The following is a 122401-nucleotide window of genomic DNA, read 5'->3' as shown; positions in this document are numbered from 1 at the left end:
TGTTTGTCGCTGCAGCCCTCGTCCAGGGTGGGTCCCAGTACTCCAAGACTTGATGGAGCCTCTTTTGCCGCAGCAAGCCTCATTTTCATGCCCCCTTAGGTAAAGCTCCTCAGCTAGAGCAGGGCGGCCAATCATGACTAGAACATCTCGACTCGAGCCATCTGATTTGGATGTCGAGGCAAAGAATGCCCAAGAACTCTGACACAGCATTAGATCTTGAGATGGCCGATTCCTTGAACCACCGCCTTCAGCTTCCTTTTGCGGCCAATTCTGCCATCCAAACCAGAGTATCATATTAACATGCATCCTTCCATTCCATGAACCGGTATTTCAGGTGCCATGAAGCGTGGATGAAGCAGGCCAATTTTGCTGTCCAAGGGATAGAATGCTCGCCATAGTTGTAAAACACACGGAACAGTAGCGGCAGTAATCCGTCATCCTGTCAACTCAACTCATGGGCTCGACATTCAATTCTCCATGCCAGGAATACAACATTTTTGCTAACCATATGTGCTACCTATTCATGTTAGAAGATGGCGCAGTAGGTTCGTGTTATAACACGAGCGCCGTGGCACTCCTTTCTGTGTGGGCTTGTCCTGTGCGGGTGATTTTCGTCGGGTAGCCCTCTTCTCGGGTTTATGCAAACAGAAATCTACAAGGGGGGTTGTCCTTGGGTGATATTTCGGGGCCTCAAGGACAATCTAGCCACCAGGAGGACCCTTGCCCACGATAAACGATCACATTCAGGGCGGCCATCCCAGAAACGAGATTACGTGCCAAGCATGGGCGTGGTTTCCGGCTGTTCTCTTGATGCGTGTTTCCGTGGCCCGAAAACCACAGCAAGCAACCACGGTCGTGTGGCCCAATGGGTACGAAACCTCAAAAACAGTTCCTCCCTAACCCAATGGCACTAACAATTCCTCCAGCAAGGCGTCTGACTACGAATCAGAAGATTGTGGGTTCGATCCCCATCATGATCAGCTTCCTTTTTGCTTGTGGGCGTTGAGAGTTGTGCGGTTCCACTGTGGGCCTCTATGTTGTGCTGGTTGAGTCAGGGCATACCTAGGTTTCGCAAGTCTGCTAAGAGTCCCAGTTGGTTGAAATTAGAGAATTAGAGTTTGAGGTATCTACCAAGGGCAAACTCATCCTATGTTTGCGTTTGTGACTTGAGTCCTGTTCCCCTGCCTCGGTTCCCATGTGGTCACGCGACCCGCAATTCAGTACTCCCCAAACACAACGCCTGCTATTGCCAAAGACATTGCTGCCGAGCCTCCATCCAGTGATGCGCGGCATGGTGCCTATTCGCAACTTTGTCTTGGCCCTGAGAATCCACTGGAACCTAAGTCTTCTGCTTGCCTTTCGCTCGGGTTCTGGTTTCTTAGGCATGTGCTTTTAACAGAGTACCGGAAGTTAAGAAGACCATCGTATCCTAAGACACATATGAGTTGACCTTAATAGAAAACTGGGGTTGAGAAGGTCCTATGGCCCCCATTAGAGCAGCTGGAGCGGCATAAATCTCACCCATGTACGTAACCAATCCATCGTACGTGGCCAGTTACCGGCGTCTGAAGCCTCTGAGCGGAATCTGACATGCCTATCATGCTTACTGATCGACAATCTTGCGTCGGCTGTTTATAGAAACTGCAACTGTTGCAACCAGTCGAATGCTCGATAAAGACCAAGCCGAATTGCCTTGCTATTCTTACCGACCAGATACGGTACCTATCTCATGGTTACATGCCATCCATGTTTCACAAGATACTGCCCTCACGAGGCCCGATAAGAAATGCTGACGGTCCCCTTGCCTCCCTGTCCGACGCTAAGGATAACGCGCTTGATCGGCACTTTTGGCTGCCCAATCTGAGCAGTGATCCTTCGGCGTTTTTCTCACCCCGCACCGCTCTGCCCTATCAGCACGTTCCATGGAAGGCCAGCTGATATGTAACGTCGCATGAGGGAGCTCGTGTTTCTGGCAGCCTCGCGATGGTGTTGCGACGGGGTTTGAACCGCGATCCTTCAACACTGGGTATAAAGCTTCACGCAGCTCCACATTCAACGGTTCGGTCCGTCCAGAGACGATTTGTTCATCTCAATTCGAGGCATTGATAGTTTCTGCAACCATGTCGTCCAAGAGCCCAGCTGGTACCGACGCGTCTCCGACTGCCGACGTCGACGCCACGCCACACGTGCCGAACGACACGGTAGACACGGTCGACCTGCCTCGTGGATGGAAGTATCGACGAATTCACCTCTTTGGAAAGATTCTCCCCTGGTATGCGTCTCCTCGGATTCAGCTGGGCATGGTTGCCTTTGTGTGCTTCATGTGTCCTGGCATGTTCAATGCCTTGGGCGGCATGGGAGGAGGTGGAAAGACGGACGCGACACTGGCCGATAACATGGTTAGTAATTGAGATTGATGGTTCATTGGTAAATTCTCATGTTCGCGATAGAACACGGCCCTATACGCGACATTCGCCGTCTTTGGCTTCTTCGGAGGCACCTTTGTCAACAAGCTCGGAGTGAGGTGGACGCTGGCTTTTGGAGGTGTTGGCTATGGTCTCTACGCCATCAGTCTGCTTGTCTCGGAGCACAAGCATGTTCCGGGCTTCAACATCTTTGCTGGAGTCTGGCTGGGTATCTGTGCTGCCCTTCTGTGGACGGCGCAGGGCACCATCATGATCTCCTACCCGCACGAGAGCCAGAAGGGACAGTACTTTGCCTGGTTTCTGGGGAATCTTTAACATGGGCGCTGTCATTGGCAGCTTGGTAAGTCACTCCAACCTGGGATCTGGGCTGCATTGAATGCTGCAGCTCCATGTACCAGATCCAACTAACTCCCTCCTAGATCCCTCTGGGTGAGAACATCAACGTCAAGGTGAACAAGACAGTCAGCGACGGCACTTATATTGGCTTCATCGTTCTCATGTTCTTTGGCGCTTGCCTGGCCCTCACTCTTTGCAACGCCGGTGACATTGTCCGCAAGGATGGCTCCCGCGTCATCCTGATGAAGAATCCGACCTGGCAAAGTGAACTCATTGGTCTCTACGAGACACTCAAGTTCGAGCCTTTTGTCATTCTCCTCTTCCCCATGTTCTTCTCTTCCAACTGGTTCTACGTCTACCAGCAGAACGCGGTGAACGGTGCCTACTTCAACACCCGAACCAAGGCCCTCAACAGTCTGTTGTACTGGTTGTTCCAGATTATCGCCGCCGGTATCTGGGGCTATCTCCTCGATGTCGAGAGCGTCAGGCGTACTATTCGTGCAAAGGCTGCTCTTGTTGTCCTCTTTATTCTTACCTTTGCCATCTGGGGAGGCGGATATGCCTTTGAAAAGACATACACTCGTGCCAGCGTTGATCCAAAGGCGGGCTACACTGGTGCCGACTGGGAGGACTCGGGTTATGTTGGGCCCATGTTCTTGTACATGTTTTATGGCTTCTACGATGCTTGCTGGCAAGCCAGTGTTTATTGGTACGTTGGTCTTGTTGTGTTTCTTCTCATCTTGATACTAACAGGCAGTTCAGGTTCATCGGCGCCCTCTCCAACTCTGGTCGTCGATCTGCCAACTATGTTGGCTTCTACAAAGGCATCCAGTCTGCTGGCTCGGCAATCATGAACCACCTTGATGCACGCAAGACGCCCTTTAGGACAGAGTTCATCAGCAACTGGGTTCTGCTCTCGGTTTCTCTTGTGGTGGCTGCTCCTGTCATTCTGCTCAAGATCCGCGACCATGTTGACACGGAGGATGACCTGAAGGGAACAGACGAGACCCTTGCGGATGTTTTGCCTGCGGGCCACCCTGAGAAGAGAGTCGAGGCATGAGTTTGAGTGAGCGATTGTTAGTTCATGGCGAGGCGTCATGTGATGATGGGTTTGCTGTTATTGAGGGGAGAGATGGCAGGATAAGCATGTTTCGGTATAATAAATTGAGTTGATTGGATTGACTATGATAACTCGTTTCAGGTCTTGGGAGTTGAGCATTCTTCAGCGCTTCAAGTTGGTAGCCGAGCGAACAGTGAAAGTTACCACACATTCCTAACCATCCTACGCACACTACACTCTTGCTCCAACCTTGGCTCAGACAAACTTGACATTTCCAAAGTACTTGGTGATGTGGAAGCTGGCCTTGTTTGGCGAGCTCCAAGCACCAAGCTCCTGATCAGGGAATGTGGATGGACTGGTGACTGTGCGGAAAAAGTTCATCCTCCACCTGGTACCCTTGGCAGCACCATCGTCGACGTTGAAAAGACCCAAGGGGATCTTGACCTTGCTGACCCAGCACTCGGCAGCCTTGTCAAGCTTCGTCGTGGCAGAGAAGCCATCAGCTGCTGGGTTGGAGACGAAAAAGTGATCGAACGGCGCGCCCTCGGCCCTATCCTTGGACGGGTTGTAAACGAACGCTTGGTACGTCACATTGTTGGGGTTGACTTCGAACTCTAGGTAGGTCTTGGGATCATCGGTGCCCTTGTAGATGAAGGCTTCCATGACCTCGTACTCCCAGATGTCATCGTTGATGCCCTGCTTGGGATCGAAGTAGAAGTTGGTCTCGTTGTGGGCGGTAAAGGTCAACGAGAGCGAAGTTCGCGTGTAGCAGAGATCGACCTTGGTGAGGGGGAAGTCGGTCTGGTCAGGGACAGACTTGGAGTAGCTGATGGTGCCGACCCTGGGGCATGCTGGAACGTTGACAGAGGGCACCCTAACGGCGTTGGCCAGACTGGCGATGGTGGTAAGTGCAACAATAGCCAGAGAATGCATGATGATAGCTTTGACTTGACAGTCTGGGGAAACGTTTTGCTCGGCTCTGTACAGGTCTAATAAGTCAATCAGGAGTGGGTTAACGCAGCGCCGATCCCATTTAGTTGCCGTAGGGCACCCGACTTACTGTCAGACAGGATCAATTCCCCAGTCACCGTCAGCCCTGGGTGTAACCCTGCCATCTAAATGAAACAGAGACATTCAATTTGCAACGTAGCACTGCCTCGGCGGCCATTGGTCAATGTCGTTGCACCGCGACGAGGTTGGCCAGCTAAAAAGTAACACCACGTTCCCGAAGCTAATCCCAAAAGGCAGAGGAGAACGTGACCTCTGCTGCAAGGTGTTCACGCGTGAGATTACCGTGATAAGCTGTGAGTTGGGAAAACAAGTGCGGGGACGAGAGGATGAGCCCCGTAACATCTTCTGCAAGGGGTGCTCACCCTAACCCCACGACTCTAGATGAGAAAAGCGTTCACGTACGAGTCCCGCATGCCCGACTGCTTCCTTGCCAGCGTAGGTACATTATGAAATCATCAAGGTACGTACGGTAAATCGCCAAAATCGGACCCCAAGGCTTAGATGAAATAAGGCCCCGGCACAGGTCAAAGCTGGCACCAAGAGAAGCCGACCTACTGAGGAGACTCAGCGTACGAGCTCGCGCCCAAAGACTGTCTTCAAGAACAAGACTGATCAACCTTCTTCCATCTATCTACTGGCGGGAGGCAAAGGATTGCCAGTAAGGGTTCCAGATTGGACTGGAGAGAGCTGTGGCTCTTGTAGAGTCTGCAGCTTTGTAGGGTCCCTGAGAGTGGTGCAAACGAAACCTAATGAAATTAAAGTGATGACAGGCTTAGCTGAATATGCAAGGCCACTCGGATAATTTCTTAGGGTCTCTGTGCTGCCACTATGCTATGAGGAATACCCGACGATAATCGACCGAAAAGGACAGGCTCGTACAGGAAGCAGTGGCACCACCCTCGTTCTCTGACACGAACCCACCGCGCCATCCGCGATCTTGAAAAATAGAGATACCAAATAAACTCATGTACGGTGATACAACACGTTGTAATAATGTACACAGAGCGGATCTCTGGTCGGAGTGAGTGGTTAGGTACATGAGGTAGTCCCTCTTAGCGACGAAGCTACTCATCAAAATCATTCAGAAATGACATGCTAGGTAACCTTGCGCTAGGGTCGCTCGCCTGCCTATAGAATACACATTAGTAAATTAGTTGTGTTAATTGCATTAACATGTCTTTCGCAGAAGTATTGTGTTCTTTGTTATAGTTGAAGCTCGGCCGTTGATGGGATAACTGAGCCTGAAGATAGTGTTTGGCAGGAAGCAGCGTGGCAACTCAAGATTGTCATTCTGGCAACTAACCATGAATTCTTTACACACAATCCCTGGCCTTTCATACGTCAATTATCGCGTAGTAAGTTGTTTCACCAAGCCATAACTTGACAAACGTCTCCTGCCGGTGTCCCTGCCGAGCCATCTGTTGTATTTTGTGGGGAGCCTGAAGCAACATGGTAGCTGCGTACGCACGACTGATACTCTGCCATGGTATTGGCTATTTAACATTCAGAGTTGGCTAGTAAAACGGCGAAGAAAAAGAATCTTGAGACTACTAAGAGATTGCTCACTTAACCCGGGATCTCCCTACTGATTATTCAGTTTGAGTACAAGTCCTGCAACCACAGGCTTCTGTACCGTAGGATCTCATCTTCTTCGAAGGATAACAACATTCCAGCCCTTTCTGGACGGCCAATCGCAATTTAGCGAGGAAAAATGCAAGTTTTGGATGAACACCAGGGAGTCATCCTATCTCTACGAACTGCTGATTAGAAACTCGGGACCTATGGTGGGATCGAACATATGTTCCATACATACAATCTTTGCTCCGTTTATTTGAAAAATGATGTTAACACCATCCATTTTACTCAAAGCCTCCTTGGTTTGGATGAGTTGTGCGGCCACTCGACGCCCTAGTTGCTAGGTATCATCCACCTGTGACTGATGGGCTAGCCCATGGCTGGGAGCACGAAGAGCTATGATACGACAAGACATTGAAATCTTGCGAGTTGGACTAGGATTTGAAAGGGGCCTATCTGATAGAAAGAACAATCTACGGGCAAGAACTTGTAGCTTTGCAAGTCCCTGACTCTTTGACTGTTTCAGTTTCATCCAATCCTTGCCCAAACCCTAGCTTCACCTCGTATTTCTGAGCGATAACGGCCTGCTAGCAACTTCAGGCAAAGATCTTCTTCCAAACCCAAAGACTCCTGCTATTGGTATAATGCTTGAATCCCTCAATACCCCACTCCATACCGATGCCACTCTCCTTGTGTCCACCGAACGGCACGTTGGGCGCAACATCAAAGTGAGAGTTGATCCACACGCTTCCCGCGCTCAGCTGGCGACCCATTCTCTCGGCCCGGTCCAGATCCTTGCTCCAGACTGAGGCGCCGAGACCTGTCTCGAGGGCGTTGGCGCGGTCGATGACGTCTTGCTCGTCGGACCACTTGAGGAGCGGGACGATGGGGCCAAAGGGCTCTTCCACGACGATGCGGGAGTCTTCGGGAGGGTTGTCGATGATGGCGGGTTCGATGAGGTAACCCTTGGATGTCTCTCGGATCTTGCCTTCAAGAGCGACGTTCCATCCTTGTTTCTCAATCTCCGAGTACATGTTCTTGACAAGCTCATATCTAGTGTGTGTGTTAGCACATTTGGTCAAGAGCAATTGGAGACAACTTACTGCATGCTGTTCTGCACTGGCCCGACAACCACACCCTCCTCGAAGGCACCGCCGGTCTTGACGTGATTCTTTGTAAACTCAACCATGGCATCTCTGAACTGGTCATAAATCTTCTCGTGCACATAGACTCGCTTGGTCAACATGCAAATCTGGCCCGAGTTCAAGAATGACAGCATTGTAATCTTGGGAAGACACTTTTCGATATCAACGTCCTCGCAGACAATGGCGGCATCGTTTCCGCCCAACTCCAGAACCACTCGCTTCAAAGTCTTGGAGCAGCTGGCAGCAATCTTCTTGCCGGTGGCAATTGATCCTGTGAAACTGATCATGTCGATGCCAGGGTGGGCCGTCATCCAAGGACCCAGGTTGTCGTCGCCGCTGAGGACCTGGAACACGCCTGGAGGAAAGATTGACATTCCAATCTCACCGAACTTGAGATCGCAGTATGGAGTGAATGGAGAGGGCTTCATGATGACGGCATTGCCGGTCATGATCGCCGGGCCGACCTTGCCCAATCCCAGGAGCATAGGCCAGTTCCAAGGAACGATGGCGCCGCAAACGCCCAGTGGGGGAAAGGTCGAGGTAATTCTTCTCTCCTCTGTGTCTTCAATAATCTCATCCTTGACCTCCATGGTAGCAAAGGTCCGTAGCCAAGTCAAGGTCATGTCCATCTCCTGTCCGGCCAAGCCCAAAGGCTTGCCTTGCTCCATGGACTGCAGCTTCTCAAGCTCATGGCGGTTCGCCTCAATGGCGTCGGCGAAAGCAAGCATTAGCTTGCTTCGCTCCTCGTGCGTGGTCTTAGACCACTTATTAAATGCGGCACGGGCATGCTTGACTGCGAGATCTAGCTGCTCCTCGGTAGCGACAGGGACCTCGTACAGAGCCTGCTCCGTGGACGGATCGATCGAGTGCCGGGTCTCTGGGGTGGCGACGAACTCGCCATTGACGATGTTACCAGGGTAGGTCTAGAAAGACTTAGCAGGGTTCAGTACAACGGACAGGGGATTGACAGACGGAAATGTCGATTTTGACGGCCATGGTGTCTCTTTGCTTATTCTGCGCAAACTTTGTTGAGCAAACGGATCGTCGGGTGCACAAGCTACCAGGCACTTTATTTACGTCTCGGGAGCTCCGTCGAGGGGACCTCATGAGCTGATCTTATGGGCTATGCTCCTGCAGCTCGCTGACATGGGGTCAATTGGTCCTTGCATACTCCATACGTACGGCCCAATCGCATCCAGTTCAAAGAGTCCTGGACCTTGAAGACAGCCCCCGTGGAACCTGAATTGGGACAGCTTGGCGAGACGCGGAGCTCTGGAGCTGTTGGTGCTCAACTGCGGAGTAACACCCGCGTTGGAGCGAAGCCAGGGTGACGTCGCACCATCATCAACGATACGACCTAACAGATCCACAGATGGAGCATGGCTGAAGAGGGGAAATCTTCAAGCCTCGGTCGACATGACGACGTCACTTTTCCAATCTCTCCTGATTTTCTGGAGCGGGGAAAGACGAATACCACTTGCCCTTTGTAGGACGATTCAAAAGCCATTAGCATTTTCCCCTGGCCTTGCAAAAAAAAAAAAAAACACTTAAGACATGTGTTGGTTGTCGATCACCGCTGCAACCCTGTTCCCCGTTACCACCTAAACTCTAATCCCGCCGTAGACCTGCAGATGGAATCGATTGTCTTGATCTTCCTCTTCTGCTACTCTATTTGGATGCCGTTTTCCGCTTTCCTTCTCGAAACGGGTCTGGTGCGAGTCTTGAAGGATTAGGGGTACAGGAATAGCGCAGGCAGATGGCAGATAACGGCCACTTCGTTAGCTCGTATGTCAAACTGTTCTAGTCACCCACCCGGACGTGGATGCTCCCGCTCAGGTAACTTTGTCCTTAGTTTCATCTGTGACAGGTCATGGACCTTGAGTTACTTGGCGATGGCAGTTGGGGGGATATCAATGCGGTGCGGGTAGCGGCAGTGCAATCTCTCCACAGTCAATGGTAGGCGAGTTCATCTACCGGATTCAATCCTTGTCCCTGGAAATCTTGTCGTTGCTGCCCAGGCAACTTTAAAGAAGGATGCCATGTCCCACGCCCGGCCAGTCTCGTAGACAAAGTTTGTAATGACTGACAACGCCGTCATTTCCTGTCATTCTGTCCTTTCCTTTGTTTCGTAAAGTTCGGCCGCTCGACCGTCAGCATGGCCCTGGACCCTTTGACAGCCTTTACGGTCGAGGCTTGGACGTATTTGGGGCTTAGTCTCATTGTCGTGGCCATTCGCTTCGGTGCTCGATGGCGTTGGATGGGCCTTGGGGGCTTGGCTCCCGATGACTACCTTATGGTTCTTGCTGGTGTGAGTTGTTAACCTTCGACCACGTGGGTGACATTCTCAGCACTAACAACCTTGGCCAGCTTCTGTTTACGGCAGAAACTGCGACAGCACATTTTGTTGGAGCCTATTGGCAAGGACTAGCCAACAATGCGTAAGCCCTTGACCCAAAGCAGCATTCGATTCACGACACCCTCAGCGGAGGATATAAACGTATTAGGAGGCTGACTCATCTCGTTATCCAGCATGACGGACGAGCAACGTGCAGCCCTCGACCCCGACAGCGACGAATATTACCGACGAGTCCATGGATCGCAGACGCAGCTATTCGGTTGGCTGGTGTATACGGTGCTGCTCTGGTGCCTCAAGCTATGCTGGCTGTTCTTCTTCAAGCGCCTCGGAGATGGCGTCGACAATATGACGCTCAAGATTAACATTGGCTTTGCAATTGTCGGGGTGACCTTTTTTGGAACCTTTTTCACCATTCTGTGTTCATGCTGGCCCATTTACAAGAAGTGGCAGATCTACCCTGATCCTGGAAGTGCGTGCATTCAGAGTTGGGGCACTGATAAGACTTTTGCTAACATATGCATCATCTTAGATACTTGCTACCCTGCCGTCTCGCACGTCCAGGCTTGGACCTTGATCTGGACAAACTTGAGCACTGACCTGTACATTATGTCTATCCCTCTGCCGGTAAGAGAATTTGATCCGTCTCTCTTATCAACCATCGCGGGGCACTAACGAATCTGTTGCTTTAGATGGTCTGGAACGCCAACATTCCCAGAGCAAAGAAGATCGCTCTCATCGTCATCTTCTGTGGCGGTCTCATCACAGCAGTTTTTGGAGGTCTTCGATGCGGCTACGTTCTCCAGGGCGGTGTAGAAGGTCCTCAGCGAGCTGGAGAGTGGTCCTGCCGAGAGTCTTTCGTGGCTATGGTTGTGACTAACCTGCCTGTTCTCACACCTTTGATCCAGCGTGGTGTGAGACGTGCACGCATAGGATATTCGGGGTATAACGGATCTGGGTCTGCTGGGACTCCAGGCGTCAGTAAGGGCAGTAGTCGTTTCCAGCTCACGACTATAGGTGGCAAGGGAAGAAAGAAGGCCGCCTTTAAGCATCCTCTTTCGTTGCCCGGGGAAACTTTTTATGAACGATACGGCTCCGAGGAAGAGATTGTCGAAGGAGGTCAGAACCCGGCCAGCGCGACAAACACAGACTCGGAGTCATATCGAAAGAACGATGGCAAAAGTGGCGAGGAAATTGTTGTGACGACGCAGTGGAATGTCGAGCATCAGGAGTCGGAACGCCATGAAGTGGACAGGGAGAGTAAGAAGTTTGTTACAGCCGGCTACTGAGTCATCGAGGCATATTATAAAAAAAGAATAGAATAATAACGGTGGTAGACCGACCAATGGACAATATTAGGCCAGGCCAGGTCAGCTACAGTGTGACAAGAGGCAAGATAGGTTCCATGATTTGACTATTGTACATCTTGAGGGAGTGATAACTGGTAGTCAATTAATTTGCAAGAAAGTCCGGGAACATGTCATTCACGAGCCAAAGCATCAGATTGTGTCTAACGAGAGGAACCAATAAGCACAGAGATAATAGGATCCATGGGTAGATATAATTGAAATACATTCTTGTTGGGATATCATTATCTAAATGTTGACAAATTAAATGAATCGAAGTATCGATCAACCCTCACCACCTCTTGAAAACAGCACGACGCCCCGGCAGATGTGCCAGGGTCTCGTTGGCCTTCCATCCTCCCCCAGGAACGATCACGATTGGGATGGGCTCAGGTTCAGCCTTTTCGTGACTCTCCTCCTGCTGCATTTTATGCTCCGGCACAGGAGCGGGCTCATGCTCAGGCATAGCTTCAGGTTCAGGTTCATGCTCGGGCATGGGTTGGGGTTCATGCTCAGGCATGGGCTCAGGCTCGTGCTCAGGCATAGGTTCGGGCTCATGTTCGGGCATAGCCTCAGGGACATGTTCAGGAGCAGGTTCAGCCTGACCAGGGTGCTCGACCACCGGTTCATGGACCGGCGCCTCCTCAGCCGGCATTTCATGTTCAGCGGCCGGGACTGTCACTGTGTGAATAGCCGTGACGTGCACCGTCTCCGCGGCTCCGTGCTCCGTGACGGTGTGAACCACGGTAACATGAACGGGCTTTTCAATCTCGACAGTATGAACCACTTCGACTGGCTTCTCCACTTCGACGGTATGAACAACCTGCACAGGCTTCTCCACGACCGAGGTGTGGATAACTGTCACTGGCACCTCGACAGGTTTCTCAACCTCGACGGTGTGGACAACTTGGACAGGCTTCTCGACCTCGACCACAGACGTGTGGATGACGGTCACTGGCTTTTCCACTTCAACCGGCTTCTCGACTTCGACTGTATGAACAACCTGAACGGGCTTCTCCACAACAGAGGTATGAATCACCGTGACGGGCTTTTCAACTGGCTTTTCAACCTCGACTGTGTGCACAACCTGAACAGGCTTCTCGACTTCCACCACGGATGTGTGGATCACAGTAACTGGCTTCTCGACCTCTTTGTGGACAATCGACGTCTCGACCACAGTGACGGGTTTTTCGACTTCTTTGTGAACGATTGAAGTTTCCGTAACCTTGACCTCCTTCTCTTTCTCAACCACAGAAGTGTGAATGACCGTGACAAGCTTCTCGACTTCGTGGTTCACCACTGACGTGTGGATGACAGTGACAGGCTTTTCCACTTCATTGTTGACAACAGAAGTGTGGATGATGGTGACCAACTTCTCAATGGGCTTCTCGACGACGACTTCTTCCACCTTGGTCTCAATCTGATGCTTGACCTCGGTTTCTGTCACGTGGATGGTCTCTGGGTGTAATGTGACGTGGACCGTCTCTGTCACGTGCTGGATCTCAGGAGGGAGTGTGACGTGAACAGTCACGATCTCGTGAACAGTGACCTGTATTGGCTCACAGCCAGCAGCTGGTTCATGGGCCGATGGGGCTGGCTCATGCTCTGGTTGCACTGGCTCATGGACTGGTTGAGCGGGTTCATGAACTGGCTGTGCGGGTTCATGAGCAGGAGCTTCGTGGCCTTCTGTCGTATTTGGCGTGAAGAATGAAGGAGAGGCGGTGGCAAGGCCAGCAAAGAGCACCAGGCTGCCGACTTTCGAGAAGATCATGTCTAGCTAGCGACGAGGTCGTCAATGGGAAGGATCGTAAAGGGAATGCGGTTGGATCGCGATGGAGATTAGGAAATAATGGGCGATACCAGATCGCAAGAGAAAAGAACGAAGGATTAAGAAAAAAAGATTATTGCTTGAGAAAGGAATGAGACACACAACTTGTTGAGAGAGGGATGAAGATCAGACTTGGAACTGGCGGGAAGTGCCAGGTTTTACTCTCCAAGTGACATGTGCCAGACGACACGAGGAGCGGCTGTTCCTGATACTAGAACAATGATGAGACGCCTCTTAGCTCGGTAAAGGCGATCCGTGCCATGTTTTTTCTTCGTCCTGATCCATCGCAGTGACTCTTGGCTCGGAACTAGCTGTGCCGCAGCGCACTGAGACAATGGTAGTGTTTGGCAGATCTAATTCTCAACTCGGTTGTGCCTCTTGGCTCTCGTAACCTGGCAGCCCCATTGTCTGATCCCGTAAAATGTAACCCTTTCGTCCGGTAGGGCGTCGCTATTAAGCTTCAATCAAGCTTAAGTCAATATGGGGCTTGTGAGTGGAAACTTGATGGGTTGTTTCAAGTCGGCTTGGCAGGGGTCGGCAAAAGGGCGACCCGACCGTTCTCACGACCTCTTAAGGCGGGATGGTCGTGAACCGGCCTCGGTCATGTTTCAGCCTCACAGTTTCTACCTGTTTCAGGTATCAACTCCTTTGTAAGCGGCCTCGAGTTACCAAGATGAAGATGCAGCCAAGAAATCTGACTTGGCGTCGTCTACGTACAAGAAGATCTCACGTCGCCGGCTTATCGCGTCAGTTGAAGTCCCCGAGCCAGGGATTGCAGTTGTGTCAGAAGTGCCGAGCAAGCCGGGAGGCAATGCAAGGCGCTTTTTGAAGCGATGTGGTATTTACCAAGGCATTCACAGGTAAGTTACATTGCACTGCCTACTTGCGTTTCAGTCGCATCTTGCTGATTCTGACCATCATGCACTTTCACAATACGAGGAAGAATGCTCGCCATTGATCCGATTGAACTGCGAGTCAAAGCAGTACTTATTTCAAGGTAACGTGGCGCATCACAAAATATCCACAACAGTTTCTCACTCATCCACAGGCTTGATGTCCAAGAGAAGACGTCGCCCCTTGGGTTGAACCGCCCATAGATCCTTCATGTGCATGTCATCTGGCTTCATCTCCTTACTCAATCTGAAGTCAAGACGCCTCACCAAGCGGGGAACCGCGAGGTAAAGTTCCGTCTTTGCGAGTGTCTGTCCCATGCAGTTTCTTGACCCTACACTGTAGGGTGTCAAGGCGGCGTTAGCATCATCGAGATTGATGCCTCGGCTCATCTCATGGCCCTCAAGCCAGCGCTCTGGGATGAATTCATCTGGCCTAGGGAAGAGTACTGGATCTCGGTGATGCACATAGTTCTGCATGCCGACGATAGCTCCAGGAGGAAGAGTGAGGTCGGTATTGGCAACCTCAAGTGGCTCGCCCAGAATGCGTGGCAGAGTTGACATGATGGCTGGATACACCCGATACGTCTCCTTGATAACTGCCGAAAGGTAAGGTAAGCCCATGAGCTCTGACAGGGAGTCTCCCGCTCCCTTGAGCTCTGCCCGTAGTGTCTCTTGAACTCGTCTTCCTTGAGGAAGCGCCAGAGCGTAGGTCAAGTAGATAAAGGTGTGTCCACTGACCCCGCTGCCTGCCAGAACGATGCCCATCGCTTCTTCCAGCGCTTCGCGGAAGTGATAACTTCGCCCGAGGTGTTTATTGTTTGCTTCAAGAAGAGGAGCCACGCCGAACTGCCTTTTGTCGCTAGAGTCTCGTTCTTGGTTCTGGAAGCCCTTCAACATACCAATAGTGAGCCTCTCCCACTCATAAAATGCACGATATGCATGTCCGAGAATACCAGGTATCTTGGTCTTAAACCTGAATGTCGGAAGCCAAGGGAAGAGGATGTTGGCAAAGAACGTAGGAGGGCTTGACTCGAGCGCTTCAAGCATGTGGATCGTCTGGCTTGGATCATCGGGAATGTCGGCATCTACAAGAAGCTTGCATATAATTTCGAGGCCCCATGCTCCAAATAGGTCGTAGGCATTGGCGGTATTTGTTGGAGAGTCCGAGGCAGACTTGAGGAGCCGATCGATGAGAACATCCGTCCTCTGCAAAATGCTGGTAGCGTGCGAAGCAATTTCTTGCTGAGAATAGGACTTTGCTTGAAGTTTTCGGCGTGAGGAATGGTCTGCAGCGTTGCTTGAACTAGTTAGCAGAGGTGATGAACCAATGTGAACGGCGTACACACGTAACGGAAAAGACATTCCCGTGCCCAAGGAAAGAAAAGGGCGCGTAGAACTTGGGATCCTTCAGAGCTTGCTTGTTTGTGTATATTCGTCGATACATTCGCCAGTCGGATAGCGAGACCTCGTTGGGCCCAACACGCACGATAGGGCCATATCTCTCGTGCAGGCGTCGCAAGACCTGAAAGATATTGGCTGTTAGTATGTAAAGAGTACTTTGTACTGATAACTCACATAGACTCGGTCGCATTTAAAGGTGGATGGAACGAAATACAGGTTGGTTATTCTTGCTAGAAAGGGACCGGGGACGCGGCGAAGAGGATGGAGCAAGAGTCGGTAGGCGCACTTGAGAAATAGTTAGTCGAGCCTATGGCTTCAAAGCATCTAGGCGCAGAATTCTAATTGTATTTTACTTTAAGCGCCGTCATTAACAGTAAGACGAAGATGATCAGTGTAAAAACGGTGTATAGGGTTGCCTCCTGGCCGAGTTGGGTGACGATCTTGACGACGGACGGCATGGCGTCGGGACGAAGGGGCATTGAAGAGACGTTGCTTTCAGTATCAAATTGCTACTCAATCTCAAGAACGAGACTTTCTAGGGTCGTAGAGCAATAAATAGGATACCTGCCTCGTTCTTTTGTGGCAATCATCCTACTCGTTGTCTCAACGTTGCAGCCAATGCCACCACTTTCGGGTACCACACTGGTCACTCAGAATGAGATCGTCTATTTCAAACACGTCCTTTTCCTATCCAGAATATCAAAACTTAGCCAACTCTCTCTTGTGTTCCCTTGTGTTCAATTGCTGAATGATTTGGCGTACTAAATCCACTCTGGCTTAATAGTCGTCATTCATCGCCCACTCAACCTCCATAGCTTAGGAAACGGCCTGAAGGCTGGAAGAATCTAATATCCAGTGAGCAGGACCATCAAGATGACCCATCTTAAGAGCTGGACAGAATGCAAGGATGGCCACATTGAGTTAGTGCTCCAAGCTCCAACCCCGCGTTTCGGTTCATGGCCTCCGGTCGGTCGGGCCCAGATCCGGAGATTGTGGAGCCGGCCCTGCGTTGTTGCCCTTTGCTCTAACCGAGATGAGGTGATTTGAGCCATCTATATCTAAATCTTGGAGTCTGATGGATCTGGAGACGTCATTCTCATCGTCGCTACCTTGCTAAGTTGATGTGACCACCCTGCTGGACGAAGCAGGACCTGACCGGACTCTGTCTGTGGTGGAGGTGAAGTCTGACTGCAATCCTTCGAGCCTTGCATGACTTCGTGCCAAAAAAATAAAATAAAAAAAATAAAAGAAAAGAAAAGGAAAGAAAAGGAAAAACAGCTGGCTCCTGCAAAAGAGACCCGTGGAATTCGACACGTATTGACAAGATGCAGCTTGGCGAGAAGTCGATGTTGGTGCCAAGTATTACCAATGTGGTAATGTGGTCTCCGCAGCTCTAGGTTGGCTCAGCTCCCTCACTCAAGTTAGTGGAGGAGGGCCCCTAACAAGGATTCGGAGCCTAGCAAGCGAGCCAGTTCAGTTAGTTTGAGTAAAATTGGCAAAGACAAAGGCAGGTCTGGGGTTTTATCATGTCCTGACTGATCTGAGGAGGCTCTCGACTTCCCAATGTGAAGTGCATCAGCAGTCTCAGGCCTAGACCCAGCCACGATTAGCTAGTGGGAGTTTTGGTATTGCTCCTTTCTTGAATAAGAATAGCCAACTGTACTTTTTATGGGTAGTTCGTTGGCTAAAACGCGGGGCCAAGCTCCCTTTCAACTGTGGTCCCGAAAGGGCTGTAGCGACCAACGTCGAGAACAAATGAAGGGACTCGCCCACTCGGGTCAAAAACTGGCATTTTCACTTGGCTGTTGACTCTTCTGGGTCTTTCATGTCTGTTCAAATGCCGCTGTAGGACATGTCATCCGCCCCCATTCCATCTCATCTGATGACTGGACGGTTGGGATTTGACACTTTACAAGGGACCCTGTGATGGCTGGCTCGGCAGAGCTTGATAGAGCGAGCCAATTGTCTAATGGGAAGCCTTGTAAGGCATCCCCCGCGTTGGCTTATCTGATACCCCACCGGCAGTTCAGGCGAGGTTCCAAGCCCTCGGCTCCCTGGCTGTCTGGCTATATGAAGCCTTGCCAATCCCCATCCCTGAGATGAGATCTGCAAGCTTCTTTTCATCAACACGGCCAGCATCCAGCTATTAAGGAGGTGTCATCATTCCAAATTTTTCTTGTGCATCAGTAATAGTCCCTTGTTTACAACATGGCTCCTGACGGAATAAACCCCGAAAAGAGCCCTGTGACGAGCGAGAAGCCCGACAGCGAGGGACAGGCCATGCATCTCGACAACGCCCCATCAGAAGATGGAGACAACTATGAGGGACTCACAGCAACATGTGTCATCGTCTATCTTGTAAGTAAGCCCAATCACGGCAGCTTGTAGAGTACTGACACAACAGGCCATTCTCGCGGTTGGTTTTGCCGAGATGATGGTCATTGTTTCTTCAGGCAACGTGCGATACCCAGAACGAACACTTCTATAGATGTTTACTAAAATTCAGTGACATAGCTCGCACGAAGCATGGTTGCCGATATTGGCGGTAGCGACAAAACCCAGTGGATATCACAGTCTGTTCCTATTGTCAACCTTGCTCTGGGTGCTCCAGTTGCCCAGGCTGCTGATTATTGGTACGGTACTTCTTCTCTTGGCTCTTTACAACAAGCTGACTTTCTAAAAACAGGGGTCGGAAATGGTTTCTCGTCATCTCTTGCGCCTTTGCCGTCGTTGGCAGTATCATCGTCTCTCGAGCCACCAACATCGACATGGCATTGGCCGGCAACGCTCTCGCCAGCATCTCCACGTCCGCTCAGCCTCTTCTCTTCGCTGTCGCCTCCGAGATCCTGCCTCGACGATATCGTCCCGCTGCTCAAGGCGGTGTCACTGGCATCTTTGCCGTTGCTGCCATCGTCGCTCTCATGATGGGTAGCGCCGTGACAAAGGACAATCCCTCCGGGTGGCGTATCGTATGGTACTTCAATACTGGCCTGTTTCTCTTCACGGCCCTCGTCGTCATGTTTCTGTATAATCCGCCTCCACGACCAGAGCAGGTCAACTTTACACTGAGGGAGAAGCTCAGGAAACTCGATTGGGTCGGCATCATCCTGCTTCCTGTCGCCGTTACTGTCCTTTGCATTGGACTCACCTGGTCTGAGAATCCCTTCCCGTGGAGCAACGCTCACGTCGTCGCTCCTTTCGTCATTGGCATCGTTCTTGTCATTATTCTTGCTCTGTACGAAGCCTTTGTGAAGAAGGATGGTCTCTTCCACCATGAACTCTTCAACCACGACCGAAATGCTTCTATCGCATTGTTCTTGATTTTTGTTGAGGGGATGGCGTTTTTCGTGGCCAACTCATATGTGCCACTGGAGATGTCGGTTTTGTTCGAGACAAACCCGGTCTTAGTCTGCCTCAACTTCTCCATCGTCTTTATCGGAGCTGTTGTTGGTAGCGTCATTGCTTCTATCTATTGCTCATGGAGTAGGCAGCTGAGATGGCCCTTGGTTGTGTCCTACATTGGATTTGTCATCTTCTACGGTAAGAGATCTCTCTGGTACCAGATATCTACATACTAAGGGCATATAGCAACGATGATGTCTGTCGGATTTGGCGATGGAAAGAATATCTGGGGCTTCAACATCTTCCTCGGTCTCGGTTTCGGCGGCTGCTTGACATGCATCGTCGTCGCAGCGCAGTTCAGTGCTCCGCCTGAGCTCCTTTCCATCAGCAGCGGTGCCCTTATCACTGCCCGATCCGCTGGTGCATCAATCTGCTTTGCGATCTGCAACGCCATCTTCAACTCGCAGATCACAAAGAACCTTCCCAAGGATATTGCCAAAGCCGTCCTTCCTCTCGGCCTCCCCACCGAGTCTCTCGGGCCGTTCATTCAAGCCTTGAACGACCATAACGATAGCGCCTTTGCTAGGATCGAGGGCGTCACTCCGCAAATCATTCAAGCCGGTGCCCATGGCCTGCAACAGGCCTACCTCACGTCGCTCCGTCCTCTTCATGGCTTTGGCCTTGCACTGTCTGCAATTGCTGTCATCGGTAAGCACGAAACAATGCTATGTTCTTAGCACAACTTGACAAGACTAACACAATGAATAGCTTCTTTCTTCATCATTGATCCTAAGCGTGACTTTAATATGAATGTTGATGCACCACTCGATGCGCCCAAGGAGCTCCACAAGAAGCAAGTCAATGCTTGAGCACTGTTATGGATATGGGTCGCCTTGAAGATGGTATCTAGATAGCAGATACATCGCAACTGAACCATACTGCTTTTGCTAGACGTGAAAGACTATTTACAACTCTACTGCTCAGGCTTCCTGCCCCAAACAAAGTGCACCGGGAGGTAGAGGTGAGTAGATGGGTCTTGAAGCTCCTTCTTGACCTTGGCCATAAACACTCGAATCTCATCGATGTTCCAGCCGAGGACCTGGCTGAAGAGCTGGGGTGTGTATGAGTCGACAACTTGCAATTCTTGAATCGATTGATATCTTCCGATTTCCTTGAGCTTGGGGTCCTTGGGCCACGCGCCAATAGGCAGCTAGGTAGGTTAGCAAAGCAATTTGGGTCAATGCATTTCCTGGGGAGTTGATATGTACCTTGCGCACTTCGTGCTTGACGTCCACAAATCCAGCCTCAATCACCTTGTCCTTCCAGCTAGGCGCGCTGTTCAATGGCTTGCCAAACTTTACGCTGGCGTCCCTCAGGGTCTGCATCCACTGCTGTGCATTGGTGGCCTTCTCGAGGGTGCCGTCGTCAGAGACAAAGCGAGCCTCGACGCCCTGGAACTCGATGTATCCGTTGGGTACTAGAGACTTGAAGACCCTTTGGAAGAGGAGGAGGTCGTCAGATATGCATCCTTCCAGCTCTCGGCCGTGGATGAAGTCGAATTGCTTCTTGTAAACCCAGTCATCTTCAAAGTCGTCAACTTCGAAGACACAATTTGGGGGTGTCCTAGCCAAGGTGTTAGTAGGATATAGACCGGTAGGTATTTATGGGTACAGCACGTACCATTGGGGCTGGATGGGGCTGAGATCGGTTCCGATCACTTCTGCTGATTGGTGCTCACTGAGTTGCACCGGTTAGCTGGATGTCCCTTGACTAATCCAATATACAGAGCTTACTCTGCGGCGTCCATGGCCCAGATGCCTGTGCCGGTTCCCAAATCGAGAATGCGCTGAAGGCTCTTGCCAACGGGAGCAAGGTAGAGCTTCCCGTCAAGGAGGAGACTGTAAATGTGGTGAACCAGGTCCATTCGGTCCTGTTCCTCTTCGTCGTTTGGCTATCATGAAATGTCAGAATTGACTCTTTAGGCAATTATTCAAGCAATTACCAAGATATAAGTGCCTTCACGGAACGCATGATAGCGGCGTCCATTCTATGGCATAGTCAATATCCCGCAGACAGTTCTTGTCATTTACCATACCTCGTATCTAAGTAACACGATTCTAAGTCAGAAATCTGATTGTTCATGGGGGGATACTGATAGAATACTCACCTGTAGTTGTAAATGCTCGATTTCAGGGAGGAGAGATAGCTGGAGCTTCCCTCTCTATTGGGAGCGGTAAGTCAAAAAAAAAGTTGAGAAAAATGAAGCTCATGAAACTCACGAGCCATCAATAACAGAGTCGGCCTCTTCTAGAGTATCCTGATAGTGGGTTAGGGGCCTTCTCGAGGTGTCATCCATATCAACTCACATCTACTTCCAAATGGGCCTCGTGCTGCAGCTCCGCCGCGACGGCTGGAGCGACAGCCGGCTCTTCAGTTTGTTGACTAGCCATAATTCACGTAATTCGCGTCGTCTGAGGCGATTTCCAGGGTGCGGGAATAAGAACAGTATTTATCGTCCAGATGACCAGAATGTTTTTATACGTTGCATCTTTTTCCCCGCTCTACGCGTCACGCGTTTAATGGGCTCAACTCCCTGCACGTCTTTTACCAAGACCAGTTGGAATGCGAGCCGGTTGTCCGTGTGACCCAGTCCAAGCTCTGCAAGCCAACTGTTTTGGCAAAGGGTTCCACCGAAAGCTCCGCAAAGAATGGAACCTCTCCCTTGCTCTTTGCAAGCTGTCAACCTGACATTGCGAGCTCGGGTGTAACCATGTGTGTTACGCGGCATCTCACTTCCATGCCGCAACCGGGAATAATCTGACACATTCCGAGCCAATAGCTGAAAGAATGGCATGTTTTCCCCCTTGAACTGGTGTTCCGTTTGCGAGATAGACTACGAGTCAAGGTCTCACCGCTGTGGGGGTGAAGCGGGGGCCATGGAAATCCTTGACGTCGTCAGCTCCAGCGACCAACCACAAGGAATCTATGTCTTGGCTAGATATAAAAGACTGGTTTTAGACTTGGAAAATTTTTCAGACAAGGTTTCCAAATTCGGAGAAGGGATTATTGAGCTTGTTAGCCCTGGTGACGGCTCTTTGCCTAAGGGAAATGGGTCGTCAAGGTTTCTCGAGTCATGGTTCAAACGCGTCAAATCTAAGAGAGTTAATGCTGTATGAGCATAAGTATCCGAGACCAAAAGTGACCAGAACTGTGACTTGTGCTATAATAGTGGCCTGTAAAGCCAACTAGATATTCTCGTACAGGCTGTTTTGGAATGTGATGTATAGTTAGCCATTAGATGTTGACATGGCGACTTTTTACCTTCTATTGGCTACATGCGTTCACTCGTCGTCAAACCTGAGCCATCAGGATCGCCGCTCGTATTGGTCAGCTAATCAATAGAGTTTCCCGCAACTGGTATTGATTTGCCTCGAGACGTGTCTGAATCCAAGAGGCTATAGTGGAAAATCAAAGACGTATTGGGCAGTCTTCGAGTAGATCGTCACTTGTCATAACAGTTTTACAGTCCAGAGTGCTGGAGGTCCATCCTTATCTCAAACTCCACACTTTCTACCGCGATAAGCACATTCCCAGATGGAGGCGTCAGTCTTAGCAATTACGGCCCGCTCGGTGGCGTTGACTTAATCTCAGCCTCGTAACTGTCAACACAATACTCCACCTCGATCAAATTCCTCCTCCACGTAGTTTTATTCTACATAATAATAACCAGATTAACCAGGGGAGGTGTATCTCACTTGTATTGCAGAACGTGCTGTGAGCTGAACGGTTTCCTTCCCCAAGATATTGCATGCTCATTTCAACAATACCGCCAGTAAACCAGATTGGTCTACCAGCGACAATACTCATCGCGTAGCAGCGCTTGCAATATACGTAGTCATTAGTATAGAACCCTACTAATCCATTCAGTATCATACGATTATGCATATCCGTAAGAGATAATAACTATGTTCGGCAAAGCAGAAAAGAAGACGAATGTTGAGCGACAATGTTCGCCGAACTACCCTATGCACAGACGGAACCTTTGGAATGTGGGACATGGCTGGACATCCACCCAATAGGCGAATGAAGAAACGCCCGACTCATGATTCAGCCTCCAGCACGGCACGGCACATTCAACGGGTGTGGCGTATTTATCCGCCATGGAGAAAATAATTACCGTTATCACCCATGGAATACGCATATAACACTGGCCCATGATCTTAGAGTTCAATAGTCTCCTAACTCTTGTTTTCCCTCCCGAGTCTCTTAATCCAAGCTACGCATAGCTCCCGGTCAGCCACAACTGCAGAGACAGGGAGTTGAGACAATAGCCGAGGCCTCGACTCGCGGGAGTCGGGACCCTCTTGGTTCCGCCTTCGCGACGGTCTCTCGAAGCGGCAATTGTTCCATGGGTTCCCCACCTGACCACGGACACCTCCTACATGCGGCGTAGTACTGAAACCCACCATGTACGGACCGAGAGCTTGGACAACGGGACGCGGTGGAATCGATCGGTTCCTTCGGCAAAGCGGAACCAGCGGAGAAAGGAAAGGAAAAGGAGGAGAATTTTGATGCACAGACGAGATTGACAAAAGCAATGAAGAATAATTTGTGTGGCTACCGCATCATGTTGCGCTGTGAAGCGCTGAACACGGCATCAGCAGAATTCCCATCATCAGATGCCTCATGCTTGCTACTCGTGACGTGAATATCAGTTTTACGCATAATGCCCGGCACATCCTCTGCCGAGCCCAAAACACCATCAGAACTGTCTCCATCTCTCTGGTCGACACCACTCCCCAGGGCCTGGATACCACTTCGACGCGACAGATTCTTGCGCCAGTTCGATTGCAGAGCGTACCCCGAATCTCCTCCCTTGGACCTGCTCCGGCTTCGACTTCCCACTCTGGATTGCTCATTGAAGTACCTTACTAGCGGAGCGAGGGTGGGGACCGAGGCCACGATGATGCCGAGGTTGTTTTCCACCGTCGACCACATGATGAGGGGCCCCGAGTCGATGAGGTTTGACAGAGATTTGATGGTTTGTATACGGACGATCTGGATGACGGAAATGAATGTGCCCATGGCGAAAAGGCCGAGGAGGACCGTCTTCTTTCGATTCGGAATTTGTAGCTTCATGAGCGTCGGGAAGGGAACGAGCATGCTAAGATATTGTAAGCACGGGGCCTCAAGGCAGAGGTCGAGACATCTTACACTACCACGTCAAAGACCATGGTGATGGAGGCCATGGCGGTATACATGGGTACTCCGTCGATACAAGATCCTCCGGTGACGCTGGCATCCCACTGCTTGCGGACCTAAATGCGCATCGTCTTTAGCAAGGTGAACGGACTTGCCAGCAACGAAATGCACTCACGGGCGTGCACAGATTGACCTGGGCCATCAAGAAGGAAAAATGAAACAGGGTGCAGGCGACTGCGACAACCACAGTTGCCTTGTACCAAAAGCCTGCAGCCATGAAGCGCAGGTAGCTCAAGAGAAGACTGAGCTTGAATCCAAGAATACTCGAAATGTAGCTATCGCGGGATGAGCATTTCGATCGACGACGAGGTGTGGCATCTTACAAAGGTGCACCGATGAATTGTAACTGCGAGTGGTGAGTATCCGTTCCGTAACACCGTGATGGAGGCAAGCGACTTACCAAAAGGAAGTTGTAGTAGTTTTCTTGAGGCATGTCTTTAAGATTCTTGAGTCCGAGACCGTACTTCGTTTCTGTTCTCTTTAGCCATGCTGCTCTTGGCAAACCTTCAAAGGCTGGCATCTTACGGATGATCGTCACAACTGCGAACCCGCAGCTGGCAAACTGATCGACAAAGAGCCTCAGTCAGCAGGGATTCAAACGACCCAAGATCACGGTTCTTACCCATGTTGCAATAATGATCCAGTCATCTGGTTCCCCGAAGGATCAGCGTCAGCCCAGGGTTTCCCACGTGTAAGACGGGATATGCTGCATACCTGCTCCGAAAGCTTTTACCATGAAGCCTCTGACGTAAACGCGCATAATAACCACAAGAAGTGCAACGGCCGTAAACACGATGGCCAAGGATGAAATCTGGGGGCCAGAGGTGGGAGCATCCTCCGGTGCATTGTATGTCCACCCAGCCATGGCTGCCGTGTGAAAGAAAGAGGCACTCGACGAAAGGAATGAAGGAAATGAAAAAGTATGAAAAAAAAAAAGGGTTACGACGAGGGAAATAAACGAGCGCAGAAAGGCGTCGTCGTGTTGCTGTCACTCAACCAAAGGGGTGCATCAATGGTGCGGCTCTGGGCGAGAAGCCACAAAGTAACGCAATTCAGGGCAGCTGCCGCAAGAGTTCCATCCAGACTGCAGAGTGTGCTCGGTGAATGAAACCATTCTAGAACTGTTCGCCACTACTCGGCATTTGATAAGCCACGCGAGTCCATCACAAAGCAAACGTCATATGGTTCGAGGCATGGTCCCCTCCTCGTGGCCCCCAAGAAAGATCCAATCTCCGGTAGTTGCTGCATGCGAAAAGGGAGACCCGACAGACCGGGTAGGAATCCCTATTCCAGATGTCAAAAGAGGCCAATGACGATGGGTCCCAAGGTTCTTGGCCAGGGGTCTTTTCTAGTCTCGGGTCGGTGACAGGCCCGAATATCGTTAGCCAAGAAACTGGACCCCGTCGTGTTAGTGACATCTCTAACTTCCGCGTCAACACAATAGAGCGACGCTAACACATGGAATTTCCTAATGCGCTCTCTTGCAGACGGAGATACAGGTGAGCCTAGACTACGGCTCCCTGTTCGAACTGACGATAATACCCGTCAGTCAAGAATGACCCGGTCGACCCGTTCATGCAGATTGAAATTAATATCGCAGGAGGCATCACTTCAAAAAGGGCCTATTTCTTTTGGCCTTCCTCCTTTGCTTTCTGCCCACTCCCTAGTCTTGTCCCGTCCCTGCTCTTATCCCCCCTCCCTTGTTACAGCCTCTGCAAGGTCTTGAGACACTAAAGATGCGCGTCGAAACTCTCTTGATCGGGTCTCTCGCGGCCACGGCCCTCGGAGCAGCTGTGGGAAGCTCTAGCTGCAAGTGCTTCCCCGGCGACAAGTGCTGGCCCTCTGACAATGAGTGGAAGAGCCTCAACTCTTCTGTGAATGGCCGGCTCATCAAGACTGTGCCCCTGGGATCGCCCTGCCACGATCCCACTTACGATGGAGAGGAGTGTCAGTACCTGCAGAGCCAGTGGCAGTCACCTGGAATCCAGTAAGTGATATCTTGCATGTTCTGATGCACGCTACCTGCAGCACCTGCATGTGTGGGTGTGTAGCCACTTGTGGCACCACCATGCAAATCCCCTACCTGATCCGTCCTGATGGTGCATCGATCTAATACGGTTTCCAGCATGGACTCCTCCTCTTCCATCATGGCCCCATGGTTCGCCAACCAATCATGCGACCCTTTTCAGCCTCAGTCCCGTCCTTGCACTCTTGGCAACTACGTTCGTTACGCTGTCGATGTCCGAACCCCAAGTGACATCGTCAACACCATCAACTTTGCTCGTAACAACAACATCCGCCTCGTTATCCGCAACACTGGACATGACTACAATGGCCGCTCGACCGGTGCTGGTGCCCTTTCTATCTGGACTCACCATCTGAAGGACATCACGTTCAAGGATTACAATGCCAATGGCTACAAGGGCAAGGCTGTCACCATCGGTGCTGGCGTCCAGGGCTTTGACATCCTCTCTGCTGGCCACAAAGCCGGATACGTTGTCGTCGGAGGCGAGTGCCCTACAGTTGGCCTTGCTGGTGGATATACTCAGGGCGGTGGCCACTCTGCTCTCAGCTCGAGCTTCGGCCTCTCGGCCCAGAACACGCTTGAATACCAAGTCGTCACTGCTGACTCTGGACTTATCACCGCTTCACGAGAGAAGAACTCGGATCTCTTCTGGGCTCTGAACGGTGGCGGTGGTGGCAACTGGGGCGTCGTCGTCTCCATGACCGTCAAGGCCTTCCCCGATACCAAGATCGGTGGAGGAACCCTGGGCTTCTTCACCACCAACAACGATCAGGCGACCTTTTACGAGGGCATCGAGGCTTTCCACTCCAAGCTTCCAGCTATGGTCGATGCTGGCTCTATGGTTGTCTACTACTTCACCAACACCTTCTTCCAGATCGCCCCCTTGACAGCATACAACAAGACCAAGGAGGAGGTTCAGGCCATCATGCAGCCATTTGTGCTGGCACTGAACGATCTTGGAATCAACTACACCGTGGGTTACGACCAAGTCGACTCTTACTATGACCACTACGACAAGTACTTTGGCCCCCTGCCTGTCGGCAACATTCAAGTTGGTATTGCCCAGTACGGTGGCCGCCTCATTCCCCGCGACACCATTGTGAACAACAACACTGCCCTTATGGAGACTGCCAAGAGCATCGTTGAGCAGGGTGTCACTTGGATTGGCGTTGGTACCAACGTTGCCCCCTTCAGCAACCCCAACACTCAGGCCGTCCTCCCTGCTTGGAAGAACACTCTGGTGCATGCCACTCTGACCACCCCCTGGAGCTTTACTGCTCCTTGGTCTGACATGCTCAGCCTGCAGAACCTAATGACGGAGAAGATCATGCCCGAGATCGAAGCCGTGACACCAGGCAGTGGTGCTTACATGAACGAGGCCGACTTCCGTCAGCCCCGGTTCCAACAAGAGTTCTTTGGAAGCAACTATGCCAAGTTGCTCTCTATCAAGAAGAAGTGGGACAAGAACGGATTCTTCTACGCTTTGAATGCGGTTGGAAGTGAGCAGTGGTCTATTGCTTCTGATGGAAAGATGTGCAAGGCCAATTAAACTGGTCGTCAGATGCTCCTTGTACAAAGACTGCGGGGGATGTCGGCCGCAGCACTCTTAACGTTGGAATCCATAGATTATTAACTAATGTGTCTCTCGCAATCGAGCTCGATGTCGATTGACTTTAGAATAGCATGACTCATGTCTCGCCCAATCTGAGCTTTAATTCATTCAGCCAGTGTTCATGTGGTAGCAGGCCCTAAATGCGCCAAAGTGATGATGAGAGCCCCAATTCAGAAGATCCGCCACCTTTTCTTTGCTCTTATTTGAAACTGAACATGATCTTATCGTCGCGTTTTTCAGCCTTGTAAAATAACATGTTGTCTATCCGTTAGTATGGTTGTAGGTGTAACTATTGCCGTCAGCCAAGCATAGTACTGGCCGCAAGCAGTGAGAGGGCTGTGGAAGGAGAGTTAGTCGCACATTGAGGCCTCTATGTTATATTTTAGCTCAATAATCTAGAATTAGTAGTTTCCACTTCACAGGCTCTGTAACACATTGGGTCTTCACCCTCCCATGCGTTCTTATTATCGCTGTCAACTGAGGTTATCAAGAAAAGACCCTAAGACCTGGGTTATGGCTGTCAAGTCCTAATTCAACAAATAACCATGCATTGTTGTCACATTTGACGGAATAAGGGGCACCTTGCCCCGCTTGGTCAGCGGGTGAATGCAGCGGATATTTGTGACACGTCTTGGCTTCACGAGCCTCCTTACCATGTGGTTACCCTGCTGTTGTGCCGTCTAACCGGTTCCCCAGACTCTGAAACCAATAAAAGAGTTTGCTATAGATATACTAATAGCTTTCCGGTAAAGACGGGAACGGGCACGTAACCACTGCGTGTAGCCTGCAGCAGCGGCACGTTTCCGCCCACCAGGTTCCCGCTCCCTGAATCCCTCAATCCTACGCTGGCATGGTTGGTAAACTTCCTAGCTCCTCCGGGGAGTGACCAGTGGGGTCTTTGCGTGTTTGAATGCAGCCACGATGCAGACAGTAGGAACTAAAAATCCTTCTGAGGCTGTGACACCCTTCTCAGTGGATCTCGAGCCCTGGTCTCCATTCATGAAGGATGGTACAGCATTGCCGCTGTGCAGTGTAAATGATGGACGGGAGAGTTGACTTATTTGAAATTGCATTAATATCTTTGTTATGACCCTCGTATCCACGTCATGATTTGATTGCCGTAACATGCTTCACACATGCTTCGTTGACCATCGACTGTCCAATCTGCCTCTGTAACCATTTGGCAATCCACATGCAAGAAGGCAAAATCAACCGGTTGGCCTCGACTGTCACAATCCCTTGCAGTTCCCAGCCATCGTCCCCATCTTGGCTAGAGGGAGTTGCTGTGCTGGGAGTGCTTGGCGAGCCACTGGAGCTCTCCTCCCGTTGACGTGGTCGTACAGACCATTCAGTCCAGCTGACAACACCAACGCCCGCCTTGCAGCGGCACACAATGCCGTCGGGGACGCGCTGAAAAAGGATGAGCCAGCTCTGGTTCTTTTGAATGCCTGGGGCAAGCCAGACGACCTCGTGGGCTTGAAAGAGACGCAGGGATGGATCAAACTCGCAGAGATCCAACCAAGGATCGGTTGCAAACTGAGCAGGATCAATATCGACAGGGTCATATGAGACTACGCCTGGGTTATGCTGCAAGACAGGCTCATATGTCTGGATATAATCCAGCACAACATGAGGGGGTACATCGCTGGGAAAGGGTATAGTAACGAAAGTCTTGTCCTGCGAGCGCATTGCATTGCATTGCTCGCTTTGGGTACAGTAGGTCTACTCCCTCTTGTCAGTCAGCGTCCTGTCAGCCATTGGCCGGTAAGCATGACGTATGCCAACCAATCCGTTACTCACTGATCCTAGACGTGGCGCTTCTCCAAGGTGGTATCTCGACGCGCGATTTTTCCGCCGTACATCACGTCCAGCGTGTTCCGTCCACACTCGGCGATGGTGGCAGTCTTGGCGGTTCAAGTAGCTGTCACCAGCTCAAGTATGTCGAACTTGAGCGTCAAGAGGGGCTTGCAAGGCGTCGACAGTGGGCATGTATGTGCAGCACCATGCGGCGGATGCAGAGCGCAAGTGACGGGGTCGGCTTAATAATCCCTTAGAAGGGTGGATCTTGTGAAAAGCTTGGGGCGATAAGGCTCGCTTAGATAAGCTATCCCATCTCGCTAATGAGATTACTCTCGTATCTTGGGGAGCGCTAAATTAGCAAGACGGCCTGGAACGCAACGTGAAAGAAGCTAGTTGCATGCCTAAGGAAAGATCGGCGTTGTTGGTGTCTTACAAAAGTTGTTGCCTAGCCTTGGCATTGAGTTGCCAGAGTTTCTGCGACTCCGAGGATAAATATTTTGAGGCTTTTCATGTATGGTGCCGGAGAACTTCCTCTTTATGGGATAACTACGGCGTAAAGCGCGGCACATAAATGATAGTATTTAAGGCGTGATTACAGACTGATTGGTTGTCCTCAGCGCACAATCAACTCCGTATTACCTAAAGCAAGGGCTCCATTGGATCCTTGTCTTTACAACATGCCGATCCCATATATACACAACTGCGAGCGGACAACACATTGAGCCTATGAGAGGCACTTATCGGGTCAATAGAGTATATCTTTTCACTAAGAGTCCATAGAGCATTAGACGTGGTCAATCATATACAACTTGGGTGTCTTTAGTTTTGTCGTTGTTCTACCTTAGACAATAAAGGACTGCCCTACGGAGAGACATTCAGAACTTAGCAACCAAGTTCATGCTTATTGCACCATAGGCGAGGTAATATGAGGAGAAGAAGATAAATTACAAGTAAATCCAGAACAATACGCTTCGCAATATTTCAGCCTTCAAGCTCATAAACCAAATCCATCTCGAACAAGCTCGTGTTAAACATGTTGCTGCCCTTCTTCAGATCAGAAATCCTTAAAGCAGCTGAGCTTATTGTCAAGTCGCTGAGGAAGAGTTCAAGGCATGTTGTTCATCAAAGTCACCCTTCGAGTAGCCCCCTCCAGAATTCCAAAACCTCCTTCTGCGGCTGAAATCGCAACGGATTCCGTTGCTGACAGTTGTTCGGGACGGTGCTAGTAAAAGAAGTTAGCTTAGCTGATATACGATGCACCACGCCGTGACAATCGATTGTTCTGCGTGTATGTTCGAGTTGCTGGGGACTCATTCTGCAGCGGTTTGATCAAATATGAACACGTACCTGCAATGTGTTCTTTGTTATAGTTGAAGCCCGGCCCTTGATGGGTTAACTGAGCTAGAAGATCGAACTGTCAAACCAACAGCAAGTGAGGATTGGGAGTCATGGGCCGTCGTCGTTATGTTGCCTCAGTCTAGGTGCGGAATAATACCGCCCTATGACTCTTGATATGCGGGTCTATAGCATAGCCACACTTGATTCCAAAGTGCAGTTGCCCTATGACTCATGGAATGTGCGTTAAGAGCATCGCCTCATTCAAGTTTCAAATAACACCATTCATCATGGTCCCCATATATTTGTTACAAGTCGCATATAAATTAAACGGGGAGAACCACGAAATGCGTTACATGATGAGGCATCTCGATACTTCTCAGCTATGGCTGTAAGTTTATTCATCGTGGTGTTGTACGATGTGGTGTTGACCGATTGTAGACGACTTATCCTCAACTCGTATTGTTCGGCGACTCTTTGTTGCAAGGGTCCATAGATATTCAAGACGGCTTTTCCTTCCAAGCCGCACTTCAAACCCGTATGTCTACCTTTAACCTTTTTGTACTTGACTAATTAATGCCACAGGTTTGATACGACGTCTTGATGTTGTGAATCGCGGGTTCGCGGGTTGGACTTCCAAGAACGCCCTCGAATATCTTCCCAAGATATTTCCAGCGCTCAACGATCAGTCACCAAAACTGGATTATCTTGTAAGCCAGACGAAAACTATAAGCCAGATACCTTGGACTAATGGAGATAGATTGTCTTGTTTGGTGCTAATGATGCCATTGTCCCTCATCCTGCCTCAACGAGGCATGTGTCGGTCGATGATTATAAGCTCAACTTGATCCGTCTTATCAACCATGCCCACATTAGATCTCATAGACCGAAAATTCTTCTGGTCACACCAACCCCGGTGGATGAAGACAAGCTTAATAGCCTAGGCCATGAACCTCGAACTTTGGCTCACACGAGGTTATATGCTGAGGCAGTGCGGGAAGTCGCTAAAGAAAATTCGGATATAATTCTTATTGACCTATGGCAAGCTGTGGTGGAAAAGGCGACACATACGCCAACCCAGGACATCAAGTCAAATCTGGCAGCAGGATTACCCGCTGCCAACTTTGACGGCCTTTTTACTGATGGGTTGCACTTGAGCGTAGTGGCGTATAAGCTTTTATACGACCTCGTTACTCCTTATCTTCCAGAAGGAAACCCCTCCCAGTATGTCTATCCGGACTGGAAGGACCTTGTTAATTAGTGTTTTTTATTCCTCTAGTCTCTGCTGTTGTCAGCAAGACCCCTTAGCAAGACCAATCCTAGATGGTCAACGATTTCAAGCATACCTCTACTATGGATAAAGCTACATATTCCGAGCGTGATTTAGCAGTGGCCAGTGAGTGCGGATATTAAGCGCTGAAACTCGATGGGTCAACTCATATCGAGGCGCATGCCCAACCCTATGTAGCTGGATGTCTCGGATGGACAAGGTGTGTTCTCGTTTATTGCAAAGCTTGGAAAGACTCTCCCCTGCTTAAGATCCATATTCTTAGGTACTAAAGGTCTCTAGTTGCCAATAGTAAATATGATACGCCGCTATAGTAGGGCAAGTTGTGTTCCCATAAATCGAATTTGTTAAAACTAGTCAAATAAAACGATCTAGTCCTCAACTCTAATCACCACTTTGCTGTTTGGCAGCCTGTGCCTGTCACAGCTTTGCTTCAGTCTCACCGCAAGCGAAGCGCATATGGGCATCGGTAAACCTGGCACGGCAGATTGGGCCGCATTCTGAGTTGTGAGTTGGGCAATTAAGCGCGGCTGTGGTTGCACTCGGCACCCTATAGTTCAACGCTGAGCTGCTAAGTACCCCGTTACCCAGGTACATAGAAGTTGCGGTTCTACATAGCAAGCAGTGCAGAGTTGTGTTCGTAAGTAGAGGGCTAAAGGAGAAGAAGCTCGCGTGCTATGTAGGTAGAAAGAAACTAGAGAGTCACGACTTTTGTCTAATCTAAGAAATATACTTCTATGTGTTAAGTAGGTAGGTAGGGAGCATAAGTCTTGAAACGCACACCTCTATCCTTTATGCGCCAACATTCCTCACTTTCTGCAGCTGAAAGTCTCTAATGCTAAGTCTATCCTGGGACCCAAGAGTCAAATCAGCACTTTGATCACCCAAAGGAATTGTCACCTCCTCTATCCGAGAGTAGTCACCTGGACCACTGCTGCCATTTGGAATGAAGAAGCGACGGTCGAAGCGAGATAAAGCGTATGAGTAGACCACAACGATCTCGATAGCAAAGTTGACGATATAGAAGCAGGCTTTGTGGTGGAACCACGCCGGATCGGTGATGGGACATATCACATAACTGGTGCCAGCTCGGAAACCTGCACCGAAAGCCAAGAGCGTCGATGTCCCAATGAGAAGGTAGACCTTGGTTTCCATTCTTCCTCGGCCGAAGCGTTCGACTTTCTCCGGGCTAGAAAACAAGACGCTGACGATGGTGATGGGTGACGGCAAGAAAGCCATTACTGCGATATAGGTAGCAGAAAAGAGTTGGATATTGCGAATCGTCTTCCTCACACCAACATCAAGGGTATAGAACGAATACACGACAGCGGTGATGGTCATTATGAGCGTCGCGATAAGGCTGAAGAGTAGAAATCGCGATACCAATGTTGCAAGTTTTCCCCAACCCAGCCGCGGGTGGTAGGCTCGGAGGATGCGTTGGGTGAAGAAGAGGTTGATAACAAAGATCATGACAACACCTGCGCTGTTGAAGACCTGAGAAGCGATGACGGTGTTAACTTGATGTGCCTTGGAGCCGACGACGATGCGTAGTGAACAGGCAACGATACGGGCAATAGAGAAGCCGCATAGGACAGCTGAGAAGAGGAACTTGTGGCCGCGTCGACGATTCCGTATGTAGATGGTCATGTTGAAGATGGCGCTGGCGAGGAAGAAGGCAATAAAGACGCCGCAAATCGGATCGTCGACGGAGGGAGTTGGACGGCCGCCGAGGGTTGCAGCTGTTGTAACTAGATAAGGCGGTCCCTGAATGACGAATATTAGCGTGAGATCTTCTGCGAAACAAGACTTGGCTGTGAGGAGCCTACATCTATTTGCGCCTGTGGCCCGTTGGTCTGGATTTGACCATGCGAAGACATGGTGTGGGATATTGAGCGAGGTATGCAGCGAAGACGGTGGCAGGCGCGTAGCTGTGACGGCTGGCCAATTTTGTGTCTTCTCTTTCGTTGTCAAAGAGGGTAGAGAGACCCCAGGTGCAAAGGACACAACTCTATCGCTGCAAGTGTTTGGTGACCCCAGGACCAGAAGCTTAAGAGCTTTAAGAGTTCTATTGGGATCCAGTCAAGTGAAGCCCCTTATTACTCAAACTCCGCAAGTGGCGGGGCCTAGCCAAGACCCGCGGAGGGTCGGGTTCATCATCAGTGCGTCCCCCGGGGTAATCGGGAGTTCTAAACGCGAAGCGCGAGAATCATCATGTTAATTTTTAGTGCCATATGGATCGAAGGCCCGAGCAGGAAGCCGGTATATAATAATATCGTGTCGTGCGACGTCCTCTACGAGCTCAGCAATCTGTACTGCACGGAACGCAACGAAAACAGTAGGGAATCCGGTAGAGGACGAAGGGCTGACGAGGACACGGCCATAGCACCAAATGTAGGCGAGGCAGGAGATAATGAGTCTATTTCAGATTATGGAGAGTTCATATGTTCCAGCGACACTTGTGAGGACAGTGCAGGGTTAGGCCAAAATGTGTTCTTTGTTATAGTTGAAGCCCGGCCCTCGGTGGGATAACTGAGCCAGAAGGCCGCAGGGTTAGGACAAGATGTCTCCGGACGATGGCTGCATGGGCAATGGAGAGGAGCAACCCTTAGGCGAGTAGAGGTGCTGATTTTGGAGTACACTAAAAATGAAGGCATGGAATATATTTGCATGCTCTGATACGATGTGAGGCCGCGGTCGTTCATCGACGCCCAGGCAACTGGTTCAAACGAGCCAGGTTAACTTCATGCTACTCTACTAATCGCAAGCCGCCAGCGCAAGGTCATTAATCTTGGACAGGCGCTCAAGGTGATGAAGCCTCTCGATGAAGTCAGCACTGAGGAAGCACACAGTGAGATCACGGTCTGGATCTACCATCCACATGGTAGAACCTCCACCAACACCATAGAAGGCTCGAGGAGAGGGTGTGTATCCAGCACCAGTCAGATAATGGCCCTCGCCTCGAACGTAGCCTCCAAGCAAAGAGTATAGGGCTGGAGAGTCAGGCTTGCTCCTGGCCTCCTTCTCAGGGACAAATGCACCGTTTGGCAGTGAACCCGTATGGTTCTTGCAAGCGTAATCGAATAACGCCTTCGACATGAGTCGGTAATCCCCATTGGTGCCCCTTTGTCTCATTGTCTCGACAAACCGGAACAAATCGTGAATGGTGCAGAAGGCGAATGCGGCAGGCACCTCGTTTTCATTGGTACATCCTTTGGTGAGCATATGCTGGGTTGAAGGTGTGGAAACGTTGGTCTGTTTAGCGGTATGGCATACTGGGACTCGGTTTTAGTGATCCTCAGCCAGACCAAAGTATGAATGTTCCATGCCCAGCGGATCAAACAGTTCTTCCTTGGCAATAGTGCAGAAGTTGCGTTCCTTTGGATCTGTGGCCACAAGGATCTTTCCCAAGACGGCGTAGCTACCAAACGGATTGTAGACACATTGACTACCCGGGACGTACTCAATCGGGATGCTAGCAACAGAGGTGTAATACCGATCCAGATTGCCTAGGTTTGCCACAGAGATTCCCGGGGGTCATTTTGTATGCAAGGTGTTGAGATTTCTGACTGAGGGTTGGGGAGCTTTTTGCATCCGTGTGAAGCGATGAATCTGCATAGTTAAGCCGAGCCAGCCTTTTTAACTCGTAAATGGCGGTCTGCGGTTTGAGTTTCTATGACATCTGCTTGAGAGGGCGTAAGGCCGAAGGGTCGGGCCATTGTCACCTTCGGGACCGGAGCATCGCGCTTCTCGGGGCCGGGTTGTCGGAGGGTCGGATGGTCGGGGAGGTGATCTCAACCGGGAAAAGTGGACAATGAACGGAAATTATGCTACTCCATCTTCTGGAAGCCTAGTGGTTCCATGTTTAATGAAATTGCCCCTAGAGCCACCCTACGAGTATAGAAAGCTTTTGGCAGGATGATACCCGAGTGAGCAATCACGAGGAGTAATGCCCTCGGTGTTCTACTCGATAGCAGCACCACATCTGGCATAACTGAGCCATACATAGAAGCTCAACTTCGCTACGACAGAGTCCAAGGTGCGCCCACTGTCTCCGAGTCCTTTCACAGAGTATTGGCTTATTCACTTGAACGGGGAAATTGTTTCCTGGCTCAACACTCACAGTAGTTTATTGCGTAACGGGGCTACGGGCAAATCGTCTATCAACGTTTTCGCGACCGCGTTGCGCGACGAGATTCTAGTGTGAGATTTATGTGAACGGTGATAGCCATTCGTACAGCAATCGAGAGCCTCACACTTTGCCATCTTCAGCCTCCACACCCCATCTTGCCCCAGTGATTTGTTGTCCACGGTTTGATCAAAGAAACTTGTAGATAGATCGCATCCTATGGCTTCAGAAATCATCAACGAGGGGAAGCAAAGATACCAAGTCATTCAAAGGTTTATTGAAACGTTATTTTTCTATGTGACATTAAACCAGCGCATAGAGAAAGTAAGGAAATATCGCGCTTGCTCGTGACACATTCAGAGCTTTGACTGGAACTCTTTCAGTGGCTCTTGGTACAACTCTAATATCCTGTTTCTACTGTCACCGAGTCGCTCTTTGGACTCCTGGAACAGTCGCGGTATTCCAGTTTCGTTGAACCCTTTGTTGCCGAGAACAACGTCTGCCATCCCGCTGGCGCACAGGAACACCTGGGGCATACCATGACCGGTAAAACCGCCCATAATGAACATACCGGGACGACCTGGAATCTCACCGACGCGCGGGAGCCTATCAGAAGAGTATCCCATGACAATAAGTAGGTTAGTAAGGGATAATGAGAGAGATGATCGGGTCACGACTCACTTCCTGTCCATACATCATCGACCTGAGCGCCGCTGTTCTCCCATCCATTGAAATGTCGTTGCATGTAACCATCGAAGTAATGGCGAGCCCTCTCGATTACCTTGCTGTCGTCTGCGTTACCATACCAGTCCTCCAAGTGTCTGATATAGGCCTGCCGGGCGCCTCCGACTATGATGCTCCCATCAGGTCGCGGAATCAAGTAGTCAAAGTCCCAGTTGTTAAATCGCAGTGCGTACGAGTTTGTCAACAAGGGCGCTGTCCCAGGGGTGGTAATTCGACTACAAATGGCTCGGTAAGGGACGATCTTGCCTTCATACTCTGGCAGTAGAGCTGCCGTATACGCGTTGGTTGCCATGACAAGTTTCTTTGTCTTGACTACACCCCGTTCTGTTGTGATAGTCCAGAAGCCATTCTCATCTTGGGTCGGAGATATCGTTCGCACTGGTGTGTTCGTTTGCAGGTTGACGCCGTTGGCGATGGCCTTGCGAAACATGTGGTCAATGAGCTTGTATGGCCACAAGTGACCAGCAGTGTAGCTGAAGCATCCCTTTGCTCCCTTCACACCCGAGAGCTTTACTCTTGTCAGCCAAGTCACGGTGGTGAAAGGTCGCCAACTTACTTTCTCAGCAAACTCTTGAGGCGCACAATATGTGTGTTTTGTTGCCTCAACTCCCTTGGCCAGCAACGACGTGTAGCCTGCTTCAAGGCTGTTTTGATGCTGCGTCGAGAATTGAACATCGATGGCTCTCGTCATTACGAAATCGCAGTCAACCTCCTCTTCTCGTATAAAGTCTGCAACCGCCTCGACGTTGGCGCTTTCGAAGTTGGCGACTTCGGCAGCAGCCTCAATGCCATACTCGTTAGCCAATCTCGAGATGGCGTAGTAAGAATCTGGCTTGAGGTGGCCGCCTAGCAACAAGTTAGTCGGAGCCATTTAGCATCAGCATCTAAGAGAGCCATACCATTTCGCCCAGTCGCTCCAGAGCACAGCTGCCTCGCCTCCAAAACTAGGATTGACGGTACTCGGTCAACACATCTTGATAGAATGTGCGTCACGAGCGCTGCTCCTGAGTATCCAGCTCCGACCACGACAATATCGCATTCGTCCGGGAGGGTGCTCGTTGACCGATGGTTGTCGAGATTCCCAGTCTGGCTCCTCCAGAAGGAACTCATACCATTGAGCGGAGGGAAGGCGGAAGAAGACATGTTGAGGTCGGTTCGTGTTAAGCCACCAGCTTCGGAGAGCCAAGTCTGACCTGAGTGGAGGATACAAGCAAGGCCTCGGGTCGAGGTATTTAGATGCTCCTTACTCTCCCGAATGTCACAGCCGATTGAGCGGTGATAGCCGCCACTCGCTTACCGTCCGAATTCGGACACTACTACGTAATTAACCGGCCTAGATATGCAAGGATATGTGCGCCGGATCTTTCCAGGGCCCACCAGCCATCGCCTCCACTCCCTCGCATGAAGTCCAGATACGGAACTGTTCTCTCAGCGAGGCCTCGGTCGCGGGGAACTCCTTATGGCAGCTCAGACCATTTCAATAACAAGTCGTGAGATTGCTACACACGTGCCTGAGCATCCCATGCTCGACAGGCCCCTGCTACGAGCGTCACGTTTTGTAATATAGATGCCCTGGCCGAGATAGAAGGTGTACTTGTTATACAAATAATTGACAACATTCTCATGGCTTGAGAAAGCCAAGCGCCGACGGCTTGAAAGCAACAACCTTACCCTAACATGATGTTCCAACCCTTCTCAATCATCACTTCCAACCAGGTAATGGTTTCGCCTGCATCCTTGCGTTTCCAAATCTCTGGGAGTATCTCCAGCGCCGTCAAATTCCCCCGCAGATGATTGAGTGAGTACACCTCCCTGAACCTCTGCAACACCAATTCTCTCTCCCGTGTATCCTCCTTGGTCAATTCTGAGCCTGCAGTGAAGAGCGGGATGGCCTGAAGGTTGGTGCAACCGTGGCTAGAGGGGATTGAGATGAGGTTGCGTACCACCTCTAGCGCCCGATTCCTGATCTTATCCTCGAGGTCTTCGTCGATTGAGCTTGATGGCAGGCTTTGCCACAATTCCTCATCCTCCTCGCATGTCATGTTGAGGAGTTCGGTCATCAGAGCGTCGCCTACAGCGTCATCCCGACGACGCCGATAGCAGATGGCTTCTAGGTTGATCAATCCATGAGACCTGAAGGCATCGCTTATGAGACCGAGCTGGGGATTATCTCGGTTCGGCTCCCATTTTTCCATCTCCTCCTGCAGCGCAACCTCGACCGATTCATCGCGAACACCTTTCTCGACGACCGACCGACAATAGCGTCCTACATTGCCCAGCAGGTAGAAAATCTCGGTCGAGTAGCCCCCGAAAGGATGATATTCTTGGCCGACATCCAGCAGCGCAGTGTACATCTCGTCAGTGTTGAGAGACACCTGCTCGTCGGCTGGGATGAGGAAGGCCATGGCCATATCCCAGTACAGATAAGCCCCGACGACGAAGTTGAAGTACGGCGGTCGCGTTTCTCGATTCGATGCATCAGATAACAGAATGTCGGTCAGAGCTCGCGCTCCACGGAGATGCTGCTGGCCAAACTCGGCCGTGGGAGCGTTGGTCCAGGCCGTGGAGAGGCCGACCAGCAGCACGCTCAAGAAGAGAGGGAACAAGTTGTCGCCAGGACAAGATAGATCCTGTATGATCAAGCGAAGGGCTGAACTTCGCTCTTCCAAGCATTTAGAGAGCTTTCAGGATCGAAGTAATGCCTGTGCCCGGCACCAACGCTCTGCAGGGCATGCTTGAGGCTGGGACATTGCTCGACGTATTCAAGGATGGGGAACGAGAGCGGGTTCTCGTCAGGGTCGATGACCATGATTTGGCTGGCTCGCTCAAGCCAGTATCGTAGCAGAGCCTTATCATCAGACTTTGACTTGATAACGAGTTGCTCGGTGGGAGCTGGGGAAGAGCCAAGCTTGATCCAGGGCGCCTCGTGCTGCCACTTTGTCAATCTGGGGGAGATTGACAGAAGGAGCCGCGTTTCTGGCAGCGGACGCACACGGGAAATGTCTCGTCGCATTTGACGCGCCTCCGTCGGCATTCTGTACAGCCCGATCGACTTCTTCGTGCTTCTCGGCCTTTTGGATGTGTGTCGCGGTCGGCTGGGCTGGCCAGCTCATCATGAGGAGTCTGTCGAGGTTGGCTCCAGAGGCGGAACCTGATCTGTCTGGTCTTCATTTCGAGTTAAAGCCTTCCTTGAGAGAGTCGGCAATACTTCTTGGGTGAGTGTTGATGAAAGGTGGTGAATGTTTGCGACTGATTGATGAGGAGAGGAAAATGGCCACCTGAGATCCCAGAACACCCACCCACCCGTTCAGTTATCAGTTGGGGATGCCGGCTTATCCATGACTCGAGCGCCACATTGAACCAGGGTTCCCCGCGTCTTTGCCTCTTTTGCGTCTAGCGTTATCTACCCCGAGTGCTAGGGTCACCTCTGTCTCCGACTCACCGATTGGCCGATGCGTGCTGATGTGTAGAGACTTGGAAGTCTAGATCAAGACGAGCACGCAAGAGACACATTGAGAAAGTAAAATAAGCGTGTTTTGTATACTCTCATAACTTGCTGCGGCTTAGGATAGGAATCACGAGTCTGTTCGTGAGTCTCAGCGACTCACGGTATGATCTCGAGACAGGCATCGGAGCATACGAGCCGCAATAAAGATACTATCGGCCACGATGGATGCCACCACAAGAATAATGACAGTTCTCCAAAATTCAGGAAGGCCTCTGATACCCGCATCCTTGATGGTGATGAAAAATGGTGATGCGGCAATACTGGCTCCGTTAGGCGGTTGCCGTCAGATGGCACAAGCAGCCTGATAAAAAGGACAGAGATGAGGTAAATCGCTAAAACACGAATCGCAATAATGAAGACGCGCGTGGGCAACGGGATTCTTGTCGATACCTGAGCGATTGTCCAAAGTCATGTGGAAAGGAAGAAGGGAGACGATAGTTAAAGAGAGAAAATAAGTTTCATGAATGTCAAATGAGGTCCTCATGGCAAGTACAAACTCCGTCATGACTTATATATCAAAGGCATCATAAATGGATGCCAAGTGTTTCCCAATTCAGCCTGCACGCGAGGATCTGTGCCTCAAAATTCCGGGGTAAAGCAGCCTTGGCCGCCCTTTGGGGTGTTTCTTATCGTGTTATCTTACACCAGCTGCTGAAAAGCTCCATAGCAAGTCATGTACATATACCTAGGTACTCTACGCGTGTCCTTAACCCCACTAATCGCCGAGCCCAAATTATCAGTTAAACTGGGTTTCTGGGGATTCCCTACCCTGCTCCGCATTCTTGACGAGGAAGGAGAACAGGATACTCATCTGCGAAGGCAGTTATCACTTGTGTTCCCTCCACTGACGGCCCTCTATGCAAGCAGGGGAGAAGTCAGTGCTGTCACCCAGACCACGAATGCGCACCAAAGGGATAGCAGCAAGATTTCATGGGTATTGGATACTACATAAAGGCTCTTGCTAGAAGTGATAGTCACCACATGCTGCCTTGTCAGCCACGTATACAGCTGGGACTACTGTAGTGAGTAGAAGTCAAATCTACTCAACAACACCTGAAACAGCCGATTACCCATGCAAAGTTTATTGAAGTAATGGTGGAACCGAATCAACACCCCCCAGAGCTTAGTTGCCAAATACCTTACAGCTTGGAGCCGCTGGGAACTTCCAGGATCGTCTCGTTGACGAGGTTGACAACCGATCTTGCGAGACCGAAGCTATACACATAACCACCAGCGTTCTGACCATAGGCGTGGATTACATTTTGTCTTCCAACCTTTTCTCTCTCACATCTCACACCAGCAATCTCGTTATCCATGGTCGGGTAAATGCCAACGTGATCGTATAAAATTGGCCAATCTTGAGGGTCAGGGGACGGGAATAGGTCGGGATTGTTTTCGTGTGCTCTTCGACAGATCTGAACCTGTTAGATTTGCTGGTTCTCAAACTTGGGCGGTTATCTTACCGTCGCTCTGTGCTCTTCGGAGATGTTCACGTCTTGCGAGCCCTCAGTGAGTACTCCGCCGACGTAAACGGTGCCATCCATGCGCGAAAAAGCAGTCGAGTAGTAGCCGTTCAGGCCGCGGCGGATGAAAAGTCGGTCGTATGTCTCGTTCTTGGCTACTACACACTGCAACCTCCACGACTTCATGTTCTGCTCACGCACGTCGGACAGAGTTTGGGCTCCGAACCCGGAAGCGTTGATCAGGACGTCGTGGCCAAGGCCCTTGAGATCTGAGAGCGACATGACCTTTGTTCGGAGGAATTTGACTCCTCTGGCTTGGAGTCTCTGATACAGCCAGATGAGGAATTTCTGCGGCGTCAGAACCACGGTCCAGTACTTCATTCCGTATATCGCGCCGGCGGGAAGTTCGTCTTCAGAGAGAAACCGGAAGCCTGGGAGTTTATCGGCGTACCAGACGTCGCTCTTTGATCCCCTGTCCATGATCTCGGTCATTTCGATTTGACGGGCACTTGATTCGGGATGCTTCTCGGCTAGCTTCCACAGACCCGCGAAACCCTCTAGTTGCATCTTCTGTTCCAGGGGTCGAGAGTCGTGAACGCCGACCCAAATCGCTCCGGCCCAAGGGCTGGCCCAGTCCTTTGTATCGTAATCGCCTGGCATATGTTCGGCAACAATCGTGACATCGTATTCTTTAGGGAGGCTGGCTGCTATCACCATTCCAGTGACGCTGTCGTCAAGCCAACTCTGTCAGAGAAACGTCGAGGTTGGGAATTGAAGAGTGGACTTACCCGGCACCCAAGATTGTAACATTGGCCGTCATGATGATTCGTGTGAGAAGATGGAGAGTGAACAGTCAAAGATGCAAGAAAATCACCGTTGAAGGAGAAGAGTGAAGACGCGAAACAGCCCCAGGCCCCCTTATGTGGTCAACTCTGAGAGTGTCGGGCATCAGGCCGGCCTCAACACCGGAAATGGGTCATCCACCATGTCCTTCATTTTCTCGCTTGTATTCATCATGATCAGGCGAATCAGGTCCAGAGCCCCAGTTACCTCATTGGAAATCTTAGCGAAGTCTGCTTCTTTCTCATCATGATCCGGCTTGGGTCATGGGTCGCGCCGATTACGGACCAAAAGCCCTGAACCACCCAAGAGACCCTGACTAGAAAAGCCAATGGACTTAAAGAATGAGACTGATCCACCCTGTCCACATGATCAAGATCCAAGCCGCAGACCTGACCTTGCATTAGCTCGGATGTCATCTCCAACTTCGCTTAATGTCCGAAATAGGAAAGTTTGCAAAGCTCTCCATTTTGCGGGGAAATTGGGGTTGTGGCATCGGATTGGGCCCCGGCCGAGGGTGCTACTGTCATTATTAATAAGGAGAAGATGGGCAGAGCAGACAACGTCAGAGTGAGTTTGAATGGTTGTAGCTTGCATCCTCCAAAGTACGAATCATGGTCAAAATTACCATCCTGGGTGCTGGGTATGTCTCCAACCAAGCCATGACCTTATGTGCGCAGCAGAACTAATAACACATCGCAGTGTCACCGGCATGACAATTGCCAGCCAGTTGCCAATTGATTACAAGATCACCATTGTTGGCAAGCACCTCCCCGGGGACCCAGAGGATTTCAACTTTGCCAGTAACTGGGCGGGCGCTTGTTGGGTTGGCGTGCCCGATTCGAGCCCTCGAGACCGGAAGCTACAACTGGACTCATACGCCGGGCTCTGGAAGATCGCTTCCGAGCACCCTGACTCTGGCCTTCGGATCTCTCAAGTCACAGAGATCATGGAGACGGGCTCTCCCGATGCCATCTGGTTCCACGACAAGATCCGCGGATTCCGATTCTTGAAACCCGACGAGTTGCCTGCCCGCGCCACCTGGGGTATGACCTACAAATCCATCATTATTTCTCCGCCAGTTTTTCTGAAATGGTTGAGGGCACGGCTTGAGGCGAGGGGTGTTGAGTTCAAACGCATGTCGGTCGAAAACTTGGATGAGCTCAAGAGCTTGGGTCACGATATTCTCATCAATGCTTCTGGTGCAAGCTCAAAGAACTTGCTGGGCGTTGCCGATAAGACCCTCATTCCTTGCCGACTTCAATCTATTGTCATGGAAAAGAATTGGGATAAAGGATTCATCTACCGTGGCCGTGATGGATACTATTTCAACATCTTTGGTCGACCAGACGGTACCTGCTACGTCGGTGGCTTCAAGGATTTTGGCGTTGACGATCGAACCATCTACGACGAACAGAGACAAACGGTAGGACATGCACGTTTAACTCCTTTGAACGACGGCTAATTACTCTGTTTTAGATTTTAGCTCGCGGCCACCAGGTATTGCCGGATGTCATGGAATCAGATCGGCCTGAAGACTACAAGATCCTATACGACATTGCCACGTCATACATGTTGAGACGGCAGGAGCATGGAGGGGCGAGGGTCGAGAGGGAAGTGATCAATGGTCAAAAAGTTGTGCATGCATACGGCCAAGAGGCGGGAGGATTCACCTATAGCTTCGGTATGGCAAGGGCCGCCGGTGAACTCGTTGCGCAGTACGCGTACGAGCTTCCTGTTTCTAGCCACTTGTAGTTAAAAGCCTGACAATATTTTGTACATGAGAAGGATTTGAAGGAGATGTTTTATTACCTTTCGGTAGTTTGGTGCAAGCTCCGGGCAGTATGCATATCCGATTAACTGTGTCTTTTGCTGTTGCGGTTGATGTGCTCTTTTGGAGACGTTGTTAATGACACGAAGAATAGATATATGCTACCGTTTCAAGAATTACTCGTCCAGATGGGCGAAGAAACAGGGTAGTCAAAATGCTATCCACGGATCAGTTGCAGCATGCATGGTCAAACGTCATCACAGTAAACTCGGGTCAGGCCAACACACGGATACTAGAATACTCGGAGACGAAACTCAAGCGCACCAAAATCCATTTCCATTTCTAGAGCTGGGGTAGGCTGAGCGAGAGGCTGACTGTACCCCAGTTTTGGGACGAAGCCCCGTGTCGTGCCCCCCTGTAAGAGAGTTCCTTGCCAATAGAACCTGACTTTATGTGCAGTCTATGGTATCATTGACTTCACCACTCACCTCCATCTATGCGAGATACCTGCGGCACAAGCAGGGAAAAGTGAAACGGAAAAAGGCGGTTTCATCAGCACGTATAAAGTCACCAAGTAGTTGGTGAATTGGTTCAAGATTAACCCTTCATAAAGCTAATGGAATGTGAGACAAGCTCACCTAGCCCGTTCTATATAACAAGGAATACATAATTAAAGTCATATACCTAATATCTATTTGTGCTAACGGTCTCCCTTCCCTCTCTTTCTTCTAAGACGATTCATAATATACTTTGGTCTCATTCTTGACTTGGATGCCATGTGCCCTATTTGTGTTGTTGTTGGGCCCCTCATCAGCGCAGGTTGTAATAATAGTATTGTTATGGCCACCACGCTCCGGATAGGAATGGAAGTCCATGTCGCCAGATGAGCCGTCCTCAAGGTCGGCCAGCTGTCGCTGCGAACTGTTATCGTTCATTTCCTTTGTCCGTACAATGTTGCTAAGTTTGATGCCCTTGCTGCTGGTCAAGCCGCTGATAGCGTTGGGACCAGTTGAGTTGGACTTGGAGCTGAGTATCGAGTTGGATATGAGCCTGCGGAAGACAGGCCTGATGATAGGGAGACAGGCTTTGTCGGGGGAAATTAGCGTCAAAACCAATATGCTGCTTAGACCAGTGTCAGGAATTACTCACAAGAGATGATAGCCAGGTAAGCTTCTGTGCCTGCCCAGATAATAACTCCTTTGATATCCTTTGCCATCTCCGTCGTCTTGGGATTCAGTGTGATTGCCTCGACAAGTACGATAATTGAAGCGGCACAAACACTACAAGACTCAGTCAGTCATCCACTCACCCAGCATCACAAGGAAAAAGCAACAGGGATATAAGTGGACCAAGACTTACAAGATACCGAACATAAACATAGCGACGACAGCAATCTTCTGACCCAGGCGAAGATTGAGGGCCTTGACCTGAAACACAGGCAGCGATAAGACAGCTATCTCAAGGAATAGATGGACAAGGGTTGTGCCAAACATAAATTTGGCGGGGTCGATGTTGCACACAGCGTCCTTGATGTTGTGATTCCAGTACGCCTGGACTGGAATACAGTGGAAGATGGTCATGAAGGTTCGGATGGTGAGCCAGATCACAGTGCTTCCCTGGAGGATGTAGATTCCTAGTCGGATGTTGGAGACACTGAACAGGCGCCAATAGAAGCCGAGGATAGCCAGCTTGGAGAATCCCAGCGACATTGCGTATAGGAACTCGGCCATAAACAGCCCGAACCGAGCATACTCCTCAACCCTCTCGGCTGGCTTAGGAACATCCTTCTTCAGATGACCTAAACCCATCACAGTAGCCCCTGCAGAGAAGTGGTCAGTATATTGATATCCGGCCGCCCCGAGAGGGACTTTTGAGTCCCCAAGTGATGGTACACTTACAGTATATTGTGAAACCGAAGTAGAGAGCAGCGGCAAGCTTATTATGACGATTAGAGGCCTAAATAAGAGCAAGAGAGGGGGGGGAGGAGGGAAAAGTGTGGTGATGAATTTGTAGGACCAAGTAACTCACCCAAGAAGTCAAACAAAAATAATCGTCCCACCACAATGCTACATTAGTGATCCTTCGAGATACAAGGCGACAGATTAAGAGTGTTGTAGCGATAGAAAACGTAATGAGCGAAGAGCTCATTACGCCAGCGTCCGGTGTGTAACCCATGGCGGCAGGTATTATCGGCGATTGGTGTCGTATCGAAGATGGTCGAGAACGAGATGGACGGATAAGAGGCTGTTGTGAGAGCGAAGCCGATTGAAGCAAAGTGAAATGCAATAACAGAGCAAGATTCACTGCGGGGTAATATATCTGTTGATGGTATTTGAGAAGCAGATAAGACCCTGCCTCGAATGGGAGATAAGGGAAGATACAGGGTCTTTAATTCCCTAAAGAGGTGGATGAGAAAATGAGAAAAGGGGTACGACTCGTGAAAAAGGCTTAGGCCTGTACTAATTGAGGCCCGTGATAGCAGCATAGACCAAATACAGAAGATTGTGGTATTCAAAATGCAGATCGCACAGTCCGCGTCTGGAGAACCCTGAGTGATCGGCACGATCACTAGGAATACCCTGGATGATCGACATTATCGCAGGTTGGATGACATCCCCAAATCCTTGTTAGTTGGATAACAGGCTACTGGCGTCGCACCATGCATGGTGCCAAGGCGTCGGGGTTGAGGTTTTCACTTCCGGTCGGCATGATAGCCGGCAGCATAAGGCAGCAGACGGCTTCATCTGAATGAGGTTTCGCTGCCGATGAATGGGTCGTTAGGGAGGAACCTAGATGTACGGTCTTGCGAAACCTTCAAGCTATGATGCCCAACTAGATGCAGGCTTTACCATGGCATATATGAGCCTAGGCATAGAAGAATAAAGCTTAACAGGGGCCCTGAAACGAGGCGAGTAAAAGGTTCTTATGCCAGAAATATGGCGAAAAGGCTGATCACTGCAGCAGCTCCGGCTTAATATAACGCCCGAGTAATGTTAGCGCGGTTCGGCAGATGTTCCTGACGAAGAATAAAGTTTAATTGATGTGGGGGATTGCTTGGCTGCGCAGAGCCATGAATCATGTCCCAGGCTACAGCTCATGTAACTAACTGCTTTTGAGAGTCTGTCCGAGGGGGTCCAACGGTAGTTCAATTGGTTAGCTATTGAGAGTCTGTCCAAAGGTGTTACGGTATTTCCGTAATAGGAAGGTGTCAGCGGAAGGTTATGTCAGGTTGAAGTTATCTCTATTGCAAGGCTTGGCTAAGCTGCCGACAAAAGGTGGGAGGTCACGTGACTAGCTGAAGTGGGCCCAACTAGCCGTGGATCCGGCCAATCACGGCCAAGGGGCTGATTTCTTCAACAGATGCCGACCGCAGGAAGAGATAAAGCCAACCCGGCTTTTCACCCAATTAGGCGTGCACGAGGCCGCAGGAGCCAAAGCCATAGCTAGAAGCTATGACGTAGCTAGCAGCTATGCCGCAGCTATAGCCGGGCCCATAGCCGTAGGGGCTTTGGCTGCTGAATTGGGCAGCCATCAAAGCTCATGACAGGGCCAGTTAAGCTCGTACGGAAGGTCTCGACGCGTTGGCTGCTGAATTTGTAGGTCTTTGCGTCGGGCCTCGAAGGTCTCGTATGGAAAGGCTTGTCGCGGCTCTTGACGGGGCTCGTAAAGGGGCTCTTCGGGCTCTTCAGGCCCTGCAGGCTTGGGCTGCTTGAAGCTCCTCGTGGAGGCTCGTCGGGGCCGTAGCCGGCTATGCCGTAGCTGGCTTCCGGGTTACTAAAGATAAAGGCATCGGTCTAAAAGGAAGAAAGGAAGGGAGGTTAGCTACTTGCTCTAGAAGCTGCTAAAGAAGGAAGGTCAGGCTTGGGTTAATTTAATTAGGCAGCCTTGCTCTAGAAGGTTGCGATTAGAACGAGGCAAGTTGTGCTAGATCAAGGTCTACCTTGATTCCATCAATTGTTATAATATTTAGACAGAATAAAACCTGAGAAGTCATGATAGCTTATGGGATAGCACGCTCTATCCACCTACTGAAAGATGTCCACAGTTCGGACTCCTGGGCCTCAGCTGGTAGGATAGGCTGGCCACATTCTTCTCATTTGACAATCAAGCAAGCCCGTCCAACTACCGTGACTCAACCTCCCTATTCCTAATCTGTCCCATCTTCTCGCGCAACTCTGCAAAAAGCGACTTTGGAAGGTCAGGGAGACTCGCCTCATAGGCGTCGATCCCAGGGCGTAGCCATACCAGATCCACCTCGTTCGCCTTGATAACCTTTGATCGAAAACAGGCCTTCCACCCAAGGTACGTGATGGGTGCAAGAATGATCATGGTGTACTTGGTCAAGAACGAATCTGCCGCAAAGTTTCCAGGAAGAAAGACCGTGTAACCCTGGCAAAGGGCGAGAATACAGAGAAGGGTCAATGCAATCCAGGCGGAATATGGTTGGAACCAGCCACAGTAAGGAAGAGTCTTGCGGTCAATGCCCTGTGCCTTGCAAGCGCTGTGAAATCGAATGTACGTAATGGAAATGATGATGAAATTGATGAGTCCGCCGCTGCTCAGCAAGTTGATGAGCCAATCGAGAACCTTGGAGCCCGAGTTTGAGACCTGAAGGAACGAGAGCAGTGAAAAGAGAAGAGTGACGCCAAGGCAATAATAAGGAACACCGCGGCTGTCACAGCGGGTGAGGAACTTTGGCGCTTGACCCTCCAGTGCCATGCTATAGAGGTTTCGAGTCGCACAGAATACGTAGGTATTTCCAGCAGAAAAGATGCTCGTAAGTAGCAGGGCATTGATGATATGAGGCAGAACGTCGATGTTCAGGTTGCTCATAGCGATGACATAGGGGGAAGCCGATGCGGTCCCGGCGCCCGAGGCGGTTCCTTCGACAAAGGCAGTCAATTGTGGATCATTGGAAGGGATAATAAGGCCGACACAGAGGGCTCCGCCGATGAAGAAGGCGGCGAACCGCCAGTAAACCGTTTTGAAAGCGTTCTTGATGTAGACCCGGGGTCGTTCGGCCTCGGCGGCGATCATGGAAATATACTCGGGGCCAACAATCACCAGCATGCCCAGCCAGATAGCAGCTAGGAATCCCTCGAAGCGGCCAATGTCGCCAGTCGTGATCCATTCCGCAAAGGGGCCGGGCTTGCTCCAATATCGGAATCCATAAGCATCGTGCTGGGGATTTCCTCCGACCATGGTAACGAAGGTGAAGCAGTATAGAATCGCAATGAGGAGGACCTTTCCGCTAGAGAGCCAAAATTCTGCCTCTCCATAGTAGCGGACTGCAGTCACGTTGATGATACTGCTCGAGGGTCAGTATCTTTCGTCGGTCTTTTCGGTGAAGGCATCAACAACACATACGCATAAGCGGCAATGCAAGCTGCACAAACCGCTGCAACCGGAATATCATCCCTCCAATACCCCAGCACAACATTGACGGCAGTAATCTCGAACGGGATGGATATGGCCTGGTAGCAGAAAAAGTTGAAACCAGCCGAGAAGCCGAGGGCGTCGTCCACCCACTTGCCGGCCATGCGGACGAAACCACCGCTAACAGGCATGAGGGTACACATCTCGGCCATAGAGTTGTTTACAAGGCCTATGATGCAAGAGTAGAAGGTAAAGGCAAGAAGGAGGCCGACCGGGCCGGCTTTGAACAAAGCTCCGCCGATGCTGACGAAGAGGCCAGTGCCGATGGAACCACCGATGGCAAACAGTTGAATCTGGCGGTTTCCGACACGGCGGTGCAAACCACCGTTGTCGCCTTGCACCTGACCGGACTGGACATCTTCATTGTCGACGGTGGTGACCTTTTTCTCGGGATCCGAGGTACTCATGATGGCATGTCTGGGTGGTGGAATTAAGAAGCGTAAGAGGTGGTGGAAGAGGGCGATGAGTTACATGAAGAGCCATTGACCAAGTAAGATCATATATATCTTGATTTGCAAGCTCGCCAAGATATCATTGAGAGATACCGCCAGTGGTGGCACATAGCCTTCTGTTGTAAAGTAGCGCTACTAAATCATGCTTATCCATATCCGCGTATTCGAGATCCTCGCCTCTCGTCTCAAAAAGGAAAAAACGGTCTCCTAAACCACGGTCCCTCGCTGTGATGGCCCCACCTTTGAAAATCGTGCGCTGGTTAGGCATCATGAGAGCTCTGTTAGCCTGGATGGTGGCAACCAACCCTTAAAGCATAATTTGTGGACTAGCATGCGGCCGAGACTTGTTCCAGCCTCGAGGAATATGCAGATTACCCCAGGATTTGTCGAATCGACTCATGCACGACGAAGTAAAGATGCTGGGGAAGCCCTGTCCCCCCGGGATGTGACGCACCATGACCGGAGGCTGAGCTAGTGGAGCATCTTGGCTTGACAACTTGTAGGACTGCCTACCGTCAATAGAAAATACTGTCCTGCCCCTAATGGGACCATAAAATCTCAAACCTGTGAGCTGCTGGACTCTGACACTGCACCAGGGCTGTACACACGCCTGGTACTGACCGTCTGTGTTCTTTATCAGCAACCACGCTTAATCCCCTTGTTACCTGAACCGTGCTCTTATCTTGAGTGAGTGGCGAGCATGCGATACGTAAACATTGGGTCGGTCTCCGCTCCGCCGTCTCGCCTCGATTAGCTGAATGTCACGAAATTCCCTAATCGGGACAATAGCCGGAAACACCCCGTAAGCTACCAGGTCTGGGCACGTTAACTTCGCAAGGCCAAGGCAGGCATGATTCCGGGTCGGAGATAGACTATATGCCCAAATCGCCCCTCGTAGACTTGATCCAACCTCGGTACATCCTATTCCACTCTTTGCGGCCCAGATTTCGTCGGAGATACGCGCCATGCTCGGTCGTTTGGGATAGTCAGGTCGTTGAACTCAAGCGATAGCCCTGGAACTTTATGCGTCAAAAGAGCCAGGGCGTGGCTACTGCCTATCGCCTAACTTTATCCCATAGCATGATCAATTGATGTAAGTGACGTGAGACATGGTCTTGGATACCGGGTCTTCAGTGTCTGTTGGGAAAGGAGCTCTGATAATTCGGACTGGCTCGGTTGGGGATGCCCGTTGGTTAATCTGTAACAAGACACTAAAATCTGAGGGACGAAACACGCATCAGTATCGAGTATAAAATAGATGAACAAAAAAAGTTTTACATATCTATCTAAGATGACACTATTCTAGGAGCTGCAGCATATCAGAGGGCCGTTTGTTGATCCTATTTCCCTTCCGATACGAACCAGCACATGCGTACATATAAACCCCAACAGCCTTGCAGTTTTATGCCCCTCCTTTTACTCCTTAACACGAGTGAACTTGATCTCCAGGCGGTGGCCGGCGGGACCTGCAAGGTACGCGTCTTCAAGCTCCATGCTTCCGTGATCATGCAGCGAGGTCGTATAGTTGGTGTATACACTTCCAACAACATTTTTCATAGCTTTGACTCGATGTTAGTATCCGCAAAAGGTTCATGGGGGCCGGGCCTCTGATGATTCACTCACAAAAGTATGCGAAATTGCTTCCGATGCACATTCTGCCGCCACTCCCAAACGCCCAGAACCAACGACGCATTTGGCTCAGCTGCTCAGGAGACGAGTCAATCCACCTCTCAGGTTTCCACTCATCGGGCTCTGGAAAGATCTCGGGTGTACGGTGAAGCGAGTACGCGTAGCATTGGACTGTAGTGCCAGCCGGGATGCCATCGTAGCCTCCCAGGGAGCAAGGCTTTGGCACACGACGGGGCTGGCCGCCTGGAACAGACGGGTACAGACGCAGAGATTCCAGAATCACGGCTTCAAGAAGCGGCAATTTGTCCATGATTTTGGGTTCAGGTAGCACCAGTTCCTTGCCATCGGGAGGAGGGAAATACAGCGGAGGGTCAAGCGTGAGAAGCTCTTGTCGAAGTTTCGCTTGTAGTTGCGGCCTCTGGGACAGCTCGTAGAAACAGTATGTCAAAGTGTTTCCACTGGTCTCATGTGCAGCCGAGTTATGCGCAAACATATCGCTGGCAATGTCCAGTCGCTGTGGGTATTGACGAGATTCGGCATGGGTGTTGCTCATGGCTTTGAGGGCGAGGGACATGACAACGGGCTTGTCCTCGTCCTTCAGCTTGTCTTCTCCTTGAGCCAAGAGCTCTTGTGCCTTATCGCACTTTTCAAGATTCCATTGTTCAATGTCGTGAAAGCCACTGTCGACCTTTTTGGGGATGATGCCAAGCAGCTTCATCCAACTGTTGAGTCGTGGGAACTCGTACTGCCAGAAAGTGTATGGGGCTGCAGCGAAGAATCCGTCCAGGTATAACCGTCTCTCCTTTTCGTCCTCGATCAAGTTACTGCTCAACTGGCTTCCAAACTGCCAAGTAACAAACGAGTCCATCGAGTAAGAGTAAAAGAGCTCAAGCACTTCAAGTGCCTCGTCTCGCTTTGCCGCGGCGTCGATTTTGGGTAGCAGCCTGCCGAACAGGATCTTCTTCATCGAAGCTTGGCTTGTGGCATCGGCGAGGATGAAAGACTTGGAAAAGGTACCGGAAATGATTCGTTTGCGGGCCGAGTGCGTGGCATTGTCTTCGAAGGTAAAGATGTTGTGGGTACTGAGTAAGATCAAGGTTAGCTCAGGAACTCGAGCGTGGACAAGAGGGACCATACCCGTAGTTGGCGAAGCCCCGCCAATAGAACTCGGTCTTGGGGGAATCCTCCCAGGTAAATCTGCTTCAAGCCTCCCTCGAAGCAATTGAGACTGACCAGGCCTGGTGAAAGTCGCAGAGCCTTGCCCTTGGCCATATGGTCCTTGTAGACGAGCCCGTTTTCCCGATGGGTGAGCTTCGCCCACCAGAGCCAGAAGGGGGCGACATGACAACTCCAATGCGGCGCTGGTATTTTGGCAAGTGGTGACAGAAACGCGGGCTTGATGATCTTTTCGTAGACAATGACCAGCAAGACCAAGGCTGCGGCCACGGCCGGTATGTTGAGTGAAGCCATTGGTGATGCCAGACTCGAGTCGTTGAAGCAGCCAAACTCGTTCCAACGTTATTTGAGATGAAGCCAAGATCGATTATCGAGATGTGAAGGAGGCTGAGAGAGTAATAATCGAGGAGTGTATCTGTTCAGCAACCCCCAAGCTCTTTAACTTCCAAGAGTAGATGAGCTGCAGTCTTCGCCTAAGAGCCCAAAGAGGCAAGTGGGGTGTGCGGAGAAAAGATTGACGCTGGCTTCGCAGCAAGAATTCCTTCTTGCTCGGACAGATACCTACATCCATCTCATTATTTCAAGTAAGTCGATTCGAGTCTGGAAGGGAAAATCGGCTTCTTTTTCCTTGTCAGGAAATTCTAGAAGTAGGCGACTTAGTCCCGGTTTCACTGACAGAAGAAAGCATCTTCCCACCCGCCCCATCCAGACATAAAACACGCCTCACCAGCTCCCTCCAGGGCACACCTATTGCACTCATCGCCAACGCTCCTAAAAAGGAAAAGAACGACAGTCTCCATTTCGGGCAGAACAGTTATGGCTACTAGCACTCGCAAAATCATCGCCGTCGTGGGCGGGACCGGTAACCTGGGGAGCTCGGTGGCGAGATCGCTTCACGACAACCCCGACTTCCATGTCAGAGTCTTGTCTCGTGATCCCACGGCTGCAAAGGCACAGGTTCTGTCCAAGGACGGCATTGAAGTCTTCAAGTGCGACAATTGGGAGGCCGATGACTTGCAGCGAGCCTTTACTGGCTGCTGGGGGGTCTTCATCAACATCGATTCAGATGCTCCGGTACAGTCCCTAAGCGGCCTATGCCGATGTTGAACAAAACTGCTAACGTGAGAATAGAACTTCAAGAACAGGATCGGCCCGTCTGAGTTTGAAATGGGCAAAATCATCATAGATGCGGCGGTCAACTCTGGTGTCAAGCATGCAGTGCACGCGTCGCTCCCAGCGGCGTCTAAGCTGACAAACGGCAAAGTTCCAGTTCTCGCCTTTGATGGTAAGTGGGCGTTTGAAATGCGTTGAAATTTCCAGCTAACAAACAATTCCCAATAGATAAGGCAGCCATCTCAGAGTACCTTCTTGAACCAGGCAGGTTTGAGACCGCCTGCATACTCAGTGCAGGTTGGTTTTTGGAGAATGCCTTTGACCCCAAGTACACGGCCGCATTTGGAGGCTTTGCTACGATACCAGATGCCGAAGGATTCCTGACGTATCGCGTGCCTGCAATGGGCAACGACCCTGAGTCTGTTCCGTGGCTGGCAGTAGCCGACGACTACGGCGACTTTGTCCATGGCGTATTTCTAGAACCCGAGAGATGGAACCGTCAATACATTCACGGAGTGTCGGAGTCTGCGTCTTTTGCCGAGTTGACAGCCAAGTTCCAAAAGCGTAAGTATCTGTCATTACCTACACACAACATTGATGGCCGTGGGTTGCTAATGGTTCATTGCTACAGTGACTGGCAAGCCAGCCCGACATGTGGAGATCCCCAAAGGAGGGTTGACTGCGACAACGGCTTCCAAGACGACTGAAGTGAATGGACTCTTTGACTTAATGCAAGAAATCAAGGGAAACTTCTTCAATGGCATCCCGACAAAGCCGGAGGATGCCCGCGTTCTCAAGGAGAATGCTTCCAAAGCTCGTCGATCCGATGGAGTGAAGGCTCGACCCATGACCATAGAGGAGTTCTTTACAAAGTATGCGAAATGAACGCATATTATGGCTGTCTTGTAAATAAAACTACCAGTTGAATAGACAGTTACGTTAGCATTGGGATATGATGCTATGATGTGTTAACAATGTGTTCTTTCTTATGGTTGAAGCCCGGCCCTCGATGGGATAACTGAGCCAGAAGACCGAATAGACAGTTCCTCGGTTCTTGACGACTACCACGTCTTTGTGCTACAACGCTAAACAGATAGCAAACGTGTCTTGGCTGAGCTGGATGGGGCGCACAACATTAAGACAGAGCTCTACATGGTACTCCCATCTTCACGGCGGTTTGTTCGAACAGGTTCAATACGGCCAACTCAATTATTATTTCTAATGACGAGACCATCGGCCACAATTATTATTGTCTTCAATGACGAGTCCGCAGGAGGCCGTCAGCCAGAATAGCAAAAGACACAGTTATCAATCCATAACAGCATCAAAACCCAATACTGTAAAACACCGGAATGGTCAACTCATTATAGGGCGCGTTGATTCATCTTCCACTGGCTTCTATATACGATAGAGCGCTCGTCCTGCCCAGACCATCCTCCCGTCACAGTGAGTGCGCCCTCAGATAAGCGTCACCGGGTTGCTATCAATAAAGACAGCAACATTTGCGAAATCCGGTCCAAACTCGAAGTCAACCGTAGTTCCCTTCTTCAGATATACAAATTGCCCTTTGGTCAAGGTGAATGTCTCCCCTCCGTGGATTGCCAGCTTGATCCACCCCTCGGTTACGTAGAAGAATTCGTCGCATGGGTAGGTGAGTGTTGCTGTCCCTGTCTCTTTGGCAGCTCCCGCGACAATCTTGCCGTCTGCCGAACGATACAGAACTGACTTGGAACCGGCATATTCAGGGAAGGGCTCCCAGGGGAATGAGTTCCATGTGCCGTAGGGGACATCCGCTGGAGAGTCGGAGCCTTGGCTGTTGGGTACAGAGGGAGGCATGGCAATGGATGGCGATGTTTGCTGAGATTTAATGCGAGTTTTGCGGCAAAAAGAAGAGTTGTTTTGGGTTCAATGGGTGGACTGACGTTGTTGTCGAGGGTTCAAATGAGGACAGCTTGGCTCAAGTCTAGATAAAGGTAGGGCATAGACAGCAACCTCGGGAGCGGTCTTTCATGACTTCGCCAATAAGCTGAATTCGGCAAAGTGTCTGCTGCAGCTGGAGACTGCCACTTTCCCCCCAATTCAAGATTGCCGCCGATGTGGAGGGTTAGGAGCTCCCTCCCGTTAGTGAGACTTTGGTTTCGCGTATCCTCCGCATTCGGCAACTGGCGCTAATGCGACTCGACTCGGTCTCTAAATCCGCCTGGGCCCAATCACGATACCTTGTCACATCGGCTGATAGACTATGTCACCTTGTTGAATCCAAACTGTCATAACTCACTTCATATTTTCTGTGGTCCCGTGATATCGTTAAACAGAGCGCGTCTCACAGGAGTAAGAGTCGGAAATGGGGTTGAAAGAGCCAGGGTCAGAATACCCCAAATTTGTCAACAATGAAAGACCCACAAGTTGGGTCCCACCCCAACCAATAGGATTCAATCGGAGGAATTGATTCGCTTTCCTGTTTCACTGCAGCAAGACCCCGAGATCGGCCAACCGGTTTCAAGCGGTGGAGTTGATCTCATCAGATCCACATTTTGTTCACGCAGCTGTACAGTGTCTCGTCAGCTCGTCGGGGTCTCACACAGTGCAAGCGCTACCCTGGAGCTCCAGCAGCAAGGTCCGATTTCAAGTTAAATAAGCCGAAATAGTAATGCCACATGCCACAATGGTATAATTCTTCTTCTATTCGTCTTGTATGGAGTATTAGCTAAGTAGAGACAGGCTGAGTCTTGTTTTCCTAAGCAGCCTCAAAGCCAGGGAACCCGGTTTCTAATTCGTGTTGCGCCCACTCCAAATGTTAACTTAGAAGCCGTGCGATTTAAATGGGCGTTTTCTTGCTACTCACACAGCTCATCACTTGAGGGTCACGTGCCGGCCATCTGACAATTCTAAGAATACCCTGCCTTTGACTTTCTCTTCCTTTTCTATCACATGGAGGCCGGCCTCATCACGGCATCAATTGAGTTGCCAATTACGGCGCTAAGTGCGGCGCATACAGGCCCTTATTGATGCCATGACAATATGCCTTGTTTGCTCTGAAATAGGTATTTCTTATTGTGTAGCTTAGGCCTAGTTTGCACCGCGATTGGCGCTGTAATTAATGCCGGAAGTGGCGCCGTAGCTGGTGCCGCAATTGGCGCGCGTGGATGAGGCTATCACGAGATGGTCTTTTGGCTGTGCGAGCTTGCGAGAGCGGAGGTTAGGTTGCTTATTTCTGCCTTCGAAGAGCTTATCTAATCTCACGTGACCATGCACGTGGTAGGAGCTGTGCGAGCAGCATGACTCTGAGACCTCCCGAGTAGAACTTGGTGCTTGACTTTCTACCGTCTACTTTGGATCCGAAAATCTAACTCGCTGCTCTTTTGAATAGAGAACCCTCGATGAGCTGATCATATAGGTTGCTCCACTCCTGTTCGGCCTTAACCTCTAGATCGCTTCTGGCGCCCGGGTAGGTGATCTAGTACCACGTCTCGCCGACGTCGCTGGCGATATCAGTGCATTGGACTTTAAGACCCAGGCGAGAGAGTTGGTAGATTGAATAAATGCTGGCCGCGCCCACACCTACCTTAAGCGCATCGACTTGAAGGATCTCAGACATTGAACCCATGGTTTCGGCGGCAAGTTTGGAGGATGTATCGACCGGTTTGCTCAAGGGCTGATGCTTTCGTTGGTTCGGCCAAGGCGAACGAAAGGGATAGAATGGAAACCGACCGATCATGATGTTGCTAAGTTTGACTGAGGCTGATGAAGAGAAACGCCGTTGTCGAATTATCTCACCCGACGAGGTTGTACGCCTGGCACCTCGCGTGCTGTACAAATGGAGAAACACGCATGTCATACACTACGTTTATTCAATTCTGGCTGTCTCGCGAGCCGCGGGTGGGGGGTCGTGCACGTACTGGCTGGCCCATCAATTCTTGTCCATGCAATACCGAGCTCTGCCTTGTCAAAGCCGTTGCGTGGTCCCGGCCGGCCGGCCCCTCGTTTCGGCGCTGAATCGGGTAATTGAGGGGGACACCAAAGCGCGAATCAGATCGTGAGGCACACATAAACGACAGGCCATACTGGATACTAAGAATATTTGGAGAAGAAACATCATCACGCGACAGATTCGATTTGGCTCTGCTTGGTCGGGGGCTGCAAGCCACTGGTGATCTCGATCCAGCACAGCTTATCATTGTGAGTACATTGTTGGGCTAGGAATGCCATTCACCGTCTCTCTCATTGGTGCCATGCCTTACTTGGCTTGAGGGATTTGATGAACCTATGAGTTCCAGGCTGCCTGGCTACCCCAGATTATATGCATCCTGACGCAAGCAACTACACTACCGCGTTCTTAACCGAACCAGCCTTCCATGCCCGTGTCAGGTGTCCTTCGCCTCCAGTTACTGGGTCTTGGGGCATGGGGACGTTTTTGATCAGCTCCCACAAGTCTTCATTATCCCTCAAAGGCTTATCTCCGTTCTCGGATATCCACTTGGGCGAGCCCTTTCTCGCCGTCAGCTCCAGCTACGGACATGAATGATATAACACAAACCTCGGGAAAGAAGGACAAGTATCTGTACCGACCCTCGTCGGAGACGTTGGAATGACCCGTCCCGGCGGGGTGAACGATAACATCGCCTTCTCTGAGCGTCAAGAGGAGCCCCAATTGACTTGACGCCTCTGACTCAGGTGTCGCCGCCTCATCGAGCTTTCCGACCCCCATGAGCACTTCAGACGACCCGGATAGGACGGCTATGAGAAAACGTCAAGTCGCGGCCAACACACACCTCCCCTAGGGTAGTTACATACCGTAGCACTCATGTACGTTAGGGTGGAAGTGACGCCTGTAAATGGCTGGCCACACAATGCCCTGAATGGAGGATTAGAAACAGTCTGCCGTACAAACTGTCAGTCCATCTACACTTACAGCTCTGAGCCAGCCGTTCTTCTCAATCCATTCCTGCACGGATTTCTCTGTCCGCGGGCTGGGAAGCACGTTCCTATAAATCAGCACCGGCATCTCGTTGTTAGGACAGTACTTGGTAGCTGGTAAGACGTACTGCTCCGGAGGAGCAATGGCGGTCATCTCTGTAGAGGCCATGTTGGACTGTGATGGCTTGTCTATCCGTTCTCAATCACGGCTTAAGATAATTATGATGCTCTACAGGTGCCTCGACCCTTGAAATACTCCCGTTGAACGTCCATGTGAGCCTGTATTGCCATTCTCTGGATATCGTGTCTTTGAGAAAGCTGCCTGAATGGGTTCCTTCGCAGCTAGTCCTTTTATCTGCCATGCTATGACGTGCAGCAACAGCTTCAAATGCGGGGTATTGATGGACCGCAAGGTTGGTCATACACATGAATCACCTGGCTAGACTGATAAGAAGCCGTCGCGTAGAGGCCTGAATAGGCAAGTGTCTGATTCTTTGAGTCGTGCAGATGCGGGGTCGTGGATAGCGCTGATTGACCCCGGCCGGCATCGGGGCTCAGCATGGAGGGGCTCACCCATGGCAGTTTACAGGCGTCGATGACCAAGACTTGTTGCGACATTACTCTGTTTCTACGCCCTCAGACCATCTTTTCCCAGAATTAGAAGTCATCGGACGACAATGGCTAGGTTCCGGGTCCGCTTTGCCTCTGACGGATTCACTCCCAAACAACTTCCTCAAGAGGCCCTCAAGCCGAGGAAACAGGCACCGCCGCGGCGGTTCTACAGATGTCGGTACCCATGCCGCGAGTGTAGGCAAAGTCGTTCGAGATGCGACGAGACGTACCCAGTCTGCCTTCGTTGCTCACGCAAAGGCATCGTGTGTCACGCTGCCGCGAGGGAACAGCAGTGGCAGATCCATCTCCCTGCTCTTACTCTCACTTCCGGTCACCATGTCTCATCCCTCTTGCACAGCCAAAGCGACAATCAATTGTTGCAGTACTGGCTGGAAAAGACGAGCCGAATATTGGTGGCCTGCGATGATGAGAACCCGTTTGCTTATCCCATCGTCGAGCATCTGTCCACCAGCCAGTCCATGTTGTACATCATCAAGAGCATCAGCTCGGCGCACCAGCACTTTTTCCATCCAGGCCAGGTCCACGATAGTCTTGAGCAAAGGATAAAGGCCATCGGGGCTCTCCGAGGAGAGCTGAGCATGGGCTCTCAACACCTTCATACCCTTTTTCTCTCCATCTACCTGCTCGGCATATCATCATCCTTCCTCGACCATAAATTACAAGACTTTGGTCATGAACACCTAGAGGCTGCCAGAACAGTCATCAGTCTCATACTAGCCGAGGAAGCGTCTCGCAAGCATCCATTGACGCGCCTGGTCGTCGGCACCTTTGTGTACTGGGACATGTCTTGCGCGTTCTTGAGCCAGACCTCCAGCAATCCTATACACAATTTTGAGGGGCCTCTCTACAACTTCATTAATGAGGAGATGGCTGGGTTCTTACACCCCACTACTGGGCCCTGCACTGGACTGTTCTATATTCTCTGCACGTTGGGGAGATACATTCGCCATGTCATATCGGGTGGTATTCGACATTCTGACCTGGAGATCATCCTCGAGGTGAAGCTCTTAGGATGGGAATTTTCCGACCCTGACCCTCCCACTATGTGGGTTCAAACAGCTGAAGCTTTTCGTAAACACGGCTTGATCATGCTTTGCCGTTTCTGCTATCCACAATCCTTGGCCCTATGGGAAGCCTGGACCAATACCGAAGAACGATGCGTAGATCGAAATATCGATCAATTGACTCAACAATACGCAGTTGACATCATGGCTTCCCTTTCTGCCATACCTCTCACCTCAACGTACCTGGCTCTTCAACCCATACCCCTGTTGACGGCCGGAGCAGAGTTGACGGTAGAGGAAAGTCATCTCCGAAGCGAGAGCAAATCTAGGTTACTAGCCCTGTATAGCTGCAGTAGGATCCCGGCAAATCTAGTAGCAGCGAATTTGTTGGATAGACTTTGGCAACTCAGGATGGAGGGGGGTAGTGTAACTTGGCCGGAGCTTCTGATTCAGGACAATATGAAACTGCGCATTGGTTGAGCTTTAGCGAAGAGTTTGTCATGATAATTACAGATGGGCCAGTCGATCAAACTCGGTTCTGTTGGCTCTATCTGACGTGGGGTTCGGTTCCAGTGACTGCCAGTCCTGAGCATGGTAGCAGTGTCTTCACCTAACTGTACGGTACCAGCCCATCAGCTCGTAAGCATTACTGCACTGAACCATCATAAATGCGTAGAATCGCCTCCAATAAGCCGGGAAGGGAAAGGGGGTCTTGGCCTAAGATGGCGCGTGCATGTGACTCCCATTTTTACGCTGAACGGTTGTCGAGTAGTAAGATAAGGCAGCGAGACTTGCCTTTCTTGGTCAATCGGAGACGAACCCCACATATATTGGCCTAGAATGTTCCTTCTGCCAGCTCTTGATGTGATTCGGCGCGTTCTCCGTTCCGTCTTGCCGCCGCAAGTTGCCGTATGGCACCGCGAAGTGTTCCATTTTGGTAACGGCCCAAGATGGGATGGTTATCGCAGGGGAGGACTTAAACAAGACTAATATGACCTACTGAGACCCTCAAATCTTTATAAAAGCTGGACTTGAGGATGTAGACTATCTTGCATTCAACTCGGTCAATACAAGCTCATCTTCATCACGACGGCAACCATGTCCCATCACAACCCCCTACAGGATCAGGCCATTGATCAGACACGACCAATCAAAGTCATATGTATTGGTGCTGGCTTCTCAGGAATCTTGACAGCAATCAGGTTCCCGCAACGAATTCCTAACCTCGAGTTAACCATTTACGAAAAGAACGACGATATCGGGGGGACGTGGTATGAGAACACGTGCGTATCCCGCTGCATTGTCATCTGTTTGACCAACTAACTCTTTGAAGATATGCCGGTGTTGGTTGCGGTATGAAATCTTACGCTGGATTACCGTAGTGCTCTGTTGACCTCATGATCTAGATGTTCCATCTCATGTCTATCAGTACTCATTTGCCGGCAACCCCAACTGGTCAAAGTTCTATGCCGGTGGTGCAGAGATTCAGCAGTATCTGAAAGATGTTGCCTGGCGTTACGATGTCGAGAAGTATGTTCGTCTGCAGCACCACTTCGAGAAGGCCGATTGGGATGAAACGACACAGAAGTGGACTGTCACGGTCAAGGATCTCAGGAACAACACCGTGAGTGTGCCATCCCACTATCGAAGTGACCAAGTTCTCTGACAAACTCCCAGACTGTGACAGATACCGCCGATATCCTTATTAAAGGAACTGGTATCCTCAACAAGTGGAAGTGGCCCGAAATCAAGGGCTTGCAATCCTTCAAAGGGTCCCTCATGCACACAGCAGGTTGGGACCCTAAGTTTGACTGGACCAACAAGAGAGTCGCATTGATTGGTGCTGGGTCGAGCGGAATCCAAGTGCTACCTCACATCCAGTCCAAGGCGAAGCACATATTCCACTACATGCGAGGCAAGACCTGGATCAGCCCTGTTGGGTACGCGGCGGAAGTCGGCGGAGGCGTCAACAGAGGTATGCATATGACGTTTCCTTGAGAGAATGTATTGTCTTATCTGACGCAAAACAGATTACACCGCTGCGGAACGGATGGACTTTGCCAACAACCCACAGACATATATGGAGTATCGTCACATGGTCGAGGGTGTCATGAACAAGGGCCAACTGTCTACATTTCTCGGCTCTGACGTCCAAAAACAGTTCTGGGAAGAATCAGACGCCTTTATGCGACGAAAGCTGGAGAAGAAGCCCGAGATCTACAAGTCTCTCATCCCCAATTTCCCTCCAGGCTGCCGCAGATTGACACCAGGCCCCGGATATCTGGAGGCTTTGGTTCAAGACAACGTCACTTTCATAGGGGCTGGTATTGAGAAGGTGACTGAGAATGGTCTTTTCGATACCAACGGCGGATTCCACGAGGTCGACGCTATCATCTGCGCGACTGGTTTCGATTAGTGAGTTTGTGTGCGTCACATATCTTGCAGTAACTAACCGTGGGCAGTTCCTGGAGCACCGAAGACACGCCCATTATAGGTCGTGGCGGAATCACCCTTGAAAACATGTGGAATCCATGCCCCGAAGCATACATGGGAGTGACGGTACCCAACATCCCCAACTTCTTCATGTATCTTGGGCCAGCTGGTGCACCCGGCTCTGGAAGCTTCATCACCATGCTTGAGTTTGTGGTTGAATACATCATCAAGTGTATCAAGAAGCTGCAGAGAGAGTACATATCGTCACTTGAGCCTACGTGAGTTCAAGCATCGACCCTTTAAGCTCGTTGCTAATCCCAGTAGTATGGAAGCCCATGTCGACTTTTGCAAGCAAGCCGACAAGTACTTTGAGAAAACCATTTTCACCTACCCGGCAAGTCTATCCATTTGAGTTCAAACGTCGAGATTGAATCCTGCTAACAAGGCCTTTTGAACAGTGCAAGTCTTGGTTCAAGCGAAACAGCGAAACCGGGCGAATTGTCGGCATCTGGCCGGGATCGTCTGTCCATGCGCAACATGCGATGGAGAACCCACGCTTTGAGGACTTCCGTTATGTCCGTATGCCAGAGGTGGAGCAGAACAGGTTCAACTGGTTTGGAAATGGTCTCACTGTTGCACAGGAGAAGAGTGAGAAGACGACTCAGTATCTTGATGATGTTGACATACCCCCCGTTATCAACCACGGCCCAAGGCCTGAGGTCAACGGCGTGTCAGCTGACAAGTCTTCAAGTCTGGGTAATGAATTCCCTGGGCTGGTTTAATGTAGAATTTGCCTTAGTTTAAAATTCATTCTTTCTTCACTAAGATGGTATTACTGAGATCGCTGCCTAAATGTATTGGTAACTGTGCCCTTTGCCGTTGTAGCTAAGGGCCCATTTTTGTTTCAAAGCTAAGCATATCAAAATACTACTTTAAGTTCCAATGAGTACAAACTCAAGGCATCATCAACTACCGGTTCTTCAAAGTCTGTGCCGCTTGGGAAAGAAAGTCTCCGACCTAAACCAGGATATTAGCGCCACATGCCTTGGCTATTGTTCACGAGCAGCATACCTTGTGGAAACAGGTAAGATTGGACTTGGCATCCTTGACTGACTGTCCTATGGTGTAGTCATAAGGCTGTCCATTGAGCTTATCCCTCGCTGGGATCTTGAGGGAATTGATAGTGTTTTGCTCGTTGTCCGGGAGCGTGGCCATGTAGGCCAAGAACTCATCTGTTGCCGACCGACTCGGCGCAGCGTTCTCGGTCTGATCAGCCAAGAGTATGCTCCCAAGCGCTTCGACTCGACGGATCGTTTCCGCCCGGACTCCTTGCTTCAGTTGGCTCTGGGCCAGCTGTATGGGCTTGAGTCGGACTCCGAGCGGATGCGAGAGAATGTTATGGATGTCGGCTTCAGTAAACATTTCCTTACTCAAGGGGTTCCTCATGACCCCATCGTTGACCGCTAGCGCCTGCGCCAGTTCTTCCATGTCCCAAGCGTAATTGTCCTCGGATACGAAGAAGTTCTCGGCGGGAATTTCCTCAACCTTGTCCCCAAGCATGGTTTCCGAGTTGACGTACTTCTTCTTCAGGTGCTTCCGCTCCACCAAGGCGAGGGCATCGGTGGTGTATCTTTGCATGTTTTCGGGTAGGGCCGCGTCCAAGAGAGTTCTGCGCTTTACCAGTCTGTCCCGAATGGATTCAAGGCTCACTGGTGTCTCCTGTGAGGAGGCCCATGCAATCACGGCCTCAAAGTCTTGGACCAAAAGCTCCTGGGCCTTGTCGCGATTCGCCGCAATATTTCTCGCTGATTCTCTCGCAGAAACAGGTTGCAGAGAATGGATGGCCTTGCTGATCTCACCACGGCTTATATGCCCAAGATTGGTCATGGCCTCTTGACATTCCTCGATGCCCTGTAGCCCAGAAAGTTGCATGATGCCAGAGAGTTCGTGCTTGAGATGTTCCGCCTCAAGCATCAGCTGCTTATATTCGCCTAGAAGATCCGTGTTTCTGCTGGTGCTGGCTGGTGCCGAGGTTTTCTGAGGCTGTGCCTGTTTACGTCGCTGAGCCCGATTACTACTGCTACTACTGGATGCGGCTCTGATTGTATCTCGCCTCTCTTGAAGGCAGAGGCGAGCCACGGCATTGCCAGGATCTAGTTGAAGGAGCTGGCTAGCTGTTTCACGGGCAAGATCTGTGTTGGCCCACAACTTAATATGGATGTATCAAGGTGGGCAGAGACGAGTTATTCTCGTTCCCCTCCGGTATTCAGTTCATCATACCTCTTTCATTCTTGGACTCCCATGCTTCTATAATTCTTTCGAGAATGTAGACATTCCCAGGCTGTTGATCCAGCATGTCATACAGGAGGTCAATGATGCTTGACTCGGTGGACATTTCGGCGATTGCGGTGGCAACTGATAAGACCAAAGAAAGACGAACATCTGGAAGTGCAGGCACTGCCTCTTTCTCTTCTCTAGACTAATGCAGAACGCTATACGCCCGGCTTTGCTGGGCTTATTGAGGGGTGTAGGACTTGCATGTGTGGCGGTCACTGGCGAGTACCGGTACCTAAGCCCGGAGCCTCGATCTACACCGCACTGCTGCGGGATATAGGAATAACGATTAAACGAGGAGTATGGGAGAACAGGAAATGGAAATTACAATCCGATCATTAGTAGCGCATTACTAGGTCCTGCTGGGCTTAGCTCTAGTGGCCGTCGAGGCCTAGCATTCATTCTTGTCGTTCCGCAATGGCTCGCCTGGCCCCGACCTCTTCAATCAACCTAGATCTCCCTATACAAGATACCCAAGATGCGACGGATGATCAAGTCTCTTCGCAGGTCCAAACGTGCACCAGGCCCTCAGCAACAGCCCGAACTTGACACTGCCATTGAAGCGCTACCAATTCAAGCCTGCTGCGAGCTTCCTGCGGCACCACTAACCAGGGCCGGAGAGCCAGAGCTGCTGCGAGTACCATTCTATTACGAACTCCCTGAAGCACCGCAAATCGTAGAGCCAGAGCTGCCACGAGCTCGAACCCCTTGCGACGTCCCCGAAGCACCACCCAGGCCGCTCACACCTACTGCTGATCGACGATGCTGGCGGGACCAAATCATCGCCTCGCCGCTGACCAATTTTGTAACCAAGGAGCAGGGACTTCTGCGGCAGCGTGATGTTGATCAGCTTGCCAGTGCGACGAGGGGATATCTGAACAGCTGGGAGAGATACCATGCCGGACAAGGCAGCGACCGTGATAGTCTTCTGCTGGATCTCATGGCTGACTGGAGCCGGGATTCGGACAACGCCATGGCAACGCTGGCTTGTATTGGCTTCTTGTCTGCATCAGAGGCTTCAACCCAGTTGGTATCTCTCATCCATCTTGATCCCGCGATGTATTTGCGGTGTCTCGCCGTTGCTAGTAAATTGAGGGCAAGCCTAATCCGCGAAGATGAAGGGAAGGTCATCCAACAAATCCGGCGGTTGCAACCCCAGTCTGACCTCGGCACTGAGCATATCGAAAGCCTCCTGATCGCGTTCACCACTTGTCGTCCGTCCATATTCCTCCCGGATGAATTGGTTCTAGACTGGCTAAGCAACAACGGCATCATAGACCGCCTGAATGCTCAAGCCGTTACTCACTTGGAACAACAAAGACTGCACAGCACTTTCCGACTTGTGCGATGCATTACGATCATATGTAGCCTGCCCCGTGGCCCAGACTGACGCAACGGCTGGAACGGGTCCTTCTGGCAGGCTTGCCTGTGCTGGGCTCCAAACACGGAGCGACTCCTCCAGTGGGAGTCAGGTTGTCTCTCAGACGCACAGAAACGTCGGCTATCGACACTCATCAACCTTGATGGACCCGACACCGCAACGTGCCGAGAATCATGCTTGCGGCTGTCAGACCCAGCCTGCTTCTCACGAACACAGGTTGAGCCGCAGACAACAGCCAGTCTTGAACAGATGTTGGCCCTTCTGTCAAGCTCAGAACGTGTTGGGACTAACACCGTTGACCTGTTCATTTATGTCTTGATGGAGAACCCAGCGACTCGGTCTTCATTCCATTTCCTTGAACATGCCCTCTGCCAAGGCGGCTCTGACGAGTCTCACCGGACTGTCCTCAACTTCCTGCGGTCGCAGCATAATGACAGCCTGGACATTTGCACTCAGATGATTGGACTTTCGAGCCTCCTTCCCCTGCTCAGCTCAACAATGCTTCCCGATAGTATCGGGAACCCACTTACTAGGATCGCACAAGTAATGTCGGCAGCCCAGCGCGAATTCGTGGCTCAGCTCGACAATGGCCCGGGCGACTATGTCGGCATGAGCATTCTGGCCTTTGGCAAGGCAATCTCGGCTGCAGAAGCGGTGCATCCAAACTTGCCACCGGATCTTCTGGAAATGGTACGCAGGTTCCCTGAACGTGATGTGGCGGAATCCATATTCGAGCGGCTTGAAGATTCCGCCCTGAACAAGTCTGGGGATTGTTCGGTACTGAAATCATATCTCGTGTCTAGCCTCGGCGGTTGTACCGAGTTTGCTGCGGCTGATGTTGATCTCTCCGACATACAGCTCGAAGTCAAGTTCTGGAAGAGCTGTCCAGATGCCCACAGGCGGGACTTGGCGACGATTCTGGCCAGTGTCAAGCGTCTAGACTACAAGACATATGTGACCTGCCTTGCGTCTGTGATGCTTGAGAAAGACCAGTTCGTAAAGGAGCTGCGTGTGACGCTCATGGATAAACATTGGGGAGCATGCGCCAAACTCATATCCTACGTCTCTCTTCGCCGAAGCCTTGGCCAATTCTCGGCCGACTGCTGGACGATGCTAGTTTTTGCATTCATTGAGGAGCATGGCTCCTTTTTGAACCAGGGAAAATCACATATGAAAACAATGGATCAATGGCTTAGCTTCATCCAGGACCTCGTCAAGTTGACTGTGCCGGTGGCGCAAGCGCAGTTACGAGATTCTGGAGATGGCATCACCCGGCGGCGACTCACCTGGTGGCAGACTCTTTCTGAGCATGCAAAAGCACTACAGTCAATCGAAACCTTGATCAAGGGATTCGAAGATGTCGAATGGATCTTTCTCACTGGCGAGGAGGCAGCACTTCTCACCTTGATCAAGCATGCTCAGAACGGCCAAGGTATGCCCAATATCAGTCGGCTAGTCATCTGCCAGCTCAAAGCAGATGGAAGCAATCTCAGGCTTGTTTCAAACATGCTGCACTCACTGACAGAACTCTCTCAACACGGTGCGGCCATCTTGCAAACGATGTTGACGAGAGCGATGGAACAGCCACATTGGACAAACCTGTCGCTGACGGCGGTGTGCAAAGCCTGGCTGAACAGCCCACTCCCGACAAATTTCGATAAAACAGTCTTCAGAATGATGAGGGAGAACCTCAAACCAATCCCGCCCTTCACTCGCAAGGCCGCATTGTCTCTGCTGGGTCAGCTGGTAGGCGAGCACGACTCCCTTGTTGAACATGCCGCCCAGCTGGAGACATCGCGGTGGAATCTCAAGAGAACAGATGCAAGAGGGCATTCAAAGCTGTTGCGCGAGGCAGGCATCCAGGATACACCTGTCCGAGCTGTAGGGCAAGGTGTCCCTGCTGAGCTGGCTGACGCAGTCGAGGAGGTCGCACCAAACGAGTACGAGTTGTCATTCCCACTGACGGGACTCAATGAGCTTCAACGCCTGGCACGAGGCGTTCCAGATGGTGCTCGACTGCTCGTCGTTCGAGTCTGTCTGACATCCCCTACCGGATTCTGTGTTCACTACGCCCCGAACGATGAAGCTACGGCAAATCGGCATCGGTACTGGAAGAAGAGTTCCAACGATCCTGACCTGCCCATCTGTGGAACGAAGCCATCACTCTTCACGTACTGTCTTTCTAGAAATCTTCATCGACTACTGATGAGCCCCCAGACTGTTCCAGCAATACACAGCAGCATTGAGAAATGGGTTATTGCGTCGCCGTCAACGTGCGGTGTTTGTGGCGCTCTGATCAGCGTAAAGCTGTGGAAAACCGCCGCGTGCTCACAGTCCTGTTCGATACGGTTTCGCCTGGCGCCCTTGGAAGTCCGTCTTCACAACCTGTTGGTTGACCCTCTGTCGATAGACCTCCTGATTTCAAGCGTGTATGCTGCCGCTCTGGACGGATCCGCTTTGGACTTGATTCCAGGGTGCCCAGTCGCCAAAGCCTCTTTGCCTACTGTCATCAACTCTCTGCCCTCGATGGAAGCTCTTGCTAAAGCTCCCAATCTTTCACGAGCCCTACAGAATAGCTGTTATGCGGTGGATCAGGAGAGGCTACTCTCGTGGCTATGCCTGAGCTTCAGAGGCTTTCTACGGAGTGTCCCGAGGGGGTTTGCGATTCCGAGCATGCCGCAGACGCAGCAGTTCCTCCTCATGAACTCACACCACGAGCGAGAGAAAGCATTTGAAACCCATCTGGGTGCCACTGCCTCTGCCGGCAGTGGACCTGTCTTCCACGGTACGAGTATTAGCCGGCTGTACCTCATTCTATCAGCAGGCCTGAGGAACGTGAGCAACACGCCGCTGATGCGTCACGGTGCGGCTTCTGGCCCGGGGATATACTGCGGAGACGAACAGGCCACCTCTTTGGGGTATTCGCAGGCGATAGGGAACAGCTGGAGCAACAGCGCCATCGACCAGCAGATGCGGGTGATGCTGGGCTGTGAGCTCGCCAAGTATCCAACAGCGAATACGCCAACGCATGTCGTCCAAGATGAGACCAGAGTTCTGGTCCGGTATGTGTTCCTCCTCCCGGCAAACTATCACACTCCGCCGCGCCGGCACGTTGTCCCTGCTATGAGCACTGCGTTCGCTATGCTTAGGTCAGGGAGGGCAACCTAGATGTCGTGGTGACTAGATATCCCCATAGCCGTCCAGAGGGGTCAAAGAGCCGTTTGGGAGTTTGCGAGGGATGAAATTACATTGAATTCAAGCCTTTTTCTGTTATATTGGAGTATTGTTTTGCGTTCTCTTGAAACCAGCTCCATCGCAATCTTGTGCACGAGTCAACTCTTTTCCTCTTCTCCAGCAATGTGATCGTCGCTGGAGTGCCCGTCCCACTTGTACACAGGAACCCAATCCTCAAGATCTTGTCTCATTCTTGTCAAGTGGTCCAGCTTTCCCTGTAGCAGCCTCTCGTCTGACCCTTCTTGTCGAACCTGGTCACGGAGAGTGTCAAGAACAACTGAGACCACAGGAGCTGATTTTGTCCCAGACTCGGTCACACTCGCTAGTCTCTCTTTGAACAGTCTGTCCGCTTCTTCAGGCCAGCCATCGAGAGAGTTCTGCAGAGTGAGTTGGAGGGCCTCATCCAGTATTCTCTGCTCCTCTGCCAAACGCGCAGAAATCTTGCTTTCCAACTCCCATGGATCCGGATCATTTCCGGAGCCACTCGGGATAGAGCACGCAATGAAAATCACAAAAAGGAGACCGAACAGACTATAGCAAACGTCTTGAGCTCTGTGGATGTTCAGAATTCCTGTTGGCGCCCGATCAAGCTGACCGACAATAACGACTTCGCAGAATGCTCGTACCAAAAGGCAGTAAGTGGCCCAGCCAGCCATATGAGTTTCCTGAATAGCTGGAGTTAGCTGGTGATTTAGATCCACCGGGGAAAATAGGCAAATAAAATACCTCTCTGAACCGTTCTAAGCACCGTTGCATGTCTGGGTCATCCCCGTGTTTGAAAGGTTCCCTCGGCGAGAGAAATTTCTTGCCCTGCTCTGGCACCAATTCCACCATCATCAAGAGCATGGTGACGAAGTAGAGAGCTGCAAAAGCAACATCAAACCCACTTCGAGCTGCCGCTATGGAATCTATTATTTTGATGTCGACGAAGTCGAGCCATGCGAAGCATAGGGCGAACTGAAGACCCAGCTTGTACAGGCCTAAAGCCCATAGAGTGCCAGCAATGACCAAGTCACTCCTCCAAACGGCGACCTTGGGTGTTTGATGCCGTAGGACGTTCAACCAGCAACCGCACAACAGGAAAACATCAGATAATGTTCTCCAGACAGTATTCAAACTCTGAAAGACGATGTAGTTATATGTCACCGCAGTCCCCGCTTGCTGCACGGTGAGGTCAAGGCAGTGGAGGAGCAAGTATCTTGAGGGGGTCAGCCATTGTCTAGTGCCATATCATACATGCGTTCAGTGGTCATATTCACTGGCAGACTTACAGGCAAAGCAACGCCATTCCTGCGTGAAGCAACCGCGTTATCCTCCAAGAAGAGGGTACGCTCCCAATGGAGCAGATAGTGACAATCGTAATCACGGTCGTAACCAGCCAGAGCCAGACAACGACTCCAATGCCCGGCTTGATGCCCCGCGTGGGGACATAGTAGAGACCTTTCATGTCTCTTGAATGTGCTGTAAAGATGACGGGATTCTGAGGGCCAAACGCTCCTACACGTCTCACACAGAGCAAGGAGACTCTCTGTCTGCTCTCTGAGACCCCGATTACTGCATCTGCTTTGAATCTGCATACATCCAGCGATACCGCCTGCTCAAGTACATTTCTCAGTACTTTGGACTACTTTACCAGGTTGTCTTTGCTTTTTCTGCTAGGCTCTACCCTGACCGGCTGCTTAGCCTTGGAATCCCCGCGCGGATTATGCAGCATGACCTCGTTGCAGCTCAGCCGCAAAGTGCACATTGTGTCTCGGCCGTGAAATAGAAAGCCTCAATCTCACTAAGAGGTGCCACGGAGGGGTAACTAGGTTGAAAGGTGCAATCAAGAGTGTTGAAAATACACTGCCACTACGCATTACATCCCAGTAAATACCTCACACGGCACAACTGTGTGCTCCTGCGTTGTCTCTGACCGCCCATCACCAATCCGCTGTAGCCCTGGAGACGCCGCCATTACCACCTGTACTTTCTGACCCCTCCTCTCCTCTCCGTCATCGCAGTTGATGAAGCCATTACTCCCGCCGATCACCACCGCCTGGCTGCGTTCCACAGTCAGTAGCACCAGTCTAGCAGGATTGACGCCAAACTGCAGCGCCAGCTCATAGGCCAGGCCCGCTGCTGTGCGCATTTCGCCCTGCAGTCCGCCCTGTAGCTGAGAGCCTGCGATGACCGAGAGCAGAGATGTGATCTGCTCCGTCACATGGGTAACGTTGTTGTGGCCCAGCTGGATGAGGCTTCCAGAGCCTCCATCGGTAGCAGCAGCAGCCAGCGTCTGAAAGGTAATGGAGCGCCAGCGATTCGCCACCTCGTTGCTGTGGAAGATATCCAGGTCTAAGCAATAGTTAGCTCACTTTGCCAGAGATGCACGCATCAAAGGCTTCTCACCAGGGTCTGTCGAGCCATCAAGTCTGCTCCTCCATGCGCGGTACAACGCTGTAATCTCAGCTGCCCCTCTGTCGGGCCCAAAAGCGCCAAATCCGAATGGAAGAGAAAAGAATCCCGCTTGGAGGACTGACCAGACTCGCCACCTGAGCCAGAAATGCGGCCTCCCCTTCACCAGGCTCAGCGAGTCGTCCGGGTCAAGACGATGGCTCAGCACTTGCGAGGAGATATCGACTGTTGTCGCAATAGTCGCCGTGGCATTGTCAACAATGCGACAAAGCTCGCGGAACTGCGTTCGCAGCTTCTCGTCGGGCCAGGCCTGGCTCTTGTCGCCCGAGACCAGCAGCTGTGCCTGCAGATGCCGCTTCTCATTGTTCAGCCTGGTCTCGAGAATCCCAAGGTCGCGAGAGTGGTCGAGAACGAGTTTGTCGATTTGTTCGTAATGCTTCCGCACAGCTTGATCCATCTCTGCCTGTTTGGCCTCTAGCCTTCTTGTAGTCTGCTCCAACTCCGCATTCCTTCTGTCAAGTTGGTCCGAGAGACCTGTAATCTGCTGGTAGAGAGTCGATTTCTCTTTCTCAAGCTCGCCAACACGATAGTTCCTCTCATTAATCGTCTCGTTCAGCGAGTCCCTGAGGTTGGCGATTTCAGTGGCGGCCTGCCTCCCCCATTCGAACAGCTCTCCAAGTTCATCTTCACCAATGATGCCCGATCTTTGAAGTTTGGACCTTAGTAATTCGTCACGGGCTGCTAAATCCAGGAAATGTCGAATGCGGCCGCGGTACGCTTTCTTGACCGACTTAGCAGTCTCCTCGGTCTTGTTTGAGCTGTGTCCCGCGAGCGATTGCAGCCAGTTCATTTTGGGATGAAAAGTCAGGTCGTGAAGGAGTTGGCACAATAACTGTAACAGATGCGAGTACGATGAGAACAAGGTAGAAACGGATCATGTATCGGGCTTCACTTTTAACATTGTATCTGAGAGAAAACTAGGCAACACAGGGCGGACATGGGTGAGCACGCTGTCGGCTCCCCTCCATGCTCTCAGGCTGGGATGAAGCAGATCTTTGGCCCTGATGAAGTGTGGCGTGAAGGTAAGCGCGCGAGAGCCGTGTGCCTAGCCACACACCCTTTGGGCCTTCGGCCACATAGTTTTAAGCTTGCCAATACCTGCGGCAACGCAACAGTAGACCACTGCTTCCAGATCACGGTTGAGAATACACAGCCTGCCATTCTTTGGGGTTCAACTTGTGGACCGCATCGCATATAGAATGGCCCATCGATGGCAATTACCCCCTCGTCGCCATTCCAGCAAGAAGCTGGGGAGCGTATGCATACGATCGACTACGAAGATGAAATATTCATGACGGCCCCCAGAAACAATCGCCATGAGTTCGTGTCTCCTTCAAAGCAGGACAATGGACTAGAGAATCGCGTCGTGCTTGGGCTCGATTATGGTACTACAAGCACCGGTAAGCTAGGCTATCCTGCGCCTTCATTTGTTCAGTTGCTGAGTACTACAAAGGCCTGTCATACATGCAACAGAAGACTCTAAGTGAGCCTGACTTCAACGACCTCGAGGTCTTCACGGGATGGAGCGGTGGCAGCGGTAACCCCAAGGTCCCCTCTGAAATATCCTACTCCAAGGCGACGAACCAGAGCCGCCAGCAAGGCAAAGACGCCGAGCGGCACAAACTCGTGCTCCACTGGACCAAGCTGGAGCTCGAGACTCGACGTCCTGCCATTGAGTTGGAGGCACTTCTGGAGGCTGTGCAGGGTCTGAGTCTCGTCAAGCGCCTGCGCGAGGTCGCAGATGCCGATATCAACCATGAAGCGCCAACACACTTGACTAAGAGTCCGTCGGATATTGTCAAAGATTTCTTGCTCAAGATTGCCCGACAGTACTACCTTCACATGAAAGGCCAGTCGTCTGCTTTGATTGGGGGCCAAATTCCACTCGACATTGCTCTAACCCATCCCGCTGTCAGTCACCTCCTTTCCACTCCAGACATATCTACATTGTCCGATGTCTATGCTGCCGGACTCAACTAATTCGTGAACTTTGACAGGAATGGGGCTACGAGCCACTGAACAAGCTGTATCGTGCTGCAATGGGCGCCTTTCACAAGCAGATGTTCCCGACTCTTCGAAACGTTTACTTTGTTCCAGAACCAGAGGCTTGTGCCTTATTTACCGTGCAACAGCTCATCCGCAATAAAGAGGACAGTCTCATTCCTGTAAGTTGATCTGTTTCCAAGCGGTACTCTACGGCTAACGTCCCCTTCTAGGGGGAGTGCTTCGTGATCTGCGACGCCGGAGGTGGCACCGTGGATCTAGCCACGTACCGAATCGACAAGATCAACCCCCTCGAGATATCAAGAGTTGCTCCTGGCACAGGTACGTCAGCTGCCTCAGTCCCATTCCAATCCATATCATACTTCAAAATTGAAACCCCGTTTCTTGTTACAGGAGCATACTGCGGAGCTACTCTCATCGACAGAGCTTTTATCCGTTGGCTCAAGTCCATCACAACAAACCTTGACATTCTTGATGACGAGGTTGGCACCGGGGGCCACTTTCTACTCACTCCTGAGAGAAAGACACTTCTCAACAGATTCGATCCCTTCAAACACCAGTTCACTGGGAGCGAAACCAATATCCTCACACTGGCAAGTGGGATCCAAGTGAAGCCTGAAACGCCGGGCTTCAAGAATGGCCTCCTTACCATTGATCCGTAGGCCATGACTCATTCGTTGACTCAACGCGTTGAGACTGATTGAGAGCAGGGATAGAATGAAAGGATTCTTTGACGAGTCTTTAAACGGAACTCTCAGACTCATCGCAAAGCAAGTTGAGGGAGCCACAGTGAAGGGGGAGATTGTCACGGTTAGGAATTCTTGAGTGAACACGTGGAGGATAACGCTGACAACTATGTTTCTGCAGAAAGTCTTCATGTCTGGCGGTCTGTCGCAAAGTGAATATCTCTTCAGGAGGGTACAAGAGTGGGCACGAAATAACCCCAACGAAATGGAGGTGACGCGACCTGAGGAGTGGTATGTCCAGTTCGCTGTTGATCTTGATCCCTGAACAAGCTGACAGCAGACACAGTTGGACAGCTGTAACGCAAGGCTCTGTTCTTCGTGTAATGGGCCTCGGGGCCAGCCAGCCAACGGCAGTCAAAGAGTGTCCACGACACTACGGCATCGCAGCATCTGAGGTGTGGAGTCAGTGGCGGCACGGGGGTAAGGGTCAGAAAAGTCCCGTAAAGGATCAAGTCCATGGCCACAGAATGGCCGTCGGCCAGATCACCTGGCTGGTACGAAAGGGAGACGTGATCCTCCCAGACAAATCCATCAAGATGACACAGCCCGTCACTTGCGCCTTCAAGGATGATTATCTTGGGAGCAGCAGCACCGCAAGAATCACATTCTGTGCGACTACAATGACTGAGGCTCCGACTACACTGCACCAGCTTCCAGAAGGTAAACCACAACCTCATGAGTCCATACTCCGAACGAAGGCGGCTGACAGCTTTTTAGCCAGCAATGAGCTTCCTGTGCTAGAAGTGAAACTGGACGATTTGCCCTCATCATGTTTACAGAAAAGGTCAGGCTACACCAAGGCCTTGATGGACGTAGAGATTCGCGTTGGATACAACAACGGCAAGGGGGTACAAGTCAGGGTGCTCTGCGATGGCCGGGAAAAGGCGGAGTACTCGACCAACCTTTGAGACAATGGGGCTCCGAGGGAAGACGGATGATATCGCCCGGTTTGATAGTGTGAAACCCTTCATGATTGCCAATAAATCCCGCTTTCAAGCCTTCCAGCTGCATGTCCACCTTGCCTGAGGTCCCCGGCATGACTGATGCCTCGGCGAACCATGCCATCCCTCTTGTAACTACAAGCGCATATCGCTTTAGTAAATAGAAAATTAAGTACATGACTTCAAAGTATCCTGGAAATGTTGGCAAGTCCTGCATGTTTGCAGCCTTGTATGCAAGCCACACCATCATTCGGTCTGATAACGCCCCAGCGAGTATGCAGGCTGGACTACCCATCTCAGAACAGCAGAGCCAGTTTCCACTGCCTGCTTGAGCCCCATTCATGGCGGGAAACCCGTATCTGTTCCATCAAGTTTTCCCTCCTCGATACTCATGGAAGCCTGGCACTTGAAGTCAACGCCCGACGACCTCCTCTCATACCCCGTCGCAGCGCTCAACGTCACGACTAACAGGTGGCGGCTACAGCCATTCCCGGCCAATCTCGTAGGCATCAAGGGATCCTGGGACCGCGGGAACGCTACCAAAGACTGGCCTAATGACACGATAGTCTACCCCTGTGGCGGCTCTCTCTGTGAATGGACCCAGACCTGCGAAAACTTCTCATGTGCCATCACCATTGAAGGCATCGGTGCCACCAAAGTCGGGCCAGCACACTCAAACATCGTCGGCCTCATCCACGGTCTCATCGTCTTATTCATTCTTCTCATCACCACGTATCTGGTCATGGGCTGCCATCACTCGGTCCCCAGCCGACCGTCTAGCCGTAATGCTCACCGGCATAACATTGAGGATGACCGCCCCCGACCAGCCGAAGAGGCCATCGGGTTGGAGTCACGACTGCCACGCCAGCCGCTGCGACATCCCCGACCCTCAGCCCTCAAGAACGACAGCTCCATCAACAAGTACTACAAGGCGCCGGAGCGGCAACCGACTCAGCGACCCGTCGAAATTAGCTGGGAGTTAGCAGTAAACCCGTACAGGAGGTCAGGGTCTTCCTCGCGTGACGACCGACGGCACTGGGCCGAAGAAACGCGGCAGAAGGGTAGGCAGATAGAAAGTTGCATGGCCCTACTGCGTGAAATGTACGCCTTGGACTTACAGGCCTGGTCCATGGAGGACGTTGCACTGCGCGAGGGGATAGAGAGGTCCGGGTTCGTTTATGGGGGCGGGTAGAGCGCATCTTCCTGGAGGTGGCAGATGTGGTGGCCAGTTGGAGGAACGAAGGAGCACGGGAAGTACCTGGGCTGAGTTATTGGAGTGGCGAAGAGAAGAGAGTTATTGAGGCCATTTACCAGACTGTCCAGGAGCATCTTGAGGGCAGGCGTTTGGGTGGATCTGAAGAAACTGAAGAGGATGGGGTTTCCAATTTTTGGTCCAAGGATTAATCTCACCGTTTTCAATACCTATTAATTCTTAAATCGATTCATTTATTCCCAAGCTACATGCCTAACCTGCCGTTACTACATGCTGTTACTAGATCCCACGTGTGCCACGGTGGTAAAAGAATGAGCTGATCTTTTGATCCTGCCATCATTTGAACAGGCCAGTTAGCACGTTATTCGTTCTTAAATGAATACCTCGCATAGAGTTTAGAAGTAGATTGGCCATAGGCCCCCGGAATTTCATCAAGGATCTTGTCAGCGTGTTCAAACCTCACCGCATACCCAGAGAGCAGATTAGGACAATCCAGCAAATGAAATACAGTTCCTATCTAGTATTTGATAACACATGATGATAGCACCGAAGCATCAATGGCAACTAGATAATATTGATAACTATATTTCTAATGTACCATGAGCCAAAACCCGTGCTCTTGCCGGCTTCCCTGCAGGATAGAAGACCATACCCTATAGGAGGTTGAGATATTCATTCGATAACCTACCCCATCGCTAGGAGAAAGAACTTGGACAAAAATCCCCCTCTTTACGCCCCTTTGGACCATGATTGTATACCTTCAAGATCATGTAGGTAGCTAATTTCGTAGCAACAATGAACAGTACAGACACCTATAGGTATCTACATATCTCTTGCGTGCACAACTTTACCACCATTTTCCAATTTGGATAGAGTCTTCTAACACCAGGCTCTTATTCCTGATTAGAAATTCAATATCTCTTACTAAGGTACTAGTTCAAAGGTAAATACAGCCATAATAATCCAAGCTCTTCCACCCCAGCAATGAGCGAATTGTGGCCGCCCCCTCATGGCAGTGAATTTGTTGTTATGAAACGTGGGAGGTTTGGTTGCAATTTGATCCTTGAACCAACGCAAGGTCCACAAATCGCATTTTTATGCTCCTTTCACTGGCTGCCATGAAGGAGGGCATTTCTCCCCGCATGGAGAGCAAGGGTCAAGCGTGGGGGCCTGGTTACCTTGACTGATCACCCGTCTTGAAGTGTGAGGGGCATCTCTCTTCTTTCCAAATCCCATTGTCTCTTTTCGACAACTCTTTCCCATCATTCAAAAGTCTCGGCTTAAGTTTCAGTCTTGTACGACACCATGTCCAGCCCCAAATCCAAGACAGCCTCTCCAGCCTCCAGTCCTAAGTCTCCAACGGGGCCCGCCACGTCAGCTCCAATTGTAGCGGTACGTTTTATGCCCCCTCGGTTGCATTCTCACTAATCTCTGCGCGACCGCAGGACCCCGAATTTGAGGGAGGCGACCACGACGATGAACCCTCAGTGCTGAGGTAGCTTCCCCTCTCATCTTAACACTGAGCGTGCGCGTTGACGTGTTCTAGCCAGGAAATTGAGTCGACCGCTTCTCTAACGGACAGCATCCGAGACTTCCGAAATATCCACGGTCGCACCTACGGGAACTCCAAGACAACCGAGTACTGGTGAGACATCCGTAATCGCAAAAAGCAACGGCTGGTATGATATCGCTAGCGGAACTGACATGGCTCGATAGGGCGCCCAACGACGAGCGGCAAAATGAAGGTCTAGACATTACGTGAGTCCATAGATGCTCCGGCAGCACGTTCTGTACGATGCCCCAGTGTGTCATTTTTCGCTCAACGGTCTTACAGACACCACTATATACTTCTCTATTTTGATAATAAGCTTCATCAAGCGCCAATTGGCAGCCATCCACAGGCCCGTAACTCCTATCTTTGGCATTTAGAACCTAAAATAACGGTTTCTCAGCGTGTGTTGGATGTAGGAACCGGTACTGGTATATGGGCCATGTCAGCTTCCAGCAAGGCTTCATAACCCTACAATGGTTAACATTTCTCCAGTGACTTTGCCGACCAGTTCCCTTCAGCCCAAGTGATCGGCACCGACATCTCCCCTATTCAACCCTCTTGGATCCCCCCAAACTGCGAGTTCCACATCGACGACGCCCAGCTTGATTGGACCTGGCCAACTGATCACTTTGACTACATCCACATCCGCGACCTCTACGGTAGCATCGACGACTGGTCCGCTCTCTATGCCAAGGCTTTCCGCCACCTCAAGCCAGGAGGCTGGTTTGAGGACCTTGAACTCGACATCCGTGCCCATTCGGATGTAGTGGCAGACCCTCAGCACATTTATCACCGCTGGAATGCCGTCTTCCAAGAGGCAGGTGAGAAGATGGGCAAGACGTTCAAGATTGCCATCGGGTCACGAATGAGAGATCTCATGGACGAGGCCGGCTTCGTGGACGTCACGGAGCGCAAGTTTAGGCTTCCGATGAGTGCGTGGGCGTCTGATCCGAAGCTGAAAGAGATTGGGTCATTTGTGCAGATGTTCGTTGACGGGGGGCTGGAGGGCTTTGGGCTGTACCTGTTGACGCAGGTTATGGGGTGGCAGTATGATAAGTGTCAGGTGTTTATTGCCGAGATGAGGCAGGCTTTGAGGAATAAGAAGTTGAACCCTTATTATGAGGTGTAAGTAATCTAGACTCCAGAGTTTGAAACGTTTTACTAACCACACACAGGACTTTGGTTTACGGAAGGAAACCAGAGGAAGCAACTACTGCTCAATCCTAGGTAGCATTGGCGTCTTATTTAGCAAATTCTCTATTACTGTGGCTGATGGCCTCTTTGGGCACATTGTTGGTAACAACAATGGAGTCCGTTTACACGACAAACTAGCGAACGCTGAGCAGGAGACATCTACATTATATCCACAAGACTATTTATTCAATATCTATGAAGTGAAGCCCCGCTGGTTGAGATACAAAGGATGCCTCTAGAATTATTGCTTACTATTTACTGCCTTCTGGCCAGTGATCTTGTCATCCTTCCCCGCAACAGTAGGTACCTCTTGCTCTACCAGCTCAACCGGCTCAGAAAGCTTGGCTTCTGGATCAATGGCTCCAGGCATGCGGTCGCGATATTTCTTTGCAGTGTGCTTGTCGACCTGCAAATGTCAGTAAGTATGTAGAAGTAGAAGAGTGGGCATAGTTCATACCTTGTACACTAGCCACATGTAACAGAACATGACGAAACAGCAAACGAGGAGAACAATGCAGCCCTTTTTCCAGTATGGCGTGTCAGCTCCCGAGTAGAAGAGGATGCCCCAGAATGTCCACAGCACCATTGAACCAATGTTCATGGAGTACAGAGTGACGCTCCGCACAGCATCATCACCACTGCGCTGCAGAATGAGTCCTGCCCACCCAGAGATCAAGGGGTTCACAGCATACGCTGTTCCACTGAGATAGAATGCGAAGAATGTCCCCGCGAAAGGAATATCACGGACGAGAAGCATGGACCCAACCACAACTTGGAGGAGGATGGCTACAATGGCCGCCGGAATCCGTTGACCAGTGGGGTCCATATGCCAAGCTGCGAGCATGTTTGCTAAAATACCGACGGCCTGGACACCAAGAGGATAAGTGTTGATCTGGGCCTGGGTGAAATGGTCGGAATGATGCTTGAGCCAGAGAAGGAAGTTGTTCTGGAAGGGAAAGGCTTCAATGGCGGCGCAGACCGGGGACCAGAAGAAAAGAACCCAGCTAGTCTCAATGTTAGTTGGATGGCAAAGTCCATTAACGAGATGGCCAAACCTACAAGATCGGTGCCATCAAGATTCGCTTGACAAGGGAGAGTGGCATGATGTTATGTCCATCTTCACAAATGGGAGGAAGCCGAGAACGTGCCAGCTTTCTCTCATCAGCGGAGAGATACCTGGCCTGGGTACGGTCTGGTGTATCAGGAAAATAGAGGAATCCGAAAACCGCGATGGGGAGCGTGATGATGCCATCTGACACCAGTTAGCACAGGTCATGTCAGGCGGTTTTGAATCATGTACCAATGAGGAAAACCCATTTCCAGCCTTGCAACCCACTCATGCCGTTCATGCCCTTGTGGATGGCGGCCATCATGACACCAGCAAACATGGTTCCGACTTGGCCGGATGCAGTGAAGAGTGCTGTACGTTTCGAGATTTCGTCCGGCTTATACCATGAGCTGATGATGTAGATTGCGCCAGCGTAAGTGCTAGCTTTAGCCAGGCCCAGAAAGAAGCGAATGACACGTAATTGTGTCACAGTCTTGGCAGCCGCGCTCGCCATCTGTAGCAGTTAGCGAGGGTATATCGTGGTGGGAGGGGCAGCTCAATACGGTCAATCCGGCCCAAATGACAACCATGGATGGGAACCAAATCCTTGGGGCAACTTTTTGAATGACGATTCCGTGAGGGAGTTGACCAATGGCCATACTATTAACTCTATCAGAAAACTCAACTGGAGCATCAGGGGTCTTCGTTAGTCTTACCCGGCGGTCGTGACGGCAAGAACGTTGCTGTAATCTCCACCGGTCATGTTCAAATCTTCACGGAGGCCTGCAACCTAAAGAAGAGGGTTAACTCTGGGGCATTTTGCTGTACAGAATCATCATACGTAGGCATTGGCGAATGCTGCGCGATCTAATTCGATGTAAGCTTGTCTTCTTAACTCTGAAAACTTATTTCAGTAAACTCATCCATACCGAGAAAGTTGAAAAAGTAACTGAGGCAGCAGTAGACCTATTAGATGTGAACTTCAGCTCAAGCAAGCTGAGATCGATCCTCTCACCATGATGAAGAAGTCTATCAACAGTAGGTAGTAAGTCATCTGGAACGGAAATTCCAATTGCAGCGTTTTTCTTACCAAGCTTCCTGACCAGCCTCCTCTCTTCTTTCGTGCTGGCCGCAGCGCCAAAGAAGAATGCTATTAGGATCAGTGGTTGTGGAACGATGGGGCTGCAGCGGCGTGATATGTGACGATCTTACTCCTGACTCTGGACTCGATTGACTCGTTCTTCACAACAGTGTCCATCTTGAACAGCCTTCCACGCGAATGTAGGTGGAATAAGAGAACATCCAGTCGCTAAATCCCTAGGACGTGTGAGAGGGGAAAAGGTAGACACTTGGCCAGGCACAAGTTTATCAGATCTAGGGAGGTTTAAATAGGTAGTTATCTGATCCTCCCATGCTCCTTAGCCCCGCTGTACCGTTTGAAAAATTTTATTAGATTAAATTTGCAATTTAGCCTTTACGGTTATTCATATAGCCTTCTATAGCTCCCCAGATCGTCTTGTGCAGTGCTGGTCGTTAATGGTAGACCAAGCTGTTTGACGCATCCACAACATTTCAAGACCTGGCTAGACTACCACTCGCTTAGGTTCATGACAAATAGGCGTATTCCTTCCGATTGGACACTAACGATGAGATTGGCTGCTTTGTAACCTTATCTCGTATTGCCCGAATGCATGTCTCAATCCACCAATTACCATCCATACAACAAGGATACTGATGTGACTGTGGTTGGCTACTCTCTTCGTCATGGCCTTTTTAGGTGACCGGGGGAACCCCGCAATGAGAGATTTCTTTGACTTCTATCCTTTTGACTTCTCCAGTCCTCTTAGTGCTCAGTGCCCACACGCCTAATCTCTCCCGGACAAAGCCATGTCATCGCCTCCAGAAACCGGCAAGAGTCCAAGGAGCTCCAAGGACCCAGAGAGCCCCAAGAGCACCGGATCCAACGCTGCCGAGGGTCCCACCGGCGTTGGTATTCTCCCAGCTTCTCACTGGCAACAGGCTTCTCAGGTGCGTGGATTTGAGTTCATGGCGACCGAAGACTATCCACTCTGTCCAAGCGCGAAATGGACGCTGACGGAGCAATAGGACGACGATGTGGGCGACAATTCGGATGCCGATTCCACAACCGGCTTGAGTACGGCATCTTCAACAAGCTCGATTTCATCAAGCATTTTTGAGTATCGAAAGGTCCATGGCCGAACATATCACCGTGAGATGGGAAATGCGCAGTACTGGTAATGATTTTCCGATGTCTTTTCTTATCAACAAATGCTGACCCAGGAAGGGGAGCCAACGACGAAAAGCAGAGCGAGTTTCTAGACATCAAGTGGGTCACGGCCATTTCTTGCTGGAAATATGGCATCGTTCAGTCACTGATCTAGCCCAAGCCATCATGCTTTGACTCTTGGTATTAACGGCAAGCTCCATCTTGCACCACTGGAGAAGGATAAGGTCCAAGTAAGCATATTTGTCATGCACATAGAAAAACTTGTGGGGGTTAACAGTTATTCCTTTCTCAGAAAGTTATTGATATTGGAACCGGTACCGGTACGTGAAGCACTAAAGCATCTATGTTCATCCCCGGCCATTGGAGCTGACCGACAATTCCGCCATCGAAAAGGCATTTGGGCCATGTAAACCTCCAAGTATCCCACACCCAGCTTGTCGATAACTGACACTCAGGTCAGGGATTTTGCGGACGAGTACCCCGGCGCAGAGGTTATCGGGACGGATATCTCGCCAATCCAGCCTTCGTGGGTTCCACCGAACTTGAAATTGTACGTCTCGAGAGGACTAGAACCGTTCCAACACTAGGAACCGCTGGTGATGTCTGCTAACTTGTGTTTTCCGTCTTAGTGAAATTGAAGACTGCACTCAGGAATGGACGTTCCCGGCTGATCACGCCGACTACATCCACATGCGCTGGCTTGTCGGTAGCATTCCTGATTGGGACAGGCTCTTTGCTCAAGCTTATCGATGCTGTCGGCCCGACGGTTGGGTGGAGAGTTTTGAGCCATCACCTTTCTTTACAAGCGATGATGGAACTGTCAAGGAGGAATCTGCGCTTGGCCAATGGGGCAAGTTCTTTATTGAGGGCGGTAAAAAGTTCGGGATGAACTTTACTATTGTCGAAGATGACGTCCAGGTGAAAGCCATGGAAGCGGCGGGCTTTGTGGACATCCAGATATTTGAGTACAAGGTGAGAATCCGCTCTTCTTGATGAGTTTAGAATCTGACTTGAGCGAAACGTCCAGACACCAGTAGGAGGCTGGCCCAAGGACCCTCACTTGAAAGAGTTGGGTCACTTTGGCCGACATGTTGCGCTCTCAGATACTGAGGGTGTCGTGTTGTTTATGGCCAACACGTTGGGCTGGACTGAAGCCGAAGTCCAAGTCTACATTGCCCATTTCCGCAAGGAGATCAACTCCGGCAAGTATCATCCCTACTATAGACAGAAGGTAGTATGGGGTCGGAAGCCGCCTTTGGCTGAATGAGCTCAGAGATATTTCCTCCATCATGTTTCTCTCAAGTAGCCACATTAGCCTCTCTCAATTGAGAAGTCTGGTTGGTATTGTTCTTCACAAAGCAACAGCAATAATTGCCGTTCAGCGGCTGTAGATCTACTGCATTCCTTCCCAGTCTCTGCCTGTAGCACTACTTCTATTGCCCTGCAAGTCCGTGAACCTCATTTCTGTAGTGTTCCACCCAGGAACATGCAGTGAAGATATATCTGCTGCCTGCGCGTTGGCTTCAAACCAGGAGTCATCCAAAGTAATAATGCGATCCATTTCGGCGAATCTCTGGTCCATCAGAGCTTGCGATATGGCCAATAAATCTTCCGGTAGCTCCTGAACGTCTGGATTTGCCGCAGCGAACGACATACTGTCGACGTGTTCTGGCTGATCAACCGTACCTGTTATCCTAACTGGTGGGCTGGTTCCCGTTGAGATGTCCTGTGGCCGCGCGGGTGGGAGGTGTCCTTGGGGAGCCATAGGATGAGAAGGCATCGATCCGAGCCTCTGACCGGAAATAGAAGTTGACATAGCTCTTGGGTCATCGTTGTCATCTCCTGTTCGTGGATGTTGAGACCGACACTGATCGCGCTCGTGATATCTCCCTGCCTGTTCTATGTTCTCGGCGTAGTCGAGTACTGTGAGATTATATGCCACATCTCGCTGAAATATTTCGTATGTCTTTCTGAGATGCAATGCGTATTTCCCAGCCAGGTTGAGAAAAGGGCCCGAGTCACCACGAGCCACACCTGCCCAGCGCCTGGACATGTTCTCAAGGCTACGGACAAGCACCCAGAATTCGGGCATCAGAGCTTCGCTATAATAACGAGAGTGAACTAAATCCGCATCAGCAATCATTATTTCAGCTTGTACTGTATCAGGACTCACCTAGTAAGAGCCTAGCGCTGATGAACGTACAGAACGCTATCTGTGGTGCGACGACGATCTTCTCAGGGCACACTCTGAGCCATGTCTCGGCAATGTTGCTTGTCTTGGTGGCCGCTAGTCGACAGGTCTCGGCACTGCATGAACTCGGAAGTGGAACGACCTGGCGCTGTCTACTTGGAGGATAGGCGATGCGATGATGTAGAAGGATCATAGAGGTATTGTGCGTAACATGTGCGAGAGTCATGCTATGGTCCAGGTCATGAGGGCCCGTTGACGTATCTGGAGCTCGGTTCGGATCTCTCCATTTCTTGGGTAGAAACATCTTCCAGCTGGATTCACGAGTCAGGTAGATGAAGAGATAGTGGAACAGAGTGAGACTTACTGGACGAGTTGAAGGTCCAGTTCTTTGAACCGGGTCAACCAAGCTATGACCTGCTGTTGATCATCGAAATCTACCTCGGGGTAGAGAAAGCAGGTGGCAATTCGATTCAAGTACTCAGTTGCCTGAACAGCATATGAGAATCCACCCATCGACGAGGCACTTGAGGGTTCATATGTGAGGCTTGGATTTCTGGTACCGGTTGCAACTGTAATATTTGAATTGCAAGTGTCCGCTGTCGAGACCTGTCCGCAAGTCGAACACTGTGTGTGAGCTAGTGCGTACGGGCTGCCGATTGCAGCGTCTGGCGTAACAGATATTGCAAAGTATGGGCAGACTACGGGCGTTTCTGCATACCAATACGACCCATTCGCTGGTAGCCGAAGGTTTATCTTATCACTGGCGATGCCGGTGCTCCATCTGTCTCAAGTCAATCAGTATTCCCATCGTACAACTGGGGTATGAGATATCTTGCCCTGTTGTGATGGAGCAATATCTTTACTTGGGTGTTAGCATATTACTACACACTTTGAGTAGGTAGCTTACCTGTCAAGGTTAAAGACGTTCCAGAATACTCGTCGTCTTTCCTCTTCTTGAACCCAACCTATCGGAGTTGACAATGGCATTGTAGGGACCAAGTACCGAGTCCTGGCGTGTTCTCCTTCCACCGTTAACTGCAAGAAATCAACAGTTCTAGTCATCGAAGCGATAATGGGCCACGTCTCGGATGGCTCTCCGTTTCCAATCTAGGAGAATGATGTCAACCAATGAAGAGGGAACAGCACCGGGGCCGAGTCTTGAGTGACGGGCTGAAACCACTTACAGTCGAAAAGGCCAAGATGACTAGTGCCTGCAGGTTCTCAATAGATAATGACCTCATAGCAGATATGAGTACCGAATTGCACCTTTCTTCGACAAGTCGCTGGATATCATCATCCGCTAAACCATATCTTCTTCCATCAACAAACCGCAATGTTGCAACTAACATTGCATCAAGCACCACACGTAGCCTTTGCCGACCAGATGCCTGTTTAATCTCTTCCCTAAAACGAGGGTAATGTATGACAGGAATCCAGTAAAAGACTCTGTCAAAGTAAAGTTGCACGAGCTCTTCGACTAGGCCTAGTGGCAGGGACTGGATTATTTCGTTTGGCGATGGCGTCTCTTGGGTAGGAGATCCCGATTTGTAACCCTGAACCCGTCTCCTCTTGTGAGAGCGGATCCCTTCATCATCCCCGTCGCCGTTGAGAGCTGATGCATGTGGAGGGTCGCGTCTTGAAGAAAGTCTCTGAATCTCCGAGGCCAACGACGTGATAGCCCCTGTGAGATGAGCAATGCTCGAGGTAACGTTGCTGGAGTCGAAACTCGCTGTGGCGTTCTGTTGTATTGCTTGATCATGAAAAGCTTGCTCAAGCGTCTCTGGAATACCTGAGCAAATGTACACCGCAGTGAGACCTTGTTACCGACGACCTACCCAAACGTCTACTCAGACCTTCAACAGCTCCAACTTTGACGCCTGGTTTATTTTTCTTCGCATCGTAGACACAGGACTCATCTGTCAACTTAGCGCAAGGACCATGGAAGATGTGGTGACTGGACTCACTTGACCGTTGGCAATTGGCGCAGGACGGCTGCTCTCTGGAGCATTTGAGCTTTCGACGGCGACATCCGTGACATGAAGGTATTTCCGATTCCGTTGTGTTCGCTGGAGATGGAGTCATGTCGTTGCACGTAATGCGGATGGTGGAGATTCGGGTAACGGAGAAAAGAACATGTGGAATTAATGCGGGCTCCGAGGGCCTTTAAATAGTCCCCGTGGGGTAACAAGAAATTGCGGGGCTTTCTTTGAAATAGGTAAAGTTGGCCTGTTTCATCCCATACTGTGCGTGACCAGGGGTTCTCGGTTCTCGAGTCATGAACTCGCCATAGCTGCTTCCGCATTGTCCGTTTTTTTTTCTAATAATACCTAAGAGACGGCAAAAATGATTCCTTTGCTTCTGTGCCTCCCGAATAACTTCAACACCTGCAACTATCCTCGATTTTGTAACTCGGTGGCGGTCCCAGATAACTCTCTCGAACACCCCCAAAGTCCACTACCACCTTCTCGAGCAATACATTCTGATGGCAAAGCCTAATCTTGACAACCTGGGGCCCAGGCTTGAGACTATCCACTTCATGCGACACATTCCAGACAAGATCACTTGCCGCCTTCATCCAACCCTCAGCACGCGGAACTCCCAACTTCAAGCCAAAGCGGTTGCTGGCCTCAGTATACTGTTCAATGTTGTGGTGTGTGACAGGCCCTTCATTCAGCTGTAAGTCGTAAGATAGGACATCCTCAGTCGAGGTGGTGAGTGTGATGCCGAATTCAAGTAGAACTTTTGCTGTGCTGGTGTCTGAGAGCTGATAGAAGTGATATGCTAGGAAGTCGGCTGTGTCGTTCACATTGCGTGTGAGGTCAAGTCCAATAGATCCATATTCAGACCTACCACAGTCTGGCATGGGCACATAGTCATGGCCGAAGATGCCGCTCGTAGCAGGCATAGAGACATAACCAGGGCCCTCGATGAAGCCTTGCTGAAAAGCATCAGGCACACGGCGTCCCACAATGGGTATGTGAATCTGCTCAAAATCGCCAATACCGGATCTAACATCGATCAAAACTTCTTGATCAAAGTTGTCAGGGACTTGGTCCCAGTCGACAGTGACATTGACTCTCACATCGTCCCTGCCAGGCACCAAGAATCCCGAGGAGCTGGACAGTTGCAGCCAAGCGTAGGGTGTCGATGCCGTCCAGCTGATCGTCGGAGTGCCACGGGTCCAGATCTCAAACCACCTAGAAACAGGGCCGTATCGGCTCATGGTTCCCAGTGTCAAGCCCGGTACAAGGTCACGGCGACTGGGATGCGTCCGTTCAGACTCCTCGTTAATGAGACCTGGACGGACGCCACGATGGCCCTCAACAGAAACGCCCATCTGTCCGACTATAGGATTGGAGTCTTGACGCCGTTGCACATATCCCAAGCCCGTGATAATGTCGCGAGAGGGCGCGTGCCAGGTGTCTTCATATCCAAGATGTGTCTGCCTCAGCATCTGGTTCCATTTGCCGCCTAGCAGCGAATGGTACTCGAGCTGCACATCAAAGTCCGCATCGAATAGGTCAAGAGCACGCTGGGCCGTGGTATTGGCGGTGTTGCGCCTCTGCCGTGCGTAGAGTTGGTTGCGTGCCTGCATTACGCGTAGGGCGACAAAAGTGTGGCTCGACTTGACGGGGTGTATGATAAGCTGGTATCCGGCAGGCTTCTGCTCCTCCGTGAGGCGGTCATATGCCGATTTGGCGTCCTGTAAGAGCTTGTCCCATCGGCCAAGAACAGTCTCGGCTTCGTTGTAGTGCAGTAGGGAAAAGGTAGTGGGCTCGATAAGTTCATGCTTGCGCAAACAGACCAGACGATCGTATCCGTGATAGACACGGCCAATCTCGCAGCTCAACTCAGAGCCAAAGGTCTTTTCTGCCGTCTCTTGGAGGAAGTGACCCAGGTTTTCTGATGTAATCCGGTTGACATCCCATGCTAGACTCATAGCCCATGTGATTGGAGTCTCCAGTGGCTTCAGATCGCCCACATTGAAGATCCAGATCTCTCGAACATTGCGGTTGTACGCATGTCGAAGCTGGTGCCATGCTTTTCCCTAGAGGTTTCTTAGCAGTGAATGATGCCAGGTAATAGCTAAACATACCAGCGAGACACTGTTTATCCACTTGTAGCTCCGTGGCAGACCGACGTACTCAAAATGGTAGTAGAGCTGGAGGCTGTTAGCGGCGATGTCCTCAAGAGGGCAAGTTGGAGACGCACACCAGAACCACCTTTTCGAGCAGATTCTTTCTTAGTAGGAAGACGGCGCATTGTGCCATTATTGTCATCTTGGAACAGCAATGTCACATCCTCGGGAACGCGGATCCGGCCAGTGTCGTAGAGCTGCTCAATGTCTCTGTATAGAGGGAGGAGTTCTGCAGGATGTCAGATCGCCTCAGCTTCACCCAGGGTTAAAGACTTACGTGGAACTTTGTCGCTGCTGCCATAAACATGACTAATTACCTCGCGCTGAGTCTTGATAGCATCCGAGATGGCTGCAGCTGGGTCAGAGGCCTTGATCCTGCGGTCATATTCTCCTCTCATGCCAATGGTGAAGTATGACTCGTAACCTTTGGCTCTTTGGGCTCCATCCTCGAAAAACTGCGTCATCCTTTCCTTGTTGTTGTCCCAGTCCCAAGTTCCCTCTCCGTTCTCTAGAACCCATTCGTTTGTGAGGCGTTGCATTGGCTCATGGTGAGATGTTGACATGACAATACCATATTCATCAGCTACCCGCTGGTTGTCTGGGTCATCCAGAAAGAAGTTTGCCCCCGGGTTTGGGTATCCAGGCCACATGGCAGGCCACATGAAGTTTGCCTAGCGACACTCATTAGTTTCCCGAATGGACCCAAAAGAATGCTTGCTTACCTTGAGACGAAGCAGAAGTTCGAAAACCTTCTTGTAGAACTCGGAATTGTACTTGCCAAACTTCTCCAGGACCCAACCTGTCATAGCTGGAGCCTCATCATTGAGGAAGATCCCTCGATACTTGATCGAGGGCTCGCCATGTGTTGTTGTCTTAGGGCTTGCACAGATGGTCGGGTGATATTTTGAGGGTACATCAGCCCACCAGTACCACCTAATCTATGTGAGTACTCACTGGGTTATGATATGCTTCGATGGATCACTTACGGAGATACTCCGATCTGCTCGGACAATGTGTAGATACCAAAGATGGCGCCCCTCTTGTCGCTACCAGCAATCACAAGTGCCTTATCAAAGCAGCCTGCGAGGGGCTTATCGACCAAGACTGTGAGGAAGGACTCCCATTTCCCCCTGATGGCGTTATACTGAACGCCATTCTCCCTTTCAAGACGTTGCAATAACGGACTCGACTCAACGCAACCGACAATTATGGCTACTCTTGAGCCTCCTGTCGTGATGTCTTTCGAGTTTTCGACTGTGCCAACGGGGAGAGGATCCTTCTTTGTCACCCTTGCAAAATCCCAGGACAAGTTGCGAGCAGCTATCTTCACGCCAACAAAGTCGGACTCGTCCACAAGAATGGTAGCGTCAACGAGATCGGTGCCACCGGGGCTGAACTCGATGAATTGTTCTTCAAGCATGGTAAGACGTTGTGTTTGGGATGATTCGAGCTGAAGACAGTACCTCGGGCCCTTGCTTGACCCCTCGCAGAGGTCTTATATCATCCGGGGATGCAGCTCCAATCATGATTTCTCCAATCGTATCCCACCGTGTGTGGAGTTGATGGCAGCTCAGATGATCATTGAGGTGGAGTAGCTGTTGCATCATGATGCGGATGAGGAGCCGAGCCAATTGCAATGCAGAAGCCGACTCGAGGGCTTTTGCTCAAGTGTGGTCCACGACAAAAGATGGAGTTGACTCGGGTTCGGGCAATTGGCGTGGTGACATTGGTGCGGCCTCCGAGGATTGAGGGGTTTATCCCAGTGGTCGACAGCCAATGAGACCCGATGGGTGACTGATGGTGTCGGGCTCGGGATAATGAAGATGTCGATTTTGAACGAGAGCCGAAGTCCCACATGTCGAGAGAGGGCAACGCATGAGTCGTGCACCTAAATGAAGAGCGAGAGTGGTTTTTGGGCCATTCCTCTCCTGGCGTAGTCATGGTTGTTGCCCTTGGTTGGGGACGACTTTGTTTGATCCTGCTCCGATTCCCCATGACCCTCTTCCCCATGACCCTGACCTTGTTTTTTCCCCGTGGGGCTCCTTCTGGGGAAAGAAGAGGTTGTCTTTCGATTTGGTATCGAGACTCATCACTCATATAAAGTCGTCCCTCCATCTATTGCTGTGCCCATTGTATCGGCAAACCTGATTAAGTTATCATCTTCTTTCGTCATTCCTCTTAAACATCATGAAGCCAGACCACGAAGTCAACACACCGATCCACGCTGAAGATGGCGAGGTTGGCAAGAACCAAGCGAACCTCGATCTCGTCGATAACGAAGTTGCACAATATGTCGCCGAGTCACGAGTCCAGATCGACGAGGACACGAACAAGCGTCTCAAGAGGATGATAGACAAGCGCATTTTGGTCATCATGGTCGTCACCTACTTTACCCAGTCGCTTGATAGAGGCACCATGTCGTTTGCCTCGATCATGGGCATCATTCAGGACGCGAACCTTGCCCCGAATCAGGTTCGTCAAACAAACATCGAGATTTGGTTAAACCAAGCACATCTGACTGGTTGTAGTATTCGTGGTTCACAACCATCATGTATCTCGTCGTTCTGGTGGTTGAGTATCCTGTAAGCCATCCATCAACCTCGACAACAACAGTGGATTTGACCGTGCTAATGTGTGTTAGGAAAATTACCTCCTCCAACGTCTACCCATTGCAAAGTGGCTGTCAATTAACATCATTCTCTGGGGGATCACATTGGCTTTGCACGCTACCGCTCCCAACTTTGTCGGACTCCTTGTCCTCCGTGGTTTCCTTGGTGGCTTTGAGGCAGTCTGTCAGCCTGCTTTTGTGCTTCTTTCCTCTACATGGTGAGTGCAGTTTTGTCTTGCCAGAATTTCCCACTAATCTTGGATCTCACAGGTACAAGAAAGAGGAACAAGCGAGCACTATTGTGCATTGGTAAGTCAGCCGTTTACCTCATACTTCTCTGGGTACTAATTTCTCTGCTCTCTAGGTACATGATGAACGGTATCCAACAAATCCTAGGCGGGCTTCTTGCATTTGCCTTCTCCTTCGTCCCCTCGACCTCCCCGATCAAGTCATGGCAGGCTCTTTTCATGACATATGGAATAGCGACTGTGTTCTGGGGCGTCTTTGTTCTCTTTTGGATGCCCGACTCGCCCATGAAGGCGAAGTGCTGGTCAGAAGAAGACAAGAAGCTCATGGTTGAGCGGGTGCGAGAGAACAGAACTGGAGTTCAGAATCGTGTGTTTCGCAAGGAACAGATCTTCCACGCCACCTCGGATCCTCAAGGTAAGTGCTCTTCCGAAGATTTTGTCTCACATACTAATATTTCGAAAGTTTATGCGTTCGCTTTGATTCAGATCTGCACAACTCTGCCTGCTGGTGGTATTGGGGCCTACGCCAACATCCTCGTCAAGTCTTTCGGCTTTTCTACCTGGGAGACTCAGCTTCTACAAATGCCAATCGGCATCGTTATGCTCACCGTCATGCTGACCTCGGCATGGGCTGACCGGAAGTTCAAGCAGACCATTCTCATCATGATGCTCGGTCTTTTACCCACCATCGCTGGCGTCGTGGTGCTCATCTCCCAACCATTCCATCACGACAAGAGAGTCGGCCTCCTAATTGCGTACTACATCATCTACTCATTCTGGACCTGCTCTGGTCTGGCACTGTCTCTTGTATCTCGAAATGTCGCGGGCCAAACCAAGAAGTCGGTTGTCATTGCCAGCAACTTTGTCTTTTGGGCTGTGGGCAATGCCATCGGCCCTCAGTGCTTTAGGGACAAGGATGCACCGCGCTACTTCCTTGCTCTGGCCATCATTCTCGGCTGTTTTGTATTCCTTGAGTTGGTCTTGATCACGCTTCGAACATACTACGTGTTTATGAACAAGAAACGAGACGCGATGGTCGCCAGCGGAGAGATCGTGGATGATGTTGACTTTGCTCATGCTTTCGAGGACATCGCCGACAATGTAGGTTCTATGCCCTGAAATGAGTTGACGTTGATAGCTAACCAATCATGTAGAAAAACCCGCACTTTCGGTACCATTACTAGAGGTTCAGACTTCGGAGAAAGAAAGATATACTAGGCATAACTCTCGGGAAGATGAGCTTGTCTCGGAATTCAATTAGAGCAGTCACTCGCCCACACCAAAGCTAATTCACCTGTTCCAACCCATATTTGACCGGGATGAAGCCCCCACCAACAACATTGGCGCCCCCAATGTAGGAGTAATATCCCTGACCTTGCCATGTGACATAAAAGTGATCAACCGTGCCACCAGTCTCATAAATAACCTCCTCGCCTTCGTCGTCAAAGTAACGGTGTCCATCCGGTCCACTGCACGAAAGAGTGAGGTCGGGCATAACCGTGCAGGTGAGATACTTGATGCCGTCCGACTCGGAACCACAAACAGTGACGGTGGATAAACCACCGCTAAAGTAAAGGCACATGTACTTTCCATTGCTCTCGCGAAGACGGCTGGTGCTATGCTCAAGGGAGAAGGAGAGGACACGGGTGCCACTATAGGTGGGGTTGAAAGTGAGGATATTTCCCGTCTGGCCGGTCGACTTGAGCTCTGCGCCAGGCACGGGACCACCAACAGCCACTACCTTGAAGGTGGGGATAGGGTCGTACGGGGCTGTTGAGCTCGTGCTCGTAGGTGCGGATGTTGATGTCTTGATCGTTGTGGAGTCGGAAGATGTGGTGGTGAAGAAAGTTGTTGACGTAGAGAATAGCTCAGAAGATAAAGACGTCGTCAAAGTGAGGGACTCCGTAGTAGAGGTAGTCTCTGTGGTTGAATGGGACATGGTTGAGGAGAGGGACTCGGTCGTTGAAGAAGCCGAAATAGATGATGCTGTCGACGAGACAGCTGACGACGTGTCTGAGCAGAAAGGGCGTCAGTCAGAGTTCCGCAGAAACTACAACGACATATTAACCTACCCGAGGATCGCGGCCGACACAGACCGGCGACCACAACATCAGCCGCCAGAAGCCCGAGGGCCAAGGACAAGAGAGACTTTGCATGCATGATCTCAACACGATAGAGCGAAAAGAGCGACTGAGGTTAGTTGAGATAAAGATTCTGGTGACCGAGAAGGTGGAAACTGGGGTGAGACTTCTTTTCAAGCGACAGGCAGATGACGGGAAATTAATGATCGTAGCTAGATCTTGACAAACAGAAAGATGGCGCTGAGCTAGTGAACGATTTCGCAAGCCATGGCGCCTTGTCACGCTAATAATCATGGTCTGGACCCTGACTATTGTTTGCTAGCCTGGCGGAGCGGATCCCAATGTCTCAGCTCAGCTCCAGCGCAGCTCATAAATAAGCAAACAACTTAGGATCGCGGTGAAAAATTTACTTCAATATTTTAGCAAGGGGTACAGAGTATAACCAGCCGCATCGCGGTACCTGTTGACAAGGGTCTTTCACTTTCGTCGTAGTGGTTTAACGACAATTCTTATTACCGTATCGACTCAGCAATTTGTCGAAACCTGGTGGGTCTCTTGACCCTTGTTAGGCCCTCCCGGTTGGCCAAAAGCCTCACGATTGCAGCCTCTCTGCGGGATAGCAAATCAAGAGCGGGCTTGAAACAGGAGCTGGCAAGGGGGCATAGACCCACTAACTAGGTTTTGACAAATTGCTGAGTCAATGCGGTATCAATGACGACTCCAAAAATGCCATTAGCCATAACTCCAAAAGACACAACGATTGAGCCATCGGAATAAAGCGAACATAATTCTATTTAAATCCAAGGCCATGAAATATCATAGCCGCCCAGCAAATGCAGGCATCATCAGTGCTCTACGGCGGGAGCTATAAAGAACGAAATAGTGCAACCCATCTGTCAGTCTCTAGGTTAGGTAGTTGCTTTGCCATGAAGCACAGAGACCTAGCCCAGGATCGAGTTCCCTAGACCCCTCTTAAAAACCCTTTATAGCCTGAGGGTGGCTCTAGTGCACTTTTATTGAACATGTGATATGTATCTTGATATTACCACAAGCATCGAATACGACTCTCCTCTCACTGGGATTGCTCACACTTGGCACAGTTGGCAGCTTGGTGGCTAGCTTAGGGACGGTCTAGTCTGGGACCTGACATTCGTATCAGACAGAGTCACGACACCCAGATCTTGCCGCCTGCATTTCCAAGAACAAAGTAAGAGTACGATACACAGGTGTACTTTTTATCTGCGTCAACCTCTCGGAAGCTTAGTTGGCCTGCTTTCGAATGTTATCTACTGGTCTCTCTCCAACTCATGAGCTAGGTCTTATTGATAACCAAGTGGGAAAAGACCCACAGTACACTAATAGGGAAGTTCCAATGAGTACCTCTGCGAGATCGTGACATGGGATCTATCGCAAGTCCGAGTTGAAACCCTGCACCCAGATAACACTTGCCCAAGCAGACTGTGATTGATGGGCGTTAAGGTCCCAGCTCTCCGCTAATCTCTACCCACCCATACGTTTCTCCCACATCGTTTTTACCCGTGCGACTCAGGTCCACCGCATGCTTTACCAACCCGGATTCCCGGCAAACTCCTGGGCCTGGAATCTAATAAAAGGTCGCCTAGATTTGCTTTTCATTACGATTCTTTACACTCACCCATCGAGCGTTCTCTCCTCTATTCCAATTCAACTCGAAAACCATGTCCAAAGAGATGGGCTACTCACACCACAGAGGCGAAGACGCCAAGGACTTCCATGTTGGCCAATCCCACGAGACGCTCCATCGTGTGTACAACACATGGACAGGTACGTTTGGTGGTGGCTTTCGACACAATCGTGCTGACACACTTTGGCTTCATCTCTACAGCCAGTGCCTACCAGGTTCTGATGATGGCAAGCTGGACTTGTAATGTTGTACTATACTCGACTGTGTTCGACGTTGGCGGTCCTATGATGCTGATATATTCAACGTAACATTCTTTGGACCTGTCTGGAAGTGTGTGCTGAGCTGATATAATCTCTATCTTAGAATCATCGTTACAGTCGGACGGTGCTTAATGATGAGTTCGCTGGCTGAGCTATGTTCCGTGTGGCCATATGTGTCACGGCCCAATGGGCACCGGCCACGTGGATGACAATTCCCCATAAGTTGCCCACCAATTAGAACGTGGTTACCTTGAGGTTAAGCCGATCACTATGATTCTCACTCACCATAATTACTATAATCACTTATCTAATCACTATGATTAAGGATATAAATTAGGTAATTAGGCACTATGCCTACTAGTATGTAATATATATTTATTATATTTCTTATGTATTAGCTATTTTAGCTATTAATATAACTTAGTTATATATAATACCCTAAGTATATTATTAGATATAACTTATACTTTTATTACTTAGATTATACTTAGTATTCTTTATTAATATAAACTTAATATAATTAGTTTGTCTTTTAAGAAGTATATAATTATTATATTCTTAATATTATTTTAATATTAAATTAACTTTAAACTAAAAATAATGTTAGATATTCTTAATTAAAGCTATAATTAGATAAGTAGCCTCAGGAGTTTGTCGTTTATAAGTCTTTCTAGGCTTAGGGAAGGTCAGGGGCATACTAGGACTTTGCTATCTAGCTTGCTAAGGCCGTTTGCTAGCCAGGCTGCCCTATCTAATATTATTAATAACATCGCGGCTAAAACCAGGAAGAAGCACCTATTACTTAATACCTTAAATAGCATCTAGTAGGCAACTAGTGCTCTAGTAACTCTATCTTCCTACTAGGTTTATATAGTATTATGCTTATAGTGATAGCTAGAGCAATAAAGTTAGTATCTATAAACTAAACGAAGATGCTTATATATATATATCTCAGAGCGGTATATATATGGCTGCTTTTAACCGTTGCAGCATAAGCAGAAGATGCTATTAAGATAGAGATAAATATAAGGAATTACAAAATCTTATGCGTTAGGCTGCAGGTTCCGGATAAGCACGCGGTCTAAGATGCGAGGCAAAGCCTACAAAGATATCTTATATTTCTTTATTTATACTTTAGATCGAGCGACTTCCTTATAGAATGTGCGTATATGGGCTCGAATAAGGGTCGCAAAAGTAGATTCGCAGGACTTGCATGTGAGTATCTGAAGCGGAAAGTAATAGTAAATTAAATCTAGGGAATCCATTATATGAAGCAAGCGGTTGTCATAATCGAAAGTTACAAAAATTTATTTTGAGATAATGGACTTTGGAAAACAAGCTGGGGCAGCTCATAGGGGCGACTAACGCAGCAGAGCACATTAAATAGTCTCTATGGGTCGCGTATCGCGGTATACGTAATTACATTTGATACGCGTGAGTTAGAGTTTACTCTTATGGATTAAGGTAATAATACGCGTCAAGCTGACCTATGTGAGCAAACTTAAGTACTTTAACCTACTCGCGTTTAATCAGCGAAACCATCACCAAGAAATTAATACTTGCAAGGGACGATTGATGAAACAAAGCTTAGGTAAAGGACGAATAGAACACGGGAATAGGATTGTAATTTAACTATACAACTTAGCTTATAAGTAAATAGCAAGATACTATTTAATTAATCTTAGTTCTGAATGCTAGGAAATTATCAACAGCTTGCATTCCTGCCTCAGCACCGCCCCCAACGACGTGTCGGGGGAACATAATATAGCCATGCGGCGCACCCGGTATAATACAAAGGACCGACTCGCCACCTGCCACCAACCATTTCGAATTCATGAACAGCGTATCATCCAGGAGGCAGTCCTCAGTGCCGCAAGTAAAGAGAGCCGAGGGTAGCCTTCCTCTCAAGCTCTCTAGATCCGCATATAGAGGGCTAACACGAGGATTCTTTAGCGTCTCGGGCCGACAGCCTGGTAAGAATGCCTGCCGGAAGTCAGTCATACTGTCCCGGTCCAGGACGAGACAGGATTGTCCTCTGCGGTATGAATAGACCCTCGGCGTCCAGTCCAGGCTATAACAGCCAAAATGAAGCATAATGCCTCTGAGGCGAAAGCTAGAGAATTCGGCCTTATCATGCTGTAGCAAATGGATAGTTGTGAGCATCGACAAGTGCGCGCCGGCAGACTCCCCACCGATGAAACCCAGCGACGCCCCAAAGGTATCCTCAGCGCTAGCTACGAGCCATTCTGCAGCATCGTAGCAATCCTCGGGTCCCGCGGGGAAAGGATGCTCAGGAGCGAGCCGGTAGCCGACCGAGATGCAGAGCAGGCCGTGGTTATCTGCTATGGCCTGTAGCCTCGGGTCTTGGTATGTTTCGTCCTGCAGCACCCAGCCGCCACCATGGATGTGCATGAAAATGGCACACAAAGGCTTGTTGTTCTGCGGCCTGAGGAGTCGGCATGGAATAGGGCGATCCGAGTCACGCGAAGGTATCTGGAACGCGGTTGCGGATGCCAGGAGAGTTGGACCAGGGAGAACAGTTTTCCCAGCCGCGCGTAGACGCCGATACTCGGCAGCTCCCACCTCCGTCCACTTGGGAGCACTGAGAGCAAGTTCAATCAGCTTTTGATTGAACGCCCTGGATTCGGAGGGGATTGTTGACGGGTCGAAACATTCCGGGCAAGACGTGAGGGGGATGGGTTGGGACATTGTGTATGAGCAAGGCTCCCTCTCGAGTCGTGTGAGGTGGCTGGTATCCTTCCCAAGCTTATATTTATAACCCGTCAATGGATTTTCACGCCCGCATGGCCCCTTTGTAATGATGCCCCGCAGCTAGCTACACGAAGGATCCTGACTGATTCGCCAATGCCGTCCCGCATTCTCCATCGGATCCGAAGCACGTTTCCGTTGATACCGACTGCATTACTCTTCCCGCTGTATTCGGATCCGACAGCACCTTTGTCAGGCCAACCGCTTGTTCGGACGCACGTATTGATCAAGCCGACAATGAATATGGAGAGTTCCGTCTTTGGGTACAAAATCCTCGAGACGCACGGCAGTCATATGATGTTCCTGCAGTTCGGCAGCAATAGAAGAAATTTACAGTGCTTACGGAATGGTGTTTTAATGCCGTCATGTGTTGATAACTGTGTTCTTTGCTCTTGTGACCGATGCAGTCTTTAGAGCCGGTATGATGATCAACAAAAAGCAAAGGAAGAAATGTTGGCCAAGGCGACAGCAGAGTCTAGAGTCCCAAGGAACATCAAGTCCCTTCATTCTGCTGTAGGCCTTTGTCTGCTTGTTTGTCACGAAACTAGGTAGTAAGGGGTGTCATATACCCTTGAATATTCCGATATGAGATATGCATTCTTATTTCGTTCGGCAGTTTAAATTGTCACTTCCAGCCTTACGAATGAAGGAGTCTAGGTACAAGGGATTCCCATTCCAGCTAGTTAAACATATTGTCTGAACACGAGTAGAGCGAGTGTAGTAGAGCCAACGAATCGGTATATGAAGTAGTGGCATGATCACTAACCCGAGTAACCACTTGTGATCTTATTCACCTGGTTGACAATGGCCGCCATTTGAACGCCTACGAAATGACATCATGCATCAGTGGGACGAATCTTCTCAAACAGGAAAAACTCAGGTAACTCACCTCCCTTCTGATCAGCATTGGAACCATACCAACCGAGCCAGTCAAAGCAAGCATTGGGGTTGCTAAGGTAAAGTCCACTCCAGATTACATGGATCGAAGAGTCAGCCTTGGCTTGCGGGTAGAGAATGATGATATTGTTCGTATCTGCATCAAGGTTATTTTAGCCAACGGCCCAGAGACAAAACAGCAAAATAAGTTAGACTTACCAGCCCATTTGTTGTAGCCCGTGTTGCTGATAAACTTATTTCCAATATTGCCATAGCTCTGCAGGCATCCATGAAGAACCACATGCAGTTTGCATGAGGAACCACTCTGGCAAGCCTGTGGAACGTAGAGATATCCAGTGCTGTCCATTCCAGAGGCGCCATAGGTGCCTGCTTGGGAGAAGGCTACTACACTGCCAGAGAGCTGTCCGTTCTGCCTGGGTGTGAGATCACCGTACATCCACCTCAACACTTCACCTGCACCATCGTAACCACAGTTACTGATGTAGGGGGACGCTGCTTGCCCGCACTGGTTGTTGCCAGTCGAATCAAAGTCGGCTGGAAATACGTGAGCAGCGCCGCTGGTGGTGACGAAGGAGACCTTGGATGGATTATTAAAGTTGGCCAATTGCGCCTTGAGCTGATTCATGGGCTTCGGCCCCACGGTTATATCGGCAGATCCAACCTGCATGTAAATCTGGCGATCTTGCAGATTGGCGACGGGGTCAATTTGACTCCCACTCCAGGAGTTCATGTTGGCGACTGGCTTCGTGATGGACGGGTTCTGATTGTACATGCAGGCGCTGTACTGTTTCAGTGACGAACATTAGAATAGCCCCGCGGCGCGCAAGTGCTAAGTATAAGTCAGAGGTCTCACCAGTTGGTTACGAGCACAGTCGTAGGGGCCACCGGCAAACACACCGAAGCCTGTTTTGAAAGTACTGGAGTAGGCAACGCCCAGCTGGGCCGCCATGAACCCTCCAGCGGACATCCCAGACACGGACACGCTATTGGGATCGACGTTATAGGCACCCAGACTTGCTGCCAGCGCGCCATGCGCAACAAGACACGCGAGGCCTGCGAGGGTAAGGAGATTGGACATGGTGAGGAAGATGGAGATGGTAGAGCTTTGTTATTTAGACTGGAGAAGGGGACCACTTTGAGACGAAGTGGGTTTTTGAGTAGAGGGCATTTCTCGGGGGAGGCCTGGGGGATAAATATACTTTTCCTGAAGAACATCCTTCCCGAGACGTTCATCCTTCTCCATGCCCGTCAATATGTCGCATCCTCTCAGGAGGGCTTCGTGACTACCATGGAAGGCACGGTTCCGAGCTTCAATATCGTCCAAGGCTCGCACCCAAGCGAACTCGGGTCATGTTTTCGGTAACTCGTATACGATGCGAAGCCTCTCGTCCTGTTGATCGCAGAAACTTGTCGGTTTCCAGCTAGTGTCTCAAGCATACGCCTCTAGAAACTGCAATTCCGCCAAGATGATAACAGTCCCCCGCCTTCCAAGTTCATCATGGAGACCGACATCAAAGCGGAAAACTTGACACTGGATTGGGCCAACCTTCTGGTGGGCCACCTACTTTCTTATTTCTGTCATCGCGGAATGGGCAGCACCTGGCCCGATGTGGTTTCCGCACAGACCTCATCAAGCCGCCATCCTTGTCTGAGGAACTATCGTAGTACTCGGATAATTTGCGAACGCCACAAATCCGGGGAGTTGCAGTAGTTTTTTGCGGGGTATGGGGTTAAACTTTGCGGGGTAAAGTAAAGGAACCATTGTGATGGTTGCAATTCAGCTGCTCCAGGGGTGGCAGGTATGTAGCAAGGGACACCGGATCCGATGTTTATCTCTTGTAGTTGAAAATTCATCTGGATTATGACAGGGGCTATCAAGAAATGTTGCAGGCCATGAACCTAACCATGCGCATCTTGACTTCTTGATGCCGACAAAACACTCTGGAAGGGCAACCCTCAGTTGCAAGATGAAGGTGAATACTTGGCGGAACCGAGAGAGCCCAAGGCTGCTTCAAGCCTGAATCCGGATCCGATAGTCATTGGCATATCTTGGATTGCTAGTGAATGGGGCTGTCTATATCTAGGCTGTCCGGCACCCTAACCTCTGCCTCGTTACCTCAAGCCTTTAGCATCTCTCCGTAGATTACAAAATAGTCGCAGTTACGACTCACCTCTCTGGACACGTCTGAGAAGATGGCGAAATGCGATACACCCGGCAAAGACGTCGCTGTTGGCGAGCAACTCGACCTCGCAACCTCCTGTGACGGCGATGCTGCCCAGGCTGCCTACGTTGCGGCGGTCGAAGCTCTGACTCCTGATGAGCAGAAGAGGACAATCCGCCGCATTGACGTCCGCCTGGTCTCAACGCTCGGATTCCTCTACTGTGTCTCCCTCATGGACAGAAACAACACTGGAATTGCGATGATTTCTGGCATGAGCACGGATCTGGTCATGACAGGCAACCGATACTCTATCGTCGTGCTCCTGTTCTTCATTCCCTACGTGATTTTCCAGCCTCCGTCGACCGCCATCCTACGGAAAGTAGGACCACGCCTTTTTCTGTCACTTACAACGCTGGTTTGGGGTTTGGCAACCATCGCGAGTGGATTCGTCAGGAACTGGAGCGAGCTCATCCCCTCCGGCTCATCCTTGGGGCTTGCGAGGCTGGATTCTTCCCAGGTGAGTACACATGAGGCGATGATGCCGCACGCCGTCAGCAACTGACAGATTTCAGGTTGCGCATACCTGCTCAGTTGTTGGTACCCCAGATACGAGCTCCAGAAACGAAACGCCGTGTTCTACCTCATCGGAACAACCATGTCTGCGTTCTCAGGCGTCCTGGCTCTCGGCTTCTCGCAACTGGATGGCCATGGCGCCGGGCCTTCCTGGTGGGGGCGAGTCGTGATCGACAAGGAGACCGGCGCCATAACTCTACAAAGCGGAATATCGGGGTGGAGGTGGATCTTCATCCTGCAGGGAGTGCTCACCTGTGTTGTGGCAGGCTTCGCCTACCTCACCGTCTTGGGCTTCCCCGATGCTGTGAGCCATGTTTTGGGCCTCAAGCTGAGCAAGAGAGAGGTCGACTTTATTGTGGCAAGAATCGAACTGGACAGAGCGGACGCCACTGCTGAACGGTAAGCCCTTGCCGAAACGCCTGTCCCTGACTTTATTGCTGATTTAGGCTCTGTAGCTTTTCTCTGCGCGAGTATCTGGCAAATGCTTTCGATCTCAAGATCTGGGGCTTCGCTGCACTCTTTGGTCTCACTACCGTCAACACATACGCTATTGCGTACTTTCTTCCGTTGATCCTCAAAGATGGTCTGGGATTTAGTGTCGCCGTGTCTCAGTGCCTCATTGCGCCTCCATACATCGCTGCAGGGATTGCCATGTATACTATGGCGCACCTGAGCGACAAGTATCGAATTCGTTCTCCGTTTATCGTATTCAACGGCTGCCTGCTCCTCGTTGGTATGAGACGCCCGACTCCCTATGAGACTTGTCTGAGGTCTAGGCGCTAACTCGCTTCTGCAGGGCTGCCGCTGCTCGGCTTCGCTACCAACGTGGGCGCACGATACTTTGGAGCCTTCGTCACCACCACGGCTTGCAACGCCAACGTCCCCTGCATCCTGACCTGGCAAGCCAATAATATTCGCGGCCAATGGAAGAGAGCTCTCTGCTCGGCTACCCTGGTTGGGACGGGGGGCATTGGAGGTATAATTGGTAGCACCGTGTTCCGCAGCCAGGATGCGCCTGGGTATCGGCCAGGGATCTACGCTGCGATGATCGCCAGTAGCTTAATTATTCTCATCACCCTAGCGCTAGATGTCAAGTTTTTCAGAGCGAACAAGCGCGCTACGGCCGGTGGCAAGATTATCGGAGGGCTAGAGGGATTCCGGTATACGCTTTGAGGAGCGGTTTTTCAAGGTGGCAGATCGATATGCCTCACGGCTAGGTTCGTTATTCTTTTTGTCGCCTTGAAACAACGGGCTTGAAAGGTTGGGCTCTCACCTTAGCATGTCTAATAGTTTCAGCTCATATCTTTCTTTTCTCAAAGCCAATAATACTATGGCTTGTTTTTTACTCTATTTTAGCTGCACTTTGAGGAGTGCCCTATCTTGTTCGCTAGAAAAGCAGAGCGTGATTGACGTCCCAACTCATGCTATTCCTACTCCTAGACGGCGGGCTGTATCAAATCACTTGGTCGGACGATCTGGAATCACGGAATGGAAGCGCTCTTTCAAGTCTGACTGGTGGGACCACGCCTAGTAGGATGCCAGGTATGGTCGGGAGTTGTCCGCATGACGTGTTTACAAATCTGGCTCAAGCCCAATGCCAATCAACCAACCTTATAATGATGAGATGTTGGGTATAGCACGGTGGACTTAGAGCATCAGCCTTGGGCGATTGGGTACTGTTGTTCCTAGTACGCGGATTGGTATTGGAACACCGATGCTCAGAGAGCAAGGGGGAGGTTGGAAAATTGCCACGGTGGCAACGGAGGGCTGGGATTCAAGAACATCCGAGCCCTTTCGCGTCTGCTCGCCGAACAAGCAGAGTGAAAACTAACCCAATAGTCAAGGGAAGGGCGAACAGGGATATTCGTCTGCTACATCGGATCCGGCTCAGGTACGTTAGGCCGAAGCCAGAAGCCCTGCAAATCGCTTTGACAAAACTGCGGGGTAACCTAATGCAAATCGAGTAATGAAAGGAGGGGGATCCGGTTAGCCTTCCGAAATAACCCTGGTTCCCAAGAATCAGCTGTGGCTGGATCTTCTAAGCGAGATACCAATCAATACACAGGATCATCGCGAGCTCGGACCTATCAAGATTTAACTTACTGCAATTGTGCTGCATGTCTCCAAAGATGGCAGCAATGTGACAGTAAGGTGGTTATGTCTGTAGTGAAGATCTGCGGGTCGAGGCGACTGACCAATCTTTGACGGATCCGAGGTTACTTTTGCGAATATACGGATCCGAGGACACACAGTCACACACCAAGAAGCCTCTGCGGGCTCTCCACCGCATCAACAGCACTCATCGACAGCATACTCTAAGTAGTGCGGCTCCCTCCGGGACTTGCTTCAACCATGATCAAGAGCCTGTTTTTTTTTCTTCTTCTCCATATCTCTGATATTGCGGGCCCATCGACAGCAACCGCCACATAATTCTTTGTTGACCTTAATCCTCTTCTCGTTTTACCATTGCCGTGCAGTCACCAAGTCAGACGAGTTCCAACTTTACTATTTTCCAGGCCGTTCAGACTATTTGAAGGGCTCGTGACATTGTCCAATACCTCTAGGTAGGATCTCTTTTGGACGGACACTACCACGGGCGTGTCAATCATGGAGCCACTCGGCCCGGGAGACATCTCTCAATCCGAGTTCAAGGCCTCCCGACCACGGCTGAAAGCACCCTGGGCGTGCTTACGCTGCCGTGAGAGAAAGGTCCGCTGCGATGTCTCGAAGAAAGACGGGCCATGTACGAACTGCTGTTTGCGTGGCAAAACCTGCACAACTCTGCCCTCCACCAAAAGAGCGTGAGTGTACCTCTCCCAACGCCCAGAGGTCTGGCTACGCTAACAAATCCGGCTTCAGCAGAGGCTTCAAGGACAGGGTCCGGCTGTTGAAGAAGTCGGTGTGGGATCACTCGCCACAAACTGATGAGATCACATCAGACGCAGGGACATCGCCGCATGCCACAGATGCGCTCACCCCCCCAACCCCTACCTCCTTCGAACCCTCGTTTTGCGTAGAGCCGGCCGCAGACTCAGTGCTCTATCTGGACTATCACTTCCTCAGTATCGGTAATCTTGCCAACATGCCCTCCGAAGAGATAGACTTTCTCGACATACAAGGCTGCCTTCTTGTCCCGCGACGGCAAACCATGGATTCTATCGTGCAACAGTACTTCCTCTATGTCCATCCTCTTCTCCCGTTACTAGATGAACAATCTTTCTGGAACATATATTCTCGGCGGTGGGCGGCCGCAGATGCATCAGGTCCGAAAATATCTCTGCTGGTCTTCCAAGCGCTATTATTTGCAGCTTGCAACGTAGGTTCACCCATTCTACTTCAGGAAGGACTATTGCTAAAGATTGAGCAGTTTGTATCTTTAGAAACACTCGGGAATCTTGGTTTCTCAAGTCTAAAGGAAGCAAAGGCTGGCTTTTACAGCAAGGCGAAGGTGGTTCCCTCTACAAAACTCCAGTACTACCCGCTCATGCTAGTTCGCAGCTTCTGTATGACTTCGGGAGTGAATCATCGTCGATTTGCATTGCACAAGCCGCTCTCTTGCTCTCCTGTAGGTCCTCTTCAACCTACCTCGGCATTAAAGAGGTCAACATCACCTGGCTAAACATCGCTATTCAACACGCTCAAATTGCAGAAGCAGCCTGGCACGCACCCTACTCAACCCCCAACGAAACGGACAATTCGGATCTTCAGGGTGTTCTGAAGAGACTATGGTGGTGTTGCATCATCCGAGACAGGGTGCTCTCGTTGTGTCTCAGGAGACGACCCCAGATCGATCCAGCGCACACTGACTCTGGCTTCTACGCACCACTACGATCTGCGGACCTAGAAAACGAGATCCAGCATAGCAGAGTATACAGCGAAACCTCAAAGACATGCCTAAATAGTATTCTGGAGAGGTTTGCCGACCTTTGTGTCGTTCTGACTGATGTCCTGGCGCTGGTCTACCCATTGGATAAGCAACGTCTACATGGACCAGACCTGGTCGCAGTATTGACAAGAATCTCGGATACCAAGAATGCATTAAGAGAATGGGACAAGAAAACCTCTCTCTCTCTTCACTTCTTGCTTGGCAGATGCACAGAGACGCTGGCAGTGTCGAATAACACCGAGGTTCCTCACTATTCGGTAACGTTACACATTAACCTGATTTATATATACTACCAGTACGAAAAGCCTGACTCGTATACAATTTCCCAAGCAAGACTGACTGAGATTTAGTTCATCATGGATTGCTCTCTGTCATTACGAGGCTCTAAGCCTGGCAGGTCAAACCAGTCCACCGTGCTACTATATTCTAAGCGGGTGGCCAGCAGGATCTCAAAATCAATGGGAGATTCAGGATGCTGTCCTATCAGTGACCCAGTCACTCCAAACGCTGCACCATATGAGCCTTGACCGATGGCTTCCCAGCAGTGCTGTTACGTGCATCGCAACGCCGCTGGTTCTCCACATGTTGGATGTAAAGCTCGCCGGGTTGCCGACATCCTCGTGCTCAGCGGCGTCGAGTTCTGAGCTTCTGGAGAAGAACTTGCGCTTAAAAGCTGTCATTCAAACTATCAAGACATGTTACGAACAGTATGACAGCGCCGATTTTGTTATCCGCGCAGTGCAACATATTGTCGGCTTCCTTGAGCTAGAATGCTTACAGCCTACGACGGACTCGTTTGGGTGGCCTGACATTTTCAGCTCTAATCCAAATCTGTACCTTCGGCTGGTATTATCAATGGACTTGAGTCTGAGTAACGGCCGGTTTCCCGAGGAGGAGGATTTTCCAGCTGGACTGCGGCGACCCTTCGCCTGGGAGCTAGACGCGCATGCCGGGGAAAGCTGGAACTCATCCCCGCCGCTGGATACGGGCCGGGCCGATATGACTTTTGCGTGGACATAATCTTGTGGTGGTCTGGGATATGTAGTAGAGGCGTCGATGCGTCGATGCGTCGATGTGTACTTGAGATGGAGGATCGGGCAAGGAGGCTCTCTACTACGAGGAACTAGGTCTACCTAAGATGTAATAAGGTAGGCAGGAGAATGTATTCATTTACTATCATGCCTGACCTTATTATTTATAATATTTATCCATATTATATATTATAAAAACACCTTAACTAAGGTATTTTTAACTTATATAGCTAATTGAATGGCAAGGTTCTGGGAGGCATCTTGTTTCTTAGTGCTGTTCGCAAGACGCAATCCGCCCTGCTCTCAATGCCAGACCGGCTCCATCGCTACGAAAAGACCAATGGCTAACCCCAAGACAACTTTCCCATTGACATTGGAGGATACTCAACCAGGCTCGGTCAGCAAGTCGGCCGGGCCGCTGCTGGGGCCAACTCTAAGGGCCGTATCCGGGGTCCACCGTTGACAGTTCGGCTTGTGGCATGGAACCTGCAATTTCATTGGCGTCACCATACACTTGCCCCTCGGGCGAGGGCGAAACATCACTGGTTGCGCAACGCTTTAACGGTCTCTACCCCCTTTCCTCCTACAATTTCCTTCACAAGCCTACCGTCGTCCAGCGATGTCGTGATAAAACCATCGACAAGACATTAAATCTTGCCATTTGCGCTATTACAGCTGTATATTTCTCCAAACATGGGGCTGAGCGCGATGCATGGATCCGGATGTCAGAACGCCTAATCCTCGATCGCCTCGAACAACCCTCGATTTTCCAGCTCCAGGCTTCCCTGCTCGTCATTCGCTACCGCGTCACCATGGGACAGCTCTCGCGGGCCTTCATGATGGCTGGCCTCGCCGGACGGTGGGCAGCGGCCCTGCGCCTCAACTACGAACACTCAGGCCTAAGACTGGCTGCCCAGGAGATTAGGAGAACTTTCTGGTCGTCGCACCTACTTGATGGGAATTTCTCTTCGGAATTGAAGGGCTATGAACTGTTTCATCCTGACACTATCCATCTTCAATTACCTTGCGAGGAGATCGACTTTACCGAGGAACTGGTGGTAAACACTGGATATCTACACTCCGATAAGGGATTGGGGCCTCGAGCCATAAGCCTTCATGCAGCTTCTGTAACGTTTGCGTTTATTCGGCGTGTATTGGAATGTATGCGCATGAATTTCTTTACTGTCGATACCGTCTAATCCCTTACATCTCTTGCCCAGTCCAAGATTTAACCACTGCCGTCTACGTTGCCTCTTCCTCGTACGGCGCATGCGAAGAGGCGGATTTGCTACTGACGTTCAAATAGATTAAACCGACGCCTCTTTCTTAAAGAAATTAATATTTTCAAGCTGCTTTGCTCCATAGAGGAATTCGAAAACGACCTGCTTCGACTCCGATCTAGGATTGCGCCCTCTGGTCAGTACCCACCCTCAGACCCCATAAAGCTCTATAGACCACCGCAATATGCAAGCGTGCACCTCAGCTGGCATCAATGATACTGTGACCTCTATGGTGATTTCTTCACCGAATATTCTGGGCTTTCTCCAAATCTAGCCACAAAAGGGATACCACCTACCAAGCTATCTTTAATGAAGGACAAGTGTTTTGGACACACAGAAGAGATCGTGGAAATCCTATCGGGCATTATTCAGCAGAAGGACGAATGGTACATACTAGAGTTTGATGTCGCGGTATGTGCCTACCATAGTGCGCGGCTGGTCTTATTCGGTCGGCACTTGCACAGGGAGGTATAATACTGGGTTACCGATGCAGATGGCCATTGACAAGGCGCAGCTATGCTTGGATGTCATCACCCGATACTTTGACTTCAAATCCCACATAAAGCCCATAGTAAGCCACCAATGTCCAACCTAAGTGACGTTAGAGCCTAACAATTGGCAGCGCCAGGACCTTAAACGGCTAATCCGCCAACATAGACTTTGGTTCGAGTCACCGGATCGGATCACCGCGACGTTGCAGCAGCGGACATAGATCTTTGGCGATCATCCCAAACCTCGACGGCTACCTACATCCGAGAATGCCTTGCGATACATAATCTCCTAAGACCATCGGATAATGTTAAGGATGGCTGCGATGCCAGCAGACCTAATGAAGGATCCTAACTCGCCCACTCCGCGGATGAACGATCGGAACCCAGCATATCTCTTCATAGACATAATACAGTAACCTTCCTGAGGAAAATTTCTAAGTCGACTCATGTCTCCTTCCAGGACTTTTTAGTGGATCTCGAGAACCGGCGTACGAGCCGGTTTTGGATGAACAGAAAATACATCCACAATCAGCATTATACTGTCAGACAGTACGTGTACTCGGTCCATTGACGCAGGACGAGTGTGTTCGTGTTGTGTGCCCCTGGGGAAGTCTCTGCCCCTGAAGGATTAACTGTATCCATAAGCAATCTTAAGACTCTTGACCCGCATGTGATACCCAGCATATGCCTTCTGTTCAACATATACATGGCATTCTTCTTTTATCATTCACTGATTTGGGATCTATGGGGACGTCTTCCTTAGATGGATATACATCTATTTGTGCTTCGGAAGGGCTCTGAACGCCTACGAGGCGCGACCATCTGGACAGAGCCAGGGGTCCTGGAAGTGCCAAGCGTAAAAAGAGACTTAGATTTACAAACCATCTCAAAACTCCAGTTGCGACCGGGTTTCTAACCAGTCCAAAATTAAAACCGGGTTTAGGAGCTCTCAAGCAGAAGGCCCAGTCATAAGCTCAAGGGTCTAACGAAGCGAGTACGACATACAGCTAGGAACAAAACTAATCGGGCCGTACAATCAGCCCAGCTCTTCTACTGGCATGGGGGCCAGCACAAAGGACACTCGTTAGTCTTGATGATTAAGCGTGGCTCAACAATCCATGGCAGTTACAGCCAACGGTCACTGCCAGTTTGTCAAAAGATGAACTGATTGGCTTGTAGGAGTAATGCCTCAGGCTAGTGGACTTTTGTCGGACGTAAAAGAATGGCCTTGCCGAACTTTTCAGCCTGGAACTTTCCACTTCTCCTTGTCATCAGCCCACCAAAGCCAGGACCTTTGGAGAGATCGCCAGAGAAGTTGTCGAATGTGGCATATACCTCGTTGATCGGCTTCGCAGTCGGACCGACTGTGCGGCCCGATTACCCCGCAGACTACTTAGATGCGGGACTACCCCGCAACCCGTTCTCTTGTAACCGCGCTTTGGGGCATCTTCATGACGAAGCTCGATGAGGAACAACTAGTACGCCTCTCGCTGGGACGTATAAATGTTGGCCTCGGTGACCGATTCAAAGCAGACGAGTACCACTACTCCAGGCTTCAGCTTCATTCGCCTGGTTTCAAAATGCTGATCCCTCACGCGGCTTTGTTGCTTAGTCCACTGTACTACACGATCGCCCTCGGCGACAAGTCTAGTTCGTGTCAAGTAACCAGCCAACATCTCAGCGACCCGCCATATGAGAACTTCTTTTACTCAGACTGCAATGTCGACGCACAAGTCGTTGTCACCAGCCCTCTGAGAGACAGCAACCTCTCCATCATCGGTCCACGGCTGATTGTAGCATGGCCTGCTGGGAACAGCGGAATATGCACTTTCTTCCAACCTCAGAGCGGTGAAAATGGGACTCTTGCCGTTGAGCTTGTTAACTCCACCGTTGGAGGTCCTCTGGGCGCAGTACACCGAGAGGAAGACTCGTCTGAGTACCCGTTTGTTGGCGTTGAGGGGGTCCTCTCGTTCAATGCTTCCGCAGAGCTGACAGTGGCTATACTTGGGAGCATCCGGAACATCCGCGACTTCACCGAAGGACCCAGTATCCTCAGCCCTCTTATTCAGGACGCCGTTAATGTCGCCACGGTCAATAAAACGGGTGTTCAATTCTCTCGTCTCTGGCTGGACAACGTCACCACTACAACCCTCACATTGGAGCCCTGGGAGAACAACGGCAGCGAAATCAGTATCGATAACAAGACCGTTAGCTTCGGGGCAGGGTTCTACCGGTTTTCTGCGTCCTTTAACTACCCTCAGCTCAAGCAGTTGGCTCCCGGACAGGTCTTGAACGAGGAATCCCAGTCTCTAGTCAAGCAAGACCCGTCACAGGCCCAGTCCCTGTCTTTCTTTTCATACGCAGAAAAGCTTCTCGCTGGCGGTTGGAGGTTCTTGACGTACTTCGGCCGAGATAGCATGATCTCTGCCCTCCTCTTGGAGCCTGTCCTCAGCACCGGCAATAGTTCAGCCATGGAAGCCGTCATTGGAGCCGTTTTAGAACGAATTAACCGGACGGACGGTTCAGTATGTCATGAGGAGACTATTGGCGACTATGCAACGTTTCTGAATCTGCAGAATAATATCTCTTCAACGGCTGCGGGCTTCGTGTATCCCATGATTGACACGGATTACTTTCTTCCTATCCTCATGGCACGGTACTTCAATGCATCACCAGGAAGGATCAAACCACTCTTAAACATCAAGGCTGGCGAGATCAATGTTCAGAATCAGGGCCTGAGCTGGGGACATCTCAGCTACATCGCCACGCAGAAAATCATGAATATCACTGAGGCTTTTGAGAAAAAGCAGTCGATCGAGAACCTGATTCACCTCAAAGAGAATGAACTTGTAGGCCAATGGCGTGACTCCACCTACGGCCTTGCAAATGGTCGAATTCCTTTTGATGTGAACTGTGCCCTCGCGCCAGCAGCACTTTACGCCATCTCTAGCTTGGCAGCAATGCCAGGCGTATACCCCAACAACTCTATCACCAAGAAATGGAGTACCATTGCTGCTAAAAGGGCCAAAGTTTGGGAAGACAAGACGCTCCCTCTCTTCCAGTATAATATCACCGTTGATGATGCTATATCTCTTCTGGAAGAGTATACCAGCAAGAGCACCTTCTACGATGGTCCGACGCATGCGGACTCTCTTGCTAACTACTCTTCCTCCGGAAAAGTCATTGACTATGCTATCGCGATCAATAGCACTGCATCACCAGAGAAGATACCCATCACCCATACCGATACGGCTTTCCGTCTCTTCCTGCTCAATTCCACCGACGACGAGCAGCTGACGACCTTTGTCAACTCCACCGCAAATGCAATCCTTCGTCCGTTCCCCGCGGGCCTGACTACGCCCTTTGGTGCTGTTGTTGCGAACCCGGCATTATCCGGTGACGATGTCTTAATAGCTAACTTCACCAACTCTGCGTACCATGGAACCGTCATTTGGAGCTGGCAACTAGCACTGATGGCGAAGGGCTTGGAGCGACAACTTTCACGATGTCCTGCGTCGGATTTGAAGCGTGCCTCGCGGGATATTGACGAGGTTCTGGCATTCTGCCGCGATGACGGCGTGTACACTGCTTTGAGACGTGCATACAACGTTTTATGGGATGTCATCGAAGCTAATTCAAACCAACTGCAGTCTGAGGTCTGGAGCTGGACCTACAGTACAGCAAGTAGCGAGAAGAGTGGGAGCTACAGGTTCTCACCCTTGGGCGTCTTACCGCCTCCGCCCGGGCTCAGCTCTGGAACTGAGAGTAATGTACGCCAGCTGTGGAGTTTGGCTTTCCTAGCTGTCGAGAGGAATGGAGAATATGCCAAAAGTTAAGCATTCATTCTTTCCTAAACGCCAAACCATCGGAAAGACCACATACGGCCACAAGGCGTGGAAGGATGGACTGGGTTGTAGGCAAAATACCTTCTATTAGACGTGTTCAAAATACCAAACTCGTTAATAGAACGAAGCATTCCTCAAAATGGAGGACAATGAGCACCGTAAACATGCAATGAATAGCGAAGAAATGGATTGACCCATTATCTAGCCTCAGTCACCGGGAGGCACTAAGCAAAGAGCGTGTACTACCGAGAAACCAGAGGTTCTTGCCGCTCCTACCCTTGCCTGCAGTACAAGGGGATCAAGGCAAGACTTCGCTGGTTATATTCATTCTTGGATATACTCTAGGTTAAGGAAGCGAATATGAGAGGCAAACCCGAGTAGGTATATATAATGCAATCGCTAGTCATTTTAGGACACTTAGCAGTAAGGCGAAAAGCTAGATAAGGCATCTTCTTGTGTGACGGTGTAAATTAGACTTCGGCAGATTGTATCCTCTTTTGAGACGGCAGACTAAAATAGCCTTTAGTTTACTTATCTAAAGCAGCCGCTATACTAGGACTACAATTAGCGACTACCTAATCTATTCGCCCTAGTAAACCCTTTATTTTTCTCTCTTTATTTACTAGAAAGAACTATTTATTTTTAACCCTTTATAAGCTATATTACTAGTTATATAATACTTATACTATCTTAATATTAGCGATAGAAATAAAACTTCTTAATAAGTATTATTTATAAAAGCTTAGTAAACTCTTCTTTATAATTATCTTATATTAAATTTTATTTCTTAAGACTTATTTAAGTAAACTACTTGTGGTTTATATCTCTTATAAAGGTATATAAGTTACCTACTAGTAATATTATAGCCTAGATAATGCCGGGTCACGTGCTAAATATTACTTTATAATACTTAGCTAATCTATAAGGATATTAGTCCGCTTACTCTTATAGCAATAAGCTAGCATATATTACTTACTATAAGGGTAGTAAATATACTTAGCTTACTTACTTAGACCTTAGTAGCCTATTTAGTATATAAAATATATATATATATAATATACTTAATAAGTAAGTAATATAAATAAATAAGTATTATAAAAATCCCTTAACTTATATCTTTTTTTTAATTAATAAATTCTTAATTACCTAGTATATTATTTAATTATAATAAGGCTAAAATATTTTTTACTTTTTAGGCCCTTAAAAATAACTTAAAACTAAGTATTTAATATATTATAAATCTCTATATAATTTATTATTATATATTATATTATTAGTAAAATAATATTTAATCTTAATATAATATTATCCTTAAGTTATATAAAGTATTTAATTTAAAAAAAGAGATTTTTATATATTTTATTTTTAACTTAGATTTATAAGAATTTTTTTCTTAGCTTTATAATATAAAAGAAATAATTAATTAATTACTTATTAATTATAATATATTATTAATTAATATATATTAAGCTTATAACTTTATTTAGTAATAATTAGATCTTAAGATATATATCTTTTATAAATATAATTATTAAAAAATAAAATATAAAGATTTAATTAGTATTTATAATTAATTTTATTTAAATATACTTAATAAGTAATATATATAATAAGTATATAAACTAGTTAAGTATATAAACTAAAAATCCCTTAACTTATATTTTCTTTATTTAATTAATTAATTCTTAACTACTTAGTATATTATAGTCTAATTATAAGGCTAGAATCCTTTTTACCCTTTAGGCCCTTTAAAATAACCTAAAACTAAGCCTCTAATATACTATAAATATATATAAGGTTAATTAAATAATATTATATCGCCGCTAAAATAGCTATTAATCTTAATATAATTAAGTCCCTAAATCACATAAGCTATTTAATCTAAAAAAAGAGATCCTTATTTATTTTATTCTTAATTTAGATTTATAAGGATTTCTCCCCTAGCTTTATAGGATAAAAGAAATAACTAATTAATTACTTATTAACTATAATATATTATTAATTAATATATACTAGGCTTTAAACTTTATTAAGTAATGCTTAGCCCTTAAGATATATTATTTTTAGAAGTATAATTATTAAAGAGCTAAGTATAAAGATTTAATAATTATTTATAATTAATTTTATCTTATAAGAAATATAATTATAAAATATAATATCTAATTAAATAATATTTATAACTTTAATAAAATTAGCTTTTTTATAGGTATAATTATAAGTAAAATAGTTATTATAAGTATTAAAGGTATTTAAAGCTAAAATTAATTTAATTTAAAAATTAAAAATAAATTATAATTATTTAAGTAATTAATATAAAAAGGTAAATAATTTAGTTATTTATTATTAATATAAGCTAATATTACTTTATTAATTAATATTAAGAAAATAACCTCTTAAGTAATTAAGCTATTATTATAACCTAAAATAGCTAAATTAATAATAAAATTAATCTTAAGTAGCTTAAATACTTTAACTAATATATAATTAATTAATTAATTAGTTTTTATTATTTTTTAATTATTAATAGCTATAAAAATTATTATTTTATTAAATTTAAGAGATATTATAAAAAAAGAAAATTATTTAGCTTTATATATTATTTTATTTCTCTTATTTATTTTAACCCCTTAATATTAAGTATTTTAATATATTAAAGTAAGCTTATAATTAAGAAATAAAATAATTAATTAAATACTTTATAACTTATATTTTAAAAATTAAATTTTTTTTAGCCTTTTATATAATATATAAGGCTATTATAATTATTCTTAAACTTTATTCTACCTAAAATAAGGATTAAAGTATCTTAGTTAATATCTTAATAATTTTAATAATAAAGGCTCTATGCCTAAAGCCTAAGGTCTTAATAGGCTTAAATCAATAAGGTTTATCTATATAATTATTAATAGCTTTAATAATACGCTAAAACTAGCTTTATTTATAATAAATAGGTTATATCTTAACTAGCTAAAAAGGTTAAAATCTAACCCCTTTATATAATAGCTTTCCCCTCTAATATTAACCTTTTAATTATCCTTATAATTCTTAACTACTTAAAGAGGCTAAAATCTTAAAGAATTATATATTTATTATCCTCGTTAGAGGAGGTTTAACTATAACTAATAATAACTAACTAGTTAACTAATTTATAACTAGCTAACTAATTAATAATATATTAATAATAAGATCATAATAGCTTTCTATAGAGACCTTTAACTAAATAATTAAAGCAGCATAGCTAATACCTATTAGCATAACTTCTAATATAACTAAGATAACCTTACTAAGGCAGTCTATAAGCTTTATAAAGGCGCTAAAAGCACTTATAATAAGCTATAAAAAATAATATTAAATAAAGCCCTTTAGAGCATTAAGTTAAATATAGAGCTTAGCTAATTAATATAGGTTAAACTCGCGATTTTTAATTATAATATCTTTTTTTTTCTTAGCTTCTTTTTACCTAGTTATAATACTAATAAAAGGTTTAACTTTATTAAAAAAAAGCTTTTTTTATTAGAGGCTCTTAAAAGGAAGCTAAAAGAAGGGGAAGATCTTATTAGCGGAGATATTATATTCCTCAAGGACTTATAAGATAATAACTAATATAAAGCATAGCTTATAACCCTCGTTATTAATATTAATACCTTTCGTAATACTAAATAAGAAGATTAAAGAAGTCTTATAGCTAGCTAGGATCTAGCTATATAGCTATAGGCGTAACTATATTAGGAAATAGAGGTTATCGGCGTTATAGGTTTACTCGGAGGGATTGGTTCTTAGAGTCGGCGTCGGAGTTTTATAAACCTAAAAAGTATTAGCGCTAGACTTAGCGGTAGATAGAGGTCTATAGGTTTAATTAATTAAACCTATCTAGTTAAATATATAATATATATATCTTAGCTCGTATAAATATATATATAATAGTAATTTTAATAGTAATTTTAATAATAAAAGGCTATTATAATAAAAAGAAATATTAAGAGGGCTTTTAAAGAAACTAGTCTTATTTCTCTTAACCTTGAAATTATAGTCTTAAAGCTTAATATTTATTTATAAATACTAATACTAGTTAAGGAAGTAATTAAATTATTAACCCCTTAGGCTTTAAAAACCTTAAAGATTATACTTAAGGCTTAATCTTAGTTTAAATACCTTAAAAGATAAATTAAAAGGTATTAAAGTAATTCTTTAAAATTAATTCTTAAAATATTAAAGTCTTTTATAAAAGGAATAAAAGTAATTATATATAGGATAGCTCTTATAAGGGTAAAGGTCTAAGACCTTTAATAAGTAAATAAGATACTAAGTTAGCACTAAAGGGTAAAAAGGATTAAATTATAAAAAAGAGGGGTTATAATAATAAAGAAAGGAAAATAATTAATTAATTAAATAAATATAGATATATAGGTAATAACTAAATTATTAAAAAGGAATAATTAAAAAAGATTAATTAGACTAAGTATTTAATATTATAATATTTATAATAAGCCTAAGTATAATATAAGGACTTATTAAGTAATAATTAAGATATTTAGGAAAGAATATAATAAGTAATTTTAATTAATTAAATAATTTATAATATTTTTAGTATAATTTTTATTTAAAGGGGTAAGAAAAAAGAATTTATTTATTTAATTAATTTATATACTTATTATATATATTAAAATAATTAAATTAATAAAATAATAAAAAATCCTAGCTCTTAAGATAAAAATTATAATAGAAATATTATAAATTATTTAATTAATTAAAATTATTTATTATATTCTTTTTTAGATATTTTAATTATTACTTAATAAGTCCTTATATTATACCTAGGCTTATTATAAATACTATAGCGCTAAATACTTAATTATATTAACCTTTATTAATTATTATTATTTAATAATTTTATTATTACTTATATATTTATATCTATTTAATTAATTACTTATTTTTTTTATTTTTATTATTATTATTTTTTTTTTTATACTTTAATTTTTTTTACCTTTTAGCGCTAACTTAATATCTTATTTACCTCTTAAAGGTTTTTAATCTTAGCCCTTAATAATATTATTTTATATATATTTCTTTTTATTACCTTTATAAAAGACTTTATAGCCTATATAATTAATTTTAATAAGTTATTTTTATACCTTTTAATTTATTTTTTAAGGTATTTAAACTAAGATCTAGCTTTAAGTATAATCTTTAAGGTCCTTAAGACCTAAGGGGTAAAAGGTTTAATCCCTTTCTTAATAAGTATTAAAGTCTATAGCTATATATTAAGCTTTAAAACTATAGCTTTTAAGTAAATATAGATATTACCTATGTATTATATCTAATTATATATTATACTTTTCCTAACCTTTAATATAAGAAATTTAATAAAATTATAATATAATATTTAATTAATTAAAACTAATTATTATATTTTTTTTTAGATATTATAATAATTATTTAATATATTTTTATATTATACCTAGTCTTATTATATATTTTATAATGCCTTTTCTTTAATTATATTAACCCTCCTTAATTATTACTTCTTAATAATTTAGCTATTACTTATATATTAATACCTATTTAATTAATTATTTCTTTACCTTTATTTATAATTATCTTTTCTTTATTTTATAATTAGTTTTTTTTTACTTTATACCGCTTACTAAGGGTCTTATTTACCTATTAAAGGATTTAAGTCTTAGTCTTTAATAAGATATTTTAATATATTATTATTTTTATTCTCTTTAAAAATAATTTTAATGCCTTAAGAATTAATACTAAGGAGCTATTTTAATATTATCTTATTTATCTTTTAAGGTATTTAGACTATAAGTTAGCCTTAAGTATAGTCTTTAAGGTCTTTAAGACCTAAGGGTTAAAAAGGCTAATTACCTATTTAACTAAGATTAGAGTTTATAGCTAGATATTAAGCTTTAATATAATATTTTTTAGGTCTAAAAAAATAAATCTAGCCCCTTAAAAACCTTTTTTAATATTACTCTTTATAATAATAGCTTTATAGGTAATATAAAAGGCTAGAAAGAACTTAGTTTTTAAAATATAAGTTATAAAGTATTTAATTAATTATTTAATTTCTTAATTATATATGTTTTTAAGTAGTATAAAGCACTTAATATTACGAGACTAAAGTAAATAAATAAATATAGTAATATATATAATATAATAATATAATTATTTTTATAATATTTCTTAAAGTTAATTAAGTAATAATTATTATATTTATTAAGGGTAAAAAGATAATAATAACTAATTAATTAGGCCTTAATATATTAATTAAAGTACTTAAGCTATTTAAGAGTTATATTATTATTAGTCTAGCTATTTTAAGTTATTATAATAACTTAGTCTCCTAAGAGGTTAATTTCTTAATATTAATTAATAAAGTAATATTAGCCTATAATTATAATAAATAATATAATTACCTAGCCTTTAATATTAATTACCTAAATAGTTATAACTTATTCTTAATTTCTAAGCTATATTAATTTTACTTTTTTATATTTTTTAATATATATAATAATTATTTTACTTATAATAACCCTTATTATAAAGCTAGTCTTATTAAAGTTATAAATATTAGCTAAGTTAATATTATATTTTATAATTATATTTTTTATAATATATATAATAAGTAAGTAAACTATCTAAGTAAGTAAATTACTTTTCCCTCTTATACCTAACCTTTTAATTAATTAATTAATTTATTAACTACTAGATATATCTAACCTAAATTATAAAGCTAGAATACTTTTTATACTTTAGGCCTTTTAAAATAATTATAAATTAAGCCTCTAATGCGCTATAAATATATATAAGGTTAATTATATAACTTTATATCGCTAATAAAATAACATTTAATTAAGACGCGATTCTATACTAAAGTTATATTAATTATTTAATTTAAAGAAATAAATTATTATTTAATTTATTCTTAAGTTAGATTTATAAAGATTTCCCTTATAATAATATTTTATTAAAGAAATAACTAATTAATTACTTATTAACCGCGATATATTACTTATTAATAAGCGCTAAGCTTATAGCTTTATTATATAATACTATAAGCTTAAAATATATTTTTTTTATAAATATAATTATTAAAGAACTAAATATAAAGATCTAATTATTATTTATAATAAATTTAGGCTTATAGTAAATATAATTATAAAGTATAATATCTAAGTAAATAATATTTAAAACTTTAATAAAATTAGCTTTATAATAAGTATAATTTAAAGTAAAATAATTATTATAAGTATAAATAAGTATAAAAAGCTAAAATTAATATAACTTAGAAATTAAAAATAAATTATAATTATTTAGGTAATTAATATAAAGGCTAGGTAATTTAGTTATTTATTATTAATATAAGCTAATATTACCTTATTAATTAATACTAAGAAAGTAATCTCTTAAGTAATTAAGGTATTATAATAAGCTAAAATAATTAAATTAATAATAATATTAGTTTTAAGTAATTAAAATACTTTAATTAATATATATAATTAATTAATTTTTATTATTTTTTAATTCTTAATAGCTATAAAAGTTATTCTTTTATTAATTTTAAGAGATATTATAAAAAAAAAGATTATTTTATTTTATATATTACCTTATTTATCTTATTTATTTTAGCCTCTTAATAATAAGTATTTTAATTTATTTAAATAAGCTTATAATTAAGAAATAAAGTATTTAATTAAATACTTTATAACTTATATTTCTAAAACTAAGTTTTTTTTAGCCTTTTATATTATATATTAAATTATTATAATAAAAAGAAATATTAAGTTAGCCTTTAAAGGAACTAAGCTTATTTTTCTTAACCTAGAAAATATAATCCTAAAGCTTAATATATAGCTATAGACTTTAATACCTACTAAAGAGGTAATTAGCCTTATAACCCCTTAGGTCTTAAAGACCTTAAAGACTATACTTAAGGCTAGATCTTAGTTTAAATATCTTAAAAAATAAATTAAGAGGTATTATAATAGCTCTCTAGAATTAATTATTATAGCTATAAAATCTCTTAAGAAAGGGATAAAAATAATTATATATAAGGTTACCTTATTAATTATTAAAGACTAAGACTTTTAATAAGTAAATAAAATATTAAGTTAGCGCTAAAAGGCTAAAAAGATTAAATTATAAAAAAGAGGGGTAATAATAATAAATTAATTAAGATAAGTAATTAATTAAATAGATATAAATATATAAGTAGCTATAAAATTATTAATAAGTAATAATTAAGGAAGGTTAATTAGGCTAAGTATTTAATAATATAATATATATAATAAGCCTAGGTATAATATAAAAATATATTAGGTAGTAATTAAGATATTTAAAGAAAAATATAATAAGTAATTTTAATTAATTAGATATTTTATAGTATTTTTATATTTATTTATAGTAATAAGAGTTAAAAAAAGTAATTAATTTACTTAGATAGTTTATTTACTTATTATATATATTAGTTATAATTTAAAGATTTATTAAAGAATAATTAAAATATTTAAAAAGAAATATAATAAGTTATTTTAATTAATTAAATAATTTATAGTATTTTTATTATAATTTATATCTTAAGAGAATTAAAATAATAGCTAATTTACTTATTGTATATATTAAGGAATTAATAA

The 122401-nt window shown here is 48.3% G+C and overlaps 40 protein-coding genes across 40 annotated transcripts; 18 read left to right on the top strand and 22 right to left on the bottom strand.

The window, feature by feature from the left end:
* Positions 1-2120: 2120 nt before the first annotated feature.
* On the top strand, positions 2121-3822 carry MRS44_010893 (uncharacterized protein; the record flags this gene model as incomplete). Its single annotated transcript, XM_065619509.1, has 5 exons — positions 2121-2399; positions 2451-2634; positions 2699-2766; positions 2846-3471; positions 3525-3822. 5 exons carry the CDS (start codon positions 2121-2123, stop codon positions 3820-3822), a joined length of 1455 nt encoding a protein of 484 aa, XP_065475581.1.
* Positions 3823-4077: 255 nt separating this feature from the next.
* Positions 4078-4755, bottom strand: MRS44_010892 (uncharacterized protein; the record flags this gene model as incomplete). The annotated part of the gene is made up of 1 exon (XM_046275831.2): positions 4078-4755. The coding sequence occupies one exon, from the start codon at positions 4753-4755 to the stop codon at positions 4078-4080; it is 678 nt and encodes a 225-aa protein (XP_046135467.2).
* Positions 4756-7004: 2249 nt separating this feature from the next.
* Positions 7005-8549, bottom strand: MRS44_010891 (uncharacterized protein; the record flags this gene model as incomplete). Its single annotated transcript, XM_046270711.2, has 3 exons — positions 7005-7461; positions 7512-8476; positions 8526-8549. 3 exons carry the CDS (start codon positions 8547-8549, stop codon positions 7005-7007), a joined length of 1446 nt encoding a protein of 481 aa, XP_046135468.2.
* A 1159-nt stretch (positions 8550-9708) lies between these two features.
* Positions 9709-11195, top strand: MRS44_010890 (uncharacterized protein; the record flags this gene model as incomplete). The annotated part of the gene is made up of 5 exons (XM_046283461.2): positions 9709-9861; positions 9921-9991; positions 10083-10378; positions 10439-10533; positions 10599-11195. 5 exons carry the CDS (start codon positions 9709-9711, stop codon positions 11193-11195), a joined length of 1212 nt encoding a protein of 403 aa, XP_046135469.2.
* A 349-nt stretch (positions 11196-11544) lies between these two features.
* On the bottom strand, positions 11545-13023 carry MRS44_010889 (uncharacterized protein; the record flags this gene model as incomplete). The annotated part of the gene is made up of 1 exon (XM_046279427.2): positions 11545-13023. One exon carries the CDS (start codon positions 13021-13023, stop codon positions 11545-11547), a length of 1479 nt encoding a protein of 492 aa, XP_046135470.2.
* A 1091-nt stretch (positions 13024-14114) lies between these two features.
* MRS44_010888 (uncharacterized protein) lies at positions 14115-15832 on the bottom strand (the record flags this gene model as incomplete). The annotated part of the gene is made up of 4 exons (XM_065619508.1): positions 14115-15270; positions 15320-15495; positions 15549-15659; positions 15728-15832. 4 exons carry the CDS (start codon positions 15830-15832, stop codon positions 14115-14117), a joined length of 1548 nt encoding a protein of 515 aa, XP_065475580.1.
* Positions 15833-17582: 1750 nt separating this feature from the next.
* On the top strand, positions 17583-19585 carry MRS44_010887 (uncharacterized protein; the record flags this gene model as incomplete). The annotated part of the gene is made up of 6 exons (XM_046272685.2): positions 17583-17732; positions 17779-17832; positions 17889-18007; positions 18061-18914; positions 18963-19424; positions 19485-19585. The coding sequence occupies 6 exons, from the start codon at positions 17583-17585 to the stop codon at positions 19583-19585; spliced, it is 1740 nt and encodes a 579-aa protein (XP_046135472.2).
* A 104-nt stretch (positions 19586-19689) lies between these two features.
* On the bottom strand, positions 19690-21166 carry MRS44_010886 (uncharacterized protein; the record flags this gene model as incomplete). Its single annotated transcript, XM_065619507.1, has 9 exons — positions 19690-19926; positions 19985-20339; positions 20397-20453; positions 20510-20667; positions 20719-20763; positions 20812-20818; positions 20884-20937; positions 20996-21033; positions 21083-21166. The coding sequence occupies 9 exons, from the start codon at positions 21164-21166 to the stop codon at positions 19690-19692; spliced, it is 1035 nt and encodes a 344-aa protein (XP_065475579.1).
* Positions 21167-23333: 2167 nt separating this feature from the next.
* Positions 23334-24843, bottom strand: MRS44_010885 (uncharacterized protein; the record flags this gene model as incomplete). Its single annotated transcript, XM_065619506.1, has 7 exons — positions 23334-23880; positions 23931-24034; positions 24094-24253; positions 24302-24324; positions 24379-24540; positions 24601-24626; positions 24693-24843. The coding sequence occupies 7 exons, from the start codon at positions 24841-24843 to the stop codon at positions 23334-23336; spliced, it is 1173 nt and encodes a 390-aa protein (XP_065475578.1).
* An 871-nt stretch (positions 24844-25714) lies between these two features.
* On the top strand, positions 25715-27553 carry MRS44_010884 (uncharacterized protein; the record flags this gene model as incomplete). The annotated part of the gene is made up of 2 exons (XM_046283999.2): positions 25715-25965; positions 26104-27553. The coding sequence occupies 2 exons, from the start codon at positions 25715-25717 to the stop codon at positions 27551-27553; spliced, it is 1701 nt and encodes a 566-aa protein (XP_046135475.2).
* A 1167-nt stretch (positions 27554-28720) lies between these two features.
* Positions 28721-29305, bottom strand: MRS44_010883 (uncharacterized protein; the record flags this gene model as incomplete). The annotated part of the gene is made up of 1 exon (XM_046275832.2): positions 28721-29305. The coding sequence occupies one exon, from the start codon at positions 29303-29305 to the stop codon at positions 28721-28723; it is 585 nt and encodes a 194-aa protein (XP_046135476.1).
* Positions 29306-31136: 1831 nt separating this feature from the next.
* MRS44_010882 (uncharacterized protein) lies at positions 31137-32012 on the top strand (the record flags this gene model as incomplete). The annotated part of the gene is made up of 4 exons (XM_046275833.2): positions 31137-31142; positions 31193-31289; positions 31337-31461; positions 31512-32012. 4 exons carry the CDS (start codon positions 31137-31139, stop codon positions 32010-32012), a joined length of 729 nt encoding a protein of 242 aa, XP_046135477.1.
* Positions 32013-32831: 819 nt separating this feature from the next.
* MRS44_010881 (uncharacterized protein) lies at positions 32832-33916 on the bottom strand (the record flags this gene model as incomplete). The annotated part of the gene is made up of 2 exons (XM_046273723.2): positions 32832-33803; positions 33866-33916. The coding sequence occupies 2 exons, from the start codon at positions 33914-33916 to the stop codon at positions 32832-32834; spliced, it is 1023 nt and encodes a 340-aa protein (XP_046135478.2).
* An 877-nt stretch (positions 33917-34793) lies between these two features.
* MRS44_010880 (uncharacterized protein) lies at positions 34794-35171 on the bottom strand (the record flags this gene model as incomplete). Its single annotated transcript, XM_046273724.2, has 1 exon — positions 34794-35171. The coding sequence occupies one exon, from the start codon at positions 35169-35171 to the stop codon at positions 34794-34796; it is 378 nt and encodes a 125-aa protein (XP_046135479.2).
* A 1350-nt stretch (positions 35172-36521) lies between these two features.
* Positions 36522-40080, bottom strand: MRS44_010879 (uncharacterized protein; the record flags this gene model as incomplete). The annotated part of the gene is made up of 8 exons (XM_065619505.1): positions 36522-36771; positions 36840-37417; positions 37466-37755; positions 37809-38102; positions 38287-38375; positions 38581-39569; positions 39629-39854; positions 39902-40080. The coding sequence occupies 8 exons, from the start codon at positions 40078-40080 to the stop codon at positions 36522-36524; spliced, it is 2895 nt and encodes a 964-aa protein (XP_065475577.1).
* A 1476-nt stretch (positions 40081-41556) lies between these two features.
* On the bottom strand, positions 41557-42700 carry MRS44_010878 (uncharacterized protein; the record flags this gene model as incomplete). Its single annotated transcript, XM_046269030.2, has 3 exons — positions 41557-41832; positions 41881-42607; positions 42669-42700. 3 exons carry the CDS (start codon positions 42698-42700, stop codon positions 41557-41559), a joined length of 1035 nt encoding a protein of 344 aa, XP_046135482.2.
* Positions 42701-43334: 634 nt separating this feature from the next.
* Positions 43335-44475, top strand: MRS44_010877 (uncharacterized protein; the record flags this gene model as incomplete). The annotated part of the gene is made up of 3 exons (XM_046272686.2): positions 43335-43363; positions 43423-44146; positions 44200-44475. 3 exons carry the CDS (start codon positions 43335-43337, stop codon positions 44473-44475), a joined length of 1029 nt encoding a protein of 342 aa, XP_046135483.2.
* Positions 44476-45219: 744 nt separating this feature from the next.
* On the bottom strand, positions 45220-46666 carry MRS44_010876 (uncharacterized protein; the record flags this gene model as incomplete). The annotated part of the gene is made up of 5 exons (XM_046269031.2): positions 45220-45575; positions 45641-45771; positions 45851-46310; positions 46390-46426; positions 46520-46666. The coding sequence occupies 5 exons, from the start codon at positions 46664-46666 to the stop codon at positions 45220-45222; spliced, it is 1131 nt and encodes a 376-aa protein (XP_046135484.2).
* A 1293-nt stretch (positions 46667-47959) lies between these two features.
* Positions 47960-50334, bottom strand: MRS44_010875 (uncharacterized protein; the record flags this gene model as incomplete). The annotated part of the gene is made up of 4 exons (XM_065619504.1): positions 47960-48003; positions 48057-48285; positions 48629-49799; positions 49859-50334. 4 exons carry the CDS (start codon positions 50332-50334, stop codon positions 47960-47962), a joined length of 1920 nt encoding a protein of 639 aa, XP_065475576.1.
* A 1461-nt stretch (positions 50335-51795) lies between these two features.
* MRS44_010874 (uncharacterized protein) lies at positions 51796-53478 on the bottom strand (the record flags this gene model as incomplete). Its single annotated transcript, XM_065619503.1, has 4 exons — positions 51796-51938; positions 52003-53090; positions 53146-53192; positions 53242-53478. The coding sequence occupies 4 exons, from the start codon at positions 53476-53478 to the stop codon at positions 51796-51798; spliced, it is 1515 nt and encodes a 504-aa protein (XP_065475575.1).
* Positions 53479-54000: 522 nt separating this feature from the next.
* On the top strand, positions 54001-55182 carry MRS44_010873 (uncharacterized protein; the record flags this gene model as incomplete). The annotated part of the gene is made up of 4 exons (XM_065619502.1): positions 54001-54258; positions 54316-54469; positions 54526-54861; positions 54929-55182. The coding sequence occupies 4 exons, from the start codon at positions 54001-54003 to the stop codon at positions 55180-55182; spliced, it is 1002 nt and encodes a 333-aa protein (XP_065475574.1).
* Positions 55183-55755: 573 nt separating this feature from the next.
* MRS44_010872 (uncharacterized protein) lies at positions 55756-56133 on the bottom strand (the record flags this gene model as incomplete). Its single annotated transcript, XM_046270781.2, has 1 exon — positions 55756-56133. The coding sequence occupies one exon, from the start codon at positions 56131-56133 to the stop codon at positions 55756-55758; it is 378 nt and encodes a 125-aa protein (XP_046135488.1).
* A 2484-nt stretch (positions 56134-58617) lies between these two features.
* Positions 58618-59383, bottom strand: MRS44_010871 (uncharacterized protein; the record flags this gene model as incomplete). Its single annotated transcript, XM_046272688.2, has 4 exons — positions 58618-58785; positions 58835-59034; positions 59092-59152; positions 59210-59383. The coding sequence occupies 4 exons, from the start codon at positions 59381-59383 to the stop codon at positions 58618-58620; spliced, it is 603 nt and encodes a 200-aa protein (XP_046135489.1).
* A 508-nt stretch (positions 59384-59891) lies between these two features.
* On the top strand, positions 59892-64066 carry MRS44_010870 (uncharacterized protein; the record flags this gene model as incomplete). The annotated part of the gene is made up of 9 exons (XM_065619501.1): positions 59892-61180; positions 61895-62134; positions 62185-62204; positions 62258-62475; positions 62529-62826; positions 62882-63266; positions 63314-63562; positions 63609-63647; positions 63730-64066. 9 exons carry the CDS (start codon positions 59892-59894, stop codon positions 64064-64066), a joined length of 3075 nt encoding a protein of 1024 aa, XP_065475573.1.
* A 187-nt stretch (positions 64067-64253) lies between these two features.
* On the bottom strand, positions 64254-65679 carry MRS44_010869 (uncharacterized protein; the record flags this gene model as incomplete). The annotated part of the gene is made up of 3 exons (XM_065619500.1): positions 64254-64301; positions 64356-65458; positions 65565-65679. The coding sequence occupies 3 exons, from the start codon at positions 65677-65679 to the stop codon at positions 64254-64256; spliced, it is 1266 nt and encodes a 421-aa protein (XP_065475572.1).
* A 417-nt stretch (positions 65680-66096) lies between these two features.
* MRS44_010868 (uncharacterized protein) lies at positions 66097-70167 on the top strand (the record flags this gene model as incomplete). Its single annotated transcript, XM_065619499.1, has 2 exons — positions 66097-66960; positions 67216-70167. The coding sequence occupies 2 exons, from the start codon at positions 66097-66099 to the stop codon at positions 70165-70167; spliced, it is 3816 nt and encodes a 1271-aa protein (XP_065475571.1).
* Positions 70168-73897: 3730 nt separating this feature from the next.
* MRS44_010867 (uncharacterized protein) lies at positions 73898-76345 on the top strand (the record flags this gene model as incomplete). The annotated part of the gene is made up of 7 exons (XM_065619498.1): positions 73898-74087; positions 74141-74598; positions 74685-74852; positions 74904-75349; positions 75402-75501; positions 75559-75668; positions 75724-76345. The coding sequence occupies 7 exons, from the start codon at positions 73898-73900 to the stop codon at positions 76343-76345; spliced, it is 2094 nt and encodes a 697-aa protein (XP_065475570.1).
* A 424-nt stretch (positions 76346-76769) lies between these two features.
* Positions 76770-77782, top strand: MRS44_010866 (uncharacterized protein; the record flags this gene model as incomplete). Its single annotated transcript, XM_065619497.1, has 2 exons — positions 76770-77439; positions 77499-77782. 2 exons carry the CDS (start codon positions 76770-76772, stop codon positions 77780-77782), a joined length of 954 nt encoding a protein of 317 aa, XP_065475569.1.
* Positions 77783-78896: 1114 nt separating this feature from the next.
* On the top strand, positions 78897-80370 carry MRS44_010865 (uncharacterized protein; the record flags this gene model as incomplete). The annotated part of the gene is made up of 6 exons (XM_065619496.1): positions 78897-78983; positions 79037-79086; positions 79138-79236; positions 79308-79349; positions 79636-80268; positions 80319-80370. The coding sequence occupies 6 exons, from the start codon at positions 78897-78899 to the stop codon at positions 80368-80370; spliced, it is 963 nt and encodes a 320-aa protein (XP_065475568.1).
* Positions 80371-80578: 208 nt separating this feature from the next.
* On the bottom strand, positions 80579-82643 carry MRS44_010864 (uncharacterized protein; the record flags this gene model as incomplete). The annotated part of the gene is made up of 11 exons (XM_046283467.2): positions 80579-80743; positions 80795-81341; positions 81397-81589; positions 81638-81899; positions 81949-82045; positions 82102-82175; positions 82227-82252; positions 82315-82351; positions 82401-82414; positions 82476-82535; positions 82598-82643. 11 exons carry the CDS (start codon positions 82641-82643, stop codon positions 80579-80581), a joined length of 1521 nt encoding a protein of 506 aa, XP_046135497.2.
* A 629-nt stretch (positions 82644-83272) lies between these two features.
* Positions 83273-84900, top strand: MRS44_010863 (uncharacterized protein; the record flags this gene model as incomplete). The annotated part of the gene is made up of 6 exons (XM_065619495.1): positions 83273-83413; positions 83492-83640; positions 83794-83863; positions 84089-84183; positions 84263-84605; positions 84661-84900. 6 exons carry the CDS (start codon positions 83273-83275, stop codon positions 84898-84900), a joined length of 1038 nt encoding a protein of 345 aa, XP_065475567.1.
* A 126-nt stretch (positions 84901-85026) lies between these two features.
* On the bottom strand, positions 85027-91382 carry MRS44_010862 (uncharacterized protein; the record flags this gene model as incomplete). The annotated part of the gene is made up of 13 exons (XM_065619494.1): positions 85027-85754; positions 85807-86135; positions 86189-86605; positions 86732-86859; positions 87009-87613; positions 87660-87714; positions 87789-87890; positions 88301-89872; positions 89921-89986; positions 90037-90191; positions 90240-90633; positions 90685-90895; positions 90949-91382. The coding sequence occupies 13 exons, from the start codon at positions 91380-91382 to the stop codon at positions 85027-85029; spliced, it is 5196 nt and encodes a 1731-aa protein (XP_065475566.1).
* A 767-nt stretch (positions 91383-92149) lies between these two features.
* Positions 92150-93937, top strand: MRS44_010861 (uncharacterized protein; the record flags this gene model as incomplete). The annotated part of the gene is made up of 6 exons (XM_046284000.2): positions 92150-92434; positions 92491-92544; positions 92604-92788; positions 92841-92879; positions 92935-93233; positions 93282-93937. The coding sequence occupies 6 exons, from the start codon at positions 92150-92152 to the stop codon at positions 93935-93937; spliced, it is 1518 nt and encodes a 505-aa protein (XP_046135501.2).
* Positions 93938-94103: 166 nt separating this feature from the next.
* MRS44_010860 (uncharacterized protein) lies at positions 94104-94757 on the bottom strand (the record flags this gene model as incomplete). The annotated part of the gene is made up of 1 exon (XM_046284001.2): positions 94104-94757. One exon carries the CDS (start codon positions 94755-94757, stop codon positions 94104-94106), a length of 654 nt encoding a protein of 217 aa, XP_046135502.2.
* Positions 94758-98493: 3736 nt separating this feature from the next.
* Positions 98494-99531, bottom strand: MRS44_010859 (uncharacterized protein; the record flags this gene model as incomplete). The annotated part of the gene is made up of 1 exon (XM_046280018.2): positions 98494-99531. The coding sequence occupies one exon, from the start codon at positions 99529-99531 to the stop codon at positions 98494-98496; it is 1038 nt and encodes a 345-aa protein (XP_046135503.2).
* An 821-nt stretch (positions 99532-100352) lies between these two features.
* Positions 100353-101566, bottom strand: MRS44_010858 (uncharacterized protein; the record flags this gene model as incomplete). The annotated part of the gene is made up of 4 exons (XM_046270713.2): positions 100353-100414; positions 100481-100624; positions 100687-101272; positions 101342-101566. 4 exons carry the CDS (start codon positions 101564-101566, stop codon positions 100353-100355), a joined length of 1017 nt encoding a protein of 338 aa, XP_046135504.2.
* Positions 101567-101986: 420 nt separating this feature from the next.
* On the top strand, positions 101987-104396 carry MRS44_010857 (uncharacterized protein; the record flags this gene model as incomplete). The annotated part of the gene is made up of 6 exons (XM_065619493.1): positions 101987-102040; positions 102649-103029; positions 103104-103167; positions 103223-103622; positions 103679-103956; positions 104020-104396. 6 exons carry the CDS (start codon positions 101987-101989, stop codon positions 104394-104396), a joined length of 1554 nt encoding a protein of 517 aa, XP_065475565.1.
* Positions 104397-105942: 1546 nt separating this feature from the next.
* Positions 105943-108129, top strand: MRS44_010856 (uncharacterized protein; the record flags this gene model as incomplete). The annotated part of the gene is made up of 4 exons (XM_065619492.1): positions 105943-106543; positions 106591-106726; positions 106793-107404; positions 107460-108129. The coding sequence occupies 4 exons, from the start codon at positions 105943-105945 to the stop codon at positions 108127-108129; spliced, it is 2019 nt and encodes a 672-aa protein (XP_065475564.1).
* Positions 108130-108619: 490 nt separating this feature from the next.
* On the top strand, positions 108620-109339 carry MRS44_010855 (uncharacterized protein; the record flags this gene model as incomplete). Its single annotated transcript, XM_065619491.1, has 1 exon — positions 108620-109339. The coding sequence occupies one exon, from the start codon at positions 108620-108622 to the stop codon at positions 109337-109339; it is 720 nt and encodes a 239-aa protein (XP_065475563.1).
* A 2023-nt stretch (positions 109340-111362) lies between these two features.
* MRS44_010854 (uncharacterized protein) lies at positions 111363-113747 on the top strand (the record flags this gene model as incomplete). The annotated part of the gene is made up of 1 exon (XM_046284805.2): positions 111363-113747. The coding sequence occupies one exon, from the start codon at positions 111363-111365 to the stop codon at positions 113745-113747; it is 2385 nt and encodes a 794-aa protein (XP_046127216.2).
* Positions 113748-122401: the final 8654 nt, after the last annotated feature.

The sequence above is a fragment of the Fusarium solani genome (assembly GCF_023522795.1).
Source record: "Fusarium solani strain SB1 chromosome Unknown bctg00000007, whole genome shotgun sequence".
Lineage (NCBI taxonomy): Eukaryota > Fungi > Ascomycota > Sordariomycetes > Hypocreales > Nectriaceae > Fusarium > Fusarium solani.
The sequence above is the reverse complement of the archived record's forward strand: the minus strand, read 5'-3'. Positions and strand labels throughout refer to the sequence as shown.